At 38.5% G+C, this 121,896-nt stretch overlaps 1 protein-coding gene and 1 long non-coding RNA gene across 4 annotated transcripts; one reads left to right on the top strand and one right to left on the bottom strand.

Annotated features, from left to right (window-relative positions):
• Positions 1–2,396: 2,396 nt before the first annotated feature.
• Positions 2,397–94,038, top strand: LOC148853011 (uncharacterized). Of its 3 annotated transcripts, XR_016099388.1 has the most exons (17): positions 2,533–3,038; positions 3,121–3,254; positions 3,679–3,736; positions 3,930–4,145; positions 14,416–14,691; positions 21,170–21,304; positions 21,423–21,548; positions 26,547–26,591; positions 33,311–33,418; positions 38,702–38,844; positions 38,935–39,058; positions 52,881–52,955; positions 63,208–63,567; positions 63,652–63,744; positions 67,316–67,475; positions 90,984–91,082; positions 93,690–94,038. XR_016099388.1 is itself a non-coding variant. In XM_088945549.1 (16 exons), the coding sequence occupies exons 1-16, from the start codon at positions 2,847–2,849 to the stop codon at positions 93,929–93,931; spliced, it is 2,487 nt and encodes an 828-aa protein (XP_088801675.1). In that variant the 5' UTR covers positions 2,397–2,846; the 3' UTR covers positions 93,932–94,038. The 3 variants fall into 3 exon arrangements, 2 of the variants coding, with proteins under 2 accessions (XP_088801675.1, XP_088801676.1); XM_088945549.1 differs by lacking the exon at positions 90,984–91,082 and having other exon boundaries at positions 2,397–3,038; XM_088945550.1 differs by lacking the exons at positions 2,533–3,038; positions 3,121–3,254; positions 90,984–91,082 and adding an exon at positions 3,330–3,443.
• Positions 94,039–101,047: 7,009 nt separating this feature from the next.
• Positions 101,048–101,766, bottom strand: LOC148853010 (uncharacterized). Its single transcript, XR_016098871.1, has 2 exons — positions 101,512–101,766; positions 101,048–101,429 (listed from the first exon to the last, which is right to left on the bottom strand). It is a non-coding gene; the product is annotated as an uncharacterized LOC148853010 (long non-coding RNA).
• Positions 101,767–121,896: the final 20,130 nt, after the last annotated feature.

Raw genomic sequence — 121,896 nt, 5'->3', positions numbered from 1 at the left:
GTTATATCTTATTGATTAATATTTATAAGAGATTAAACAATTATTTTAGATTATACTCTTTATTGATTAAGTTAATGTATTTTTAGTACTTATTGTATTTTTGTAATTATTGTTTTTTCATTTCCAATATATTTTCAATAATTGTGTATTTTTTCTATAAATTTTCAATAATTATTGGAGATTAAACTATTGTTATTTATCAAAGATGAGACTTCTAATTTAGCTTAAATTATGAGTATCCGTGATTTGGTTTGGTTCGGTCGTAGGCTCTTTGGCCAACCAAATTGACTCGATGAGGTTGAGGAGTTGGTCAGCTGAAATTGACTGACCTTTTGTGAAAATCAAGCCACTCAAGTTGTATCGGTTTGGGTCGATTTTTTTGTTTGGTCAATTAGTTCAAAAGATTTAAACTTAAAAATTTAATTTAATTTTAAAAATTATAATGCAATTTAAAAAAAAAATAAATTAAAAAATTAGATTTATGATATAAAACATTCTAGACTAAGAAATATAGGAAATTTCCCACTTTTCCATATTACAAATTATATCTAAAATATAATATATTAATATATATCCAAGGTTAGGTTGTTTTGTTTTGGTCGATTTACAAATGGCCAACGTGAAACTAATCTAACTTGGTCAAATTGGGAAATTTTTTAACCAAAGTTGACCTAAAATACTAGAAAACCAACCAACTCGGGTCGAGTTTATCGGGTTGGTCGGTTTCATCAATTTGATGAATAAATCTAAATGAAATTAATTATTGTCATTTTTGTATTATAAAATATTTATTAAAAATAGTATATAAATATATGAATAATTATTAATTATTTAAAAATATTGAAAATATAAAACAATTGTATACTCTTATGAATTCACATCTATGCCCCACAAGGGGGCGCCCCATAATGTCCCACAACATATCCCCATCATTTATTGGGAACATCTCCCGATGATGACATCATTGGCTTTGATACTATTATTGAGAGATGTTTCCAATACACGATGGATGTGCTGTGGGATGTTGTGGGGTGCCCTCTTATGGGGCACAAATGTGAACTCTACTCCTATGTGTTTCTATTAGGGTCATTTACTAGAACACACCTTTTAATTTTATATATTTACTTAAACCTACCTTATAGTTTTCATTCTATAAAACATCTCATATATTTTACAACTTATTTTCTTAATTAATATTTCATTAAGGAGTGTTTGTTTTGCCATTAGGCCAATGATTTTTTATTCCAAAAATACCCTTATGGCCTTGACACTTTTTTGTACATAAAACAAAGTTGAACAAATATAGCCAATATAGTGGTTGTTCGTGTCTTATTAAGGGCAAAAATGGTATTTTAATTTGTATTTTCTTTTGATTAAATTTACTTAAATGAGCATTAGGGTCAATAATGTCATTTTCCACTATCATCTAATGGAAGCCTAATTAAATCCATTGCAAATTATAAGTGGTGTTTTAGTAAAATGCTAACGATAGGGTAGATTTTAGTAAATCCATGAAAGTATAAGGGTATTTTAATAAATGAGCCTTTTTATTGTTTAATTTTCGCTTAATAGATCCCTTGCATTGCATGGGTCCTTGCTAGTTTCATATATGTAAATCATGAGAACCAAAGCCGGTTGAGATTGGAGCCGGAAAGAATAGGTTCTTATGTGTCCTCTCCATTGTAGTCTTCTAGATTGAATCATCTAAACTTCTAAAGCTTTTCGTAGGTTTTGCATTGACATCAGCACCCTTTGAATCATCCGAACTGTGAGATTTTGATGTAAGGAATTCATCAAGAGAGGTGATGATGAAGGAAAATTTTGGTTTGACATTAGAGTTGGGATTTGTGAATAGTGGGAGTGAGGAGTTGGAGGGTGTATGGAAGGGATGTTTTCTAGGCCTCTATTAGTGTTTGAGACTCTAGGCTTGTTTGTTTGCTCTAACGTTTGACATCTAAAAGTGTAAAAATGACATTAAGAGATATATTTGTATTGGTGAACTTTTCTTTCCTCTTAACCTTATATATGAGAATTTTCGCTTGTCTATGTAATTCAATTAGAAATAATATTAAAAATTATTATAACGATTAATAATTAATTAATTACAATTAATAATTATTAATAATAAATAATTATTATAATTAATAATTAATTATGATAATTAATAATTACTATTAATTCATAATTCATAGTTATTAACGAATACTAATTAATATAATAGTAAGAATTCATTAAGAACTAATAACTCAAAAGTAATTTTACATGAAGAAAGTGATTGCAATTACCAAACTTCAAGGGAAGTTTCAACAACGGCCAAAATCTTTAAGGGAATTTCAGCAATTTGCCCAAATAAAAGGATAAAATAATAAACCTTCCGGTTGGGTGATAGATAAACCGGACCAACTGGTCGGATCAACCATCCTATCGTGTTTTATCTGCTATGAGTGGAACAAACCCGACCGATTGACATTGACCTACCTACGACCTGCCTGTGCCTTGAGGCTAGCTCAAAGGAGTTTGGATTGGCTCCCCACTCCAACCAGCCCACACCTGACAGAGCACACCTCAGTGGGCATTGGGATTTGGGAACATCTCCCGACACCCATTCGAATGCATAGTTGGGATGGGTGTAGCGTGTGTAGGGTGCGATTGTGGGGAGCCAATGTGAATTCAGCTCAAAGGACAAAAGGAGAAACGAGCAGAACCGACTCCAACCGGAACCCTGCCCGTGCCTGCTGCAACCTGCAAGTGGAAATTTCTGCGGATCTCTAACTACTGATTTCCGAACTTTGGAAACATTTACTCATCTCATACGAGAACAAAATACAAGTGGAAATTTCTTTTCAATGGCGGAAGTGGCAGGGATGGAGGAGGAACACCTCGACGACATGAACAACGGGGCTGAAGCTAAGTCAGACACGGAAAACCCTTGTTCTTCCGATTCCGATTCGTCTGACGATGACGCCGAAGATATCCAACTTGAAACCCTAGAGAAGGAACTCGCTGAGAACCCTTCGAGTTACGACACCCGTGTTCAAGTGAGCATTCTCTTGCTTGACTTCTTGCTTCAATTGCAGCGAAATTTAAATAAAGGTTCATTAATTTGTTTGCATTTCGCAGTACATAAGGACTCTGAGGAAACTCGGCCTCATTGACAAGCTACGCGAAGCGAGGGAGTTGATGAATGTTCTGTTCCCTATGAGTCCTGCAATGTGGCAGGAATGGGTGAAGGATGAAGCTTCGCTAATCACTGGGTATGCTTAGTTAGCTCTGTTTAAAGTGTTCTTAATCCATGGCTGATATCAACGTACTTATCTTTGTTGTTAGATTTCTAGGTCGAGGAGATTTTTCAAAGCAATCATGTTACTTGTGGTGGCTCAATCTTTATAACAACACCTTTTTGTGGAACTAAAAGGTTTTCCTCGCATGGTATCTGTTCCAAGGTTTATCTTCCCTGATATTCCCTTGTTATAAGTTGAAACTGTATTGTTTGCTAAAAAATTTCTTTTGACAAGAAACGAAACTGTATTTTATTCTTTACCAAAATAAATTATATAATTTAATTTTGTTTTGTAATTATGGATGATGCCTTATTATTATGGTTTTGAATTTTTTTTTTCATTTGTTTGGATTAGTTGATTTCTCAGTCATTGCTGCATATTCTTTATTATTTTGCAGACCTGAGGCCTTTCCCGTAATTGAAAAACTTTATGAGCGAGGAGTGCATGAATATCTGGTAGGTTCTGGTACTTGAAATGTAATATGAATTTTATATTCTGTCAAAAATGGATATCACTATGGCTTCAAGGCAACTGCCTTTGCTATTCTTTTACCTGACCTATTTTTGTTGAGCATATATTGAAATCGAAGTGACTTTGTCATTTAGTCACTGTTCTCCAATGCAACTGAATATACTTTCTTTTGTGTAGTCTGTATCTCTTTGGTGTGACTATGTAAATTTTGTTCAAGAACACGATCCATCAGTACGCGAATGTTCATCAGATGGCATCAAGAAGATGAGGGACTTATTTGAGCGTGCTCTTACTGCTGGTGGATTGCATATTGTTGAAGGCAATAAAATCTGGGAAGCATACAGAGAATTTGAGCAAGCTATATTTCATACTATTGATGATAACAACAATGAGGTCAAACTTTACCCTATTATAAGGTTTCATATTGGTGCTCCATTTTCTGTTAGTGATCACTTACTTTGCTACATCAAGCCTTTTTATTGACTAATTTATACCTCATTTTTCTTCTATTTTTTTTTCTGATTTTCTCATGTTTGATTTTGCTTTCATTATTAAGGGAAAGCGCAATATGTTAGAAAATCCAACAAGAAAGTATTTCCTAAGTGTGCTATCATTATGTCTGGGAAAAAGTACATTTTTTTAAACTCAACAAGAGTTTAAAGTTGAAGGCATAACTATGAAGATGTTAAGTCTTATGTCCTTATGATGTCTATTGATATTTGATAAATAGAAGTTGGATATTTTAATTTGGTATTCACCTGTCACTAAATGCCTAAGATTATATTTCTCAAAACATCAAAACTGGATGCATAAGTTTTTTTTGAAGGTAATAAAAATTTATTAAAAGAAAAAAGAAATACAAGAACAATCATAAGCACTCACCCAAGAGAGAAGACAACCCAAAGACTAAATCACAAAACAAAAATCCTTTTTTTTTTTAAGAGTAAAAAGAACATTCATTAAACTGAAAAGTTCAAGTGCTTGTTGGTAGGGTGGGAGTTGATAACCTGGAGGAGTAGAAGTCATTGTTGGCAGGATGGGAGTTGATCTGGGACTGGAGGAAAAACACGATTTTAGGTGGCTTCTCGGAAGTGACGGAAGTGCTGAAGAAAGCTTGAGCTGCGAATATCTTTTTTTGATAGATAACAGAAAAATTTTATTGAAAAAGAATAGCTGAACACAAGCTAAAGGCAAGTGTTAAGATAACAACCCCAGGCCCAACAACTACTTCATCTAACCTTCTATCATAAAGAAGAAACCAAGAAAGAGAAACATGTGAAAGCACAAACACAACAAACATTGCACCATCAAATCAGATCCTATGCGCAGATCAATCAAATAGTTGTCAAATAGTGCATGTTATAAAAATCTTTTCAAGGTTGAAAGAAGGTTTGGTTGGGGCTGGTCCAACAAATAAATTTAAAAACGTTTATAGGAAAAAGGGAAGGACAAAGAAATGTGGGATCATTGATTTTCTAAGGTCCGATCAAGGAGTCAGTTTCAACCATGGAAATACTCGGGAGGAAGATCTCAAAGGTGTTGGATGTGGGGTGCCTCTTTCGGTTGGGGTTCCTGAGAAAAGGGTGGGGTCGTCCATTGGATCAAAGGGCATTGAGGAGGGTGGAGGCTTGGAAGACAAGAAATCTGATGAGGCTTCTTCCCTCATCAGGGGAAAAGGAGGCCCAGTGGAAATTGATAGTGTAGCTACAAGAGATGTCAATGTTGGCAAAAGTTTAGTCTTTAGGGACGATGAGGAGCTTGCTAAATGTACTTTTGAAGCTTCCAATAGGAGTAAGGAGGAAAGGCTAAAGAAACGCATAATAGGAGTGATGTAGGACTAGCTCAGTTCTAGTCCTTAGAGAATGTTGAATGGTCTTCTTGGATCAGAATTTTATGGTTGTTGATGGCTGTAAGGGCTTCTTGAAGGAATAAGAGAGAAAATAGGGAGAGAAAGAAGAGAGAAAATATCTGGAATCACTCATAGGTTGCCTAGAATCACTCTATGGCGTGGGAATCACTGACCATAGCTAACATAAGCTGAAGAAAACTCAAGAAGCTTCATTGCCTTTTGTGTAAAACGTACATACATATTTATAGACTCTGAACTCATAATAATCCTAGGAGTCAAACTGTTAGACTCATAATAGTCTTGGGAGTCCAACTGTTAGACTCAATAATCCTAGTAGGACTCAAACTAAGCTGTCATATCCTATTTCAATTCAAAGAAGACTCAGTAACTCTAATCCTACTTATGCAATGACTGAAATTTTAAACATAAACAAACTATAAATAGACAACCCGACCCTATTATTGGACCCTATAGAAAAATTCTAAATTGGCAAATACCCTTGGTGTTCAATTCAGTCCAAATCCCAAGTACCATCACTATGCAATATCAGGACCTGTTGTAAAGGCCTTCTTTCTAGAATAAGTCTTCAAGGTGCTAATTGAGTTAAAAGCACGGTACCTTTCATAGAGACCTGGGTTGAGACGATGAAAGTCTCCAGCAAATAAAGCTATTAGGGCTTCCATTTAATAGTAAATCCATTAATTAATATCAATTTTACAATAATGTATTGTATAATGTTGCTAATATTAATTAAATAATGTTTTGGTAACAAAGTAACAAATCCTACCCATATGATGACTCACTTAAAACCGTTAACCTATAAACCCAACACTATGATTGAAAACGGGTTGGACAAAAACTCAAACAATGCAAATCTAAGTTTAAGCATAATATTGTTGATAACTTGATATATTACCCTCCCATTCATTTCTATATTTTCACAAACAATGCAAACTTCTCGAAATCACCTCCCCTGATTTTTCTGATATAGTTGCAACTAGACCCCCTTTGGTAGAACTTTCTAAAAAATGGCATGAAAATGCCCAAAATACCCATGCAATTACTTTTAGGCTATGTTTAGCATAGTTTTCAAGGTGCCAAGGCGAGGCTGGGCGTCTGGGGGGCACCTTGTCGCCTAGTCGCCTAGGCGATGGATTTTTTTATATAGAAAACATAGATCCTAGGGTAGTTCCCTAGGTACCATAGCCATATTTTCTTAATAATTATTCATAATTTTCATAAGAAAAGTATAGAGTTCATGTTAAAGTATAGAAAATCAACATATTCATGAGAAGAAAAAAGAAGGAAAAGAAAATTCAAAAAATATAGGGGCTGAACCCTTATTTTTGTCATAGGCAAAGAATAAAAGAAAAAGTAGTAGTAGTACTGTAGTGGTAGTAGAAAATGTGTTGATTAGACAAAATTTTAAGTTCTTCCTTACTTATTGGTTCAGGTTTTAAAGTCTTTGAGGTTCAATACAGCATTTAGCAATGTTTGTATTGATTAAATCCTAACAAATTAGTATATAAACACAAAAAATGAATATTTTGGTTCAATAGTGCCTATTTTATAATTATAATGTCAAAAAATAAAGAATAAAAAAATATTTTACAGTGCATAGTACAAAACTGCTTGGCGATTAGGCAAGGCGAGCCTCAAAAGGCGCTCCTAGGCATCACCTTGACAACTATGATGTTTAGTTTGAAGTAAAACATCCAAAAATTGGGTTAATGCTCATCTATAAAAATTTATGGAGGAAAAAAAAAATATAAAACTGAAACCACCATTCCCTTTTGGGGTACATACCTTGTCCCACTTCACCAAATGAAACTTCTTAGCTTCCCCAGCTCCTTCCCACAAGAAATCCCTCTGAAGCTTCTCAAAATTTTTTCTGCCATCTTTGCTGGAATCTTCAATAAAGACAAATAGTAAGTTGGTAAACTAGTAAGAACACTCCTAACTAGTGTAGTTCTGCCCTCCCAGAGAATGATATTTTGCTATCCAGCTCTCCAAAAGAAAAATCCTCACATAGGCCCTTGACATCACAAAGACTAGCCCTTCCAGGGTTCCAGCATTTACCCTTTACAAGAGCATTCCAAACAAAAATCACAAACACTACATCGCAAAGAAACCAAAAACCCAAAAACATCGAAAGAAACCTATCCAACAGCCCTCGAGAAGCCCAACAGAGACCCTAACCCCCCAAAAACTGATCAACAATTCTTTCTTTTCTTCTCTTTTTCTTGAATGAAGTCCTCTTTTCTTCTTCTGGTTGGCCTTTTGTTTGTTTTTTACTATCTTGTTAGGCCCTACCCAAAACAAACCTCCTTTTATCTTCATGAACACATTAGAAACCGGAATCTGATGCTGGTTTTATTGATTTTTTTTTTTTTGGGAAATTTATTCCACAAAACAAGTAATGGCAAAACTTCTGCACTGCAATGGCATTGAATTTCATTGTTTTTCAAGAAAAGAAAAAAGAAAAAAGTGAGGTACAGTGATGGACCAAAGTAAATGGAGATAAAGTAAGTTCATAAAAATTTGACAAAAGAAAACTTACCACTTCTTCATGCCCTCAAGTATATAAAAGATAGAAGAAAAAATTTTATTAAAAAGAAAAAGGTTACAAAGCATTGGATGCTAAGGGGACATTCCCAGATTGAATAACAACTAGATAATCTGAAAAGATTCTTCATTACAAGGTTGTAATTCCAGAATACCCCAAAAATTCTCTATCAGATCTTCCCTTCTAGCTTGGTCAAACTCTGGCTGAACCAAGACCCAGTTTGATACCAATGAACCCATAGAAGAATATATTAGTTCCATGCTTTTTGATTTGTTTTCAAATACTCTAAGATAGGTTTATGATCTGACAATTGCTGATTTAGAGGCTCTTGAATCATTTCTCTCCAATGCTCCATCCAATCTCCTATGAAGAAGAACCTATCTAGTCTTCGAAGAATTGCTGGACATTGGCTGTTAGACCAAGTGAATCTCCCACCATTTAGAGGTGGATCAATTAATTCATTATTGCGGATGAACTCGTCAAACCTCCTCATCCTAGCACTTATCCTCCCCTCCCTACCCTCCTTCATTTCATTTCTCCTTCTTGCAGTGTTAAAGTCCAGCTTCCACACACCAAGGACCCTCCCACTTTTGCCTTAGCTCCCCTAGCTCCTCCCAGAACTCCACTCTCTCTCCCTCCTCATTTGGCCCATAAACGTTTGCAAGTCCTCACCTCAAAGCTCTGTTGTTTTCCAGTAGGCAAACTGAAACTGAATAGGTCCTAGGTTCCTCCCTAATCTTCTTGAAAACTCTTGGATCTCACATAATAGCCAAGCCCCCTGAAAGGTCCAATGCCTTAAGTTGTACCCACTCCCTGTCCTCCTCCCCCCCAGATTTCGTTTGTCAGATTTAAAATGAATCCGTCTAGTTTTGTTTCCCGAAGTAGAACTACTTCTGGTTTATGTGTTCTTATCATATTTATTACCTGAGCCCATCTTCTCCCTTCCCTCAGCCTCCATACATTCCAACTTAAAAGCTTCATTGCCCTTCCACCATCCTGCCCAACCACTTTCCTTCCACTACTTAACCTCGGATATCATCTTCTAAACATTCCTCTTCTCCTTTGTCTTCATCCCAACCTATGTTTTGTTTTGATGCTTCTTTCCTTTTTTTTTCCTCTTCTTTGTTCTGTTTTTTTTTTTCAAACTAATCAAACACTTATTTAGCGAAATCTTCCCCTCCCTAGAAAACAGAGCGAGGGATTTGCCTAACCTTACATCCTTGTCCACCATTTGTTAAGGTCCGCTTCCTCGTTTTGAATTAGTTTTTGCTCTCCTTCTTGACTTCCTTTCCCTGAATCTTCCAAAGTCTTCCCTGCTCTCCTTCGTTGCCCCCTAATTATTATTGTGTAACAGGTGCTCTTTTCCTTCTACTATATACTCTTTCAGTTGGGTTCTCCCCACTCCCCTTGGAATTTTCTCTTTCCCTTTTTCCCCTTGTCCTCTTCTACTTTTTCTGGGGAGGTTTCACCTTTGGTCTTGTCTGGTTCTAACAACAAATCTAGATTCAAGGAACTCATCTCTTCATTTCTTGGCAAGGGCGCTGCTAGACAATGTATGCTCTTAGCTCCAATCAGATTGATGTACAAATACATTTATTGTAAATGAATAGAAGTATATTATTGTTTCATGTTGATATTGGTATGCTTTTGTGAAATTACCCCTTAAACTGGACACTTATGAAATTCGTGTTAGTTTAGAATGCTCTTAGCCGTTGGATAGACTTGGGGAGTTTATCCTGCTAAGATTGACACTGATGTGCTGCCAAAGAAGTTGGGGTAGCTTGTCTCGGCTTCTAGGGTTAGACCTAAAGCACATGCAATGTGTGTTTGGTTGAAACACCGAACCTGAACCATTTATCAGTTATTCTCTAGACCTTGAAGATTGATGGGCAAAACTGGAAAGTTACACATAACCCCTAGACTTGATTATGGTACTGCACTAGGTGTCAGATTGTGTTGTCTTTGATATGCTAATTAGTGAGATTCATTGTAGGTCAAAACCTGGGTATGTTGGGGCAGTCTGAGAATTCACTTAAGTGGGTGTTCATGGTGATAAGATTGGCCCCTTTGTCGGACAAAGCGAATGATAGGGTTTATACTCTTTCTGATGGAAACCTAAACTACAGGCATTAGATTTGAAATCCGTTTGAAATTTAGTTTTGCAAAATATATTTATATGATATATATGCATATATATACATTATGTTTTATGAAAAATGTTTGCAAAAGGTTTGAATTCCCGGGATCCATCCGAGCAGAGAGTGTGACACTGCACCATGCAACCAGGGGAGAGGTCCTTCCCTATCAAGCAGTGTTTATTCATTATTGGCCGAGAGGTTAAGTGTAAGATATCATTAAGAGTTGATTACCTGATGGACTTTATCTTACTTAAGTCTATTATCCCTGGGTCTTCATAGGATGGCTGAATTCAAGGATTATTTAAATGTAAATGTTGGGCCAATTTTCAGCCCATGGTGATGTGCTCAGGGGTTCACTGCGTTTAGCAATGAATTAGGCTATGCCTTTTCACAGAGGTTGGGCCGAACCCATGTGGACTTATGTGATGTCATTATGGGGTCCCACATGCCATACAAATCAGGACTTATGTGATGTCATTAGCAGTGAATTAGGCTAGGCCTTTTCACAGAGGTTGGGCCGAACCCATGTGGAATTATGTGATGTCATTATGGGGTCCCACACACCATGCAAATCAGGCCTAAGTTGGTCATGCAACACCCTTGGGTCGTGAGCCTTATAACTGATGGGCCTAAAGCCCATAATTAATATGATTAATTAAGTAGTCACATGACTGTTTAATTTGTCATGTGACATAGGGCAAATTTGGGTTTGTATCTGGGTATAGAGCACCTAATCTTATAAGAAGATAAGATATATCTCTAATTAGAGTTTAGATTTGATTTAGATCTGGATTATCTCTTAATTAGATTAGGAGATAGCTCCATAAGAGATTATAAAAGAGGAGGGGGCGGACCAGTCCAAGACAACTTCATATTTGTGCAGTTTCTGGTCATTTTTGCACCCTTTTGTCTCCTAGTTCGACCTCAGCTATTTGGGATTGATATAGATTGGTTTTTCCTTTGATTTTTGCAAGAAAAATCCAGAGGAATTTCGTGCTCATCTCCCCATTTCGATCCAAGGAGTTGGATTGTAGTTTTGCTAAACATTGTGTTGCTGAACCGGTTTCAAGAATACACTTTGCCATATTCAGTGGAGGCAGGTTTTAGGATTGATTTGGGTGTGAACTTCCACCTTGGGATCTGCGTTTGTGGTATCCGTATCAGGTATACATCTCCTTCTTTTGTTGGTTTCAAATCTAGTCCGGATTAGTGTTGGACCAATCTTGAAAAATGCAGTTTTTCAAAACATAGGGAATTCGATTCCCGGAAGGATTAGGAAATTTTTGAAATTTCGCCTAGCCATCTTGCATGGTTTGGCCATCCATATGATGGATGCTAACCCTTTCTTCAGGTGCTAGGTTTTCTTCCTCTAACATTTCTTCTTCTACTTCTCTTGCATGAACTTCCACTTTTGTTGGACCTGATCCCCCTGCATTGAATGCGGAAAAGTTTGATTTCCTTACATCTCCATCTTGGACATATTTTCAGTTTTTCACCACTGAGGTTACCTCTGCCTCTAGGCTGCCCGAAGACTTTTGACTATGTTTCGTGTCAAGTGGGTGTGGGTCTGTCTCGACCTATTGCACCTTTCTCTTGACTCACTCAGGATCCTGAGGAGCCTTTGGCTTGATCTTTTCCCACCCTCCCTCCGCCACTTTTGGTATAGGAGGAAGCTTTCTTTCCGTTTTTGTAATTGGTCACCACCCAAATCCAATTTCCTTTGAGCCTCTTAGATTTCTTCCTAGCTTTCCTAACTTCCATTTCCCGATCATGTTCCTCCCTCTCGCTAAACCTAAGGCCGACAGAAGTGATCTAGAGATACCCTTTCACATTCTTCTAGCACGGGGCCCCCTCCCCTTGCTTGACAACTCATGGCCCATCTCCACTGAGCTTCTCCCCTCTCTCTTACCCTTATCTTTGGACTCTTCGATTTCTCCTCCCTTTCTGCCTCTATGTTCCACGTGTTCCCCCTCTACCACCCTTTTTTCATTTATGGCTCTCCCAATTACATTTTTCCCCTCCCAGACTCCTCATTTTCTTTTGGTTGACAGTTCATCTCCTTCGTTTCTGCTCCTTGACTCCCCTACTTTTGGTTTTCTTCTCCCTCCTGTAGCTTCTGAATTTCTTCACTAATTGAATCTGTATGCAAGTATCTTAGAAATGTCCCGCCCTCTCCCTCTACCAGCTTGAATGGAATGTTGGAAATATCCTCAACCTCCACCAGCAACCTGGCCATGTTGAGCTTGTCCCAGACTCTGTTCCTATTGTCGAATTTCAGAAACTTACTGCAGTGATTACTGATTTCATTAAATGTGAGGATACTCTGACCAGGGAGCAAAACTAGTGTACTCAGATCCCACGTGCCACATAAATGCATCAAGGGAACATGAACAACAACATAGGTTATGAAGATAACTCACAGTTGACTCAGTCACCACCACCCACCTTTGCTATCCCATCCATTTACTGGTTTTAATGCAGGGGAATGCAAATAAGCTAAGTGTAAATCCTGGTTTATTCTGCTTTAGATTTGAGTTTGCCTTGTCTTGTGTGAAGTAAAATAATGTGGTCCCCACTTTATATGAAAGAGAATGGTAGGAGGAAAACAAGGCTCTTTGTTTGAGAGGAGTAAGACCAGTGATTTAAAAGGCGCGCTGCCTAGGCGCATTTCAGGGTATGCGCCTTGCGTAGGTCCCCCAATTTGGTAATGTTGTTCATTCATTCATCCTAATAAAATGTATTCTTAAAAAGCAATTAAAACTATAAAATCCATATTTTTTGTGTGAAAACTAAGAATTTAAGACCTAACATGGACTTGTTTGGGCTTGCCTCGAGGGGCGTGGCACAAAGGCGGCTCGTAGAATCAGGAATGTAATATGTTTTACATTACATTAGCTATGTGAAGTACTGCAATTGAGTGAAAAAAGAGATTAGAGGTTTTACATGCTTGAAAATGTTTTATATGTTTGATTTTATTTTTAAATTCTCATTTGAATATGCTTTACATCTTATGTTTATGTATTTTAATTTTAGATAATAGGTTTTATAAAACATTATTTTAAAATTTAACTTCATACTTTTAGTAATATTATGTTTATTTTTTTTTGAATTTTTGGCATTTTTGTTGATTTTTTAGCATTTATTTTTTTAATTTTGCACCTTGCTTCAAAAAGGCGTGCGCCTCACCTTGCGCCTTGCACCTCAGGCGCAAATTGACCCTTGGCCTTTTTTCCGCCTTGCGCTTTTAAAACACTGAGTAAGACAAGAGACAAAATGACATGGTCCCATTATATATGAGAGAGAATCAAAGTTGGAGGAGGGTGGTGCAAATTTTTTATCTGTTTCTTAGGCTGTGTTTGGTAAGAGTGCAAAAAGTGAATGCAAATGTTCAAATAGGAGGATTCAAACCCGTTTGGTTTTGCACTGAGAAATTTACAATGTTTTATTTGGTTTTGATGGGTGCAAATATGATCTCAAGGCTGGAATGGAAGCAAACTTCGCTCCCATTTTGAATGCAAAAAATGGTTGAAAAAACAAATTTACTTTCCTTTTCTGTACAATAACGCATTCTTACCAAACCCGCAAAACTGAACTGGAGTGCAAATTTACTTTGGTTCTGCATTGCACCCTTACCAAATGCTGCCTTGGATGCAAAAGTTGCACCGCTGATGAGTGTAGTAAGAAAAAAGTGCAATTTTTCACTAGATAGAAGTGCAAATCATAGTTACAAACAAATGGATGCAAAACTCAACCAGGTGCAAAATTTTTATCCAGATCAGATACAGAGCCTTAACACTAGTTTCCTCTCTCAAATGATGGATTTCAATGAAACATTATCAACACCTTATAATTGCATTTAAAAAACTCTCTCTCTCTCTCTCTTTATATATATATATAATTATATAATTATGTATATTTCTTCCTTATTTGGTTTCTATTTTACTTGGTAGGTTTTCTAATTTGAATGCAAATTGTTGGTTTATTTAATGACACGCTTATGTAATGAGAGAACTGTTGTATTTTGTTGTCGTTTTATTTGTGGATTTTTTTTTTCTGTATCTAATATTTGTTCTATGAAATATGACGAGATAATTTATCAATGACAACCAGGAAAAAGAAAAGCAGATTCAATGCATTCGAAGCATATTCCATCGTCAGTTATCTGTACCACTTGTTGACCTAAGATCAACCCTTCTTGCTTACAAAGCTTGGGAGGTTGTACATGGGAATCTTCGTGAAAGCAACTCTTCTGACTTGGATGGAATCCCCAATCATGTTGCCTCAGCATACCAGAAGGCCATGGAAATGTATAATGCTCGTATACCTTATGAACAACAGATATCTAAGCAGGGTGAAGATGACAATGAGAAGCTTCAACACTTCATGGTATGGTAATTGTACATGACGTCATGGATGGAAACCTTTAGAATTTTAATAATTCTTTTTATTTTTGTCTCCAAGGGAGTGTGTTCTATATTGCAATAGCCTAGACAAAGTTGTTGTTTGTTCTTGATGTTACCATTTTCATTGTTTGTATCCAATGTTCAAAGAACCGGACCGGGGCGTAGAACCAGAGAGGGGAGAGGTTCACAGGTCAGAAGTTCAACTGGGGTCGAACTGTGATGACATGGCATATACATCTATACTAGAGGGGTCATATAAATATTATATATAATATATTTTACAACTTTTAATATACTTAAATATGGTGTATTGATGGCAAGTTTCTTAAGTTTTAAAGCAAATGATTAGGGTTCAAGTCTCTTAATTTACATTTTCTTTTAATACATGCATAATAAAGTAATATGTACAATAAAGAGTCATTAATTAGCACAATTTAAGAGGTGACTAATGGTAATTAAGCAATATATGAAAATAAGAGGTCATGGTTCGAATCTTGCTAATCACTTTTTAAAATTTCCATTAGTTAAGGACTTGGGCGGTTTCATGAAACTGGGACTGGCTCACTGGTTTTCCGGTTAAACCGGAAAATCAGCCGTTTTCACTGGTTTTTTAACGAAAGCGGTTATTGGAGTATGACCAAACTGGCCAAGGTCTTGGGTCACGGTTCAACTGGGACGACTGGCTGGTCCGGTCCAGTTTTCTAAAAACTATTGGTATCGTTGTTTCCATTATCATAATCATCACCACTACCACCACTTTATTATTATTATTGTTGTTGTTGTTGTTGTGCTTATAATTTGTCATTATTTCATTTCTTTGAGTTTTGCTTGCATGTCCACACACTTGTTATATACCTGACCTGTTTGTATATTTATTACGTACTTGGGTTTGTCTGTCTATATCTGTATCTCTTTTAAATAGTCAAATAAACTTCATCAAAGAAAAGAAGTATACAAAATGTCTATAGGCAAAGTGCTTCCTTTTGTTTTCGAGTCACCGGAGCCACTTTTCTAATTTTTTTTTTGATGGGAAATGGTAACTTTCATTAATTCTTTAAGAAGACTTGTACAACTGTCACCTTCAAAAACAAGGTGACCCCTCAGCAAAATTACAAACAGGCCCAAAAAAAATTTCTGCCTAGTAACTCCTAGCTTTGCTAAAGTATCTGCCATTGCTTTGGCTGATCTCCTAGTCCATTTAAAACATACTTCAAGCTCCGTTGTTAGTTGCATAATTTTGCTTACAGGTTGTCTAAGGGACCAGGCACCTAAGCTGTTTGTTTGCATCCAGCCTATTACCAATTTCGAATTTCCCTTCACTTCCAATTGCTGAAAACCCAGCTGTGTAGCCAAGTTGAGTCCCTGTAGGAGTGCCAGAATTTCTGCTCTAAGAGAGTCCCCCAAGCCTATCAGGCTAGAAAAAGGACCAGGACTTTTCCTCCCCCATCTCTAAAGACACCCCCAATTCCAGACGGACATGGATTACCTACAGAGCTGCCATCAAACTTATTACAGCCACAGTTAAAGGGGGAGGGGGACCAGTCCTCTTGAATGGCTAAAGAGGGGCAGGAAGAACTTGTTACTGTGCTCCACCCTCTAATCAAGGCATCTACAGAGAAGTCCTTGAACAGGTCCAGCAATTTCAGCCAATGTATAACGTTGATGGCGATCCCTTTTATGACTTCATGTGCTGTTTTTTTCTTTCTCTTGAAAGATTATGTTATTTCTCTCTTCCCACACTTCCCAAATAGTTGCTGCCCTTGTTGTTCTCTATATCACCCTTTCTCTTTTCTTTGGTTGATGGAAAAAGCTAGATTCAAAAAGATCCACCATGCTTGTAGGAGGAACCCACCTGCACCCAAAGAGAGAGGAGAACCAATCCCTACTAAGAGTAACAAAAGGACAAGAGATTAGTAGATGATTTACCGTCTCACCACTCTTCAAGCAAAGACTACAAACATGAGGGGATAAACACCATTTTGGTTTTTTTCTCTGAAGCAAATCCAAAGTGTTGATTTTTTGGAGAACCACTTCCCAACAAAAAGCCCTCACCTTTGGAGGTACAGGAGCACACCACACTTCTTTTACAGGAAAAAAGTAAACTAAACTAAATTATTCATAAAAAAAAGAGTAAACTAAATTGGAAGAGTGTACTAAAGCATTAAAGGAAGTAGAACAAAAAAAAAAAAAAAACACAACCGGAGGACTCTTCAAACCAAATTCTATTATCCAGACAAGATTGGTCCAGAAACACCGAGTTTAGAAGAGAGAAAAGATCATTTGTCAACCTTATTTTTGACTCCCTCAACCTTCTCCTGAACCCTAGATCCCACGACTCTCTAGAAACACGAAAGGTAGAGATGACTTTAAATTTGTTCAAGGATAGGGAGTAGAGGGCCGGGAACCTATTCTTAAGAGGATGGTCCCCAATCCAAGTGTCCTCCCAAAAAAAGACCTTATTACCTGAACAAGCATCAAACCTGATGAAAGGAGAAAAAGACGAGTAGGATACCAACAATGTCTTTCCATGGAGTGGAACGAGAAGCCCTTGGGTTAAGACCAGCATCCCATCCATTAACTACCAATCTATGTATTCTTTCTATCACTCTATGCCACAAACTTTCTTGCTCCTTGGGAAACTTCCACAACCACTTACCTAAGAGTGCTGTGTTTCTTAATTGGACATTTCCAATCCCTAATCCCCCTTTGTCTTTTGTTCCAGAGACCACTTCCCACTTCACTAGGTGGTCTTTGTTTGACTCCCCAGGTTCCTAGAGGAAATCCGTCGTTACTTTTCCAACTGATTTGCAACCTTAGCAGGCACTTTGAAGGTAGGTAGGAAGTACACTGGCAAATTTGCTAGTGTTGATTTAATTAAAGTGTTTCTACCTTCTAAAGAGATGTAATTCCTCTTCCACCCTGTTAGTCTCTTTGTGAACCTTTCAAGATTGGGTACCAGAAACTTTCTGACTTTGGGTTTCCTCCCAGAGGTAAATTCAAGTACTTTAACGGCCACTCGCTCAACTCACAACCTAAAATCCTAGCCAAGGAAGACACCTCATCTGACCTATTAATCCCAGCCATACAACTTTTATTCCAATTCACTCTCAAATTAGAGACCTTTTTGGAAAATGTAAGGTAAGATTTTATTTCAAAGAACAGCAAGGTACAACAGATTCCTGGACAAAAGGAGCCCAGAAACAACTAAAATTACAGACTCCAAATGGACTGAGAACTAAACAACTAAGCTACATTCAGCGGTAACCGACACCCAGGAGATCAGCTTTCTGTCCGACTACTGAACTAGCTTATCTGGGCTTTTTGACTTGTTAGAGAAAACTCTATTGTTTCTTTCTGACCACAAGGACCAAAGAATTACTGCAGGAATTGTTTCCTGACTAGTCTTCCTTTTTTCTTCAAACCTGCCAGATTCCAGCTAAATAGGAGGTCTTTGACTGATCTCGGCATGACCCAACATACTCCAGCAGACTTTAGAAAATTCTCCCATACCCTAGAAGGTATTGAACAGTGGATACTTAGATGATCTGTACATTCAGGCATCAGTCCACACAGTTCACAAGCAAGGTTTGAGAGCTGCAGACCCCTCCCTTCCAAGCTGACTTTTGATAGGCACTTATTAAGCACCATAGTCCACACCAGGAAATTGAATTTAGGGGGAGAAACTGCATTCCAGATTTGTTTACAGGGAAAGATAACAGGCCAAGAACTGCTAAGCTTAGAGGATAAGGACTAGATTGAAAAGTTTCCATCCTTACTCCATTTCCATATTCACTTGTCCTCGCTAAGCAAATCAATATTTTGGCCTTGTAATAGATTCAACAGATTCACCACCTTGTATTTCTCCCTATCAAACAGATCTCTCCTAAACCGTGGAAACCAGGTCACTGAGCCGTTGGAGAAAATATAGGAATCAGCCACTGAAACTTCTTGTTCTGCAGCACACTGAAAGAGCTGTGGAAAAGCTTCAGTCAGAGGGCTGTTCAGACACCAGGGGTCCCTCCAAAATTTAACCCTGTCACCTCTGCCCACCTTAAACTCCACACTTTCTAGAAAAACAGGTTGACTTTTTAGGATACCTTTCCATACTGAGCATCCACAACTAGAGAGAGGGTCTTCAGATTTCCAGTTACCCCAATCCACCCCATACATAATACTTGGAAGCAATTAATTAAGTTCCTCCACCAGGAGGTTCTTTCAGCAGCAAATCTCCAGCACCACTTTCTAAGCAAGGCCGTATTTTTCACCTTCAGCTTCCTAATTCCTAGACCCCCTTCCTTTCTAGGTAAGCAAACTTGGTCCCAATTCAGAAGATAAATTTACTTCTCTTCTTTCCAACCCCTCCAAAGAAAGTTTCTCTGCATGCTTTCAATTTTTTTGGCAACTTTGGCTGGAATAGGAAAGAGGGACAGGAAGTAGATGGGGAGATTGGACAGAGTGCTCTTTATAAGGGTCACTCTACCCCCAGCTGAAAGGTATTTAGCCTTCCAAGAAGATAAATTTCTCTCTAGTTTCTCAATGACTGGATCCCATATAGCAGAGGAGGAGCATTTTGCCCCAAGATGAAGCCCCAGGTACTTCACAGGGAAGAAGTCCACCTGACAAGCCATAACCCTTGCACATTCCTCCAAATTCAAGACCTGCCCAACCGGAATGATTTTGCTTTTATGCAGGTTAACTCTAAGGCCTGACACCACCTCAAACCAGCAGAGGATCCCTAGCAAGATTTCCAACTGATCAATTGAAGCATCAGTCCTAGGGGGAGGTAGCACCTTGTGCCTCTTCCTAGGCTGAATGCACTACTATTTTTTGAATTAATAAAACTACTCTCATTTATCAAAAAAAAAAAAAAATTGAAGCATCAAGAAAACAGAGAGTATCATAGCAAACTGTAGAATGTTAACTTTTTCTGCTTGAGGAGCAATTGCAAATTCCTCCCAAAGCCCATTTTCAGCTGCCTTAAGGGAAATGCATACTTTGATCCAATTTCTCCACTTCTGTCCAAAATTCATTTTTTCTAACACTAGATCCAAACTTCTCCAATTAACATGATCATAGGCCTTTTCTATATCCAGTTTACACACCAGCCCCGGAATTCCCTCCCTTTGTCTCGAGTTATGATCTCCTTGGCCACCAGAATAGAATCAAGCATTTGCCTCCCCAGGACGAAAGCACATTGATTGCTTGAGATCACACTACTCAACACTAATTTCATTCTTTCAGCCAACACTTTGGCCAGAATTTTGTAGAAACTGTTTAGGAGACTAATTGGTCTGATGTCCCTCAGGTGATTGCTTATCACCTTTTCTTGTACCTCTATTTTTGTTTAATAATTTTTTTCTTTATCTTCAAAAAAAATTTTGATGGGCCAGATAATATGTGATGATAAAAAAAAGGGCCAGATTATATGTGATTTTTGGTACATCATTTTACATGGGCTGTATTTTTTTTAGAAATTTTCAAAAGTTACATGAATGACTGAGATTATTTTAAATCTTGGTTTGCTCAAACTTATACATGATGAGTGGGCAATTTTGTTTCATCAAGAGGAAAAAAAACTGGGCAATTCTGTAGGTTCATAGCTTTGGGGGAGTAGTAATCTGCCAAAGTAAAATAGAAAAAGGGAGAAGGGTGTTAAGTGCTCGCCCCTGCCTAAAATAAAAAGTTCTCCCACTAAGGACTGGACGAAAAATACAATAAAGTCATACTTTCATGATCTCTTGATCTCAATGTCCAAACAGATCAAATGCCTTATCTAAATGGAGATTTGTCAACTTCTTATAGTTCAGGTGAACTATCAGCAAATCCAAGATTAGTACTTCTAGTCCCCCTACTCTTCCCTTCCATTGTTTTCTTTTCTCCATATACCCAATAAACTGTAAATATGATTATGTTTCAAAGGTTTTCACTTTGTACCACTAAAAAAGGATCAGAGCACAATTGCTCTCCCTATTAAAAAAACAAAATATCTCTCCTTTGGATCAGGACTTAAGATATTTGCCAATATCTTAAAAGAAAATAGGTCAACAAGATTAAATACAAATTTGTTTTGTTTTGATCTAATGCAACACATCTCAAATAGTTTTATCTCAAATGGCTTGGATGTATTCTGGTATTCTTTTCTAAAACTTCTCAGGTGATCCTTTCATTGGGTTGTCTTCAGTGGATGGTAAAATGTGCATGCTCACTGTTAGTTCTTGTCTTCTTTGGTTCCTATCTATGTATCTACTATCTACGCATGCTCACTGTTAGTTCTTGTCTTCTTTGGTTCCTATCTATGTATCTACTATCTACCTACCTGGAAAATCTGTATACACGAGTATATAATATGATGAAAGCAATAAAGTGGGTTTTCCTTTTTTCTAATTTCTTATTAATTGATATAGCTTTCTTTTTGTATCGTTATGCTTATCCGTTTAAACTAATGCTATTGGTTTTTGCAGACTTACCTTAAGTTTGAACAGTCCTGTGGTGATCCAGCTCGCATTCAACTTCTATACGAACGTGCTGTTGCAGAATTTCCTATATCAAGTGACCTCTGGATTAAATATACTCAGTATTTGGATCACATCCTGAAGGTTTTCTTTCAACTTCGTTTCAAACAATTCTTCATTAGATGTAATTGTTCTTTCCCTTTTTCTTTCCCTGTAGTTATATGTTTTTGCTTCACTTCATATCATTTACTTTTTATTTCAGATTCCAAATGTTGCAAAGTGTGTTTATTCCAGGGCCACAAGAAATTGTACCTGGATTGGGGAACTTTGGGTTCGATATTTGCTTTCCTTGGAACGTAGTCATGCCTCTGAGGAGGAGTTGTCTGCTGTATGTTTCAATCTCTGCCTCCTCTTTTGGATATTCCTTATTTGAATGGAGTTGAAAAGTTGGGATAATATTTGTTTGGTGATTGGCAATTGGGGAAAGTTAGCCAATGTCATTTGCATTTCTTAATAATTATTGGCTGGTGAGCCAGATTATATGTTAAATGGTGGGGATGCATGGTCTTTTTTTTTTTTTTTATGTAACAGCATTAATGAAGGATTTTCAGCAAATAAGACTTCTCTAAAACTAATAAAATCTACTCCATCAGTTAGGTGAATTATAGGCAGTGCTGTAGCAAAATGATCCCAACCACTTGAAAGAATCTTAAGACTCTCGTTACTTCTGTTGTACAGTTATGCCTCTTGTGCTTATTTATAACTATGGGGAGAAAGGAGAAGCTTTAGAGCAGCTATTGTAATGTCAAAGTATTGATCTTGAAAGATGAGCGAAATAGTGTTTGGAAGGCAATGATAAGCTTCAATCAAGAGTTTAGGAGTCTGGTTAGGTTTAAAGTGGGGAAGTGTTCTAGGGTAAGGTTTTGGGAAGATGAGTGGCTTGGGGTAGGAAAACTGTGTGAGGTGTGCCCCAGACTTTACAAGCTGACAGATCAACAAGTATCTATTGAGCAGTGTTGTGAGTGGAGAGGGGAACAGTCGATTTGGAACCCGAAGTTCAGAAGACCTTTACTGGACCAAGAAGTGGAAGAGTGTATTCTGTTACTGGAGAAGTTAGAAGCTACTAAAAATTTCCAGAGCTTCAGAAGATAGCTTAGTGTGGAAAGAATGCAGGGAAGGGTGGTTCTCGGTTAAATCCTTTTACAAGTATTTAATGAGAGATGGAATGGAATCAGACCAGACAAAAGGAGGCGGCGTGCACCTCATGCACATCTCATATAAAAAGACTGAAAAAAAGAAAAAATGACAAGCCTGAAAATAACAAGTCTGAAATTTGCATAAATTCTTCCCTTTTTGGACTGCCAATTAGATGGCTTCTTAAAAAACAACTCCACCAACACAAAATTATTCAAACTCAGGCATGAATGCCTCCTGTCCTTGTTGCTATTAGACTAGAGTTCTTAACCTGTAATCTTCTCTGCATAAGGAGAAAGCTTTCTCATGCGCCAAGGCAGAAGAGAAAGTCTGAGATCAATCTAGGCCAAGAAAAATAAAAGAAAAGTGTCTCAGATATTTCTGGGTAGAAAGATGAAGAAGAGGAGAAAGTGAAGAGAATTAGGGCTAAGAGCAGAGGAGATCGAACCAGCTTAGATTCTCCAACTGTAACCCATCTTTTATTAATTATATAATGTGAAATACAATTACAAAACAGCCCCTTTTAAATAATAAAAAGAAAAATACACTAATACCCTACCGCCTGTCACGGACTTAGACTCCTCTACCATCTTGTGCGGCACTTGGGCAGCAGTCCGTCATTCCGCAAGTCAGCCTTCCCTACTTAGAGCACTCTCCTGGCTCCTAAGACCAAGTAGCTTACCAACTCGTCCCTCACACTGAGGCACACACATAGGCAACAAAGGCACAAACTACACAGGGAAAGAGAGATGGAAAACTTAAAAGAACTCTTTGTATTGCTCAAGAGAGCGCTTGAGCGATACAACACTTGATTGCTTGGTTGCTTCCTTGCTTGATTGAGGGCAATTGAGAGAGGGGGTCCCCTTTTGTAGGCACTTCCACCTCCTTAAAAGATTTCTCTAGAACATGAATTCTAGACTTGCTTCTAGACTTCTTCTTCTACACCTATCTTAGTTCCATTGAATACATGAATGCTCTAGAAATGTTCTAGAAGTATGTACAAGTATATACAAAGTTCAAGGGTGTTCATGATGCTTCTAGAATGCTTCCGGAATCTCCTTGAACTCTGTTGAAGTGTTTTTGGGCTTCTGAAAGCTTCTAAAGTGTTCCTGAAACCTCTTCCATCAGCCCTCTTCTTAGTAGGGGCTAGTCAAATTTGTCACCTTGTGATATTCTCCCCCACCAAATCTGGCGACATCCTCATCGCTTCTTCATCATGGTAGTGACGAATCAAGTTTTTGAACTGCCACAAATCTTCTACTTGTTCCCAGCTTGTTTCACTATCGCACATGTCCCATCCACCAAAGTGACCATGCATGGGGCCCCTGTCTCCATGATGCTCAACACCCGCACATAAGGTATGGGCATAGCCTGCATACATTGGCACCACGGTCACATCTATGGCACCTTGCTAGCTCTTTAGCTGGATGCTTACCCCCTGAGCAATGCCTTCGATCTCACGTGCTTGGGAATTAACTGCCTTGATCATGCCCGTGCTCTTTTTGACCTCTAAGCCCAAGCGCTTTGCCTCCTTAGTTGAGACAAAGTTGTGAATCGCCCCTATGTTGATCATGGCTTAGGTCTTCTCACCATTGATCATTGCTTCCACATACATCAGCCTTGACCCATCCGTGGTCTTGGCTGCCCCCTTATCCAGCCCCTCTAGCTTCTTAACACTGCAAAGTAACTGTAGTGACCCAATCAATGCTCGTGCTCTTTTTGACCTCTAAGCCCAAGCGCTTTGCCTCCTTAGTTGAGACAAAGTTGTGAGTCGCCCCTGTGTTGATCATGGCTTAGGTCTTCTCACCATTGATCAATGCCTCCACATACATCAGCCTTGACCCAGCCATGGTCTTGGCTGCCCCTTTATCCAGCCCCTTCAGCTTCTTAACACTGCAAAGTAACTGTAGTGACCCAATCAATGCTCGTGCTCTTTTTGACCTCTAAGCCCAAGCGCTTTGCCTCCTTAGTTGAGACAAAGTTGTGAGTCGCCCCTGTGTCGATCATGGCTTAGGTCTTCTCACCATTGATCAATGCCTCCACATACATCAGCCTTGACCCAGCCATGGTCTTGGCTGCCCCTTTATCCAGCCCCTTCAGCTTCTTAACACTGCAAAGTAACTGTAGTGACTCAATCTTGGCCTCCCCATGGGCATCTTCTTGCTCTTCCTCCTTGGCTATAAGGTGGTTGAAGACTTGCTTCTCGGGGAAATCCCTAATCCTGTGTGCTTCTTCACATAGGAAGCACTTGAGTAGCTTCTTCTCTGTGCCCTTAATTTTGTCTCCCCAACTGCTACTCTTTCCATCCTTCTGGGCTTGAGAGAACTTGGGCTTAAACGATTCTTCTTGTGCATAGGCCTCATCTCCCCCACCTTTACCTTGACCCAGTTTGGTGGGTTGGTCTTTGGCATCCTTCTCGTACTCAGTTAACTGCTCAGCAACGGCCATGGCACTGGCCACGTCTTGAACGCCACGGTGCCTTAACTCTTGCTCTGCCCATGGCTGAAGGCCTTCCATGAAGTGGAACAAGAAATCCTTGTCTGTCATGTCAAGTACCTCTAGCATGAGCGTGGAGAATGCCTTCACGTAGTCCCTTAGAGTACCTGTATGCTTGAGGTGCCTAAGGTTTTTCCTAGCAAGGTACTCCACATTCTCCAAGTAGAATTGCTTCTTGATTTCTCTTTTAAAATCCTCCCAAGTGTTCATGGTGCATGTGCCACGTTCAACATCCATGCACCGCCTACACCACTATAACATGGCAGTGTCTACTAAGTGCATTGCTGTAGTACGTACCTTGGCCCTCTTGTCCTCAAGGCCAACTATTTCAAAATACTGCTCCATCTGCCATATGAAGTTGTCCAGCTCACGTGCATCTCGCATTCCCTTGAATGGTTTGGGTTTAGGGGTCTTCACCTTCACCACTTCACGAGTTGGGGCAGATAGTCCTCCATTGGCCTTCACCCTCTTCCATAAAGCGTGATCTGCCTGCATCTCCATATTGGCTTGATGCTTGGCAATAGTCCGCTGCTAGGCCTCCATTTGGCCTTGATACTCTCTGTGTAAGGCCTCAATGGTCCTAGTAATAGTACTATTCATGACCTCCTCGGACTTGACTAGCTCCTTCTCAAAGAAGTCCAGGCCTTCATTAAGCTTCCGGGGATGCCTCCCGGTTCTTACTACATGCTTGTTCTTCTTGTTAGGCTCCATCTTGGTTACATCAATCCTTGTGGCGCCCTCCACTTCAAAGGCAATGTCCTTCCCGTCCCTAGCCATGTGCTCAGTGCTGATGAGGCTCTAATAACACTTGTCACGGACCTAGATTCTAGCGTCTTGTGCTACACTTGGGCAGCAGTTCGTCGCTCCTCAAGTCAGCTTTCCCGACTTAGAGCACTCTCCTGGCTCCTAAGACCAAGTAGCTTACCAACTTGTCCCTCACACTGAGGCACACACTTAGGCAACAAAGGCACAAAGAGCACAAGGAAAGAGAGTTGGAGAACTCAAAAGAACTCTTTGTATTGCTCAAGAGAGGGATACAACACTTGATTGCTTGGTTGCTTCCTTGCTTGCCTGATTGAGTGCAAATGACGGAGGGGGTCCCCTTTTATAGGCACTTCCACCTCCTTAAAGGATTTCTCTGGATCATGAATGTTCTAGACTTGCTTCTAGACTTCTCCTTCTAGACTTATCTTAGTTCCCTTGGATACATGAATGCTCTAGAAATGTTCTAGAAGTATGTACAAAGTTCAAGGGTGTTCATGATGCTTCTAGAATGCTTCTGGAATCTCCTTCAACTCTCTTGAAGTGTCTCTGAAAGCTTCTAAAGTGTTCCTGAAACCTCCTCCGTCAGTCCTTTTTCTAGTAGGGGCGAGTCAATCTTGTCACCTTGTGACACGCCGCTGCATATAAAGGATATATAAAACCTCCAACACTTAACCATGACAATCTGAGTCTGGAATGACCACCTTGCTTTATCTGTAGTTTGATCCGATGTCTAATGACCAACTTAGCTGGAATTATTGGATGCCTTGGCTGATGGTTTGGTTACCTTTATGTATTTTGTTCTTGAAATTAGGCTTACATTTCTAATTGTCTCACATGAGTTCTTGTTTTAATCAGATTTTATCTGTTGTTTAACATTTTGTCTGATAAAACGTGGAGTTAGGCCTTCTGAAGCTTATCCCTTGCTATTCAGGTTTTTGAGCAATCACTACAATGTTCTTTCTCAAGCATTGAGGAGGTAAATAAAAACTTATTGACCTTGTTGGCTTGTTTTTATAAGTTAGATTTTCAAACTTGTTACACTGCATGTATGGTAATGTTTTATTCTTCACTTCTTTCTTTGTGTCATAATTCATACTAACGTGTCTGTTAGCATAGAAGTTATTGGTTATTATGCAATTTTATAATCTTTTGAGGACCATTTACTAGATTTGTCATACAGAATAAATGTTGTGTGTTTAATTGATAGTTGTTCCATTGGAGTTGATTGATAGCACAATCAAGGATAGTGAGCCTTTGGTTATTTGGATTACAGCATCTTTACTTTAATATATGGACTAGAAGAAAGGGATTTTAGGAGAAATTTGGCAGAGTATCTCATTATGAAGGATCTTGAGATTGAGTTGGTTAGAGTAAAGGAACTTTTCATATGCTGATGATCAATTCATTACAAATAGTGTATCATTGAGTTGCTGAGAAAGGAACTTTAGGATGGTTTATTCATAAACAGAGGGCCTTAATTGGATCAATATAAGAAGAGAGTAATTAAGGGTTTTGATAGTTGAATGTGATGGTTCTAGAATATGTGTTGCCTCTGATGGATGTATGAGGATGGATGCTGTACTGTGATTGTATTAATAACATGGCTATAAGAAATGAGTACAAACCCCTGGGGCATAAGTGCCAAGGGCAGCCCTAGCCCAAAAAGGGAGTCTGCTCCAAAAGGCATCAAGAATATAGGAATAATGAGCTTGACATTTTAGGATGCCATTATGGTTAAGTTTTTGCTACAATTGAATTGGTGGTTATTGGAACCCATCTGAATGAGGAATTCAGTCTGGCACTCAGACATAACACACATCTCTAATCTGATCATGGAGCACACATGGTTCTCTAGAAGTCTCTGATCCAATCAATTGCAATTTAGTTCTGTTTCTCAATCATGATTCCTTTGCACAGATGGATGGTAATTCTCATCCATCAGGTTCTTCAATTGTGTTTGCTACATTAGGTAATTAGTCCCTTGTTATCTTGTTTTGACCTCTTGTTCGATTATTGATGTTAGGGCATTGGATCATATGGTCAATACAAAGTCACCATAGCCAATGAATCCCTTGCTTGTCTTTGAGAAGTGTAAATTGAAACTTAGTGATGTAGGGCGGGTAGGGGTCCTTCCAACTTAGGATCTAACGGAGGGCTTTGTGGGGTGAATGAGGTGCTGTGGCTGATTAGAGATGAAGACAATGGATGAAAAGTATGTAGACGCCTGCTATCACTTAGAAGGAGAAACAGGTAAGAGGAGGGGGCAAAAAGAGAAAAATTTCTGGAAAGAACCAGAATTCACTAAATCAACTGTTTTTTTTTTTTTTGGACAAATCACTCTTCAACTCCCATTACAATGGCTCTATTTATAGACTTATTAACTGGGATGTCCCCATACAGACTCCTATCTGGACTAGGAAATTGACCGAAAACAACTCCTAATTGCTTTAGAACCAAGACAAATCAATAGATGACCTATAAAGACACTCCAATGAGGACTGCAATTACTAAAACAACTCTATTAACACTTTTTTAATTCTACTAAAATAGTAATTATGAGATGTGCTATAAATAGTAAGCCAGAGAATTACCATGAATAGTAATTTCAAAATGAATATATAAAAAACAGAATCATGCTCTTAAGACATCAACAAGTGAAAAATAAGCAACTAAAAAAAACTGAAACAATCTTTTGTTTGGAATATTGGTTTGTTCCCCATAAATTCTTTCCTTGCTTCTGCGTCTGCATCACTTAGTGATCATATTCTCTCACTTCTATACTCTATTCACTTTGTTTGGCTGTCAATCTTTTGTTTGCAAGTTGCCTTACAAAACAATTAAGTTATTATGTAACATCCATTCTTGATGATGTTTGCCTATTGCTATTTGGGAAGTGTAATCAAAGCATCAACTAGTTGACCAACCAGTCAGGTGAGGGCCAGAGGACTGCATCACTAACTAGCTGGCGAATTCTCATGATGCATTTGCCTAGGACAACTGAGCATCAGTTCAGTCGACTAGTGACTAGTCTACCTAGTCCACCATAGAATTATTTTAAGCTTTATTTATTTGTATCTCTTTTCTCTAATTATTAGAAATAATATATAATATGTTTGCATTTTGTTAATTCATGATATTACTTCAAACATTTGTGATGGAAGATGGAGCAATATTGGATGATTGCATATAAAATAGAAAAAAAACTTAAAATAAAAGGCAGTGGAGTAGTTTTTTTGAGAAAGAACACAATGTAAAGTTATATTAACTGGTCCAAAAGAGGGAACATTCCTTATACAGTAAGCTGCTATACAAGTATAGGCATTTTCAAACAGTAATGATATGCTAAATACAAAAAGTTATACAGCATAAGAAGAAGAAGAAGCTGAATTTGTCCAAGAAATGACTTTTACAGAGATGTTTTGGCAGATTTCATCCAATTGAGATGCTTTGCTGCTGAAGACCCTGCTGTTTCTCTCTATTCAAATGCACCAGAGGGTGGCTGCAGGGATTAGATGCTGGGATGCCTTAGATTGGGGATGCAGATTTTGTGCTTGACAGCTTTGAAGGCTCCCAGAGCTGACCTTGGAAAGACCCAACTTATATCTAAGCTTCTTAGTGGGCCCAGATCTGTCAGCTTATTTGGTAGTGGAGGAATAGGTGATTCCACCGTCTCCAGCTCTAGGTTACAGAAAACACAGGTGGAAGAAGTAATCTTCATACATCTTTTGGTAAGATTTTCCAGAGTAAGAGACTTCCTGATGGCTGCAACCCAAACATGGAAGGCAGTCTTTCAAGTTAATTGTAATTAGTGATATGTTGGTATAGAGCTGCCACAAAGGGCAAATCAGTCAAGGCGTTGTACTCTTTCTTTGGAAGACGAAGCTTGTGATTCCCTATCCTAGATTTTGCTTTGTTTGCAAAACAAAGACTGTAAACTTAAGGTTCAATATCATTCCTTTTTTCCATAATTGTAGTCTATATTACTGAAATTTAATTAATATCTTAAATTTTGAATATATCTTTTTTTATCAAGAAGGCAATACCTATGCATTGACTAGTCATCACATCGGCTGATGATTTCAAAATGAATAGTCATCCTTTCACTGCATTGATAGCACTGTGGGTGACTGTTTGTATGCCCAGGGTTCTAGTGCTTAGCACTGTGGCTGACTGTTAGTATGCCCAGGGTTCTAGTGCTTATCATTCTCTGACAATTTATTTCTTACAATTCATTGTCCTCTTTCTATTGTGTGCATCTTTCTATTATTTCTTTTGTTGCTGTTCCTAAAAAGGTTTTAGGGGCTATTTCTCATTCTTAATTAAGGTAGCAATGAACCTTGAGATGGTGGCCCTATATTATAGTAAGACCTGAGAATTTGTTCAAAGTCCTTTGTGAAGAGAACCTTTTGGGTGTAAGTGGGTCTTGATTCTGAAACATGGAGCTGATGGCTTGATGAGGTTGTACTAGGTTAGATTGGTTGTCAATCTATTTGTGTATACATAATTGTAATCCATGCATTTATGAAATTCAGTGGATCGAATGCATGGAATCTGTTGTTTATGCCAAAGTTGTAGTTCAATATGCCCTATATTTAGTTGAAGTCTTTAAGGAATTTGCAGACAATCACACTATAAGCCCTGGAATTAATGCCACCTTTTTGGCCCTAATACCTAAGAAGATTGATGCCAACCACCCAAAAGATTTTAGGCCAATTAGTTTGGTGACAAGCATCTATAAAATTCTGGCTAAAGTGCTCTCATTGAGGATCAAAATAGTCCTCCCTTCTATCATTAGTGAAACACAGGGGGCGTTCATTCAAGGGCGACAAATAAAAGATCAGATCTTAATTGCGAATGAGTGTGTGGAGGAAATGAAAAGGTCTAGTAAGAGAGGATTCATTTGTAAATTGGATCATGAAAAGGCCTATGATTTGGTGGACTGGAAGTTTCTATTAGAGGTTATGCAAAATTGTGGGTTTGGGGACAAGTGGTGTAATTGAATCTTTGGGTGTATTAGTACTTGTCACTACTCTATTCTAGTAAATGGTATGGTGAGGGACTTTTTTCCAGCTTGCAGGGGTGTTAGGCAAGGGGATCCACTCTCACCCTTCCTTTTTACCTTAGTAGCTGATGTGATTAGTAGGATCATTACTAAGGCTGACAACGAAGATGCCATTAGGGGTTGGAGAATAGGGAGACACCAAGTTCCCGTCACCCACCTTCAGTTTGTAGATGACCTAATGATCTTTTGTGAAGGAGGTCTTAGCGAAAAGGTAGCAAACCTAAAGGAGCTAATAAAAGGTTTTGAAAGTATCTCTAACTTGAGAATAAATCTGGAAAAAAGCTGCATAGCGGGTATAAATTTGGAGGTAGGGGAGGTCGAGGCTATTGCGGAGTGTCTTGAGTGTTCCACTTCTGTTTGGCCTATGTCATATTTAGGGCTTCCTTTAGGGGCAAATCCTAGGGAGAGTAGATTGTGGACCCCAGTGATAGAAAAGTTTGAGAAAAGATTAGCCTCATGGAAGAGGAATTATATCTCTTTAGGAGGGAGAATTACCCTAATAAGAGCTACCTTGGCTAACTTACCTACGTATTATTTGTCTGTTTTTAGGATACCGGTTAGGGAAGCTAGGAAACTGGAGAAGTTGATGAGGGATTTCTTATGGGAGCCGGGACAAGAAAAAAAGGATCACTTGGTTAATTGGGAAATTGTGTGCAGAAGTAAAGAAGAGGGGTGTTTGGGACTTGGGAGGGTAACTAGAAAAAATCAAACCCTGTTAGGGAAATGCTTATGGCGATGGCCTTTGGAAAGAGAGAGATTGTGGCATGAGGTGGTGGGAAGCATTCATGGGAGGTCAGAGAATGGATGGGATGCCGGTGTATCGAGGCAAGCTAACCTAGTAGCACCTTCAAGGCTATTCACAACACCCTTCCTCAATTCCTCAATTTTATCAAGTATGAAGTTTGTTCTGGCAACTCTGTTCTTTTTTTGGGAGGATATTTGGGTAGGAGACACATCGTTAAAGGATTTGTTCCCTTCGCTTTTTTCTATTTCTTTGTACAAAAAAGAGGTGGTCTCAAAATTTGTCTCACCTTTGGGAACACCCTTAGATCCTATTTGGGGTTTTGGGTTTCGTAAAGGTCTTAGGGATGTTGAAATTGATTCTCTTTCTACTTTGCTTGGTTGTCTTAATCAGGTTTGTTTGGATCCCTCCAAGCCAGACAAGAGGGTTTGGACTCCTAGACCCAATGGAACCTTCACTTGTGCTTCTTTCTTCAAGTCCATCTCTCAACTTTCTACTCACCAACCCTTTCTGTCAAAAGAAATTTGGTGTAGGCCAGTTCCCCCAAAAATTATGGCATTTTGTTGGGAAGTATTCCATGGGAAAGTTAACACTTTAGATAACCTACAAAAGAGAAGACCTTTCCTCTGTATTTCTCCTAATTGGTGTATCATCTGTAGAGCTTACGGTGAGGATTGTTACCATTTATTAATATCTTGTCCCTTTTCTGTAGACCTTTGGGCTTGGCTACTTTCGTTGTTTGGGGGTAGTTGGAGTCTACTAGCAAAAGTTCACATGCTCTTCAACCATTCTACCTTTTATTGGCCTACAAAAATAGGGAGTATTATGTGGAGATGTGCTCATGCGGCTTTGATTTGGACTCTTTGGGAAGAAAGAAATCTTAGAATCTTTCAAGAAAAGGAAAGGAGCAGCCAGGATTTGAAAGACTGTGTGTTAAATAGGGCAATACATTGGCTGAAGACCTTGGAAATCTTTCATCAATTCTCCTTTAATGACCTCTGGAGAAATTTGTCAGCAATAGCGAGGTGTTCATCTCTAAAGGACATATCAATTACAAGCTGGTCTCCTCCATCCGAAGGCTCACTAAAGTTGAACTTTGATGGAAGTAGCATGGGTAATCCAGGTTTATCTGGAATGGGGGGTGCTTTGAGAAATGCGAAGGGAGAGATTTTGTTGCTTTACTCAGGTCCCTTGGGATTTGGGAACTCCATCAGGGCAGAACTCTTAGCTGCTGTACAAGGGGTGCAATTTGCAAACCATCTGGGGGTACAACAACTAATAATTGAGGGGGACTCCAAAGTGGTGGTGGGTTGGTTGAAAAATTCTGAAGAGGCTATGTGGCGATACAAGAATGAAATGAAGAAATTTAGTTGGTTGACAAGGAATATATTGGTCACTGTACAGTGGGTGGGGAGATCAGCAAATACTTTGTCAGATATGTTAGCTAAGCAAGGGGTAAATAGGGAAGAATTATTTTGGGCTCAGTTGTGATTCTTGTTTATCTTTCCTAGTTTACTTGTAAGTTTCAAGGAGGGGCTGCAGCTCGCGCCTCTCGCTGGGATGATGTATGAACTCACTCTAAATTTGTTTCTGAATCAATAAATTTATTATTATTCATCAAAAAAAAAAATTCAAAGAACTGCATGCTCATACTGTGTGCATTAAATGTTGTTGCTGCTGTACCCTATGAACCGCTTTTTGTTTTGACTGCAGAGTGATGAAATTGATAATTTCTGCCTTTAGATACTTTAGGCCTCTTACCATGCTATTTAAAAAATTATATTGTGGCAGTTTTGTTGGTTCTGCTCTTTTGAATTGCCTAATGTAAATTCTTTACTGGATTTTGATTAATAAAAAAATACTAACTTGTCAGTGGACCCTGCTATTGCAGTATCTGGATTTATTCCTCACTCGCGTGGATGGGTTACGGCGAAGAATTTCTCCAACTAATGCGTTGGAAGATGGCCTTGATTGTACAATGATCAGGGACACATTTCAGGTTTCCTTACTGTAATGCCAACACAAATTGTCTGGATCTTTCACTTCTGATTGCTTTTCATTGCGCTTGTTAATTTAAATCTCGAACTGTTTTATTGGAATTGTATTGTTTTTTGCCATGGAAAATATGCTGTATATTTCCCATGGAATTTTGTTGAAAACAAGAACAGTTCATTCACCTTCTTTCATCTAGTAGTCAATACTGTTGCTCTTTCTCTCCCCACCACACACACAAAAAAAAAAAAAAAACAAAAACAAAAAAGATGCTGCTACCTTATTTGTACTGTGGCATGTCCAAATTGTTTCAGTGGAGTTTGATCATTTTTGGGTTATTATGTGCATTGGGGGGTGGGGTGGTTAGAGTCATTCTCTTTTTCTTTTCTTCTCTTGTGATTTATGTATGGTGACTATTTTCATTGTGATTGCCGTGCTTCACAGAGACACCCTCTGTGTGGAATTTTCTGTTATGCAAAGCATCATTAGCCAAGATGGAATTAAGGGAGAGTTATCAAGTGAGCAACTCCACCTTTTAGTGGACTTTATCTGATTTTTAACAAATGCTTGATGGACTTTATCTGATTCATCAAATTCTCTATCTAAAAGAGGTGTTCTAAAAATCGGAGACCATATGAGATGGTCTCCCTGAACTTCAGGACGAATGGTAATTTCCTTAATATGCAACACGTACAACCTAGGACCTAGGTCATATTCCAGGTTTAAACCATTCATCTTTAGAAAACAGAAACCTTGTGCCTTCTTACCTCCTGATCACAAACTTGGTAAAACCAGCAAATATTTGGTGAAATTTAAAGATTCCTTTCCAATCAATCTGGGAACTCCTCCAAACAACTCCACTTTACATAATTGGTGATTGTAGGCCTTTGACTTGTTTTCCAAGTCGATTACAAAACCACCTTCTCTCTCCAACTCCTAGATCAGAAGCCTACAACATGCACCGGAAACTAGCTGTGTTTGGCATACTTCTAGAGACTTAATTCTGACGAATTTTGTGATTATAAGAATCAACTTTAAATTTTGATGTATGGAAAGTGCTGGAATTAAAGCGTCTTTTGGGCTCAAAATTCATTCTAAGAATTAATTTTTTGGTGCTAAAATTCAGCTTAAAAAACAAATCATTTTTTTCTGAAATCATTATTCAAATAGTTGGCTGTAACCAGTTGTAATCAGACCTGTGTTTTTGTAAGAAAAAAGCAGAAAAAAGAGAAAAGAAAGAGTGGGAGCAAGGGAGAAGAAAAGAGAAAGGATAGACAATGAAGAAAAAAGAGGTGCAGATTCTAATGGTTCTGCCACCCCAATGAATTGCTATTTATAATAGTCAAATAGAAGAGGTAAAAAGACAGGAATACCCCTTCTGCCTATATAAAAGAGAGGAACAAAACAAATAATAATAAAACATTTAAATTAAGTAATAAGTAGTGCAACCACAAACTAAATGTCTGTATCTCTACACAAATAGTGTTTCTTTGGAACAGAATTCCAAGCAAACATATCCAAAATTTTCCTATCCACCAAAATACCCCTTGAGTGCCTTTCTGCCTCTTCTTGCAACCCTCGAACCCACAAGGAAGAACTTAAGCCACCATCTTTATAAGGTTTTTTGGTAATAAAAAGAAAATTATATTAAAATAAAAAGAGAGAATACAAATTAGGGGTGTTCACAGGTCAGTTTGGTTTGGTTTTAGGCTGTTTGGCCAACTGAACTGATCTGGTTGGGATGAGGAGTTGGTCACTGAAAACTGACTGTAAAACCAGCCAACTCGGGTTGATCGGTTTGGATTGGTAGGTTCAAAAGATTTAATTTAAAAGATAAATTGATAAATTTAAATTAAAAAAATTGCAGCAGTGTTATTGAAAAATTAAATTTACTATAAAATATTTTAAACTAGGAAATATGGGAATTTCCCCACTTTCCCATATTAATAACTTTAAATTTAAAATATAAAATATCAATATATAATTGTATATCTATGGTTTGGGTCGGTTTACACACAGCCAAACTGAAACCGACCCGGCTTCCCAGGTTAGCATAATGGCTGAACTGAAACTGACCGAAAATACTAGAAAACCGACCAGACACCATTACAAAGCCCTAATACAAAGCAAGGTGACCCAGTAGTCACCTGGGAGAAAAAAAGATACAAAACTTCACCTCCAAACACCAAATCCAATCCCCTAAGAAAAATCCACACAAATCAGCCACAAAAAAAAATAAACCAAACATCCAAAAAGAGCCAATCCCCACTACAATAAGCAAGATACGAACAAACCCTACTATGGAGAAAACAAAAATGTCCAGACTCTCCAAACACTTATTTTAGAAATCTCTTTGTTTCTCCAACATATCTTCGTTGATTTCTTCACCTTCTAAGTAGGCCCTACTTCAAACAGATTCCCTTTTATCTGGCAAACACTTTTGTGACCTGGAGTGTTTTTAAGAATTTCCTGATTGTTGACCTGGAGTGTTCAAAACCACCAGCCCAATCAGCATCGTAATCCTGGTTTTGGCAAGAATGCAGAAGCTCAAGTGTATCAATCAAGTAAAAAAATGCAGAAGCTCAGGCATGCATCGCTGTTGGTGATGGGGGTGAAACCAGAAGCTATCCCTAGAGTGGTGGAAATTTTTTGCTTGATTAATATCTAAGCATAGTTGTCAAGGCGATGCCTAGGCGACAATGCACCCTTTGAGGCTCGCCTTGGCTAATCGCCAAACAGTTCTTTTCTTTGTATTATAAAATACTTTTTTATTCTTTATTTTTTGACATTATTATTTTTTAAACTAAAAAGTAGTAGTAGTAGTAGTAGTTGTTGTTGTTGTTGTTGTTGTAGTATGTAGGATCTATGTTTCCTACATAAAAAAATCCATCACCTAGGCAACGGATGTTTCCTACATAAAAAATCTATGTTTCCTAGTCCGCAGAAAACTGCTCTACCTGAGTTCTGAGGCCAGTTCTAACTCTCTGAAATGATCCAATTCCTGGTACCATAGAGCAGAAAAGGATTTTCAGGATGATTTTCTTAATAAAGATTGGGTTATCTATTTGGTGGAAGGTGAGGAAGAATAGTTTGATTTGTTGAGTATTAGGAGTGTGGTATGCAATGATAGAAAAGTAGGAGTTATCTCTTTGAATGTGGAAATCCTATTCATTGAAGAACATCAGGATGCTGGCAGGGACATTGTCAATATTGGGGGTAGCATGAAGCTGCAATAGAAATTAGAGTTGACTTTAAAGTTGGGGTTTGATCTGGCCTCATCCAGAAGGGTTGAGTTGACACATTAGGGGGAGTTGTTCCTCAAACAAATACAAAATAAATGCAGTGTATGTATCTTGAAGAAATGGCTTCATTCAGGTTAATGCAAAGAAGACCTGGTGGGGAATGAGCTATTTGAGGCTGACATAATCACTGTAGTGCTAAGATTCCTGGTGAAATATCTCCCAAGCAATGCCTAACTATAGGCAGGGTTGGAGAAAAGGGAAGAGGAACTGAAAAAGGCTGCGGATGTCCATGTAAATGAATTTTATCAGCTTTCCTCTCCTCTCTTCAAGGTAACTCTGTTAGTCCTATTTTTGGTACTAAAATTCCTGTTCCTCTGCAGACTTACTAGTAGCTAGTAGCCACTCATGAGTCATCTTTCCATTCTGGGAAAGTTCTTGGTGTGCGCCAGAATACTTTGTTACACTTATCCTTGATTGTACAACTTGAGTACAATTTAAAATTTTATTACTTGCCTTGTGTAATTCAGTAAAATAAGAATAGATAGATCAAATCTGATTTGAAATTAATAGAGTTCTGTAGTAGTGCAGAAGAAGAAGAAATTTTGAATAGAAGTGTAACTGCCGTGAGGTGCGTGTGCTCCATTCTTTTCATTATATGGTAACTATGCAATAAGAAAGTATTCAAGCATAATGAGTAAAAAGCTTTGGGATATAAGAATATGGTAGTGGAGGGGATTCAAAGATAGTTTTGGGGTAAATTGGAGGCAACAGCCAAGATCAAATATTTGCAATGAGAGAAATATTGAAATACAAAATTATCATCCAAGGTGGAAGTCAGCTTTAGATGGGTACCAACTGGCAAGGTAAGTCAATAGTGTGGGGCTACTGGTGCATTTCCATTTCCAGAAATTCCAGAGATGGCATAGGTGTGGGTATCCCATGTAATATGTTTATATCTTGTTTCCATATCTAGTTGTAGAAGCTAAATGTCATTTCTGAAGACTTATGTCTCACCAATTAAATTAACTTTCCAACATATATAATTATTTAAAACATTCCATTTTCCATATTTCAGAAGTGTTATGCTATAGAGTACATATAAAAGTGTCAATGCAGTATCTTGTGTTGTATCTGGCAAGTATGCATTTGACACCAGTACAGTGGACATGTACAAGTATGCACGCATAATAGGAAATAATCCATGTATTGTAAGATAGGTAAGATAGCTAACATCATGTACATAAACTATTCATTTTTGTCAATTATAAGCAAGGAGAAAGGGGTAAACATCATGTAGAAGTGTCTTTCAAGAACACATAGTGTCTGAATCCAACATGGGCACTTCAAGGGGATTAATGCAACACTAGCTAAAACAAACTTGATTTACTTGATATTTGAGGCAATTCAGTTCCTCTTCCTCCTAGAGTAGATGCTTTTGTGTGGTTAGAGGCTGTTGGAAAGAGCCTTGCTCAAGATCAGCTGAAATCATAGCATATAAACCTAGCCAGAAAGAGTATTGAAGAGATTCTTACTCAAAGATCATTAGTCTTCTCCACTGTACATATTCTTTTTCTTTTAAATTTTAATGATTTTATACTTTACAAGTAGTAACCACTTATTCATGCATACAACAAAAAATTCCAATGAAGATTTAGTGCTCCTTTCAGCTATGTGTCTATATATATATCGTGGAGTGTTGGGTGGAGGGGTTGGATTTGGAGATCGCAAGCTGGGTGCATTAGCTTTTGCAGTCTTGGCCAGAAGATATCTCTTTCAAAGCATGAGGGATCTTATTGGAGGATCACCCCCTTTGTTACTTTCTGGGGTATATAGGAGGAGAAAAAATTGAATGGTGTTCTAATGAAGTTTATAGTGCACAGGATTTGCAAGGTTATAGTGCACGAATTTCACAGTAATGAGATCTGATTGGGAAACGTTCAGTGAAGTTTGCATTGCTATAGTATTGTTTCTGTTCTGATTCTTTTAATATTGATTAGGTTAATTTGACTGATGTTCTTGAATTGTATCGTATGTATCATGTTCCACAGCGTGCCAAGGAATATCTCTCCCTACACCTAATGAGTAATGATAATTTATTGCATCTGCATGCTTATTGGGCTCATTTAGAGTTAAATCTTGCTAAGGATCCAGTTGCAGCTCGTGGAGTTTGGGAGAGCTTTCTGAAGACCAGGTTTGGTCCATACCTTGCCTGATCTTTTTAAGTTTGTGGCATTTTTACTTTATTTTTCTCTCTGCTTCTTAAATATTTTATGGTTCATAGTGGTTCAATGTTGGAAGCCTGGCAAAGCTATATTAGAATGGAAATTGAAGCAGGTCATATAAAAGATGCTAGGTCCCTCTACAAGAGGTGCTACAGTAAAAGATTTAGTGGGACTGGTTCAGAGGTATGCATAATACTGATACCTTCTTGTATTGCTTTACTCTTTTTTTTTGATGAATTTGTATTGCTTTACTCATTGTGACGTACGTATTCATAATCATTACCCTTCTGTTTATATATGCTGATACATATGGTTTGACTTGTGTATCAGCATAAGTCATACAAAAATTTGCAACTGGTTCGGAGATACACTTAAGATTGTTGCCTTACATGTTTGGTTGTTGGACGTGTCTGACAAAACCATCAACCATCAAATTGTAGTTTATGGTTGTGGGATAAGGATCTTTAGTTTTTGACACATGGTCCTTTCTTTGTGTCTTTTTCACTCTTTTGATACATTGAAGCTAATGGGTATGCGAAATAAGAAGAAAATGAAATATTGATAAAAAAAGAAGAAACTAAAATGATGAATGTGGAGATTTGATCTAAAAAAGTGAGTGTAATAAGACAAGTGCTGAACAAGAGCAAGAAAAAGGCGGGAGAAGAAAGGGAGAAGGGGAAGAGAGTCTATTAACATATGAAGTTTAACAGATCCATATGAAGGCCTATTAACATAAAGACATAATATGGCGACTAAAATATAAAAGGTACAAGTAAGAAGATTAAGGCCCAACCATTCCAGTCTCTCTATAGTCCCTCTCATGTTGAGCATAGATGGCAAACCATGCTCAGCTTGCTTACATAATTCTATAGCTTCCTCTTTGGAATTCCCTTAGTTAAGCTTAAGACACTTGGTAACTGTTCTTCAGAGGCAACAAATGGCAATCATACTTCACCTGAAGCTACTCTCTCCCATATGAAATGTCTTTCTACTTTAACATGCTTTGTCCTGTCATATTGAACCGGGTTATGAGTAATGTTATTGGTCGCTTAGTTATAGCATTACAATTATATAATATCATCGGGTTATCATAAATAATAACCAATTCCCCTAGGAGAGATCTAGCCCGCAACAACTCAAATACATCATGGGCCATAACACTGTATTCTGTCTCAATCGATGATCTAGCCACCACAAGTTGCTTCTTATTTATCCAAGAAGCAATGTTCCTCATTGATTCAAAAAAAAAAAAAAAAAGAAAAAGGAAAAAAAAAACAATGTTCCTCGCAACCAGAGCAGAATAACTAGAAGTGGATCTCTTGTGATCAGTGCAACCAGCTCAGCTTGCATCTGTATGTGCCTTCAACTTCATATGTCCATGTTTTGCAAAAAGATTATCCTTCCTTAGAGTTCCCTTAAAGTAGCATAAAACCCTTTCAATAGCCACCATATGAGTATCTTTGGGAGCTTGCATGGTCTGACTAACCACACTTATATCATATATCAAGATGAATCATGCACCGATATAATTACTTCCCAAGAAGTCTCTGGAATACTCCCTTATTAGCTAATAACATTTCATTATTGGTCGAGTACTTATGATTTAAACCTATAGGCATGGATGCAGGCTTAACTCCAAGTTTGCTAGTTTCAGTAAAATGGTCAAGGACATACTTCCGTTGTGAAATATACCTTACCTAGACTGAGCAACTTCTATTCCCAGAAAATATCATAACTCTCCCAAGTTCTTAATCTCAAAATCAGTATTAAGGAACTGCTTGAAGCTTTGAACTTCCTATAACTCATCACTAATAATCATAAATATCATCAACATAAACGATTAAAGATGCCACTAGAGAAGCTCTCCTCTTAACAAAGATTGTTGTCAAATTGAGTCTGTGTAACCAAAAGTGGCAAGAGTAACACAACCTATCAAACCAAGCCCTAGGGGACTGTTTGAGTCCATAAAGACACTTATTTAAATTGAGGAGGGACATCTACAACTACTAGACACAGGCCAGTGAAAGTGGGGGAGATGACGGGGGAGTTTGTGTAGGTGGAAAAGTGGAAGAAAGATTTCTCTGTTGGGAAGAAAAGATTCATCCTTTAAGAAGCAGAGCAAGAGGTGAAGCTACTCTGAAAATCAGAGAAAATAGAAGGGCTACAATTTTTAGTAGCTTGGAAATTCTGAGCTGGTTCAAAGGTTTTATTGACAGAGTGATTTTTGCGGTGAGAAAGCAAGGTTGAAACTTGAAAGAATGAACATTTTAGGGACGGTAAAAGATTCTTGGTGGAGAGCAGAACAAATAAAAACGGGTGATTCATTTCCATTATAGAGATATTTGGAAAAGGGAAGAAACAAATGTTGTAGTTACCTGAAAGAAAAGTCAAACAGGGCTGGGTGTTGCTGGATGAAGCCATTCAAGATTTTTTTAGTGGAATGTGAGCTGCCAAATAAGGTTGAAATGAAATAATGGAGAGGATTAAACAAGAAGAACAAATAGAAAATGGAAAGGATGTACTGCTCCTTGAACAAGAAGGACAAAGTTGATGATTGGAAAGAAATTATGGAGAGGATTAAGACAAAGGAAAAGGCCTTTCTCTTGGTGTTTTCTGAAAAAAAAAAGGTCTGCCAAAATTGGGAGAGGCAAATACTGAATGATTATCATTGAAACAGAGAAGGGAAGGATAAAAGTCATTGGGTTACCTTTCAATCTGTGGAAGAGGATTATCTTTGAGAAAATTGCAGTGCTTTATGGAGGTGTTTTAGAAGCTTATTGCATACAGAATTTGCACGCAGCATGGCTCAAAATCGTGGGGGTGAAACCAGAAAAAATCCCAGAGCTTTTGACTTGTTTTTTGGGGAACAGTGGAGAATAGTGTTGTTGCCATCAAACGCCAAAGTGACACTCTGGCTACTGGGCTCAAAGCAGGAAGCTGATGCTGACATGGATTGTTGGGTGCCATGTGGAAGCAATGGAGTGGAAAAAATGAAAGGTCGTAAAGAGGTTTTCATTTAGGAAAAGTTAGAGAAACTGACCATTTTTACTGTAATAGCCAATAATTTAAATTGTTTTGAATTTAATCCAACAACAGGGAAAATGTCTTATGTGGAGATCTTAAGAGCATCCTTATCCGATAAGTCACTTCGACCTGATGATGACCCTTTTGAAGTTTGCTCAATGGTTGAACCGCCCCTGCCTGAACCAGGTGCAAATAAGAAGAGAGAGCCGGGGTCAGGTGATTGTGTAAAAGAGAAAGTGCTGAACAAGGGAATCTCATTGGGGGATGGTAAGGTTGATTTGTCATTGCCGCATTCGATTAAGAGTGTTCACAGTCTGGTTTGGTTTGGTTTGGAGAAAATCTCGGACCGGACAAGTAAATTGCGGTAGAGAAATTCCCAAACGAAACCGAACCATTTTAGTATAGAAACCAAACCATTGTATTACGGTTTGGTCCGGATTCTAATACGACTTGAGCCCTTCTATTGGGTTTAACTCAATTAGAATGCCTAAATAATATGCATTCCTACATAAGTGACAAATATAAATCAAATATCAAATTGAAATGTTAACAAGTGTCACTAATTACTTTTATAGATAAAGTACATTGACACTTTCTCAAACATAAACAACTTTTTGGGCATCAAACTACAAGTCTATAAGTTCAAAATTGAAACAAATAACAATTATGTATGAAATGTTAAATGAATGTATACATACACAACATACACACACATACGCATATTTTTAAAATTTACAAAACCAGACAAAACCAGACAAAACCAACAAATTACGGTTTGAGAAATTCTCAAACCAAACCAAACCAAACCAAATTGTTTTAAGGCCAAACCAGACCAAACCGCCAATTACAGTTTGGTTCGGTGCGGTTTGGGGGTTTAGACCATATAATGAACGCCCCTACATTTGATACCTTCTGAACTAGTTCGAACCTTGCCAGTGAAAGCTTCAAACAGACTTGTCCTCCCTTATAGTTCCATGGATAGGATGGATCATAAACAAACAAAAAAGTAATTCCAGTGGGGGAAGTGTCAAACGGAGAACTCTTCCACTACGAAAAGACCTAATTTGTGGTATATTAGGGCTCATGGTGATGATTCTGATGAAGAAATGCATTGGGAGGATCTGAAAAGAGTTGGGTTTGGAACCACCTTTAAGGGGAGGCAGAAGTGGGAGGAGCTTCCATTGTCTTTGGTGAACTGAAGGTTGAAATGAAGATCCTATGCTGGATTGTAAAGGCTTTAGGGAGTTAAAAAACAGAGGATTATTAGAAATGTTTTAATGAAAGAGAGACCGTAGATTCCAATGTTATGAGAAACAAAGCTGTCTGAAGTGGATAGAAGGTGAATAAGAAGTATTTGGGGTATTGGAGGTTTGAGCTGGTGCTATGCCCCATCTTGGGGTGCATCAGGGAGATCCTGACAATTTGGAGAAACGAGGTGGAGAGTTGGGAGGAGCTGATTGGACAATACTTAGTCTCAATATAAGTTGATAATGTGGGAGACAGAAGGGAATGAGTCTTAATGAATGTGTATGGACCTAACTCATATGGAGATAAGGAATTGTTCTGGGAAGAGTTAACAGCTATCAGGGGCTTATGGGAGGAACCTTGGTGTTTGGGTGGTGATTTCAATGTATAAGATAAACAAATGAGACAAATAACCCAAATCATACTATAACTACCAGTGTGAGGAAGTTCAATGAGTTGATTGAATCCTTAGAGCTTAAGGAACCCAACTGTTGCAAGCATCTTTTCAGGAAATACCAGCCCTTTTCTTTATAGAAAAGGGAATCCATTGAGAGATTGTGAGCCCTTGCCCTAGAATATAATTTAGCTAGCACGTTGTGAATAAATTCATTTAAGGGAGAGGTTTTGCCTTCAAAATTCTGCTATTCCTCTCCATCCAAATTGTCCAAAAAACTGCTTCAGGAATCATATTCCATAAGAGAAGACCATTTCAAGAAAGACCTTCAATGTACTAGCTATTAAGGAAAGAATGGGCAGACCTTCAATGTGAATATTAGCCAGCACATGATTCCAGGCTTGCCTACCAACAGGGCAATGCAGCAATAGATGGTCTGCTTCTTCTTGTGAAAGATTGCAAAGAGGGAAGTTTGTTTAGGAAATTGTTATTCCTCTCCTTAAGACATATCTTTATTGAGGTATTTACCATGCATAACAGTCCACACCAGAAAAAGCCACTTTAGATGGCACTTTCTAAGCCTTGACTACCTTATGAGGAAAGTTGGGCCTTCTTAACAGTAGAGGAACATCAGGAAATAAGAGGGGGAAGTGAAGAGAGTAAGAAAGGAGAAGGTAGAAAAGAAGAAGAATGGTTGGCCAACAAAAAGAATTTACTGGTGGCGCCAAAATATATTAATATTTATAGGGCGACCATAAATAAAAGGGAAAAGTCCCTTGTGCCCTGCTGTAACTAAAGTACATTAACGACCATAAAATAAATTATTTTAAACAGACCAAACAGACCCTAATCATGCCCAACTCGTTACACAAATTATTGTGCCGCAAATGATGAAGATGTCCATAAGTTGTTCTCCTGAGTTGACATATGGAGTGCACACTTCTCCACTCATAAGTTTTTCTCTAATAAAATGCTTGTCCACTTCAATGTGTTTTATCCTATCATGGAGGACTAGATTACCAGCAATGTTGATAGCACCTTTATTGTCACAATAGAGTGACATAGGGTTGTTAATTGCAAAACCCAGTTCACCTAACAGGTTTCTTATCCACATGATTTCAGCAACTCCATGAGACATAGCTCTGTATTTTGCTTCAGCACTGGACCTAGACACCATAGTTTTCTTATTCTCCAAGTGGCCAAATTTCCTCCCACAAAGGTATAATGCCCATTGGTAGATTTTCGGTCATCGGCTGCCCCTGCCCAATCAACATTTGTATACAATTCCACCTTCAATGCCCATGTTTCTGGAACAACAAACCAACTCCTGGAAACTTCTTGTGGTATCTAAGGATCCTCTTTGTAGCTTCAAAGTGATCTGTCCTAGGATTGTGCATGAACTGACTAAGGACACCCACTGCATAAGCAATATCAGGCCTGGTCATAGAAAATATAAGAGTTTCCCTACAAGTCTCTGGAACTTCTTCACATCTTTTCAAGAACTCTCCTTGATTGTCTCCCAGTTGATGGTTAGGTTCTATTGGTGAATCAATTGGCTCCACCCCTAACTTGCCTGCATCCTCTAATAGATCTAGTACATATTTCCGTTGGGAAATAAAGATGCTCTTTTGTGAGTGGGCAGGTTCAATCCAAGGAAATAACATAAGGGTCCTAGATCTTTCACCTTGAATTGAGTGGCTAAGAATTTCTTTAGCTTCTGTATTTCAGTCTTCTAGTCTCCTATGATCACTATGTCATCAACATACACAATTATAGCTGCAATTTTCCCTTCACCTTTCTTCACAAACAGAGTGTGATTTGATTGGCGTTGTTTGAATCCCATCTGGTGAACAACTAAGTGAAACTTACTAAGCTAGGTCCGAGGTGATTGCTTCAACCTATATAATGACTTTTTTAACCTGCACACTTTCTGTGGCCTTTGGCGCAAAAATGTAGAGGTTGAGTCATGTACACTTCCTCCTCTAGGTCACCATTCAAGAATGCATTTTTAATGTCCAATTGGTAAAGTTCCCAGTCAAGATTTGCTTCCAATGAAAGGAGAATCCTGATATAATTCATCTTGCCTACTGGAGCAAATGTCTCTACATAGTCTACTCCATATACCTGTGTAAACCCTTTTGCCACCAATCTGGCATTGTACCTTTCAACTGTATCATTAGCCTTATGCTTCACTGTGAACACCCACTTGCATCCCATTGGTTCCTTCCCTTTAGGAAGATCCACCAACTCCCAAGTGCAATTTTTTGCAATGCATCAATTTCTTCCTTCATTGCATCTGTCCATTCAGGTTTGGATAAAGCTTATGCCACATTCTTAGGGATATATACACTGTCAATGGAAGAAATGAATGCACGATATGAAGGTGAAATATTTTTATAGGACACAAAGTGGGAGATAGGATGATTAGTAGTACAAGATCTAACACCCTTTCTCTTAGCAATATGAACATCAAGATCATTAGTAACAAGGGGATCAATATTAAGAGGTTCAAGCATATTAATGGGAACAAGTGTATTTGGCTGATGAGGAGAATCTACCTTTGGAGAATTCAATGATGTTGGTTGCATAGTTGTAGGTTCCATGGCTCTTGAACTCTGTTGGCTCTTCTGGCGGCGAAGAAAAACATGAAATTGAGGAGGATTAGGAAGAGGAAGTAATTGAGTTTGAGTATGTGTGTGTTTTTGCTCAACCCTATTCTCCCCCTGAGGAGAAATCGAGAAGAAAGGTTGACTCTCAAAGAAGGATATATCCATGGAGACATAGTACTTGTGTGAGGCGGGGTCATAGCAACGGTATCCCTTTTGAGATAAAGGGTAACCAAGAAAAACACAAGGAATGACACGAGGATCGGGTTTATCGTGAGTATGGGACAAGTCATGAATGAAGCAATGACACCCAAAGACACACATTGGAATGGGGGACAATGGAGTTGTAGGAAACAAAAGTTGATGTGAGGCCTTGTACTCTAGTAACCGAGATGACATACGGTTGATGATATATGCAATACACATAACAACATCCATCCAAAAGTATTTCGGAAAATTCATATGGAGTAATAAACCACGAGCTACTTCGAGAAGATGATGATTTTTTCTTTCAGCAACACCATTTTGCTATGGTTTCCTAGCACAAGAGCTTCGATGAAGAGATCCACACGAAGCAAGGAACTCCGTGAGATCCCTATGGAAGTACTCTTTTGCATTGTCCGACTAGGAAGTATGAATTTAAGTTTGGAATTGAGTGAAAATCATGCATTGGAAGTCTTTCACAATCTTTAGCAATTCATCTCTAGATTGCATAAGATAAACCCAAGTATATCTAGAGTAGTCATCAATCAAAGTAATGAAATACTTGTATCCAGTCTTAGTAGGTAGAGTAAGTAGGGCTCCAAACATCAGAATAAACAATATGAAACGGAAATTCAGATCTTTTATTTCTAAAGGGAAAAGAACTTCTACAATGTTTGTTCAATTGACATGTCTGGCATTGCAACTCACTAACTGGCAAAGACTTAAATAATTCTGGAAACATAAGTTTTAATGACTTAAAGGAAAGATGACCAAGACGACTATGCTATAAGTAGGCTTGATTCTTAGTAGATGAACTTAAGAACTTTGTAGCTATAAGACCAGCTTTAATCTCCAAAACGTATAGACCATCCACCATTCTTCCTCTACCAATCGTCTTGCCCAAAGCCAAATCCTGAAACACACATGATGGGAAGAAAGTAACTGAGCAATGCAAGGAGTGAGTAATACTGCTAATGGAAAGTAAATTGATAGGTAATTTAAGGACGTGCAACACATTAGAGAGGGTAAGGCCGAATGGAAGAGATATGATTCCTTCGCTGGCTATGGTGGAGAATGAACCATTAGCCAGTCTCACCTTATCTCTCCAGAGAGGTGGTTGTATGTTTGAAATAAATTTGACTTAGCAATCATGTGGTTTGAGGCTCAAAAGTCAATTATCCAAGGGAATTAAATGTATGAGATGACGCATGGAAAGTAGTGGTGGTGTTACTTGATGTAGATGCTAAGGAGGTAGTAGTAGGACCAGAATCCATATGGTGAAGAGTCCTACCATATAAATCCAAATGGTCATGAAAGGAGTTAATAATCTCATCCTTGGGGTTAGAACTAGGGTGTTGCTCTTGAGGTACCATGGGACTAGTCTCTTGAGATGCCACATTAGCTAAGTTATATTTTTTTTGATTTTGTTGGATCGTCTTACTCTAGTCAGTTGTTGATTTCTTACTGAATTCTTGTGCCCATTTAGGTTTCCCATGGAGGTCCCAACATGTATCTTTAGTGTGCCTGGTCTTTTGACAGTGAGTGCACAAAAGTTTACTCTTGTCGTCCACTCTCTTTTGAGAATAATCCTTCTTAAAGGAGCCTCTGGCATTTGAATCTGTACCTCCTCGAACAGCTAGGGCAACCAGCTCCCCCTCTGTACATTTCATCACACTTCTTCTACTCTCTTTAGATTGAACTAAGGCATAAACCTCCTGAACTGTACCGTAATAGACTCATATGAAGGGTTCAACCCCAAAAGAAAAGCAAATACTTGTTGCTGAGAAACAAGTGACTAGAGCAGCAATACTTTGGACAGTTTAGGAGGAAAAGAAATGATAAAATATTTGAAGGAAAAGAAAAATGCAACGAAGCTTTAGTTGAAACAATAACATTGAGGGTGGCACATTGGGTAAAAAGCTTGAAGCTGTTTGCAGCTTTTAAGATTGAAGTTTTTTTCAGGGTTTGGGGACTTATTGCTGCCTCATCATCTATGAGACAACAGTTTTTTGAGGCTTGGTCTCCTCTAGCAGATGGTTGGAAGAAGCTGAACTTTGATGGGAGTTGTGTGGGTAACCCAGGCCCTTCAGGCATGGGGCCATTAGAGATGAAAATGGACTCATTATTGCTTTGTACTCCGGTCTTGTGGAGGACAGTGATGTGGCAAGGGCAGAGTTTCTAGCTGCAGCATATGGGGTTGAGAAGGATAAAGAGTTGGGTATTAACAGACTAATCGTTGAGGGAGACTCAAAAACGATGATAAAATGGTTGTAGAAAGGGTAAGGGGTGTCATGGAAGTTGAAGAATGATTTTCGAAGATTTAAATGGATGCCAAGGAACATGTCAATTCAAGTGGGATGGGTTAGGAAATCTGCCAACAATTTGGCAGATAGCTTAGCAAAGCAAGGGGTTCAAAGAACACATATGTTTTGGGCACATTAGTAATTCTGTCCGGGGTCATTTTACTTAGCTGATTTCTTTCACAGCTTCTTGTTGTATCCTAATGTATTCTAAAGTTTTCTAATTAATGAAAATTTTTTCGAAGTTATTGATAAAAAAAAGAAGAAACAAGTGACTTGTACGCCCTTGCATCTTCATTGCATTTCCTATTCACATTTTGATAGTGATCCAGTTGCTTCCAGATTGATGTCAGATCTGAGTAGTACACTGAGAGACTTTTCTCCCCCTGCTTGCAAGTAGAGTTCAACTTGTAGTTGGTATATCTTGGCATAGTGCCTTTGCTGAATAAGTAGATTTTGCTTGTTTTCATATTTCACAAGCTGTTTTAGCTCACATGAAACTAGGAAATAACAGGTCATCCGTGTCCTACAGTCAACCCTTTCATAGGTATAGGATCACACACGATCCAAGAAAAGGTCTAAACCTCACAAATTTCTGACAACATTTAGCAGATCAGATTCATTGAATTTTCTCTTGGTACATGACCAAGAAAGATAAGAGAAAAAAAATAGGAAGTTTTTTGCTAGTCGTAGGTCAGTTTTTTGTTCTCAGTCAGATGAAGACAACGAGTTGAAGTGGGAGAACTTTGTTTGATTTGCTCTCACATCTAGTAGACTTGCTCTGGTACCATCTTAACAGTAGAGGACCAGTAGGAAATAAGAGGGAGCAGGAAATAGGAATATTGGAAGGAGAATAAGATGACTGTTCTTCCCTTAACTCATTTGAAGTAGAAGGAGGCTCAAAAGAAGACTCAACTGGGATAGGAAGGGGGAGAGCAAACAACTATGACAAATTCTCCCCCTTTGGACCCTGCCTCTCTAGAGAAGGATCATAGAAAGAAGAAGACTCATAAAATGTGACATCCATTGAGATAAGTTGGGTTCCAAACTTTGGATCAAAACAACAATAACCCTTTTGTGTGGAGGCATAACCAAGGAAAATGCACTTGTGGGCCTTTGGTTCAAATTTATGCCTCTGGGTACTTGGAACGTATACATAACAAGTGCAACCAAAGACACGGAGTGGAATAGGAAAAAGGTCCTTGCCCGGATGAAGGAGACTTAAAACCCAATACTTTGGATGGCGTACGGTTGATTAGGTAGGTTGCAATGAGGACAACGTCCCCCCAAAATCTTGTAGGGACATGTGAGGCAAACATGATACTTCTTGCAACTTCAACAATGTGCCGGGTTTTTCTATCAACAACTCCATTCTGTTATGGAGTCGTAACACAGGAACTTTGGTGAATAACCCCCAAATCAATGAGATAATAGGTTAGGATTTTTTCAAAATATTCTTTTGCATTGTCGGATCCGAAAATTTTGATTCTAGTATCAAATTGGGCTAGAACAAATTCATGGAACTGCCTCACAAGTCTAGGAACTTCATAATGGGACTTCATAAAAAATATCCAAGTATATCATGAAAAATCATTAATGAACAAGATAAAATATTTATAGCCACCCATATAGGGTAAGTGGTAAGGTCCCCACACATTAGAGTGCACGGTTTCAACATCATTAGTACTTTCCTAGGCAATAGTTTCCATCAAGTCAATTTCTTGCCAAAGAGATTTCAGCATTGAGAAATAAACAACTAAAGGTCTCTCCCCCTGCCTTAAATTTTTCACATCATTCCTTAGCTTATATGCCCTGGCTACATTCAGTTTCTGAGAATAGGTTTCAGCAATACTGTCCCATATTTCCTTTGCTGAATTCATTCATAAATAGTGTTGACTGATTTGAGGTTGCATTGAATTTACTAACCATCCGATTATAGTGTAATTTTCTTGCACCCATTTTCATAGGATGGATCATCTTCCGAGGGAGCTTTCTTGCTCTCGGAGATATACCCCCACTTGTCTCCACTGCAGACATGAATTTTTACTGATTGTGACCATGCTAGATAATTGGTTCCATCTAGCTTGACTGTGGTCACAACCAGTAGAGAGTCAACAGAGGCCCCTAGAACCTATCCGGATTCAACAACATGCTTGTTTTTAACTTCTGAAGGATCCATCTTCTTAAAACACTCCAAAAGTAACTTCTAACTTCAATTAACAATCAATGAAGACAAGAAAAAAATGTGTTGTGAATCAACCTCTATGTAGCCGTACTTGTTAATTGCGTCACACCCGGAACTCGAGAGAAACAGAAAAAACCTAGCTGCACCTTGTAGACTTCACAGAACATTGAGCAACTTGAATCAATCTTCAAGATGAAGTACAAGAAGTCTTTCAATCACTGAGCACCAAGGTCAAACTCCCTGTGGGGCCCGCAAGAAGATTTCTCTAGTTAATTAGGGTTTCGGGCAACACACTTGATACTGTCAAAGTGACGACAAGGATAGCCTCATTCTCTCCAAAAACTACTAGCAATTGGGCTGGAAATATTTTCTTTAACTATTCATTCGATTCAGTTCTCCATACACACTGTGTATGGGAAGAAAGAGGGGAAAAGAGAGAAAAGGAGAGCCCGCTCTGATAGCAAGAAGAAAAACAACCTTCTGAAATAAACAGACTGTTAAAAATGGTGCAGAAAAGTGATAGAGAACAGCAGAAACAGAGAATCAAGAAGAGAGAAGAGGAAGAAGAAGGTGGTGGCAATAAGGGTTCAGAGAGAGATTTTCGAATTCTTATCCTCTTTTACACCCTAATTCCTTTTCATTAACTTAATTTCAGTAATTACAGAGAGGCCCTTAACTGGGCGAATAATTTAAAATAGACATAACATAAGTAAGGCCCACGTTGAGGCCCATTACAGCAAAGAACATAAAGAAAAGAAATAAGAAAACAGTCTATGGGCCATTCAGCCCATCTTGTCTACAGCTTAAAAGAGCTGTCTTCATTTTTCATGATCTGGTAAAGACCGAGGCCACCATTCTGTTTTCGGGAGCATGTCTTGGCCCAGCCAATGAGCTGGATTTCCTTGTCATCTTTCCATCCTTTCTAGAGGATGTCTCTTTGAATTATTTTCGAACTACATGCTACTTTTGAAGGGATATTAAATAAAGAAAGTAAATGGCTTGGAAGACTATAAAGGATGTTTTTAATTAGAGTTAGCTTCCCTCTCTTTGACAGCTATCTAGCATTACGGGAGGATAGCTTGATTTGATATCTCTTTCACAACTGGATCCCACAAGGAGACAAAGGAGGAGTTGGGTCCCAAAGATAGACCAAGACAATCATACCTTTTTTAAACATGTTAACGTCTAAATTGCCCAAAGTCCATGCACCTACTCAATACATAAATTCTTAACAAACTTAAAAAAAATCCAAGTTCATAACTGCTCGGTACATAGTGTGAAAAATGATATTTGCTGACCTTGAACATCCAGTCATGTTCACTTAAAATCTCCATCAAATTTTAGCCTCCTAATCATAATATATGTATTATGTATTATCTTATTTATTGATGTGTCAAGCTCTTATACATACATATACATACATATGTATGTATTTTTTGTTTGTTTGCAGAGAAACATAATACTCTGTTATCCTATCAAAAAATAAAACATTCTACCCTTTTCTTTTTGCTTGTTGTAAAAGTGGTTTTGCAATCTTTGGTAATGAATTATTCTTTCATGATAGAAATCAAAGAAAAAGAAAGAAAAAGAGTAAAAGGTTTGACTTTTTTTTTCTGTTTGTTTGCAGAGAACCATACTATGTTATTCTATCAAAAAACAATACATTCTACCCTGTTCTTCTTTTTGCATATTGTAAAAGTGGTTTTGCAATCTTTGGTAATGAATTATTCTTTCATGATAGAAATCAAAGAAAAAGAAAGAAAAAGAGTAAAAGGTTTGACTGAATTGAATGAATTGTTTCAAATGCCCTAACCAATTAATGCTCCTTCAAGTGTCAGAATTGAATTTTGTTATCTGCCATAGAAGAACGCTAAGAACAAAGAGACAGGAGATGATACTGAAGTTATACCGTATGCCTAGTGATCCATTTGTATAGCTGTATACATTTTAACAAACTTCATCTTTTCATGGTTTTGTTCTTGAAGTGATATGTACTGTATTATGGCTTAGATGATATCTTCCTTTCCTAATATAAAAATTTATTCAGGACATATGTCATTCTTGGTTGCGCTTTGAGAGGGAGTTTGGCTCTTTGGAAGATTTTGACCTTGCTGTAAGGAAGGTAATGTTCTAGTCCAAGCCTTATTTAGAGTTTTTCTGTTGAAGATATATAAAAAAGAAACTTTAGAGTTTCTGCCTCATTTAGAATTTCTGCCATATTAGTTTTATGGTTTTCTCTTCGGTATCTTTTAGCATTGCTTTCTTGAGATGGATATTATTTAATGATGTAATTACTTTTGGAAATTTAGATGCGTATGGTAGTCTATTCAAATGAATGGATGGTAGAAAAATGTATAATAAACAGTCAAGAACAAGGTACACCGAAATGAAATAACTAGACAGTTGCAACTGAGTGGTTTGGCATGACAACCCACCGAGAATGAGAAATGAAATAAACGGAGTACTGGATTTCTTAGCCATGCATAATATTTTTTGGTAATAAATAAAGAGGTAATTTTATTAAGAAAAGAAAAAGGTATAATAGTGGTGATAAGATATCACCCACTAAGAATGAGAAAGCACCCATGAGAGCACCAACTCTCAAGCCTGAGCAAAAGAAAAATCTTTTTACTTTTATTCCTCAGAAAAATGCCTTGCTTGTAAGGCATGCAACAACCCTCATTAAACACCACAAAAATGCCCAACCAACAGAACATCTCCCTAAGCAAAAGACTCAAAACTGTCACCCATCTGAGGCCTTTCATCATTCAATTGGTATTGTGGGTTTTGAATCCCGAAACTCTCTTCTAGTTTCCACCACCTTTTCCACATCCACTTTTTGCTCAATTTTTTGAACTGTATCCAACTCTACTCCTTTCTCTTAAGCTTCAACAACTTCTGAAACATCCTCTTCCCCCAACTGCACACCTTCTTTTGCCAAAACCTCTTCAGTAAAAACTTCTGACTTATCTCCCTTATCACCACGAACTAGAAAATAGCTCGATAGATTCTCAACTAGGGGTTCTCACGATTCAGTTAACCGAACCATGAACCTTTTCTGAACTGAACCAGTAGCACTGGTTTTTGGAAAATTGGTAACCGAAACCGAACCAAAGCCAATTGGTTAACCGGTTGAATGGTTCGATTAACCATCTGCTTGGTTTGTCGGTTTTTCAGTTTTTTGATTTTCATAGTATTATATTAATAAATATAAAATATTATATTATAAATAATAAGTAGTATATTATATATATATATATATATATAGATAGATATATACATACCAGTTAGTTTGGTCAACTGGAATTTTTGGTTCAGTCTCACTGGTTCGGTTTGGTTTTTCATGATCACCCCTATTCTCAACAATAGTGTCTCTGAGCAAGCAATTTTTGTCTATCAATTTTTTCCTTCTATACACTCATGAATTTTTTGCTTGGGGCTGCACTTATGAGCCCATCTTTCATCCTGGAAAAGACTTTGGTTATGTGAATTAGATGCCCAGTCTCTTCCTAATTCCCCCACTATGACTTCTAAGAGAACTACCTATTTTTTCTCAAAACTCTTACCTGCTTGAGTACTTACCACAACCCCCTCAGAGGTGTCAGAACTTTGTACTGTGGCCAAAGAAACATCTGAAAGAGAGACTGCATCAAGGTCCCATGAACAAACTTCACCCCTAACAACTCAATTTTCTGGAACTGTCTCTTTCTCAACCATAGACAAGGGAAGAACAGACCCTACCTCTCTGCCGCAAACAACCAGAGTGTGCTCTTGCTCCATCCCTTCTGATGCTGTAAAAAATTTCTGGATTTTTTCTTTCCCACAGTTGACACCCACAACCTCCAGATCAGCAGAGAAAGACTAACTCTCCATTGCTTTGGCCTCTTGAAGGGCTCGAATCTGCTACCCACAAGCTGTTCCCTCATCCTTACCCATGGGATATTACAGCTGCATATTGGGAATATCTCCTTTCCATTCATGCGAAGATGTTCTTAATACACGGAAGTGGTGTTCTATTGGTAGGGATGTTGGAACAGTGTGGGTAGCAGATCCAGAGTGCCTCTTGAAGAGGTCCATCGTTCGAAGGAAGACTTTCCTGTCCAGGATTCAAACTGATCACACTATTTTCTTGGTTAAACATTGTCACCAGCCATTCCCATCACCTTTCCTATTTTTCAAATTGTTGCTTTTGAAGTTCCTCTTAGGGCCAGAAATTTTGTGGCCACTTTAATTCCTGAAACGCAGGGTTGTCTTACCTTTCTTGAAATGATGCTTCTCCTCTTTCTTTCCGTTGTGCCCCTCACAGTGAGACAGAGATAGACCATACATTGGATCTATTGAAGTAACATGGCTTATTCTGCTCACATGATTTTTAAGTGAAATATTTGAAACAATCTCTAAAACCTTCAACCCATATGTTACCAGTCCATAATTTTTTTTATCAATATGGGTCCAAGCTCTGGGCCCACCCCCATTAAACCTCGAGCCTAAGTTGATTCTACCCAGCACTATGGGAATAGGGGATCAATTTACTCGATTTACTCGTTACATTTTCAAACACCCACTCGGCCTTTCCCTCTTGGCCTTCTAAGTTCGATTTTGACGGAGGAGTCATTAATGGTGTTTCCCCTATTCGTCGAAGCTGCGACAGGAAATCTGTTACATGCCAATCCTTCTTCATGCAAAGAGATTAGCATTTCTTCTTCCTTGTCCACTGCTTTCGATAGCTTTAGCTTTTGTATAACCACTTTTGGGAATAGGGTTCTATCATTCACGATGTGCACATGATTTTTGCCACATAGCACCAAATTTTCCACTCTTTTGTCTTCCACCCTGCAAGCATCCTTCCACAGAGTGGCTTCAATTGAGGTTGCTAGCCAGATGCTGTACGAAGTATCACTGGCCAACAAATTGATTTTTTTTGGAATGTCATCTGGTTTTACAGTGTTAAGCTGCACTGCGGCAGAGTGTAAATTCAAACTGAAGGTCCATCTAATGATCTAAACACCCATTACAAGCTAATGCAATTGACTCAAATAACTCCTGCTTCTAAAGGTGAAACGGCAAACCAATCACTCTCAATACTACACCATCCTCTAAATCAAAATGTCTTGTTTTAGAGCCGGGACACCAATTTGATATTGCCTCAAACTCAGTCTGGAAGCTCAGAGCTGCAACTTCAATTTTATCCTCCACCAGATCAAGTAAAGCTTTTCTTTTCTCGAAGGGAGTTAAATTGACCATACCTTTTATATTCCTTAATATGTCTGAAGATGATCAAGACTGCTATCAGTCTTGGAATTTCAGGTTCGAACAGAAGAGAAAGTGAAGAAGAAAGAGGAGAAAGATTAGTGAGAGAGCAGTAGAACACAGGTTTGAAAGGAAGGACAGATTCTGAATTATCTGCTGCCGCCACTTCAACTTAATTTTATATGTTATGCTAGTTACAGGAAAGGACACATCTGCCCTTGGTGTTTACGTCATAACACTTAACAATATAAAACTGAAAAGTAAATAACAACTCAAATAACAGAACTAGAATAATAGAAAAACATAACAAATAGACTAGGTACATTCTACCCTACGGATAGAGTGGCTCCACAGCTGTGGGGCCCACATCAGTTTCTCTACACTCCCCCTCAAGTTGGGAGTAAATGTTTATCATTCCCAACTTGGATAGATCCGCTTCTAGCTTCTTTCTTGATATGGCTTTAGTGAGGATATCTGCTAGTTGCATACTGGAAGTGATGTAAGGGAGGCATACTTCTTGAGATGAGACCCTCTCTCGTACAAAATGCCGGTCAATTTCAATGTGTTTGGTTCTATCATGCTGCAGTAGATTATGTGCTATATTAATGGCTGCTTGATTATCACAATACAACATTAGAGGCTTCTCATACTCAATACCCAACTCCTCAAGTAGAGATCTTAGCCATAGGATTTCAGCCACTCCGTTGGCCATGGACCTGTATTCTGCTTCAGCACTAGACCGGGAGACAACACTCTGTTTCTTACTTCTCCAGGAGACAAGGTTTCCTCCCACAAGGGCACAGCATCCTGAGGTAGACCGCCTGTCATCAACACTCCCAGCCCAATCGACATCTGTATAGACCTCCACCTTCATGTGGTTATTGTTCTTGAACAGTATACCTCTACTCGGGCATCTCTTCAAGTATTCTAGTATTCTTTCTACTGCTAGAAGGTGCGTGGATCTAGGAGAATGCATGTACTGACTGACAACACTAACTGCATAATTGATATCTAGCCGAGTGAGGCACAAATATAGGAGCTTTCCCACTAACCGCTGGAACATAACTTTGTCTTCAAGCAGCTCTCCACTCTCTGCACTAATCCTATGGTTCTGTTCAAAGGGTGTATCTGCAGGTTTGACACCCAGCTTTCCAGCTTCAGCTAACAGATCTAAAACATATTTCCTCTGTGAGACAAAGATCCCCTGTTTAGATCTAGCAACCTCAATACCCAAAAAATACCGTAGTGGACCCAGATCTTTCACCTCAAACTCTTGATGAAGCAGCTGTTTGAGGGACTCAATCTCATGGCTATCATTTCCTGTTACCACAATATCATCAACATATACTGCAAGTAGTGTCAGTGAAGACTCCACCCTCTTGATAAACAGTGTATGATCTGACTGAGCCTGTACATAACCGAACTTCCCAAGAGCTAGTCTGAATCTGTCGAACCAAGCTCTAGGTGACTGCTTCAAACTATACAATGCCTTATTGAGCTGACAGACCTTACCTGTCTCTGTATCATAGTATCCAGGAGGCAACTGCATGTAAACCTCTTCCTACAAGTCCCCATTCAGGAAGGCATTTTTAACATCCATTTGGTACAAAGGCCAAGTGTGGCTTGCTGTAGGAGATAATAGAACCCGAATGGTGGTCATCTTGGCTACCGGGGCAAATGTCTCCAAGTAATCTATGCCATAAGTCTGAGTGAGCCCTTTTGCAACTAGCCGAGCTTTGTACCTCTCAATGGAACCATCCGCATTGTGCTTTACAGTAAATACCCATCTGCATCCAATTGGTTTCTTTCCTTTGGGCAAGTCAACTAGCTCCTAGGTATTATTTTTCAACAGGGCATCCATTTCAACTTGCAATGCACCTCTCCACTCCGGGACTGATAGGGGCCTCTTGCACTGTTCTTGGAATAGGGACATTGGAAATGGAACTAAGGTAGGACCTGTAGGTAGGAGATAGGCGATCATAGGATAAAAAATGGGAAATACAGTGGGCTGTAGATGTGGTACAATGTCGTTTCCCTTTACGGACTGCAATCGGAAGATCAAGGTCATCTGTAGGAGGTGAAATGGCAACAATAGAAGAAGTCTCTATGGGTCTTGGGACTGTAATGCCTAGACCTAGATCCACAGATGAGATTGGAGTTGGCCTGGACTGCTGATGATCGGGATCAACTTGCCTACACCGCCTGTGATAGACCCTCAAATCCTCATCCCTTTGACCACCCTCACCATTGCAGCTCCCTCTCAACTCCTCATCCCTCTGGCCACCCTCACCATTGCAGCTTCCATCACCCAATGGAATAGGTAAAGGAACTACCCCACTCTCATTGCTCTCCCCCTGAAGACATGGACCTAAGCCCCTACTCTCACTGCTCTCCCCCTGAAGACAAGGACTTAAACCCCTACTCTCATTGCTCTCCCCTGAGGAGAAACCCGAAGATAATAGGGTGTCTCCTCAAAGAAAGTGACATCCATGGAGACGAACTTCCTCCCTGGGACAGGATCATAGCAGCAATACCCCTTTTGAGTTCGTGCATAACCAAGGAAAATGCATTTGGAGGCCTTGGGTTCAAACTTGGAGTGATGGGGTCCGAGAAGCTGAACAAAGCAGGTACAACCGAATGTCTTAAGGGGAATAGAAAACAACTCCTCATGTGGGTATAGAAGGGAAAAAGGAGATCACAAATCAGGAACCCGGGAAGGAATCTGATTAATAAGATATACCACCGTGAGGATAGCATCACCCCAGAATCGAGTTGGGACATTGGAGGTAAACCTAAGACTTCTAGCCACCTCCAAGATGTGTCTATTCTTCCTTTCTGCAACCTCATTCTGCTGAGGTGTATGAGGGCAAGAGCTCTGATGGATAACCCCATGAGTAAGAAGGTAAGATGCCAATGACTTAGCAAAGTACTCCTTTGCATTATCAGATCTAAGAACTTTAATCTTGGCATCAAACTGGGTTAGGATCATTTGGTGAAAGTTTTGGGTCAGGGCGGGAACATCATCTCGTGAACGCATAAGATAAACCCAAGAAAACCGGGTATAGTCATAAACAAATAACAAAAAATATCTATACCCACCCATAGAAGGAATGTGATATGGCCCCCAAACATCCGTATGCACAAGATCAAAAGGAAGATTACTCCTTTTATTACTCAATGAATAAGAGTTTCTACAATGTTTAGCAACTCACAACTTTCACATTGCAACTGGGACAACTCAACAGACTCGAACAAAGGAGGAAACAGACTATTTAAGGACCGAAAAGACAAATGACCCAATCGGTTATGCCAAAGCATAACCGAACTCACACTCTGGGAAACAAGTGGCCTCTTACCCACTGACTCTTCCCGACGAGAACTCTCCCCGAGCAGATAGATCCCATTCGTCTCACGGCCAGTTCCAATCACCTTCTTCGTCTCTAGGTCCTGAAAAACACACCGGTCAGGGAAGAAAGTTACTGAGTAGTTCATGTGTTTGGTAATACTATTGACTGAAAGGAGGTTAGTATCAAGCTTAGGAACATGTAAGACAGAAGACAAAGAGATCGTATCTGATAACTTAATGTCCCCCTTCCTAGAAATAGGAACCAGGGAGCCATCAGCAATAGATACTCTATCCCTACCAGATGACAAATGGTAAGAGGTAAACAGTGAAGGCAAGCTAGTCATGTGGTCGGATGCACCTGAATCTATTACCCAACAAGGTTCAGTAGTACCTGGAGCTGAGGCATGGTAGGCTGAAGCTAGAGTATCTGAATTTACGGTTGTAATCTGACCATTCATCTCAGAAACACTACCATAACTGATGCTCCCAAAGCTGCCTTCTGCTTGATTTTTAAATTCCATCTCGGTCAAGTCTTAAAACAGCACTTAGACTACCAATCACAACCAAAAACAGTATAGGCCTGATCTGTATTCACAGTGTATGTGCACAACTGGGATAACTCTGATCTGAAATCAACTAACAAACACAACATTGGCTGTCCGTAGAGCTCTAACCCCTTTAAGAGAGTTCGAAAACCCCAAAATACTCTGAAAAACAGCTTAGAAGAAGGTCTGATTTGCCTTTGCCGAATTAGGGTTTTAATCAATCCTTAAAATGATCAATTCAGTTGCACAATCTAATCAGTACTGTATAGATAGACTTGCAGTAAGGTTAATATGAAACCCTAGAATCTGATCAATGCCAACAATAAACTTGAGGACAGCTCTAGGTAGATCACAAGATTCAGTCCAGCACTAGGGCTTGCTGCAAGATCACTTTCAAACTCTAGTGCAGAAAGAAACGAGGCTGAAACAGTTCGGTGTAAACCAGTAGGGTTTTAATCACAGCAGAACAGTAGGGTTTTCTGTAAAACCCTAGTGAATCGAAGTGTAAAACAGTAGGGTTTTAATTACAGCAGAACAGTAGGGTTTGCTGTAAAACCCTAATGAATCGAAGAGATGAAAACCTAGAATGGTTCAGCCTTCCTCTCCAGATAGGTCCAACCTATCTTTTCTTAGAAACTTAAATGACTTACAAGAAAAGAATTGTTCGCTGCCTTCTAGGGTTACCCGAACCCTAGTCTTCTCTGATCCTTCCTGACCACCAATACTCTGCAACCATAACAAAACTTCCAACAGCTGCTAGCACTTCTGGCGATCTCCAAGAATCAGTCTGCAAACTCCACCTTGTCAGCTTCTAGTCCTAGGAGATTCTCATGTGGTCGGCTGGTATTAGACTCACATAGGAAACCCTAACTTGGCTCTGATACCATGAAGATGATCAAGACTGCTATCAGTCTTGGAATTTCAGGTTCGAACAGAAGAGAAAGTGAAGAAGAAAGAGGAGAAAGATTAGTGAGAGAGCAGTAGAACACAGGTTTGAAAGGAAGGACAGATTCTGAATTATCTGCCGCCGCCACTTCAACTTAATATTTATATGTTATGCTAGTTACAGGAAAGGACACATCTGCCCTTGGTGTTTACGTCATAACACTTAACAGTATAAAACTGAAAAGTAAATAACAACTCGAATAACAGAACTAGAATAACAGAAAACATAACAAATAGACTAGGTACATTCTACCCTACGGATAGAGTGGCCTCACAGCTGTGGGGCCCACATCAGTTTCTCTACAATGTCAATTAACTATTTCCCAACATTCACTGTTATTTTTCAGTTACCATTAGGATTCACAACCAAAAAAGCCGTCCTGAGTCTGATCCTGAATCTAGTCACTGAGAACATCTCCCAACTTCATTTCACAGAACCTTGGCTGTGGTGAATCCTCAACCCATAATTTCAGAATCTCCTGTACTATGTCGTAAATTTACTTCCAGCCTTGACCATTCCTACCTTCTGGAAAACAGACCATCTGCATCTTTCCCAGATCATAAAACTCTTGTAAAGTTATGAAACGTCCTGCTGTGTTTCTTCTTGTTTCCACAATATATTTTCTTTGTTCTTCCACCAACATTCTTTTCAGATCCTTCTCCCTACTGGAAGAGCCCACTTCTAGAAAACTTCCAAACCATTTCAAAGACTTGGTACCAACTAGCAACACCAACGGTAGCTTTGCTTCCCTGATCTTCAAGGTCAATCTCCAATTCTATCTTAGCTCTTCGAACAGTCTTCATCAATAAATTTAGTAATCTATCTTCAAGCAAATTAAGACAAGCATAATATTATGCTACACAGTCAAGTACAATTATTAAAACCATAGGTCTTCACTATGGCTCAGCATGAAGTCATCATTTATTTGCACTACTCGTGGGTGAATTATTCAGGAGGAGGTCCTATGGTGCTTGTTTTCTGATGATATAGTATTAATTGATGAAACCAACAAAGGGCTAAATGCTAAATCAAGTTTATTGACAAATATCTTAGAAACTGGAGGTTTTAAAATAAATAGGACTAAATTAGAATATATACAATGTAAATTAAGTATTATTATCTAAAACTCTTCAGCTTTTGCCATCTCTTTTAAACTTATCTAGAAGTCTTCACCTTTTACCATCTCTTTTAAACTATCAGGTGACTGTTAGTGACCATTAACAGAAATTGTGCAGTCGGCATTAATTATTTTTAATGACCAAGTTAAAAATAAGAGTAGAAATCAGGGTGCACCTAAGATTGTGGATCAAGAAATAACTGAATGTGACCTCTTCCATTACCTTGTTTCATAATTCCCAACAAAGGAGAGATTGAATAGGATATTGCCTGAAGAATTAGAGCAGGATGCAAAGGAAAATTAGGAAGGACAGAAATGCGAATCCTATTGGATGAGTGGGGAAATTGGGCAGACAAGAAACATGTCCAAAAAATATGGGTGTGGCAGAAATGCGAATGTCGAAATGGATGAATGGGAAAATTAGGATGGACAGGATCAGAAATGAAATCATTTGAGGGAATTATGAGTGCCTATAAATGTAGTTATCTTTGTTGTTAAAAATTGCTTCTTTCCCTTATTGGGAAGGCTATAATGCTTGTACTTTAAGGTACCTACTTGGCCCTAATTCAGGCCCCTATTATTTTATTTATACAGTTATATTAATGTAAATATTTTTGTTACTCCATAAAATTTGTGCCATTATGTTAAGTCCATTGAAAGGTTAATAATTGAAACATGTGCAAGACATGTAAATATGCTTGTATTTCTGTTTTGGGATTAGGAATACCTAATTAGTGGAACTGAACTGTTTAACATTACCTAGTTAAGGGACTAAAGATAGGAAATTGGTAAGGAATGCAGATATGGAATATCCTGAATCCTGACACCGGGTTTCAATCTTAAGGTTTAAGCCAAATACTTCGATATTTGGGTCATGCTAAATGTAATGTAACTAAGATAATTTGGCTGGTTTAGGAATTGTTGTTGTGTAACACTGATATTTTTCTTTATAAACTGGAAATTGTTGCAACATGAGAAAATATAGTTGTTTATGCCATGGGAAATGATGTAATTTTGTTAATGAAGTAATAATGCTACATTGAATCTGTAGTTTATTTCCTTGATATTGCTTCCAGATATTCATGCTGGAGAATCTGAACTGAAAAGGGTGGTGATTTCTTTTTCGTTTAAATTCAGTCAGTTCATAACTTCTATCCTTTTCTTCCTCAGGTGACTCCACGCCTTGAAGAGCTTCGATTATTTAGAGCACAACAGGAATCCAAGAGTGTTTCTATTACAACTGTGAAAGAGATTCCTGCAAAAGTTGTTTCCCAAAAAAGAAAATCAGGTACAAGATTAACAGATGAACAACCTCAACCAAAGCTGCAGAAAGATGCAGCATATCACTCAAAGGGAGTATTGGCAGAAGATACAACAAAGAAGTCAGCAGAAGAAGATGATGTGAAATTTATTGATGACAAGACCAACAAACCCAAATCCACAGATGAACAAAGGATCAATGGTTCTACATCAAAGAACACGAAGTACAGAGATCAGTGCACTGTGTTTGTTTCAAACATCAGTTTTGAGGCAAGTTGCTTTCTCTCACTGCAAAACATGGTTATTTGGTACTGACATTAAACTGTATGATACTAACTTTAACACCTTGCGCAGGCCAAGGAGGAACACCTACGTGAGTTTTTCAGTGATGTTGGTGGAGTTACTGCTATTCGTATATTGAGAAACAAGTTCAATGGAAAATCAAGGGTCTCTCTCTCTCTCTCTCTCCCTCCCTCCCTCTCCCCCCCTTTCTCTCTTCTTTGTGTGACGCCTAGATTGTGAATCCAGATCACTGTGTGATCCAGATTGACAAGTTCTATGGAAAATCTACTCTCTCTCTCTCTCTTTTTTCTGTGTGTGTATGTGTTTCATCCATTACGGGACCTAGATCACCAATCTGAATCACTGTGTGTTCTAGATTGAGGAACAAGTTCAATAGAAAATCAGGTGTGTGTGTGTGTGGGGGGGGGTGATACATGTTGATTAGCCATAGCCAAAAACCATTGCCATAAGATTCTAATGCCCAATTTATGGTTTCATTTTTGATTGTCAAGAGCTGCACCACATGCCATATGTATACTTTGTGTTTGTTGATCCAAATTTTAAATTTAAGTGTACTTTTTGGTTTCAGTATGCCCAGGATTCTTGGTTTTTTTTGGGGAGAGAAAAGAGGGAAGAAATAATAACAAAGACTTGCAACAGTTTATATGTAGCGAATATTTAGGGGAGAAAAAGTGGGGTGAAGAAATGGTTTAATACTCATTATTTGAATGTTGCATGCACTTGAAGCGGTGGGCAAAGATTTGGTTAGTGGATATTTTGTATCTTGTTCTAGCTATTTGTGTTATGTACATAACTTCAGTATCAATATCCAACTTGCTACCCGCATTTAGTTGTTAGTTTTAGTGGCTTCACATATGATTCTTCTTCATGGTTCATGGGCAACCATGAGGTGCTCAGGCAGGTGCCTAGGCCTCACCTAGGGCAATGAAATATAAAAATAGGAAGCCTAGAGACCTCTATCCCTCTTGTGCAAGTTTTTTTTCTTCTTTTTTGTTTTAAATATAAACCTATAAACCTCTTGTAATCATTCATGGAGAGAGAGAGAAAGAGAAGAAGAGGAAGATACGATTGAGAGAAAAAGAAAAACCTTCTTCTGGCTGCCACCAGTTCATTATTTATATTAACTTAATATAAAAAGAATGGAAATTACAAGTATGCCCCTGGAGGCACTCCCTAGAAACAAACTAATAAGAAAAAAAAGAAAATAACTTACAGCATCTTAAGCGGGCAACCCACTAACAGGAACTATAAAATAACAATTAAATAATCCTCACAACACCTCTAAACTAACTTTTATGCTTGTGGTTCTTGTAGTCATGTATGCAAAACATAATATTCGAGTTTGGAGCTAGAACTTAAAAGAACTGAAGGAGTGTAGGTTAATAAAAAAGAAGGGGATGGAGCCCCTGTTTTTGTCCAAGAAATCAATTCAGAAAGCTTGAGAAAAGATTCAAAAAAAGAATAGGAAGAAAATGGGGTGTAGCTCTTGTTCTAAATCAACATAAAGAAAAGAAACAGAGAAGAAGACAAGAGAGAAATCACACTTGTTTGGTTCTTGCACCTGCAGTTGTGTTGGTGTGAAAATTTTAATAAATTCTCATGCAACATAATTCACTCAATCAAGTGATTGAGTTTTTATCATTTTGGGTAAGGCCCATTCAGGTAATCATGTGGATCGTTCTCCTTAATTACATCTTCACAAGAAAGTAGAGAACACCTCTTGATTCTGACTTGGAGAAATGAATGCATAGAACAAAAGAAAAGAACAATACAGTACTTAAAGAACTTTTCATTTGCGTTTCTTTTACATTAAGTGTACAAGAATGAGAAGAAAAAAAAGGAAAATATAATTGAAAAACTATTCAACAATACATTTCTCTCTTTTCTTTTTGATACAAAGAAGATTTCCTTCTCACTCTTTTCTTCACATATATAGGAAGTATTCATGAAGAGGACTTTTCTTTTCCTACCTGTATTAGTGAGACTTGTTTTCCTTCCCTGTCTTCCCTTGAGCACTAATATTTTCTTCTCTCTTTATCTTAGCTTTTCTTAAGAATCTCTTGAGATAGTTTTCTCCGAAGAGAGTCAGAGCCTCTAGCTTCCCCTTAAGGAGCTTAAATAGGGAGTGGGGTAATTATGTAACTTCCTCCTCCTCCTAGGTGAAGGACACCTGTCCCTCCCACTTAAAGAGAGGGAACTCCCATACGGGATACTTTTTTATAGTTTTGATGATTTGGCTAGCAGACTAGCTAACCCACTTATTTGGGTAATTGGGTTATTAAATTATTAATATTATTTGGATTAAAAAAATGCCTTCAACAAGCTGTATGCGTGACTGTGTGAGAGACTGAGAGTGAAACGAACCAGCTCTAAGCTCTTGCAGTCTTGCCTCTTTGTTGTGCTGTGAAAAACCCTACTAGCCAACTGAATGATCAACTGTCCTGTTGTTACTTTTTAGCATTCTCATAAGTGAAAAATGAAAAATGATTATGTATAACAGTTTCTATTGTAACTAGTAGAACTAACCAATAAATGGCAAGGACAAATAAACAAAAGATTCCAAGTAATTTGAACAAGTTATAAGCGTCCACCTTACAACTAGGTGCTTGCCTTGTTTCCTAGGTAATGCATTTAATGAGTTAATTCATTGGGCGAGGCGAACATGAAAAAGTTCTTACTCACCTAGGCGTCACTTTGACAACTATGATTTGAAGCTACAAACTGGTTTTCTTTGCTATGAACCAACCAACCTTGATAGCTTGCTGGCCAAGAAGCTGTAAATTTCTTCAACATGCCAAAGCAACTTTATGTATGGTCCAAAGCTACTCATTAGAAGCTCTCAATTTTTGAGAATGTGAACAGCCTGCATTTGTTTATTTAATTTTTGTCACTGGTTGGAAGAATTGCAATTTAAAGAATGTGACTGTCCCATTATTAATGTTTGTATACATGTTTGAGAACATGATATCACATAAAGACACCATTGGTGGAGATCATAAAGGAGCCCTTAATATTACAGCTGTACAAGTACCATGTAGAGATCGGTCATTGTGCATTCTCAATTTCTCAATAATGTCTGCTGATAAAAAAATTCTCAATAATGTCTTTATTTTTCATTAATTCTGAGCTGCAGATTGTCTTTGCCTATTTATTTGTTGTTTGGAAATTTGTTTTGTTTGCCTTTTTGTCCTTTTTCATTTGTTTCTGAAGATTCGATAAAATCAATTTCCACTATTCTATTTTGTTGTTCCTTTCCGTTTTCTTATTGATGCATCATCTTTGATCCAATTCTTTGAAGTTCTTTTCTAATGCTTTGACCTGCATTCTATATGGTTTTTTCTAAATGCCTCTAGATCCTTTTAACTGTACTAGGTCTTTTGTTAGCGGGAATGATATGACTCATTGAATATGACCAATTTTTATGCTTATGGAATCATTTATTTGAATCAGTTTTCTTGCTCTTTTTTTTTTTTTTGGATTTCTGGTCTGGAACTGCATGCAGCCCAGAGTCAATGCTATCTGTTCTATATGCTATTTATCACATTGTAGAAGTATGGCTTTTGACTTTAAGTTGCAAAATGACCTTCGACAAAATGCCTGACAGAGACATTTGATTGTCAGTGGTTGAATGAACTATACAATGATGTTGACTTTGTACAAGTTTCTCCATATTTAATCTTTCTAACAGATATTCTGATTATTTGAATTTGTAAAGGGACTGGCGTACATTGATTTCTCTGATGAAACACATCTTGTGGCGGCTGTATCAAAGAACAAAAAACAACTGCTAGGAAAGAAATTGAGTATTGTACGGTCAGATCCAAAACGGAGCCAAAAACATGAGTTCTCTAGAAGCAATACCATCACAGACCATGGTATGTTGACAAGAAGACTCTTTCTTTTCCTTTTGTGTATATCATGGTTTTCAAGGCTAAGCCTAGGCAGGCACTTTAGTAATGCCTAGGTGGAAAGGACAATTCAAGTACCTTATCATATGCTGTAGTTGTAATATTACATTTTATTTATACTTTTTGATGCATGGAATCTATAGTATGTTGTTCGTTACTCATTTGTTTGGATTCAATATACTATTGACTTTTTACTTCGCTTATTTGTTTGGACTTTGGAATATTGGAGGAGTATTTGGGTCCAAAAGAAAAGGGTTATTAGCCTATTCATCATCTTTTATGGGATGAATATTCAAATAGCTCAGGTAATTTTTCTTGTGCTTCTCTCTTCAAGGCCCTGTGTCGTCCACTATATTCTATTTCTTTCCCTTTAAGGAGGTTTAGTGTAAGCTTGTCCCCACTAAGGTCTTGGCTTTCTGTTGGGAAGTGTTTCATGGGAAAGTAAATACCTTGGATAATCTACAAAGGAGAAGGCCCTCTCTCTGCCTCTCACCCAATTGGTGTACTTTTTGCAAATCCTTTGGTGAGGCCTGCAACAATTTACCAATTTCCTGTACTGTTACAGCAGAGTTGTGGGATTTGCTCTTCTGGATTTTTGAATGCAGGTGGAATAGGTCAGCAGATGTAAGCAGGCTTTTTGACCCTTCTACCTTTGTTTAGCGCCATCGAAGAGGAAGAATAATGTGGAGGGTTGCAAGAGAAGCTTTGCTTTGGACAGTGTGGGAAGAAAGGAATGCTAGAATATTCCAAGAGAAGGTGCGAAGCCAACAAGATCTGGAGTGTATCCTATACAGGGCTATAGTGTGGCTAAAATCGCTGCATTTATTTCGGCAGTTCTCTTTTAGTGATCTGTGGAGGCATTGGTTAGAAATGGCAAGCAACTCTTTGAAGACAAAGATGCACATGAGCTGGGTACCCCCACCTGAAGGATTCATGAAGTTAAACTTTGGTGGTAGTAGTCTGGGCAATCCAGGTCTTTCTGGGATGGGAGGGGTTATAAGGAATGTAAATGGTTCTGTAACTTTTCTGTTTCAGGTCCTTTAGGTGAGGGGGGCTCCACGAGGGAAGAATTAGTAGCTGCACTACAAGGGGTACAGTTTTCTGTACAGCTAGGAGTGGAGAAGCTACTAATAGAAGGTGATTATCAGGTGGTTGTGGGTGGCTACAAAAACCAGAGACTACACTTTGGTGCTTCAAAAATGAACTTAAATGATTCAAGTGCTTGATGAGGAATTTGGATGTTAGAATACAATGGGTAGGGAGATCTACCAATGCTATGGCTGATTGTTTAGCCAAGCAAGGGGCAAATAGGGAAAATCTGTATTGGACTCAATTGTAATCCATTTTATTTTTTGGTGGGTTGGAGAGGTTGCAGCTCGTACCTCTCCAAGTGTATTCTGTAACAGTGGTTTATTCCATTAATAAATTCTTCATTTATCAAAAAAAAATATTTGTTAATGTCGACTGTGTAGGGGTATTTTAGTCTTTATGTTTATGTTAATGTTTAAGTTGCTGATGTGTAATGTTCTATTAGTAGTTGTGTCCTCACTTAAGTAGGGGCAAAGGAGTCATTTTATTATTTAATAGAAACATATAAATTGATCTGGCCGACTAGAGAGAGAGAATTCTCTCTTGTTCGAACCAGATTCTCTCCTCTATTTTCTTCTCTTATCCTTCTTCTTCTCATCTTTCTCTTACTTCTACAGTCATTATTCTAACAGAATTCAAAGGCAGATTGGATTATAATATGGTATCAGCGCTAGGTTGAGAAAATCGAATCTGCCCAGAATTCTGATTTTCACGCATCCAGTCTAGGGTTTTCTTCTTTTTTCTTCGCCATCAGTTGGAGATAAGGAAAGGGGCTGAAAAGGAGTGACCACCCTCTTCCCTTGGAGGCTTGCTTCTATGCCTCCAGTCATGCAGTTCATGGGTGTTTGCTGTGGTTTGTAGGAAGGCCCCCCTAATTGATGAAGAGAAGAGGGCTGATTCAAGTGATGCAGTGGAGTGTCGAGTACAGTTTGATTTTTTGGTGATTAGGTAAGTAATTTTTATGCAGTTTTTATTGTGAATCAAATGGTGGATTTGGTCCAGATCGTGTGGTGAAAATTCAGGTTTTAGTGTGTAAGGGTTTATGCAGATTTCAGTGTAGTTTGAAGGGGGAGTGATCTTCGAGTAGTGTGGTGAGTTTTCAAGTAGTCGTGTGGTAGGGTTGTGTAGAGAGTGAAGAATTCAGCAATAACAGCTGCTGAGAACAGTGTGGTTTAGTGTGCAATGTGGTGAGAGGTGTAATAAGAAAAAAAAACTGTTTTTCAGCCATGGGAGACAACAGTGATGGTGAAACTAGTGTGATTTTTTCAGCCATGGGAGACAACAGTGATGGTGAAACTAGTGTGATGGTTCCTACTGACTACCTGAATGTTCAGATGACCTCTATCAAGTTGAATGGAGAAAATTATGTACCTTGGGCGAAATCTGTAGAAGTCTTTCCTAAAGCAAAGAAGAAAGTGAAACACACAAGGGAGGAAAAACCCTCTACTGAATCTCATGAGTATGGTGACTGGGAACAAGAAGATGCACAGATTATTCCATGGTTATGGAACAATATGGAACTCAAGGTTAGTATGAATTTCATGTTTCTCGATACTACCAAGGAAGTGCGGGACCATGCTAAGAAGTTGTATTCGGGACAAGACAACACAACTAGAGTATATCAGCTGTATCAAGAATACTTTAATTTGCAACAGGGTAATCAGAGTCTTGAGGAATACTATGGTAGCATGAGAAATCTTCGTAATGAGCTGAATGTGTATCGCCCCCTCACCTTTGATGTTAAAATTCAGCAACAACAGAGAGAACAACTAGATGTGACCAGAATTTTGGTGGGGGTGAAGTCTGAATATGAACCAGTGCGGGCACATATGCTAAGAGGATCAACTCTCCCTTCCTTAGAAGAGGTGTTAGCTCGAATTAAGAGGATTTCTATTGGATCTATTGAGAATTTTAGTGTTTTTGATAGATCAGCCTTTGTAGTGTTAGAGGTGGAGCTTGGGGAGCTAATATGGTCGTAGTGGTAGTAGTGGACCGGTATATGACCGTAGTGGTGGTGGTGGACCCATGTATAATCGTGGTGGTGGTCATACTTGAGGTCGAGATTCAAGGGGAGTTTGTGGCAGAGGACGCAGTTCTGGTCCGAGAAGATGTACACACTGTGGTATGGATGGACATACCATCAATTATTGCGATGATTTGCATGGTCCACCTTCAACTTGGGCCAATCATTTCATGGCCAGTGATAGCAGCTTCAAACAGGACAGCAATTTAGCTGATCAAATGCCCCCTATATCCACAAATGTTCCTAGGAAGGAGATGATGAGTGTTCTTCGTGATGAGTATGAGAGGTTTGTTCAAGCCATATCTCAATAGAATGCAACCACTCTTGCACACTCAGGTATGGCTTGTCTGGCATCCAAACCCAATCCTTGGATTATTGACTCTGGAGCCTCCGATCACATGATCAGAACTTCAAGTGTGTTTTCTTCCCTTTCTCGCTGCCCAACATCACAATCTGTTACCCTTATTAATGGTTCCACATCCTCCATTTGTGGTGTTGGTAATGTTAACATGGACCCTTTATCTTTATCCTAAGTTTTGTATGTCCCCAAATTTCCTTTTAACCTTATGTCTGTTAGTAAGTTGATCAAGTCTCTTAATCGCTCTAACACTTTTTACCCTTCTTCTAGTGTTTTTCAGGATCTCAAGATGGGGATGAAGATTGGTGGAGGGCATGAAGCTGGTGGATTGTATTGCTTTGATGGTGGTGGAAGTACGTCAACAACTCTCCAAACACCTCTTTCTCCTCTCTAGTGGCACTATCGATTTGGTCATCTGTTACTTAATGTTTTGAAGTCTCTTGTTCCTTTGTTGAGTCATCTTTCTCTTTTGGATTGTGAGTCATGCCAGTTAGGAAGACATCATCGTGTTCCCTTTAGTCCTAGGGTTGATAAACGTATGTCGAGTCCTTTCTATTTAGTTCATTTAGATGTTTGGGGTCCTAGTAAAGTAATGTCATATAATGGTTATAGATACTTTGGTATTTTTGTTGATGATTATTCAAGGATGATGTGGCTTTATTTAATGAAAGAAAGGAGTGAATTGTTTACCATTTTCCAAAAATTTTATGCTGACATTCGCAACCAATTTGGTGTACACATTAAAATTCTTTGTTCTGATAATGGTCGTGAATATTTTTATACACCATTTCAAGAATATTTGGAACAACATAGCATAATCTATCAGATTTCGTATGCCTACACCCCACAACAAAATGGGGTGGCTGAGAGAAAGAATCGTCACCTTTTAGAAACTGCTCGATCCCTTATGCACCATATGAATGTACCCAACCCTTTTTGGAGTGATGATGTGCTTCTTCTTGCTTCCCGATTAACCGGATGTCCACGTCCATTCTTGATGGTCATTCTCCTTTTACCACTTTGTTTCCTACCTTGTCTCCGTTTCCCCTTTCTCTACGAGTTTTTGGGTATGTCTGTTTTGTTCATAATCTGGGACCGGGAAGGGACAATTTAGATGCACGGTCCATTAAGTGCATCTTCGTTGGCTATTCCTGGACCAGAAAGGGTATAAGTGTTATAATCCTAGTTCTCGACGTTCCTTTGTGTGTGTTGATGTTAATTTCTTTGATTCCACTCTGTTTTTCTTGGGGTCAGGTGATGTTTCTTCCCCACCATCTCCTCCTCTTCCACTTCGAGTTGTGGATCCCATTCTCCTTGTTCCAGCTGTGACCAAATCTTTACCTCCGGTGCCACCACCTGTTGAACGTCCACCTATTCGTCAGTTGTATACACATCGCCAACATGTACCGGCTCCTCCTCCAGTTCCATCATCATCTACAGATCCGATAGTTGTTCCCACACCAGCCCCAACCCTAGTTTTTGAACTTGATCTTCCCATTGCCTTGTGGAAAGGTAAATGCAGTTGCACCCTTCATCCTATTTCTAACTATGTTTCTCTCACTCACCTTTTTGCTTCCCATCGCCAGTTTATCTCCTTGTTATCCTCTGTTGTTGTCCCTACGGATGTCTAGAAAGCTCTTGTCTCTCTAGGGTAGTGCCATGCAATGGAGGAAGAACTCCCAGCTCTAACTCATAATCATACATGGAACCTCGCCACACTTCCTCCTGGTAAGCAGGCTGTTGGTTGTAAATTGGTATACACTGTTAAGTACTTACCTGATGGTAGTGCAGAGTGGTTGAAAGCTATATTGGTTGCCAAAGGGTACTCCAAAACATATGGTATTGACTACACAGACTCCTTCTCTTTGGTTGTTAAGATTGGTTTAGTTCGTGTTGTGATATCTCTAGCTGCTATGTATGATTGGCCTCTTTTTCAGCTTGATGTCAAGAATGCTTTCTTACATGGTGATCTACGTGAGGAGGTCTATATGGAGCGACCATTGGGGTTTGTTGCTCAGGGGGAGGATGGTAAGGTGTGCCAATCAAAGAAGGCCATTTATGAACTTAAACAGTCTCCCCGTGCGTGGTTTGGTAGGTTTAGTGTGGTGGTAAAGAAGTTTGGTATGAAACAATGCCAGGTTGATCACTCAGTCTTCAGTCATGACTCTCAGGCTAGAAAGATCTTATTGATGGTATATGTAGATGATATTTCATTATCGGGAATGATAAAGTGGGAATTGATAGGTTGAAGATCTTTTTGCAAGAACACTTTTAGACAAAGGACCTTGGTAAACTAAAGTATTTCTTGGGGATAGAAGTAGCAAGGTCTAAGCATGGTATTAATTTGTGTCAAAGGAAATATGTTCTTGATTTGTTGGAAGAAGCATGATTGTTTGGCTTCAAACCAGTTGAAACACCTATGGAAGCAAATACTAAGTTGAGCAGTGATATGGGTGAAGAGTTTGAAGATCTTGGAAGGTACCGGCGGTTGGTCGGTAAACTAAACTATCTAACCATTACTCGGCTAGATATTTCATTTGCGGTTAGTGTGGTAAGTCAGTTCATGCAGAAGCCTTGGTTCCACATTGGGATGCAGTTCTAAGGATTGTGTGGTATTTAAAGGGGGCTCTTGCTCGTGGCTTGATATATAGAATTGGAGGAAAACTTGAAATAGAAGGATATACTGATGCTGATTGGGCTGACTCTATATCTGACAGGAGATCCACTGCAAGCTATTGTACTTTCCTTGGGGGTAATTTAGTGACGTGGAAAAGTAAGAAACATATAGTTGTGGCAAGTAGTGCAGAGGAAGAATATAGAGTTATGGCACATACTACTTGTGAATTAGTGTGGCCGAGAAATCATCTATAGGAGATGGGATACACTATTGACACTTCAATGTAGCTCTATTGTGACAATCAGGCTACAGCCCATATCTCTTCTAATCTGGTGTTTCATGAGAGAACCATGCATATAGAGGTTGACTGTCACTTTGTGAGGGAGAAGGTGCTGAGTGGAGTGATAGATACTGCATATGTTAACACAGGAAACCAATGGGCAGATCTGTTCACCAAAGGGTTGAGTCGGGGGAGAGTGGACTACATATGTAACAAGCTGGGACTACTAGTAGTTGTGTCCCTCACTTATTATTTAATAGAAACATATAAATTGATCTGGCCCACTAGAGAGAGAGAGAGAGAATTCTCTCTTGTTTGAACCAGATTTCTCTCCTCTATTTTCTTCTCTTCTCATTCTTCTTCTTCTTCTTCTTCTTCTCATCTTTGTCTTACTTCTATAGTCATTATTCTCACAGAATTCAAAGGCAGATTGGATTATAATAATATTCAAATAACTCAGATGTCATTGAGGTTTTTACACAACATATTCCACACTCCTCAAGTTGGGCATATATACTAGGGATGCAACTTGAGTGGGCCCATCCATTTGCTTGACCCAACCAACCTGATCTTTTGTAAAGGTTGGGCTTGAGTTTTTGGACTCTGGGATGGGCCTAGGCCAGGAAACTTGGTCTTGGGTATGACCTAAACTCGGGTTGGTCTTGTCCAACATTGTATGACATGGATATGTATACTGTGCATTTTCGACATGTATATTTGTATGTAACACATTTATATTATCATATACCCTAAGCTATCTTTATTTCTTTACATATGTATATGATTAGCCTAGACTCACACCCATGCACAAACATGTGCAAAAACACACAAATTATAACATTTTATTTATATAAAAATATCCTTTCTAGTTCTATATAACGCATATAAAATATTTATATTTACATTTATCAATTGCATTTGTGCATTTTTTCAATGCATTTTACTCTTAAATTGGGCGAAAAATTCCAATAAAGATGGATGTGCAAAAAGTGTTCAAATATACTTGCAAACTTGTTTAACCCATGTCATCATGGCTTTAGTTTTGTTGTGTTTAGCTCAGATTGGGCCTGATTGGTAAATTCAGTCATGACATCAGGTTGGGCTAGGCCTGAACCTGAGGTTTGTGTCTTAGGATTGGGTTTGAATTGATCCTCAACCCAACCTTATCCGCTCAAGTTGCACCCCTAATAGATATATTGAGCATGCCCAATTTACATAAACTCTCTTTCAACTTAGACTTATTGACACCCTCAGTAAATCTTCTTGGTTAAAGCTTCTTTTGATTTGACAAAGTGTAAGCAACTTCTGCAGTGAGCCTCATTTTGATAAAATCTCTATCAACTTCAATATTCTTGGTCTTGTCATGCTGAGCAAGAGAATCTGCAATATTGATAGCAGCTTGGTGATCCTAGTATAACTTCATAGGATCATAAAATAATGATTTCCAGATCTTTTAGGGGAAATTACTACCACAACAGCTTCGGACCACCGAGTGTCAATGTGTACTCAGGCTGAAAACTTCAGTGGACTACCTGAGATCTTATTTCTCTGACACTAAATTACCTCCAACTATGGTTTAAATGTCAGCATAATTCCTGATGTTTATATGGCATTTCCATTTCCATGGGTATTATCTTGAAATATTACTATAATTGGCATATTTCCCAGTGAAAGCTACCTGCACTATGCGGAGTAGTATGTGGGATAGTATTTTAACATGATGAGTTGGCAATAGTATTGCAGATGATAACCACTTTTAGCTGGTTAGAAATTCTTTTTGTATGTGACATTAAATTTTAGTTTTTGTTTCTGTAATACATTACTTGGTTGGTTTACTATTAGAAAAAAGATTTTTTTTTCCGTATTAGATTAATTTGCACATTTTTTGAGTTTAGGTTTTGTTTTAACTTTATCATTTAGTTTTAGCTCTTAATGTTTATAGGACAACTTCACAATGTATTATTTTGGCTATTAACCTTAGTTTCTTGGTTTTGCTTGATGGGTTGGAACCAGATTAAATTCTAAAAGGCCATAATTATGCTTTTATGATTTCATAAAATATCATTGTATATTTCCACACATTTCAAAATATTTCCACTATGTCTATAATTTACAAAATATTTTCTTATGCCATTTCTGACTTGTTTCTTATATTTGGATGACCAACATATTTATTGACACTGAAATTGACATTTTAAATGTTGCCTCCAAAACAACTATATTACACTTATGTAGATTATGTATCATAGATTGAACCAAACCAACCCAGATGGTGTCTGTATGTGTCTCCATTATGAGATGTCCATGGTTGTCATATAAGATTCCTCTACCTGGTAAACTTTTTAAATAAGACTATTTTCTTAGTTGCTTCTAGATGAGATGCATATAATTTGTGCATATGCTGGTTGACTACACTTTCTATGTAGGAGGTCTTTTGCAGAATCGAACACAACTTTAGGAGTTTTCCCGGTAACGTTTGGTTCATGCCATAATCCTTGAGTAACACTCCTTGATCATCTGCTAGTTGATGATTAGGATCAGTTGGGGTATCTACTTGTTTGACTCCCAATTTCACTTCAGATGATCTAACATATGCTTTACCTGAGAGAAAAATATCCTCTTAGACCATGTCAATTAAATACCTAGGAAAGAATGTTGTCAGACTTGGACTTGTTCGAAAACCAAAAAGGCCACTAAGTCACAGCTTTGTTGATTTAATAGGTCAAATCAGACTTGGCCCAAGTTTGACAGCATTTTAATCAGTCTTAGTCTCAAATTCTACAGCTATAAATATCTTTGGGCCATCAATTTATGTTGTATTACCTATAACGACAATATCATTAAAATAGGCAATTAGGGCAATTATCATTCTTTCCTTTAGCTTAGTGAATAGAGCATGGTTAGCAACCTATTAAACTAGACCTATTTTTTTTATCATCTACCCATTAAACTAGACCTTCCGTGACTACTTATAAATGGGCTTCTTGAGACAACATAACTTACCTTCACCTCCAAGTGGTGGTGATATAATACACTTCTTGAACATCTCTATTTAAAAATACATTTATCACATATGGTTGATGTAATTGTCAATTGTAGGATGTTCCCAGTGAGAGAACACACATTGAATTTAATTTTTGCCACTAAAACAAAATATTTCTTGATATTCTACACCACAAGTCTATGTATAGCCCTTTGCTACTAACCTAGCCCTGTACCTTTCAATAGACCCATGTGCTCAATACTTATGGTAAATGGCCATTTACATTCCATAGGTTCTTTGCTATTAGGAAGATCAATTAGCTCACATGTTTCATTTTTCAAGAGTATCCATTTCTTGCTTTGGAGCTTCCTATTTGAGATGAAGGGTCTCAATAGAATACGAAAAAGCATGATATTGAGAGGATAGATGCTTCTAGGATAGGAATATATAAGTACAATGAGTAGCCCTTCTGTTTTGATGCTTTCTTTTGCATAAAGCAATGGATGCATCAAGATCACTAGGAACAATAGTACAACTGGATGAATTATTAGAAGTGGGAAGGTGACCCCTAGTCTCAGATAACAGTCGTCGAGGATTCATATCCATGACTATCTTACCAATCAAATATATGTATAGGGCTATCTTTTGTTGCCTTTTATAGATCTACAAATTCTTTGGCACATCATCAAAAGGGGAACCAGGAATTGGAGTAATCAGGAACTGCAGCAGTAACTTTCTGCCAAGCTTTTCAGGACCAATAGGAGTTACAAATTCTCTAAAAGAAGAGTTGCAGGCTTTAATACAAGTGCTGAAATTAATTGCAGTGAAGGCATGGAATAAGGAGAACATCCAATGGAAAACCAGATCAATAGTAAGAGAGGCTCTTTTTCTAGGTCGAAAATTGAATAGCTAATTCAAGTGGATTCCTAGAAATGCAAACAGCTTGGCAGATGCCTTAGCTAAAGTAGGAGCAATCAAGGAATGTTTGGATTGGGGTGAACGAGGTCTAGGATTCAGTTTGTAACTCTTGAATGCAATGCTATGGTTATTTGTGGAGCCAATTTGGCTTTGTACTTATGGGCCAGTTACACTTTTAGGGGTAACTTGGTTTTATGCTAATGAAATTTTGTTATTTATTAGTAGGTTGAGAGACCAGGAGATTGAATTGATTGCTTTGTTGTGAAAATCTTTTAATTCCTTTATTTTGCAACTTTTGAAACCAGATAGTCGGGTATGGACTCCTTATCCTAGAGGATTGTTTTCTTGTACCTTCTTTTTCATGACTTTGTGTTCTGCTCCCCCTACCCAATCCTTCTCCCTAAAGAAATCTGATGTAGACCAATACTGCCCAAGGTTGGTGCTCTTTGGTTGGGAAGTTTTCTATTGGAAGTTAAAAGTCATGGACAACCTGCAAGAAAGAAAGCCTTTCTTGTGTATTTCCCCAAACTAGTGTATCCTATGCATAGTTACGGGAGATAGTTGCTACCACTTACTAATCTCCTTTCCTTTTGTTGCGGCATTTGGGACAGGTTTTTCTCATTCTTTTGTTGCAGGTGGCCTTTGGCTTTGTAGATTAGTAGCTTATTTGACTGTGCAACCTTGTGTTGCCTAAGAGGAGGGTAGAGGGTAGAATCATATGGAGTTGTATCAAGGATACTTTGGTTTGGATGGTCTAGGAGGAGATAAATGCAAGAATCTTCTCTGGAGGGGAAAGAGATGAGGGTCAAGGTTCAAAGTATTGACACGTATCGTTCCCGTGGCTTCCCGATACTCCCCTACAGGGGTTGTATCAGGTCAGCCACTGTTTCAGAGGGTTGCCTGGCCTTAAACCAGCCCCTCTGAATCGATTTAGAAAAAAAAGAAGTAAAACATAAAAAAAAGCACTGACACAGGCCAATACCGACGTATCGGCCCGTGTCGATATTTAGAACCTTGATGAGGGTGGGATTTTTTATTGCATTGTGCAAAGGGTTATACATTGGATAAAATATTTGGAAACTTTCTCTTCTCTTATGGTAATGTTTGGAGGAACTAGGAAGCTGTGGTAAAGAGTTCAACTAACAAATGAAGGGTTGTCTCAGCTTGGGTACCACCCAAAGAAGATTTCATTAAACTCAACTTTGATGGTAGCAGTATAGGGAAACCCAAGGCTTTCTGGAATAAGCATTTTCGAAAATAAAGATGGGCATATTTTTACTTGGGTTTGGTAGGGGTGGGGGATTCCGAAAGATTACTCATTGAAGAGGATTTTAAACTAGTAGTTGGTTGGTTAAAGGAACTGGACACAATGATATTGACCTACGGGGAGACTATGAAGAAAATGATATTTATATTAAAAATATAAAAGGACAAATTTGCCCTTAATATTACATTGGATAGTGTACAAAATAAACTATTGTACAAGAAAGAAGGTAAAAGTACAAGAATGGCCCTTGTCTAACTCTCTTTATATTTACACTCCCCCTGAAACTGATGCTTAGGAATAAGCATTAGTTTATTCATGAGAAATATATGTCGAGCCCAAGTCATTGCCATTGTCAGTAGAATTGCAAGTTGGAGGCCGAAGGGCACGTGGAAGTGAATAGTACCCGCAAGAAGTAGATCGTGAATGAAGTTGCAATCAACTTTGATAAGTTTTGTGCCCTCATGGAATACAGGTTTTGATGCAATTTTGATTGCACTTACATTGTCTGCAAAGAGAGGAATAGAGGGTGATGGCTCGTTGAGGATGTCATGTAGAAGAGCTTGGAGTCATAATTTCACTACACATTGAGGACATGGCTTTGCATTCAACTTCAGTGGAATATTTTAATACTATGTATTGTTTCTTGCACTTCCATGAAATGAGAGAGTTACCCAAGAAAACACACCAACCTGTAGTAGATCATCGGGTGTTTGGGCATCTAGCCCAATCAACATTTGCATAGATAGTGAGGCTAATGGAGGCCATGAGATAAAGTCCCCCCTTCAATGATTTAAAAGGCATGCCTAGGTGCATAGGCGAGGTGCATTTTAGGGTAGGCGCCTTGCCTAGGTCCTATGTGCATCCCTTTGCATGCCTGGTGCACCTAGGCATGTGCCTGATGTGCCTTGTGCCTTAGCCCAGGCATGTGCCTTTTTAAAATTCTGCGTTTTTTGCATTTTTTTTTATCCTAACGGTTGGGTCAGGTGCTCTGCCCCTAGACCCTGTGCCATGCCCCTCGATTTGCTTTCTTCGCTCACTGAAGCTCTGAGAACCCCCTATTTGGTAATGTTGTTCCTTCATTCATCCTACTAAAATATCTTCTTAAAAACAATTAAAATTATAAGATCATTATTTTTTTTTGTGTGAGTACTAAGAATTTAAGACCCTAACATGGACTTATTCGGGCATACCTCGAGAGGCGTGGCACAAATGTGGCTCGTAGAATCAGGAATGTAATATGTTTTACATCACATTAGCTACTTTAAGTAATGCAATTGAGGAAAAAAAGAGATTGTGGGTTTACTTGTTTGAAAATGTTTTATATGTTTGATTTTTTTTTTAATTCACATTTGAATATGCTTTCCATGTGAATGTTTATGTATTTTAATTTTAGATAATAGGTTTTTTAAAACTTTTATTTTAAAATTTAAAGTTTATATTTTTATTAATATTATGTTTAATATTTTTTATTTCTTTGCATTTTTTCGATTTTTTTGCATTTTTTTTAATTTTTTTGACATTTTTTATTTTATTTTTGCGCCTTGCTTCACAAAGGTGCATGCACCTTGCTTTGCTCCTTGTGCCTCAGGCGCAAATTGACCCCTACACCTTTTTTGCGCTTTGCACTTTTAAAACACGATCTCCCTTGTCTAATAACCTGATGGACTGTAGATAGGTGTGGTTGTCTTGGGGATGACACAAGAGGAGTCACTAAGTTTTAGATTTTTTTCCAATGGAGTGTCAATCGTCTTGTAGTCACTGAGGTTGGCCTTTCTAACAAGATCAACCGCATATTTATGTTGCTTCACAAAGTAACCCTAGGAATTATGGCTTATTTCAAGCCCCAAAAAATAAGTCAAAGGACCTAAGTCCATCTTGAAAGATTCACTAAGCAGTCATTTCAAATAAAAAACTCTTGCATCATTCCTTGTAATGAGTATATCGTCAACATTGAGAAGTAGAAACTGTCATCCCTACTCCCAATGTAAGGTAAATAGGGAATGATCTAAAGAACTCTGAATAAAGCCGACATCAATGATAATAGGAGGAGACTTCATTTACACGGTCTCCTTCAGTTACCCATGTAGGAATGCATTCTTTACATCCATCTGATGAATTGTCCAATGTTTTGCTACAAATATAGCCAATAGGAGTTGTACTATGGTCATTTTTGCCTAGCCTTATGCAACAAACCTAGCCTTGAACCTATCTAGCCTCCCATCAAACTTTAACTTCATAGACTAAACCTAGCGACTCCCAATGAGAGAGGCTTCAAGTGGAGCTTTAACTAGGTCCCATGTGTCATTCTCAAGAATGGCTTGAATCTCAGAGTCCATGTCATCTTTCCAATGTGGAATTGCTACAATTTGTTGTTAAGATATGGGATTGTCTGTGGTGGATAAAACAACAGGAAAGGACCTATGTTTGGTGAGAAACCATAGCGGTCAGGTGGACAAGAAATTCTAGAGGAACGGTGCAAAGTGAGTGCAATGGGTTTGGGTGGAGGATCATATGAACTTACAGGGATAGGTGGAGTAACTGGATCAATAGGTGGTGGTAGAGAGGAGAGGGGCATTGAGACTAATCACTGATGTAGACCGTTGCCTCCTGAGGTAACTCTGAAGTTGCTACAAGGGTGATGTCAGTGCACTTGGAGTATCTATAGAATCAAAGTTGTGCAACAAAGAGGTAGATGGAGCAAGAAATTTAATATGTTCGAAGAAAAATTACATAATGAGAAATCTGAATGCTGTGGGCTGTGGGATCATAGCAAAGAAATCCCTTGTGATCAGGGTTGTACCCCACAAAGGGACACAAAGTTGCCTATGCAATTAGCTTTGTACGTTCATGGGGTGGAAGGTGAATAAAGCAGACAGCCAAAAACTATGAGCATAGATAGGTTTGGAGATTTGTGAAAGATGCATTGAAAAGAAGTGTTATTTAGGACAGATGAAGGAAGAAGGTTTATGACATACACAACAATCCTAGTCACCTCCACCCAAAACCAGGAGGGTACATGGGAATCTTACAAGAGGGTTATGACTACACTCAAAATATGTTTATTCTTTCTTTCTGCTACCCCATCTTGTTGTGGAGTATCATGAAAGGGTTTTTGGGGTTGGATTCCTTATTGTTTCAAGTAGATTTGAAAATCCCCATCAAAGTACTTTCCCCCTAAATTGGACTGTAGTACACATCTTGGCTTCAAACTGGGTGGAAACATAAGCCTGAAATTGTTAGAATATAGGATAAACTAAACTTCTATCTTGTGGAGAAAATAAGTCCAAGAAACTGTGTAGTTAATATAATAGTTTCTAAACACTTGTATCCCAATCTAGAAATAACTGGAGACAACCATACAACACTATGTATTAAATAAAAAGGAGTTGTAGCATGTTTAAAATGAAAAGGAAATAATAAAATGTCTCTTGCATAAACCACGGGTAATGCATGCTTTACTAATATTTTTAAGAGAAGCCATAGAAATTGGTGAACTTCCAAAAGCAAACAACTAACCGAGTTTCTTAGAAAAAGGGTGACAAAAGGCATTTATGCCACAAGTGCCGATCATTATTACAATTAAAAGACTCGAAACCAGAAGTAGTAGAAAGCAACCAAGAAGTAGAAATAGAACCAGCTTTCTTCTCAAACTCCAGAGTAAACAAGTTAGTGGTTAACTTGGGTACAAATAAGGTTTTGGGTAGGTGAAAATAAGACTTAGAGGTAGATAAATGTAAATCATCACAACCAAGTATATCTAATTTTCCATCGATTCCAATAACAATGTGTTTATTAGGGAGATGGGCTTTGGGATACTGACCAAATGTGGCCCCCGTCATGTGGTTAGAAGTGCCAAAGTCAATAATCCAACGGTGATTTGATGAAGGGCAGTAGGTAGGAGACTTACTAGATAGACCAATAGCAAAAAATGCGGAAGAGATAAATGAGGACATGAACTACGAATCCTTTCTTCAGACATACCACCAGAAGTATCATTCTGTCTAGAGCCACTGAAGCAATAGAAGAGGCATTTGAACTCTTTATGGAAGTATGATAAGCTTTATAGGTTCCTTTATTTTGATTTGACCCACCACCTTTTTGTGGTCGAATGCAACATTCTATAATGACATGTCCGGACTGTTGGCAATAAGTACATGTGTTCTTCTTTCTGTGTGAGGAAACATGCCCAAACGCCTTGCATTCATGGCACTGTACTTGGGAGAAATCCTTCTTCTCCTTAGGTTTTGTTGCAAAACAGCATCTAGTTTGAATCTTTTCTTCCATCAAGAGTAGTTTGTGTAACAAACCTAGCTTTTGCTCTCAAGATTTCCCCAAGGACAGTATCCAGATCAGGGAGAGTCCTTTGACTAAGAATATTAGACTTGACAACTTCAAATACAGGTCTGAGATGCATTAGGATTAGGAAATGCATAATCTTCCTTCTATCAAAACGCTCTTTCAGACACTTAACACAACAATCTGAACGATCCTTTCCCATATGCACTAGCTCATACTCTGTCCAGAGATTAATTCATCCTACATAGTATTCCTGAACTTTCCTTTCTCCTCGATGATATGAAAATATATCAACTTCTATTTGGTATTGTCTATGGGTGTTTGATTGTTGATATACTTTCTCTAGGTATTCATACATCTCACATGCAGTCCGGTATCCCCTCATAGGAATTGCAGTATCAGTTTCAACTGATCCTAGGATCCATGATGCAATTTTTGTATTATCAATCTTCCATTGATTAAGGGCCTTGGTATCTGAATCATCAGGTTTAATTATAGACCCATCCAAGTATCCCCAAAGTCCATTTACCTCAACATGGAATCGAAAATTAAACTTCCATAAAGCATAGTTCATACCATTGAACTTGATAGGGAGAACATCCATTCTTTTTGACGCCACTAAAAACAGCAGCACACACTTTCAAGAGAGTAGAAAGACTTCAAGTCAGAAAGTAGAGAGAAGTACCTTTCAGTAGATGTCCAGAAAAGGAAATTGTATCAGTCTTCCGAACCCAAAAACGGATCAAAACCCTTCTAGATTAAACCTGATCCAAACCAAACCAAAGAGCATCAATAGTATTCCTCTAGGTGACACCGGATCTAAAGATTTAGGCCGATTTGATGTTTCTAAGAGGAGATCTGAGGAGAAAAGTATTTCTGATGGTGCAACAGTCCAGAAAACTGGTCTGTATAGATCTTCTCAAAGCAGCCCTAATAAAGAGATTCAAGGGCACTTGAAGGTTTCCCAAATACTGTTAGGGAGACCCCAAAAGCGCAGAAAGAACACAGGTATAAACAAAGCTTTATACAGATCAGATCGTGACTTGCTTTGATACCATGTCAGAGTCAGATTGAGAGAGAGAGAGAGAGAGAGGGAACAACAGTTGGTGGGTGTGTCAAAAGTGACTGTCGACACCCAAGTGAATGATATTTATATTAAAAAGGATAAAAGGACAAATCTTCCCTTAATATACATAAGATTGTGTACAAGAAAGAAAGTAGTAGAAATTGCTGATAACTGATTCAGATGAATGCCTTGTGAGGAAAAGTAGAAGAAGCTGAAAGGTTTCAGCAATAGAGAAGATGACAGAAGAAGGAAAGAGAGTGGGATGTTGCCAGAATTGAATAGATCTGACCGCCAACCCCTCTTGATTTATCTACTTAAAATAAGAGGATGAAAGATTACAAGAATACCCTTAATAGTGCAGCTACTTTAAGTAGCTGAACAGTCACAACTCACAACTTCAAATGACATAAAGTAATGGGCCTAAGGACCAATAACTTCCTAACTTAACAACTTAACTAAAAACTAAAAAGCTGGGCCCAATAACTTAAAATCAGCCCAAACTCAATACTCCCCCTCAAGTTGGGAGTAAATGTCACACATTCCCAACTTGTGTAGATTGTGCTCCAGCTTGTTTCTTGTAACACCTTTTGTAAGAACATCAACAAGCTGCAAATCAGAAGCAATGTATGGGAGACAAACTTCCCCTGAAGTCACCCTTTCTCTTATGAAATGTTTGACCACTTCAATGTGCTTTGTCCTATCATGCTGAACTGGTTTGTGGGCAATTTTAATTGCTACCTGATTATCACAGTACAACATCATAGGTTCTTCTACCTCAATACCAATTTCTCCTAACAAGGAATGGGTCCAGAGAAACTCTGAAACTCTATGTGCCATGGCTCTGTACTCAACTTCTGCACTTGACCTTGCCACAACTGTCTGTTTCTTACTTTTTCACGAAACTAGATTACCCCCAACAAGAGTGCAAACTCTTAATGTATATCTCCTGTCATCAAGGCATCCTGCCCAATTAGCATCTGTGTAAGCCTCTAGCTTCAACTGTCCATGGTTAGCAAATAGTATGCCTCTATTTAGGTGTCCCTTCAGATAAGCAAGAATCCTTCCAATAGCCTCCCAATGTCGGACTCGTGGGGCATGCATGTATTGAATCACCACACACACTGCATAGGAGATGTCTGGTCTTGTCATACATAAATATAGCAGCCGCCCCACAAGTCTCTGATATCTCCCAATGTACTTTACCAGCTCACCTTCTGATGCATTAATTTTGTGATTCTGAGCAATAGGAGTACTGGCTGCCTTTGTTCTAAGTTTCCTTGTTTATTGTAAAAGGTCCAGAACATACTTCATCTAAGAAATAAAAATTCCGTGCTTTGATCTTGCAACCTAATTGCCCAAGAAATACCTTACCTCCCCAAGATCCTTAATTTCAAATTCTCTATGTAGATTCTTCTTCAAAATGTCAATCTCACTCGGGTCATTTCCTATAACTACAATTCCATCCACATAAACAATCAGAATTGACTTCAGGGACCCCCATGCTTTGATCTTGTAACATCAATGCCCAAGAAATACCTCAGCTCCCCAAGATCCTTAATTTCAAATTCTTTGTGCAGATTCTTCTTCAAACTGTCAATCTCACTCAAGTTATTTTCTGTAACTACAATGCCATCCACATAAACCATCAGAACTGACATCAGGGACCCCCTCCACTTCACAAACAAGATATGGTCTGATTGAGTCTTAAGTATAGCCAAAAGCAATCAAGGCCTTCCTGAACCTATCATACCATGCTCTGGGAGACTGTTTTAGACCATAAAGAGACTTCTTCAATCTTCATACCTTCCCTTTTTCAACATCATTGTAGAAACCAGTAGGAAGATCCATATACACTTCTTGCAAATCCCCATTCAGAAAGGCATTTTTTACATCAAGTTGAAAATGGGGCCAAGAGTATGTAGCAACAAGAGAAAAGGATCCGAACAGAAGTCATCTTTGCAACTGGTGCAAAGGTCTCTAAGTAATCAATGCCATAGGTTTGAGTGTACCCTTTTGCAACCAGTCTGGCCTTATACCTCTCTATCCTTCCACCTGCCTTGTATTTAACTATATAAGTCCATCTGCATCTAACAATCTCCTTGCCCTCTGGTAGATCCACAATTTCCCATGTCTGATTCTTAATCAAGGCTTCCATTTTTTCCTACATAGCTGTCTCCCATTCAGGTTTGAGAGAGCCTTACTGACACCCTTGGGTATAGACACTGAGTTGAGGGAAGCAAGGAAAGCTCGATAAGAAGGACAAAGCCCATTGTAGGATAGAGACTGTGAGATACAATGAGCAATACACTTTCTCTTCCCTTTTTTGAGTGCAATACGAAGGTTCAGGTCATCTGTAATGGGATTAGTAGAATCAATAGGAACTGAAACATTAGAGGGATCAAGAGGAATACCTATATCCATGTCAACCGAATCTGGAGTCTCCAAATAACCGATAGGAAGTGATGTGGGTTCTTTTGCAATGGGATCAACCTCCCAATGAAGTTGTAGGTGTTGTCGCAAGTAACACTGAGAAACAAGACGCAAGGGAGGTGGTAGGCACAGGAGTGGACATAGGAATTGGAACTGGAAGAGGAATAGACTACTCACTTCCCCAAAACACTCACCCTGAGAACAACCCTTTGGGAAAAAAGATGTGGACACAAAAAAAGTGACATCTATAGTAACATACCGACTCCCAGAGATTGGGTCATAGCAACAATACCCTTTCCGATTCTCTGCATACCCAAGAAAAACATACTTCTTTGCCTTTGGATCAAGCTTCAAGCAGTGAGGACCAAGAACATGAGCAAAGAAAACACAGCCAAAAACCCTGAGAGGGATGTGGAACATCTCCCCCTTAGGAAGGAGAGGAGGCTAAATGGGGTGCTGAATCCAAGAACATGAGAGGGTACCCTATTAATCAAAAAGACTGCTGTGAGAATTGCGTCACCTCAAAACCGAACTGGAACTATAGATGTGATCATCATGCTCCTTGCAATGTCAACAATGTGTCTGTTTTTCCTTTCTGCTACACCATTATGTTGTGGACTGTAAGAACAACTGCTTCGATAGATTACTCCATATTCTAACAGATACAAAGTAAGGTTCTTCTCAAAATATTCCTTGGCATTGTATGATCTGAACACCTTCACTTGTACTGCAAACAATGTTAGCACAATCTGATGAAACTGTTGGACCAAGGACAATACCTCATCACGGGATCTCATCAAGTAAATCCAAGAATACCGAGAAAAATCATCCACAAATAAAAGAAAATATCTGTAACCACCTGTGGAAGGAACATGGTATGGTCCCCACACATCAATATGAATAACATCATAAGTAGGGCACTTTTTATTACTAACTTTAAACGAATGTCTACAATGTTTTCCAAGCTGACAGATTTCACACTCTAAGCTAGACAAATTAACAGGCTCAAATAATTTCGGAAACAAGAAGCACAGAAGGAAAAGACAAATGTCTGAAACGACTATGTCAAAGCATAATCTGACCCATAGACTCTTACTCAAAATCCTTGCAAAATGATGACTCTAATGATGAGGAAGCGCATCCAAAAGGTAGATTCCATTCACCTCATGACCACTCCCAATCGCCATCTTCGAATCCAGATCCTGCAAAACACAATGGCCAGGAGAAAAAATCATTGAGCATTTCAATTTTTGGTTAAACTACTAATAGATAATAAGTTAGTACTCATTCTGGGTACATGAAGGACAAAGGGTAGGGAAATGGAATCAGTAATCTTGACAAACCCCTTCCCAGCAATGGGAACATGCGATCCATCGGCTGTGGAAATGCTGTCTATACCAGAGAAGAGTTGGTAAGAAGAGAAAATAGTGGAACTATGGGTCATATGCTCTGAGGCTCTAGAATCTATAATCCAAGGAGGTCCCTCCTTACCTATAGTGGAAACATAGTTTGCAGTGGCATGTGAACTACCTGTATGAGCAAAGTAGAATGTCCACTACCAGAACCACCTGTACCTAGCTGTCCACCTGATAACAGATTAGGGCTGACTGTATCTCGCTGATTTAGTAACTGCCCATATCTCTCAAGTTTGGCCCTCACTACAGCAGCAGCTGCAACAGACTCCAAAGTAGCTATAATAGGGGGGCCAGGTAAGTCAACAGTGACTGTCATGTTAACATTTCCCTTCTTGTTTTTAAGTCTATTTACTCTATTCGGCACAAGGTGAGGATGAAGCTTCTAGCAGGTATCTTTCGTGTGCTTAGGCTTCTTACAGTAGTCACAAATTAGATCCTTCTTATCTTCATTCCTTATTTCATTGCCAACCCGTTCACTTTGTTTAGGTTTCACAATACTGACCATGGCTGCTTGTTCAAGACCCGAATTCTTCATCATCACATTCCTCCTACTCTCTTCCCTTGATACAAAGGCATATGCCTGAGAGAGAGTAACACTATCCCCGGAAAGGATATGTTGCCTTGCAATGTCATACTCGGGATTAAGGCCAACAAGAAATTCAAAAACCCTATTCTTCTCTAAGAGCGTCTGGTAGGCAGCTGCATCCTTAGTAGTTTCCCAAACCATTGTCTCCAGATGGTCAATCTCCTGCCACAGGGTTTTAAGGGCCGAAAAATAAACAACAATAGTTTTATCTCCCTGCCTGGTAGCAATAACCTGGTAGCAATCCTTAGTAGTTTCATTAGCTGTATTTGCCCACACAAAGTTTTTACTTATATGGGGCAGCATAGAATTGCACAACCAAGTCATTACCATATAATTTTCCTATACCCGTCAGGAGCTGTTAGTCTCGGGTTTCACTTCCTCACCAGTGATATACCCCAACTTCCCACAAGCACCAATGGCCTTCTTTGCAAATTGTGACCAGTCTAAAAAGTTTGTACCATCCAATTTAATTGTAGTGGTGGTTCCAACCCCGAAAGGTCTCCCGACACCTCCTTTCCCTTGTCCTATTTCACTTCCCGGTTTGTTTTCAACTCCGTGACCCTCCATTATTTCCAACAAAGGGTTAGAAATTCACTTTGAGATGAAGAAAAAAGAAATAATTCCTTCAGGCACCACACACACCCTTCTGGAACCCTAGGTGGTCCTCCCACAAAAGATTCCCTTTTAGCAGGAGTGGGAGAAGAGAGAGAAGAAGCAGTTGCTCCCTCTAGAGGCCTCCAAAACAGATGGGACTTGAACCACCCCCTTCAGAAAACTCCAAGGAACCCTAAAAAAAGTAGGGTGCCACTTCCTAGGTTAAAATTGAAGAGTCCTATTAGAAACAGGACTCTCCCCCTTTCTCCAGTTCTTCTTGAATTTGATGGGAAACTCTAGACCAGCTACAGGGCAGAACAGATCCACCAAAAAATCCAAAAATTGGGCTTACCTAAGGTCTTTGATCAGCCTCTCATATCACCATGCAGTTGGTCGATCTAGGGCTGCATGATAGAGCACCTCAAGAAACCTTTGGCCTGGCTCTGATACCAAGTAGAAATTGCTGATAACTGGTTCAGATGAATACTTTGTGAAGAAAAGTAGAAGAAGCAGAAAGGTTTCAGCAATAGAGAAGAGGAGAGAAGAAGAAAAGAGAGTGGGATGTCGCCAGAATTGAATAGATTTGGCTGCCAACCCCTCTTGATTTATATACTTAAAATAAAAGAATGAAAGATTACAAGAATACTCTTAGTAGGGTGGCTACTTTAAATAGCTGAACAGTCACAACTTAAAATAACATAAACTAATGGGCCTAAGGCCCAATAGCTTTCTAACTTAACAACTTAAATAAAAAATAAAAAGTTGGGCCCAATAACTTAAAATCAGCCCAAACTCAACAAAAGTAAAAGTACAAAAATAGCCCTTGACTAACTCTCTTTATCTCTACATTTTCTTCCCTATTTCTCTTTCATTTCCTAATTTGTACATCCATCACTAGTAGTCTATGTTACGTTGTTAAGCTTTCTCCTGGAACAACTTTGCAATCCTTGCACATCATTTGATATATCCTCGTAAGGAAAGAAGGTGTTTAAAATTGCCATTATCATAGGTTACTACTATAAATCCTTCATGCATCATATAATATCGTATACTTCTTTACCTATCAAAAAGAAAACAATGTCTTATACTTCTTTCCCTACATGCCCATTTAAGTCTCCTATAAAAATCTTCTTTTCATTTGGAATTTTTTGGATTAATCCTTCTAAGTTTTCCCAAAATTGTCGTTTAATGTTTTCCTCTAGACCCAATTTAGGTGCATAAGCATTAATTATGTTAACGATTTCCTCACCTAAAACAAGTCTGATTAAAATTATTCTGTCCCCAAATCTTTTAACATTTATAATTTCATTTTTTTTAAATCCTTATCTACTGTTATTGCTTGACCATTTAATTTATTTACCTCTTCCGTAGACCATAATTTGTAAACATCAATTTCTTTAGCTTTTTTATGCTTCCATTTAATTTCCTGTAGACATGAAATATTATTAACCTTTGTACTCTTCATAGTGTCTACTAATTTCATAGTTTTTTCTGTTAATGTTCCTACATTCCAAGTGGTTAAAACTTAAATGAGGTCGTTTTTCTTGGACTAGCTTCTTTATCCGCCCCCGTCTAAAAGGATGCAGAACCATTGCCTATTTGACAACACAACCAGGTGTAATCGTGGCAGGCCACTAACGGGGACCATCCTAGTAAGCCCTTGCCCACTTTACACTACGCTTTCGTTAAGGTGTAGTGTGTTGTTTCTGGAGAATGTCCTAGTATTAGCATGAAAAGACAAATTAGGGTCCATATCATGAGAGTTTGTCTAAAGTTTTAGTGCCGACTGCCAACCTGATGCACCCTCCTTTATCTAGGCTTGGGAGCGGCAATGTAAGACAAGCTCACAGTAGTGGATTTGGCATGAAATATGACATAATGCAAATATATTCTATATTATTTCTAATAATTAGGGATACAAAATTAAAGATTTAAATGAATTTGTGGTTGACCAGGTTGACTAGTCATTAATTGATTAGCCGACCTGGTTCATGTTTAGTGGTCCTAGGTGACCACATCATGAGTATCAACTGACCAGTTAGTGATGTAGTCAATCTAGCCTTCAATTGACTAGTTGATTGGCTAGTCAATGACTAGTTGATGTATTGAGTAGACGTTCAGGACTGCTATCAGTCTTGAACCCTAATGGATTTCAGGTTCGAAAATAGAAGAAAAGGTATAGATAAGAGAGGAGAAAGAGAGGAGAGAGCAGTAGAACACGAGTTGGAAGGAGGAACAGAAGCATAATGTTCTGCCGCTGCCACTTTATTTAGTATTTATAGGTTATGCTCATTACATGGAAAGGACAGATCTGCCCTTAGTATTTACATAACAAATAAAATAAAATAAGACTGAATTAAATAACAACTGACATAACTAACTGACCACCAGCTAACCCTAGAAAGACTAGAACACCTTCTACCCTACAAACACAGTGGGACCGTAGCTGTGGGGCTCACATCAGTGTTCTCTACATATTGATAACACCAAGTAGGTAGCCACCTCTAAGGAGTTACATGTACCATGAATGCAAAATGTGGATATTGAAGATTTTGACTAAACTTTTGCATATTGTGAAGTGCTGAGGTGAGTATTTTCACTTGAGTGATTCCGTTTGCTGATTGAGAGTTTTTCTGTTTCTTTCTCTACAAGTTTTTTTTATTTTAACTTTGATCAGCTATTGATGACTAGAGAAGATTTTATTTAATGACCTGATTCGAAGTTTTTGGCATCAATGATAGCTTCCTAAATGCAAGCTGCTTAAACTTGATATTCAGAGTGTAATTTTTTGCGGGAAAATTTGGACTGCAAGTTAGGTTGCCCGAGTTGAAAATTTTCAACTACATTGAGCTTTGATTTGGGCTTGGGGACCAATTAAAAATTTAACAAATACTCTGCCCCACCTGAACCAATTTACATCCCTAGAGAAAATTACCAGTCTGTTCAAGTAGTACTTAGTTTTTTTTTTTTTTTTATCAATAAATTAGTACTTAGTTTTGTAATTTGCAGATGTTAACTCAACCTAAAATTGGTTCATTAAAAGACCAAACTGCCTTCTTTGATCAAGGAGTTCAAATATTTTAGACTTGCAAATCCCAAATACAGTTATTTGTTGTTAGTGAGCCAATTGATCATTTTTTCAACCAAAATTTTATTTTTCTGTGAAACATCTGTCAATACATTTACTTTGTTCAATGATGGTTGATTTTTCTATTGGATGTTTCTCCTGAACAGCCACTGAGACCATGTCCCTTTTCAATGGACTGGGCAAGGATGACAACTGCCTGATCTCCTTTCTTGTAGTAGTTTGGTAGATCTAGAAGCTTACCATAAAAGAGAATGACATACTTTTTAATGAGACTGACAGGAATAACGAGTAATTGGTTTTGCTTGTTGGAAACTTCATTAGTGCCGAGGCTTGATCAGCTATGCATGTGGACTCTGACTCTGATATCTCTTCTGAAGTCTACTTTTTGATGAAAAGATGTTATGTACCACTCTGCTAGCTTCTGTTTCATTTTTATTTGTTAAAAGATCTAGTAATGAAGTAGCTCATGCCTTGACAGAACGGGGTTTTCAGGATCATGGCTGCTTTAGTTTTAACTGTTCAGAATGGATTTGTGAGTTTCCATATATAATCTGCTGTTTTGCTGTTTGTTTGATTAATGAAATCACTCATTTTATTGAGTTTTTTACTTTTTTCCTTCTTTTTAAATCATTTTTGTTGTAGTTGGGATTTGGGAGCAGAAAAAGCATTTTGTGAAAAAACAAAAAGAGAATGGTTTATGAAGGAAGAATGGGCTGTGATACTGCAAATACCTACATACATAGAAATAAAGAGTGCTTTGATTTTACTGTCATTTTTTACTTTTGTGATTAAATATAATAAAGCCAAGCCAGTTTGGTCCTTGTGTTTCACCAATGGAACAGTGTAAAACAGTTGAAATTCATAAAGGCGACACTTGTAGGACATTTACAAACATTAAAGCACTGAAAAAGAAAAGACTGCAATGAAGCAACTTCTGTTAATTTTTCTATTTTTTCTATTGACGTTTGAGAAATAAATGTGTAATACATGCATGTTCTAGTTCCATTGCACATTTTTAATTGATGTTAGCTTTATTTTGTCTCCAGAATCTCCCTATAATTTGTTTATAGAGTCTAAATGGAACAACCTTTTAATTTCTCCTGCTGTATTCATCTTGATAATATGTTCAGCGGTTCAACCTTTCTTGAATGCGTTTAATCAACTTTTGCAGGTAAAAGAACAAGTGCTGGGGAAGATGCTCCAGACGAAAATCGTGATTTAGAAGGATTTGTTGAAGCCTCCAAAGAGTCTGTTGCACCTCATGTGTCATCCAGGGGTAAGAGCACATCCACTATGGTACCAAGGGCTGTTGTCCGACCCCTTGGGTGGGGCAAGAATGAACCAAGGACTGAAGGAGATGAGAAGCCAAAATCAAATGATGAATTCAGGAAAATGTTCCTCAAAACTGAGTGACAATTCAGGAAATATCCAGTCTGTGCCATTTTGCTTGTTAAGTGAATATTCAATTATTCGGTTATAATCTATAAAAATATAAACAGCTGGATCTTGCAGTGGTTTAATACTTTCATTATATGGTATGGTTTGCGATGAACAATAATACATTTGCTCGAGGCTAAGCGCTGTATCCTGCAAGATTACGTACTTGCTTAGAGGAGCAACTAGACCAGTTTGCGAGACGGGCTAGGCTTTGTCTTTATATTAATATAAAACATTCAGCCGGAGCCTGAGCCCGACCATTGGGCTTAGGTCTTGTGCTGAGTCTGGCCCTGATATAAAGCCTGAAGCCTGACTAGAAAGATGGGAAAAATGATTTTTTTTTTTATTTTTATTTTTTACTCTAATTTATTTATATTAAAAAACTTCAAAACTCAAATGCACTTATGCACCTCACAGGTTCACACACATCCCCCGTGCATTTGAGACTCTGGATCCTCTTGCCCATGAGAACTCTGCCCATGCCTACCCACAATGCACTACATGGAAACTTCTCCCCTTGCATAATACTATTTTGAGGATGAGATGTTCTCCGTGTATGGCTGAGATAAACGTGGGCAGAGTTCTCGTGGGCAGATCCGGACTTTGCATTTGAAACGTTTCCCATAGTGTGCCCAATACATCGCGTGGGGAGGCCATCCAAACTCATCAGTGCATATCAACAGATGTATCAGTTTTTCAACCCGCCGATACTCAAAATTTGTGTATTGAATCAGCTTTGGCAGTGCATACCCAAAAAACATAAACAAAAGCAAAAAACTTGTGGAAACTCTTAACCTCCATGCGATTATACCATTTTGTTTTCCTAATTCGAAAGAACCATCCTGTTGCCATTTACGACTTTGCCAACCATTAGCATGGATAATGGAAGATGGCGTATTTGCTACGTGGCTTTATCAGCACTTGATGGAGCATTCATTTTATTGTTCTCAATCATTCATGGGTGCCCTCTTTGTGAACTACAGTCCATCTCTAGTGGTGTAAAGGACATTTGCATGCAGAATATCATAATCAGCATCATCCATATTCGGTCCATGCTTGACTTTGTGCTTTTTTTGTAATTTTGACCTCTTTCAGGCAAAGATTACTCATTGATGTAATGCAGCAATAAGAAAGTGAAGTGCCAAAGACGAGTCCAGATCTGCTCCTTACAATGTGTCCCATACACTGACCTCACAGTATGTCTTGGCCATACATCGGGAACGTATCCTGTACTTATATTTATTGTTCATGGGAGATGTTCCCAATTCAGGGTGGGATTCAACTCTAAGGTTGGTTTGAGGCGTGGTGTGTGAAGCAGATCCCAATTCGCCAAAGACTAAGTACACGCATGAGTAATGGAGAGGGCATATTTATAAAAGATAAGCCCTGCTATCGGTGAGTAATGTCACTCAAGGTTCAAAATATCGATATGCCCGATGCGTCAATAGAGGTGTATTGGTAGTTCTAGTCTACTTTTTTTTTCCAAATCCGGTTCTGAGGGGTTGTTTAAGGTCTGTCCACCCCCTGAACTGGTCAAAGCCCCGATACATCCTGTAGGATTCAGTCCTTACAAGACTGCTCACACCGTTCTCAGTCCCTTGTAGCCTTGCATTGGGAGTATTTCCATACTTGTATGATTTTTTTCATGGGGAGATATTCCAAATGCAAGGCTGTAAAGGACTGTTTGAAAGGTGTAAACACGATCTTTTGAGGATGAAATCCGATTTGAGATGGACCCACGGTGGTAAATTTTTCATCTTCCAGAACTTCCAAGTGGATCACCAAATACCTGTGGGTTCAAGGAAGATTGTGTTAGCTCTTGCAGAATGAGCTTGCAAGTCCAAGCCATTTGTAAATCGCCCATGTGTATTACATCTCTACACCACCTCATCCTCAGTAGAGCTGTCAATTGGGATCAGAATAGAGGTAGTATGCATACCTCTACCGAAAGAATCTCTGCAGCTCCTGGATTTTCCAGCGATTAGGATCCAAGTTATAAAATGGGAAGAGTTAGTAACAGTATAAATGTCATTTCCGAAGGAGGCATAGATTGACCAGCCATTTCCAACAATCCACGGAGTCTCTCTACTTTAGGGTTCATTCGTTTTTTGGATTTTGAGACTTGAGAGGGTAGAAAGTTGGTCAATGGAATTTTGGTTTTCATTGACTAAGAGTTCTGTTTTCAGATTTATGGAGGGTCCACAGAAAATTTATTTTCCCTGAGTATCACCTACCTGGGTAAGTGATACGCATCTCCCAGAACTTTCCCACAGAGAGAAAAATTGCCAACACTTGGGCGGAACAAAATTGCCCCTTTTAATAATGGCCTTTAATGGCTAAAACGGGCATTGTCCTATTTACATGAGAAATAAAAGAATTATGAGTAAATGCACTTACTTGGGTAAATATTCCCTGAGAAACACTTACCCAGATAAGTAATTTCCCGAAAAGTGAATGTGACCTTAGATTAATTTATACATGATTTCCCTGTTAAACAATCTGAACAATTCCAACCAGTAACTTCTACTATGGTAGTTGTCCAATGCCCGAATCAAGTTATAAAACATAATTTGTGGCTAATTATGGATAGTTTGGTCCGAGACTGGAAGTAAGTTCATAAATTGTCCTTGAGCGCAAAGTTGTCTTAAAGTTTGAACTCTGGTAGTGTTTGGGGCACTCCAAGGGGGCCAATGATTCAAAGTTCAACCTGACTTGAGCATCATGGGCTAGGACAGGCAGGGCTTAACACCTATTATGAGGGCTATAGTCCAGGCAGGGCCTGGATGTATATGGGCCCGGGATGGGCTTTGGGCCTATGGGCAACTGTTTAGTTTCAAAGAAGCCCACCTTTCTTTCTGATGTATTGAAATGTTTGAGCAATTACTTCACTCCTTTTACAGTGAAAGCACAGTTTTTCCATCCACCCTTGTAAATGGGTCTAGTATTAGCTTTCTGTTTTTGGGCCTTAGATTTATCCATCCTTAGACAGTTGGCCTTTGTCAAGGTACAAGATATATGCTGAGATATGTTTGAAGATCGCATGAATTATGGATACATACTTCAGGGAAATTCGAATGGATCTTATAAATGCATGATGAATAACACTAAATCTAAATCTCAAATAGTATAAAGGAATTATAGACACATATAAAAAGCATATTTGAATAGTTTATGGGAATTATGAATTACGGGGATGCAATTAGGAAATGTTGGAAAACGATGGAAAAGTAAAGACATTCAAAGATAAACTTAAGGAAACCATATTAATCCTTGGCCATGCCCAACTACTTGTTAATCTGAATAGATGTTTGAACCATACTTGGGTTTGATTTGAGCACATTCAAGGAAATCTGTCTAAGTCCAACATTTCCAATCTTTGACATTTTGGATTTTGCAAAATAACCTGATTAATCTAATTCACCTGTTACTAGTATTAGTTCTGTTTTCACTTGGAATGGTTAATATCAATGCAGTTTTTATCCAGATGGAGTTTGGTTTGGTGGCCAGACTCTTCCCAAATGGCCTACTATTAAGTTAATCTCTCTATGTTATGTGTCATTCAAGAGTATCTAATGTGGTGATTTACTTATTCATAGTAAAGGTTAATATGAGTCCAATCTCTTTGGAAAGATCATAGGATTCTTTACTCTCTATTTGTTTGCAGTGCAAATCTCAAATGGATATAAATTTTGCACCTAGTTCAGTTTTGCATCCTTTTGTTTTTAATTTTGATTTGCACTATTGATATAAAATTTGTTCTTTTTGTTTGGTTTGGAAGGAGTACAAATACAAATGTGTACAATACAAATATATACAAAATATAAGGTTTTGCAGTCTACAAATTTGTATTTGTACTCTTACTCCTTCCAAACTAAGCCTTTTGTCTGGTTTGCATTTGTACTCACCGGCTCTGCAAATCTTTCTTCTTACCTCACTCTCAAAGAAATAACCCTTTTCTTTTCCTTAATTCTCTTTCATTAGACCAAGTTTCAAAGTATCGATACGTAACAGTCCATATCGGCCGATACATATTGTGCCAATGGCTTCCCGATATGCCCCTTCAAGAGTTGTATTGGGTCAGACCATGATTTAGAGGGTAGTCGAGCTTTAAACCTCGGTTTTGAAAAAAATAAATAAATCCTAAAATAGGCATGTCAGCTTATGTCAATACTTTGAACCTTGCATAAGACAGCATTTCATTTTTTATTTCACTTCAAACAAGCAAACAAGATAAAATCAAATATGAAGCAAAAATAAACTAGAATTTGCATTCAATACATTTGCACTCTCATGCACTTACACCACACCAGTGCGAATGAAATTTGTACCACAAACAAATTGAGCCTTAAAGTTTAGTTTGGAGGCCCATTTTGACTGACAAACCAGTGTTCTTTGTGAGTGGTGTCACATGCAATGCTATGCTACAGGGTGAGTATGAATGTCAAAGAACACTCCCTCATGTAACTATGCAAGAGGGTCGTTGGTTTGAATTCAAAACCTCAACATGAGTAAGTTCCTAAATTGTTGAGAACTAGGAAGGTGCAACCCTAAAAAGTGGACATCTGATCTTATTATTGTTGAACAAGGAAGGTGCAACCAAAGGAAAACCAGGCGCAACCCTAAAAAGCAGGGAGTAACACTGCTGTCAGTAAGGAAACAAAAAGTAGAGGAGAGGAGAGGAGAGGAGAGAAATAGTAGTAGCGAGTACAGCAGACACACTAGACAGCGCAGTTGTGTGGAGATTCGGGAAATCATGAAAGTCAGAATTAAGGGAGTGGAACAGACAAGGGCTGTCTGTTGCTGGCGTGGCTGGAGGCCATTGGAGAGGATGGAGGAGAGAGAAAGTTGGTCGGGTAGGACCCACAATCAAGTGAATTTTGCATTGGATTCAACAAGGGTGGTGTTGTCGTTTAGTGTGGCAGCAGAATTGCAGAATTGTGGTGGTCGGAGAAAAAGCTCTTTTGGCTGGGTAGCGGTGGGGCCATGCGTGCATGCGTGGTCTCTGCTCCTCCTCCAGTCCTCCTGTATCTGTATGTACACTGTAGTCTGTAGTCTGTAGTAGTCCTGTCCTCCTCGGATCACTCAATCTCTCACGTCTCTCCACTCTCAACTCTCACCTCACCTCCCCACATTCTCTCTCCCTCTCTGTTTCTCTCTCTTCCCTCCTTTTCTTGCGTCACTTTACTTTGTTTTTTCATCAATCATTTTCATTTTTCTTTCCCCATCTCTTGGTAAATTTGCCCACATCTCTCTCTCTCTCCCTCTCCCTCTTCCCCCCTCTCTCTCTCTCTCTGGGCAGTTGGCAAGAGACCAGAACTGAGATGACGAAGAGGGTGGGACCCATCATTAATGAAGGTGGACTGGACTCTGGACTGATAGAGGAGTCAATAATCAATTAAACTTGGTTAAAAATTGGGGTTCAGTCAGAGTTCAGACATCCCTATGCTTGACTCTAGGCTCTTGGGTGGGTTAAAAGAGAGGGTGAGATTGGAGGTAAAAGTGCCAAACCACAATGGAAGAACAAGTAACGAAAGGACTAAAGGTTTCTAGTCCCTTTCTTTGGGTGTACATGAGATTTGAAAAACTAGGGGAATCTCATGACCTGCTGCAACCATGGCTCCACATGTTCCCTCTTCAACCTTTTTTCATCAGACAAGTTTGAGCACAACACAACACAGCAGCCATGCTAAGCTAATCCATTATTTTGTTTTTTTCTTTAGTGGGTTGGGTTTAGCAGGAAGAAACTCTCTAGCTAGCTATTGGGTTGGATCACTAATCAAGTCATTCTTTGTTCGGGTTTGGGTTTGGTTCGGGTCAAGCTTGAAGCTGATCCATACTCAACTTCAGCAACTTCAGCTGTTATCAAACAGCCCATAGTCTATGACTGTTCATTTTTCAAAATTTCATGTAAATTTCTTTTCTTTGTAGGAGAATACTTGAAATTATGTTTTTACTGAGACTTGTAACTATGTTTGTCATGAGCCTTTGAATATATATACATGATAGGTGACAAAATATCTATATAATAAAAACAGAGAAATTTCTACAAGTATATTTTCAATTTCCAAAGATGGGACTCCGGGTCTCCTGCTCACAACACACTATTTCTGTTCCAAATTCCGATTTCAATTTCGACTGTGGACCAAACGAGCCTTTAATTTTACATTCATTTGTTGTAAGTGGAAATTTAGAAGTGCCCATATCAGCAATTTTTCCCTTTAAACTTCTATGACAAATGGACTAAAAATAGAGGCATCCTTCACATTCACAAGTGGGATGAGTCAAGATCAACTGTGGCCCCAAAGGATTATGGTCAGACTTGATAACTTTATTTCATTTAGCCAGATCCGGTAAAGTTTAGGTTGAGGTTTCTTCAAATTGAATTTTCAGTGAGACAAACCACCTGTACCAAATCCAACACATTGATATAATTTCCAAGAGATCTAGATAAGAGTGCTTCTCCTGACCACAAATGCTGGCCAAAAGACCCTACAGCCATATATTAAGAATATTTCTTGTATTTTATGTTATCATTGATGGTAAGTAATATCTTGTGCACAGGATGTGGCCAGCGTGTCTTGCAGTCAGCAGATCCAGGCTCTCCAATGTATTGTTCCCAATGTGGGGTTGTAATGTCTTGGTCTTATGGGTAGTGCAAATAGCATTTCTGTGGGCAGCATGGTTAGATTACAGGGACCAGCCCATAACTATGTCTAGTGGAGCGGTGGGCCTAGGATGCTCTATGACTTGATGGAGATGGGGGACCGGATTTATTGATTATTATTCACGGGAGATATTTCCAATACATGGTCGATGTGTCTGTGAGACGTCTATTTGTGAGGAGCAGATCCCGTCACTGGAGATGAACCCTCATGTGTGCATTTAGAGAACATGGCAGCCTAATTCAGCCCAAATCAGAAACTGTTTTGTCCAAATATTAGGACTGGCTTGGCCAATCATGATGCGCCACGTCAGGTTGACCCCCCATGGGACCCATATGAATTGGATTGACGTATTTATTAGTGATAGGCCCAGTGTTCGTCCCAGTAGAGCTGCAGAGTTATTGGAACTTGAGAACTGTTTGGCCTGGTCTGGTCTTAATCAATTATTTTAAAACCACTTTGAGTTAGAAATACAGTACTTTAATTTCAACTCAGAAGTACATCTCAACTAATTTCAAACTTCAAAGAAAGAGAGAGAGAAAAAAAAAAAAAAAGAGGCTCTGTAAATCTGTAATCTGTATCTATCTCTGCATTCTGCAACGCCTCTCACTCGCTCCAAAAGTCCCGCCATCGCCATTAGCGTCCAAAGCACGAAAATCAACACCAATAAATATCCTCGTTGGTCTGTCTGACTGTTGAATATCCTTCGCAAATGTGCTCTTAACCTGTACAGAGACTACAGTCTACAGAGAAGTACCCAAATACCCTATTGAATTCCCAAGCTCTCTGATAAGCCAGACTCAAAATCGTCCCTGCAACCACAACAAACAACAACAGTACTTTTGAGACCAGAAGATGCTCTACAACACTTCACTGGCGCATTTTAACAAATACCTCTTTCGCTGGAGTCCGGAGATGGAGATAGGTGTAGCAAGTAGGCTCTTTTAACAAATACCCAAAACAGTAAAACACTTCTGGCAAATTCATTCTTATGATTGCCAACAGAGCACTGAAAATGAAAGGGGATAGAATAACAGGCTTATTGAATAGGACTGTAATCAGATTGGATTCCCATCCTATTATCAAATCTTTTTAATCCAAATTTTTTCCGAAATTCAGTACATCTGATTTTCGATTTGGATTTAATCTGCATCTGTCTTATTGTGCTTAAAATGATATGTGAAAAAATTGTGACCAACCAATCGGTACCATTAATGTGGTGAGTGGTGACCAACCATATATATATATATATATGATAAATACCACCTGATTGATGAACACTTTTATTAGGGGTGTTCATGAAAAACCGAAAAACTAAAAAATTGAACTGAATCGAGAAAATTGAACTATAAAATGCGGTTAACTAAATTGATCGGTTTGATTTTGGTTTGGGATTTTTGAAAAACCGAAGGATTGGTTTGGTTTTCGGTTAACCTATAAAAAATCAATGGTTAACCGAACCGACCGGTATATATATATTTATATATATTTTATATATGTTTTTAATATATGTCACATATTTTCTATGTATTATATATAAATATATATTCATTATATATACAAATATATACTTATATTATATTTATAATGATCTATTTATAAATATATTATATATATTATATACTTTCCAAATATCATTTATTACTTATAATATATATATATATACCTTCCAATTCGGTTTGGAGAATTGGAAAAATCAGTACCACCAGTTCGGTTTACAAAAAAATGTCATGGTTAGGTTAACCGAACCATAGACACTCCTGACTTTTATGATAATCCGTTGACTGATTATATGGGGTTAGGTTAAATCTGTATTCCATTATTAAATGGATGCAAGTTTTAACTTCTAAATCTGGGATAATTGGGTTGAATACTAAGTTATATTTTTGGGCTCTAAGCCAAGCTTGGTCGAGAAAATTCAGGCCTGACCTAGACTCTAGGTTTGAAACCTCAGGCAGTGCCAATTTTGTCCAACTCAACCCGAACCTAACCAACATTGTATGATATTTATACTATCAAATACAGTCTTAGACTCTAGAATATAGCTACTGTTCATAATATGGATATTGCTTTTATTAATGACATTTGTTTATATATTTAATTATCTTTCCTATTAAATTGGGCCATTAAACCCAATAAAAGTTGGATTCACAAAAACACATTCAAAAGACCTTTCAAACCTAATCAATCTAGGAAAGGCAACGGGCAGGTTTGGGGCGTGGATTATATTTCCCGTCCCCGATTCCGATTATAAAATTAACCCCCGTTTCTATCCCCAATCTCCAATGGGGATAAAAATTGTCCTCCATCCCCCATCCTCGACAGAAATGAGTTCCCCCGGGGATAAACTTACTTAAAATAAATAAAAATTTTAAATTATATATAATTTTTTAAATATGTTTTGATATATATATATATATATATATAATATTAAATATATATAATTGGGGTCGGGGCAGGTTGGGAACCTCAATCCTCATCCCCGACCCTGACCTTGATCAGGGATTCCTATTAATCCCTGTCCCCATCCCCGCCCTACCAAAACAATCCCCATCCTTGACCCCATCGGGATGGGGAAAATTGCCATCCCTAAATTAACCTATAAAGGCCTCGCCAAACCCAACTAACCATGCCTGGCCCGAGTTATGTTGGGTCAAGCTTGGATTGATAAACTAGAGCTTGACCTTAAGTTGGGCCAAACCCAAGTTAGGTGTCTAAATCTTAGGTTAGGCCCAAGTTAGAGAGAGGGAGAGACGGTAGTGGGATTGGTGGGATTTGTAAATAGAAACAATTTTTTTAGTAAAATAACACAAAATTTTCTTTTTATTTTCTTAGGGTCTGTTCGATGCCTCTTAATGCTTAATGCTAAAAAGCACTCATGCAATTTCAGAGACAATAAGAGACTTTTATGTTTTCCAAAATTACCCCCAAAAGCTACTTCCTTTCACATATACTACAGTTAAAAAAACCTATATAATAATAGTAATATAATAATTTTATATACTACAGTTTAAATGTCACATCAGTCTATGTATTATCTAATTATTTTACTATCTCATAATTTTATTATGTTATCCATTAAGTTATTTAACGCTTTATTATTTTAATAATTTCAAAATAAATAAATAAATTAATTAAAAATTAATTATTACTTGTTGAAAAGTAATTAACTAATAATAAAACTTAATTATTAATAAATATATTATTTTTATTATATAGTAATAATTTATTATTTAATAAATTAATATTAATTATTAAGAATTAATTAATTAAATAATTTAATTTAAAATTAATGCATTAATATATAATTAATTTAATATAGAAATAATTAAATAATTAATTATTATTTTTAAATTTTATTTATTTAATTATTAATTAATGTATATGATTAATGAATTAAATAACAATTATTTTTAAATTTTATTTAATTTATGCTTAATATCTTAAAATAATTAGGTAATTAATTATAAAAAGAATTATTAGTAGTTATAATAAAAATTAATTAATTAATATTGGTGTAATTATTTATTTTAAATATTAATTAATTAATAATTACTCAATTTTAAAAAATATTTAATTATTTATTATTTCATCAATTCTATTATTTGTATTTTTATATTCATTTTATTAATTTTTAATTAGTTTGTTAAATAATTAAACAAGTTTTTTGTTATCCAAGGTTAAAATGGATAATTGTCATTTTTTAGAACTCAACATTTAGGTGGCGTTTGATTGCATTTTTCAGACATCTGAGGTCTAAAAACGTTGCTTTTCAGACCTTAGACCCGTTTGGTGTCTCCTCTTAAAACTGATTTGAATTTTGTTTTTAGATCTGAAAACCATAGCGCACAGGCCGACTTTTAACGTGCTCAAATACATTTCAAAGCCGGTGCATGGTCGAAATTACCCTTCAACTTTTTTCAAAATGACACACTTTACCCCTGTGTAACCCTCACCCAAAAAGCCTAGGTCATTCGTGTTTTCTCTCTCAAGGACAGGAAGGAAGAATGCCACTCGTGTTTTCTCTCTCTCGCGAATCCATTCGACCTCTTTCTCTCTCTCACTCACTCACTCCTCTGTTTTCCCACAACTGTCGCTACAAGTTGCAACAACAATTCTTTCTCTCTTTCTCTCCCTCTCACTCCCCTTGTCTTCCCCCCACCGCTGCTACAAGTTACAACGACGGTTCTCTCTCTCTCTCTCTTGTCTACTTGTAGCGGCAACAATTAAGTATTAATAATAATAATTGTTTTCACCGTAGATTCCTGGCAGTTGGTCAGTCTCCAAAGGTCCGGAGATGGTGACAGGAATGAGAGAGGAGGTGGAGAAGAGAGAAGAAGAGAGAAGAGAGAGAGAGAGAGAGAGAGAGAGAGAGAGAGAGAGAGAGAGAGAGAAAAGGAACCTCCTGAGAAACCCTAGGTCAGGGTTATATTGTGTTGTCTCTTTGGGGAAGAATTACTCTCTCCCTTTTATAGAGAGGAGGTTAAAGAAGAAGTCATTTCCTATTAGGAAAGGGGATCTTTTATGTTTAGGAAAGGAGATATTTCCTTTAGTTTGACTATTAAGGGATCATTATTAGAGAATCCTATTCCTTCTGGATTCTCTTTATATGTGACCCTGTTATATTGACATGGCGTGACTAACGTCATCGTTTCGCGTGCGTACCCTCATGCGTAATTAAAAGATGTTCATGTAACTGGCATTTTATTCCCGATCTACCGGTATTCTGCAGTTCTCATAATGGTGTCGGGTTCAACGCAACTCCGCGTGTGTTCGAGGTTCATCATAAATCCGGGAGTGTCCGGGATTCATCGCAAAGCCGCACGTGTCTAGGGTTCATTGCAAACCCATGTGTATTTGGGGTTCATCTCAAACCCGTGCGTGTTTTAGCTTTATCACGAATTTGTGCTAGCTAAAGTTCATAGCAACTTGTCCTGTGTATGAGTTCATCGCAATTGCAGATTTACAATGAGCTTATCGTAAACGTGCGATGGGTTACGGATTTAGCATAGGTGACTATGTAGCGTTGGTTTGACACTCTCTATACTCTGATGGTCTTAGTGACCACCATGTACCTAGATTAGCCCCCCTACATATAAGTGGGAGTTTACCGATAAGCACTTGCCTTTGTATTTGCTTTTAGATCTTGGGGTGAGTTGGTTTGCATGTGTTGGGTATGGGAATTTGCCTTATTTTTGTGGTTTTGTGTAGGTGGGATGCGTCTTGTGTCTGCGATGGGGACTCCCTACATTCCACGGTTTAGCCTCATGTCTTTTGGTGATTTCCTTCTTGTCAATGGTCAATGCTACACTTTATTTGTGTGATTTAGCCCTCCTGACTGTTGACGGGAAGGAATTTAGAAAAAGACATTGGGAATTACTGTGTGTGATAATTCTCCTTCTTGGCAACGGGCTAGCTAGTGCTGAGTTTCCGTATTTCAATCCCCTTTTGCTTTAATATAAGGCATTGCTAGTATTGCATCGGGTATCTAAAATATGGAATGAAGGAAAACCCCTCATATCTAAAATATGGGTGACGAAAATGAGAGAGGGGTGGAAAAGAGAGAAGAAGAGAGGAAAGAGAGAGAGGGAAAAGGAACCTCTTGAGAAACCCTAGGTTAGGGTTATATTGTGTTGTCTCCCTGGGGAAGAATTACTCTCTCCTTTTTTTAGAGAGGAGGTTAAAGAAGAAGTCATTTCCTGTTAGGAAATGTGATTTTTTATGTTTAGGAAAGGAGATATTTCTTTTAGTTTGACTATTAAGGGATAATTATTAGAGAATCCTATTCCTCATGGATTCTCTACGTATGTGAACTTATTATATTGACATGGCATGGCTGACGTCATCGTTTCACATGCATACCCACATGTGTAATTAAAAGATACACGTGCAACCAACATTTATTCCTAATCTACTATGATTCTACTGTTCTCATAATGGTGTCAGGTTCATTGCAACTCTATGTGTGTTCTGGGTTCATCGTAAATCCGCGCGTTCGGGGTTCATCGCAAACCCACGCGTGTTTGGGGTTCATTGCAAACCCGCGCATGTTTGGGGTTCATCGCAAGCCCGCGCGTGTTTTAGCTTTATCGCGAATTCATGGTGGCTGAACTTGTCTTGTATATGAGTTCATCGCAATTGCAAATTTGCGATGGGTTACGGATTTAGCGCAGGCGTCTACATAGCATTGGTTTGACACCTTTTGTACTCTGATGGTCTTAGTGACCAGTATGTACCTACAATACTTATTATTAATTATATATTATTTTTACTAATTATTAAGTATTTTTACTAATTATTATCAATTATTATTTATTTTATTATTTTTATTCGTGTTATTTCAATATTATTAGTAATTAAATAATTATTTATTAATTTTTATTAAATTTTAATCATCTTAATATTTTTGTTAGTGATTAATTATTTTTATTAATTTTTTGTATAATTTTGATATTATTTTGAATTTGATAAGTTACTTTATATGAAATAGTGCCAACTATATTCACAATTACAAAATAGCCTGTTGTAGGGGTAAAATAGTAAAACAAAGCAATTTTGATGTTGTAGAATTGATCCAACACAAACAACATTATCTATTCAGATCTTCTAAAATGTAGAAAATCATCTATGCCTCTTTTCAGATTTCAAACATTTTTAATATCCTTTTAAGTTTTTAGACTTCAAATTTCAACAGATTTATCAAACTCCACCTTAGATTTCACATTCAAACCTCCAAGCCATGAAAAGTTCACAAACTCCAATACACCTCTAAATTAATTATTACAGTTTCAGAGGCATTCAGAGTTCAGAATTCAATGCAAACAATAGGCCTTTAGTGTAATTTATAAATACATTTTAAATTTATTTGTTCATCATTCTATCACTATTAATGGGTAATAAATTAATAGCTAATTCTTTCAAGTCACTAATTACAAGAAAAAAAAAGCTCTTACATGTCACTTGAATATATAGTGTGTTTAGTCAGCCTTGGCTGACGAATGGTGCAGCCAAATTTTTTCATATAACTTGATGGTATACAAACATAAAAGTATAAAGTATTTGGGCTCAATTTGGAAAGAGTACAAATATATGAATAGCATAAAACCTTGTATATTATAATTCTAAACCTTACATTTGCATTGTATATATTTGTATTTGTATTCTTCCCAAACTGAGACTTGAACAAATGCTCAAATTAGCTTAGTGGTTGAGAAGGCTAGAATCCCTACGTTCAAAACTTCAAGTGATGAAGATGTTTGGGTTCTTCTTCTTCTTCTTCTTCTTCTTCTTCTCTCTCATATATAATACACATTAAATGATGGCATACAAGTACAGGAGATGATCTTGATGCATGACTGAAATGTCATATGGGTTGGTGTTGGTAGCAGATCTATAGTTGTATGTAAGGTCCATCAACCATGTCATGGAGGACGCCAAATGATCAACTCATATACTTGATCATCGATTGGTAAGTGTATGGATTTGTTTTTCCAGAATGGCAAAGTTAGTCCATTTTTTTTTTTTTTATTTTATAACTAAGGCTCAGTTGGGAAAGAGTATAAATTGAGATAATACAAATACATACAAAATACAAGGTTTTGCACTCTACAAGTTGTATTCTTTCCAAAGATCCTAAGGCTCTATTTGAAAAGAATGCAAATAAAAAAAAAAAAAAAAAAAAAAATATATATATATATATATATATATATATATATATATATATATATATATATATATATATATATATATAATAAAAAATAAAAAATTTTGCACCCTACATATTTATATTTATATTAAAGTATTTTAGTTGAATACTTGAATTAACCTCTTGACTAGTGACTCCTCACATGACTAACACCAGATACACACAACAAACATATACAATAAAATATCAATATCATTTTCTTGATTTATACATATCTATAGATATTTATTAAACTGTCATGTCCTTCTATTTTTGAGCAATTATTAGGTACTGAAATATGTTTGGTGGTATTGGTACTATTCCGACACTATCGTACATAGGCAATAAATTTTACACCATATTTACAACAAACATGAAACATTTTTTGTACCGTCAAATTTGCATTTATGTATATTAGAATATTTGTTGAACTTTTATTTTTTGTGCTTAACATTTTGTTGGGTTTGGTGGCTAATTATTCTTAACATGATAAAGGCACAAACAAGTAAAACCTTTTAGTATATAAACCAACCATTGTCTTAATTTCTTCTCTCGGTGGATCTAGCCATTAACATGTTATTGTTGCATATCTTTTTTTAGTTTGTTCATTTGTAATCTTGTAGTTAAAATCTAACTTACAAATAAATATGAAATAGGATGAATCGAGTTAAGTGGTCAAATCGAGTTGCTTCAATAGACCTACAAAATAGGAGAATCTCGAGGTATGTCCTCAGGGTGAGCTCCCTAATTCTTACATAAAATGAGTAAGGAGTCAAGGAAAGCAAGGAAGTAGGGAGCTAGAGAGTATTGTGTTTTCATACTTTTTCTTTTCAAGGAGGTCATATAGGAGAGATGTGTTATTGAGGAGTCTTAGTCCTGCAAGGAGATGAGTACCGGGTCAGATATGTAGTTGGGCCTGTTTAGGTGCATATGGGCTTCATCATTTGCCCCCACTTTTGAGACCAAGGTGATCGTCTTGCTTCTTGGGCAGCGAGAAGTCAACTTCGTTGAGAAAAAACAATTTTGTTGGATGACAGAGTTATGAGTTGTGCTACCATTTCATGCATAAGCAATAATTTTGTTATATGGTGTGTGGACTATATGTGCCATCTCAGGGATCGCATTGCTTTTGCTTATATGGTTGGTATGGGTGTTGGTCATTAGTGCATCACTTCAACTTTAGAGGCATACGTTAGAATGCCTCCTAGATTAAAGGATGGGTGGCATTTGGTCGTATCAAAGTGGCATCTAGAATGTTGGTGCCAAACTGATATGATGAGCCATTGTGGAGCCTTTATAACGAGGAGTATCTAGCAACTAGGACTTCATCATTTGCTTCTAGAGATTGGATAAGTGAATAGAGGTCATAAGGAGTTCAGCTCGATGCTGCTCAGTGTTTGTTGACATTTGGGAGGTCATTATGTCCTTGTCCAATTCCAATTCTAGTTATAGATCCAATTCTAGCTCAATGATGAATTTGGCAAGTACCAAATCAACTTGGTTGAGGAAACCATCATGGTTAAGTTTAGAGAGACCGAGGCCAATAGTCATCTATTTGGGGATGAATTTTCTTTCAAAGTCAAGACTGAGGAGGCTGAGTTTAATAGAACGGTGGGGGATGAGGATTTTAAGGCTAGTTGCTCTCGTGTTGGGGACAAGCCTAAGGCTGAGGAGTGTGATGATGAAGATGTTAGAGTGGACATACTTGGTGTGTCTGAAGATGAGGTTAAGGAGCTACTTGAGGAGGGTGTTCAGCTCATTGAAAGTACCTTAGGGCAGTGAGACATTGTTAATATCCAATGAAAGTATCATATACTTGAGGAATTTGAGGTGGGTTGGTTGTGCATATACGGGGATAGCCATAAGGTCGGACTGTAGTTCTTCATAAACAAGAAGGTGGCTCAGATCCTAATGGAACATTGAGTGAACATTTCTCACTTGGTCCTAAATATGGTGAGGTATCGTGTATCTACAATTTGCATGGCTCAAGATCTGCCAAGGTAGTCTATCCAATGGGGTCTTCAATGCGCTTTTTGTGCTAAAGAACCATAATCATTTAAAGGGGCGGTATTACTTTGTGACCCAAATCAAGGGAACTTGGTTTTCAAGGTCTCCCTCTTCCAACCAACGGGCTAGATGCATTGAGGTTTTGACGAGATGGTTTGCCCCTATGACCTGCTTTAACCGCCCTAAGTTCATTGGAGAAGAGCTTAAGGTTTTCAATAATTTGGTTAGTGATGAGGTCAACGTTAAGGAGTTCTGGTCCGATACTAGGTTTGTTGAAGCTGGGTTGGGTCGGGCAAACTTATGTAGGAATGTACCCTGCCAACCAAACTTGTACTCATGTTCATGTTTATTTTACTTGACGCAGATATGGCTGATCATCATGGGCTGCTCGAGCAAGTAAGGAAGAGGAAATGCGTAGAGACAGAGTTGAGGTAAGCGGTGGTTACCGAGGTGGCCACTCAAGAACACATTAAAACCCAAAGTGACAACCAGGTGGGGATGGGGACCTCCATGGTGGCTCCTTGGTGCTGGAAAGGAGGCCATTTATGCTAGAGTGGGTTGCCCCTGTTGCTGACGTCGATTGCATGAGGAGTAGTTGAGTGGTCAAGGCGTTGGCTTGAGGGATTTACCTTTGCATGGATCGAGAGGTGGCCGGGTCTTACTCTACCGAGGTTTTTTAGCACCAGGTCTTACTTTGACCAAATCCTTTACAAGTCATACCCCGCTGGGTACGTCCCTTTGCAACAATGGCCATAGTACGATGGCTAGAAAGGCAATCAACAAGAACACATAAGCAAGTTCGAAGACATTCTTGGATCGTTCACTCTGGATGGGATCATCGACTCATGGGGCGAATTGGCTAAGAAATTCCTATCAAAATGGTTCATCCTAGAAAGGAAGCTAACAATGGCCGATCTGAGGAATATAGAGCAAAGATTGGGAGAGGACCTCTTGGTGTATGTCATGAGGTTCCAGAAACTGACTCACAGCGTCTTCGATGATAATGCCATAGAGAAAAGCTTCGTCAAGCAATGCATGCAAGGTATGCAACTTGCTTATAGAATAGGGATCGAGAACACAGAAGTTGAGACGTTCAACCAATTATGGAGGTGCGCGGAAAGAATGACATGTACGATTAAGAACACCTCCCCGTACGGAAGGAATGAAGCATATGTAGTCGACCGAAAGCCTAGGAACAATGGAGGACCCAGACATGGCCCCTATTATTGCAACACTACCCCTGGAAAGAGAAATGACCTACCGACTCCTCCTCCCTTCCCTTGCACAAAGGAGGAAGTGATCATGATAATGAATAAGTTAATTGAAGATGTAGTGATCAATTTGCTGCCACTGCCAGCAATAGTAGACCCAAAGAAGGACAGGCATGGTGGAAGGTGGTGCAACTTTCATCAATCACCTTACCACGACTTGATGGACTGCTTCTCCCTAAGGAGGTTGTTTGTACAAAAAGTAAAGCTTGATGAGTTTTTGAAAAGAGAACCAGCGCGAGTGGAAATTGACCTCCTCTTAGGCCATACCCAAGGGGGAAGTGTTAATATGGTGGGAGCAACAAGCCAGTACCAATCCGATGCCCTAATAGAGAGACTTGAGCAAAGCTAGGAGCTACAATGATTCTTCAGTAATCAGGGGGCAAACACATCAACAAGGAAGCTGGCTATCAGTGCTCTGGCTGAAGTTTTTAGGCGCCTATTGGAGCCTTATTGTCCTGATTGCAGCAGCGTGGAGTTTATAGTAGAAGACATTTTAGCTGCCAACCCCCATCACAATAGACCCTTGTATATTTCAGCGAGAGTGGGGGGCTTTGATATGAGAAGGTCAATGATTGATCTTGGAAGTTTTGTCAACCTGATCACCATTTACACATTGAAGTTTATGAATATATAGAAGGAAACCATTAAGGGACTGCCAATGGAGGTAACAGACTTCAACAGAAATGCATCTATTATAGAAGGATCCATCGAACTACAAGTAGCAATTGGGCTGTTCTCCATCACATAGGAATTCTAGGTAATCTCGAGGAGGAATGCCTACCATGTTCTCCTGGGATGACCTCTAATACATGGTATGGCCCTCGTTCCTTCAACATATCACCAATGTATCAAAGCCAAACATAAGGGACGTGTGATTAGAATCCCAACTACTAGAGTCCCCTTCGATAAATTAGAGATGCATTTGCAAGATGTGATCTACTACACGGAACTAAGAAGAAGGGGAAGCAAGGATAGCCAAGATAGAAGGAACGAAGCTACCAGACCTTACACAGGGCAAGCCTCCAGTAGCCATGGAAAAGAAGAGAACCAGATGTGTATAGGTAATTGGTAATGATGGAAAGAGTTACTATACCATTATCGCAGACTGTGATGGTGACGAACTACCGGCAAGTAAGAAGGCCGTTCCTAAGGTATGAGTTATTTTCCTAGAATTATGATTTCTTTTATGTGATCTTAGAAAATAGTCATATAGTTGGCCTTTGAAATCTATTGTAAGTTATGGCTTCTTTCAAGCATGTTGAATTTACCACAAGACACAACATAAGTAATACAATTGTAACTCCCACTCTAACAAAACACCAAGTAATGTTTCAACCAGAACTACTTCACCAAATCATTTCCGCAAAATGGTATTGCTGTAATTTCACCACTGAACAATAAATCATAACCTGAGCATGAATCAAAGGTGCGACAACGAACTAAATTAGAATTATAATTAATAAAACACACAAAAGGAATATCAAGTAATGAATACAATGGTAGGAGCTAAGAAAAGACACCCTAGAATATTGCGATGAACTCTGAACACCTCCTAAGTGAATGACGGATTCCAACGATACGATGGAAGAACCCTTAGAAGAAATAAACCTGGTGGAAGAAGGGACGGAAAAAAAGCTGCTATACATATCCACTAGGTTAGGACCCGAAGATAAAGGGAAGTTGGTCACAATGCTAAAAGGTAAAGACCTTTCTTAAGACACCAAAAACTGTTAAAGGATTCTAACCTATGTGTACTTCCACAGAATTCCAAGATGTCTTTGCTTGGTCATACGACCAGGTGCCAAGCCTAGACCTGGACCTTGGTAGACACTCACTTTGAATAGATCCTAAGTTCAGGCCAGTAATGCAGCCACAAAGGATTTTTAAACCAGAAGTGACTTTAAAGATTAAAGAAGTCGAGTGGCTCTTGAAATTCATCAAATCCATAGCGCACCCTTAGTGGCTGGCCAACATATTGCCAGTAAAGAAGAAGAATGGGCAGCTTAGGTTAGTGTTTCTAGTCTAGTCTTTTAGCATGAGCACTCCACTAAAAACTGACCGAACCTCACCTTATTGCAGGTGTTGTATCAATTTTATAGATCCAAATAAAGCCTGTCCCAAGGATGAGTTCCCCTTACCTAACATGGAGGTTCTAATAGAGTCAACTATAGGAAACAAACTCTTCTCTTTCCTAGATGCTTACAACGTGTACAATCAAATTTTCATGGATCCCACAAATGCACCCCACACAACCTTTAGGACACCAATAGGGAACTTCTATTACAAGATGATGCTCTTTGGCCTGAAGAATGCATGGACCACGTATCAAAGAGCAATGACAAGTGTCTTCCATGACATGTTACACTAGGAGATCGAATGCAATACGGATGATATAGTGGTCAAAGCAAGAAAGCGAGAGGACCATTCTATGGTATTGAGAAAGGTATTCAGTCGATGTAGAACTTTCAAACTGAGGCTCAATCTTCTGAAGTGTGCATTTGGAGTGCAGCTCAGAAAATTTTTGGGATATAGAGTAGACTAAACGGGGATATATCCAAATGAGAGCAAGGTGAGGGCTGTCCTAGACCTTCCATCCCTATTTAATGAGTCACAAATAAAAACCTTCCTAGGGAAAGTCTTATACCTTTGGAGGTTCATTCCCGTCCTTGCACATGCAGTGATGCCATTAATGAAACTAGTCAAGAAGTTTGTGGAATTCAAATGGACTAAAGAGCACCAACAGACATTCGAACAACTGAAAGTTACCCTTGTTAAGGCCCCAACCATGTCACCACCCAAAGAAGGGCGTGAGTTCAAGATATACATTGCATGGGGTTCAGAAGCCATAGGACGTCTATTAGCACAGGAAGATGATGGAGTAGAATTCCCGATATACTATGCTAGTAGGACTCTTAAATCAGCTGAGAAGAATTCCTCTCATATGGAGCAACAATGTCTCGTACTGGTGTTTGCCATGCAAAAATTTAGGCACTACATCTTGGGTCAAAAGGTGAGATTCATCGCACGAAGTGACCCAATTAGGTTCTTCATGGACAGACCGCCGTTTTCTGGAAGCTCATCAAATGGATGATGTAGCTAAGTGAATACATGATAGAGTACACCCAACCTAGGGCAATAAAGTGTTAGGCAATAGTAACTTATTGGCTGCTTTCCCCTTCGGCAGTGATTTCCCCATATTAGAAGAAATTCCTGGAGACATACCCATGATCACTTTAGATGAACAAAAAGAGTGGGTTTTAACTTTCGATGGAAGTAGCACCAATACCTTAGATGGCACCGGAGTAACCTTAACTTTTCCTAATGGCTATACCTTCGCTTACTCCTTCAAACTCTAGTTCCCCTGTTCCCACAATATAGCCAAATATGAAGCCTTAGTTCTGGGATTGATTAAAACCATAGAGTTTGAAGTATAGAAGATTAAAGTGATTGGTGATTCCAAATTGGTAATCGGCCAGCTTGATGGAAGCATAACAATGAAAGAATTGACCATCTTTCCATATAGAACTTTGATCAAGAGGTTATTCGTGACCTAGAAGTAGACTTCAAGCACCAAAATAGAGCTAAGAACAGGTTCACCGATGCACTAGCTACCCAATCAAAATAACCATCCAGACACTTGCCAAGCCGTCAATAGTCAAATTAGAAGACTAGGTAGAAAAGAAAGATTAAATAATGGTGTGCGACTGTTGGTACAACATAGTCCAAAAATTAAGCAACCCAATTGTGGGGACACAGGATAGCAAGGTATTTCTGAGGTTTCAGTTGGTAAATGGGGTACTATATGATAGACAAGCAAACGGGGTGAGAACGAGGTGCTTAGGGGGGAAAGAAGCAGAATTAATCTTGATAGAGACCCACAAAACCCATTATGGAGACATCACTAGCACCTTATATAGAAAATTGCAAAGGCTGGGATACTATTGGCCTACGATGAAGTTAGATTTTGCCAAAGTCTAGCGTGAATGCGATAATTGTATCCCGCAAGTGGATGGGAAAGAATGCCTTGTGGTATGTGAGGAGGATTGGAGGAGCATGTACATAAGCTACCTAGAAGACATCACACTACCAATAAACCCAGCATTGAGAAGAAAACTCCTATCCAAAGCTAGGTGATTCTACCTCTAAGAAGGAGTTCTACATAGAAAGTCCCATATGGAGAAACCCTTACGATGCCTGGCTGGCGAAGAGATTGAAGAAGTACTAGAGGCCACCCACAACTCCGAGACTGCCGCACACCCAGAACAGTTAGCCTTGTATAATCACATCTTGCACTTAGGCTTCTATTGGCCCACTGTGATGGAAGACACTTAGAAACATGTGCGTAGATGCCATAAATGCCAGATCCACGCCGAGAGGATACACAAACCTGCCAGTAGCCTTTATCCCATCATCACACCTTGTCCCTTCCATACCTAGGGAGTAGACCCCAAAGGATACTATTTTATCATAGTGGCTATAGATTACTTCACCAAATGGGTAGAGGCTATACCCTTGCGAAGGACTTGCGTAGAGAACATAGATAACTTTCTCAGGCAACATGTAGTCCACCGTTTAGGGTCTTGATGAGGATTTTGATAGACAATGGCCTCTCTATTAAAAACAAGAAGTCCATGACCTTCTAGGGAAATACGGTGCAAGGCTAGGAACATCAATGACGTATTACCCACAAGGAAATGGACAAGCATAAGCCACCAACAAAAAACTACTAAGAATGTTGAGCAAAACGGTGATGGATAATAAAAGGGATTGGTCAGAAAAGCTATCCGAAACCCTTTGGGCTTAGCACACCACCATTAGAAAAAGCACACAGGTGATACCTTACTCACTAGTATATGGCCAAGAAGCAATGTTGCCAGCAGAAATACAGGCAGTGTCCGCTCGTGTAGCCTTTTTGATGGGGAAAAGGATCAGACCAGAAGACATGGATCACCTACTCACAGAAAAACTAGATGTTATAGATGAAGGTAGGGAGGATGCAATACAAAGACAAATCAAATACAAACAAGCCCTAGCTACAAATTTCAATAGATTATTAAGACCTAGGAACTTCAGAGAAGGAGATAAAGTACTCAAGATAGCACTAAATGTTAGATAGGGCAAGTCTACTAGAAAATTTGCTGCAACGTGGGAAGACCCCTATATAATTAAAAAGGCTCATCCATCTAGTTATTTTATATTAAAAACTGTAGATATAGGAGAATAAGATGAAATGATTAATGGCTAATGGTTGAAGCCTTACTTTGAGTAGCACTGTCTAAGATGTAATCACATTATCGCATGTATCTGTTTTAGAGATGAATGTATCTAATATGTTGACTCAATTTCTTTGTCTTTGTACTAAACAATCTTATCTGATTGTATTTTGCTCATAAACAAATGTGATGAATTCCTGATGCATATTTTAGTAGTCAACTATTTGATGATGCAATGCTTTGATAAATGTAAACTACGAACTAACCCTTGACTATAACTCTCATACACATTTATCTCTTGGAAACCCTAGGATTGCACTCTTATTCCCTAGCAACCCAGACATGCTCATATTCCCTAAAAACCCTAGGAAGGCCCTGGCAACCCCAGGTGCACTCAGTTTCCCCGCCAACCCTGGGAAGGCCCTAGCAACCCCAAGCATACTCATATTCCCTGACAACCCCAGACGCACATTTATTCCACAACAACCCTAGAAAGGCCCTTACAACCCCTAGGCGTGCTCATATTCCTTGGAAACCCATGAAAGGTCCTAGCAACCCCAAGCACACTTTTATTCCCTGGCAACCCTAGGCGTGCTCATATTCCCTGACAACCCTAGGTGCATTCAGTTTCCCCGACAATTCCGGAAGACCTTGGCAACCCCAGGCATGCTCATAATCCCTGGCAACCCCAGGCACACTCAATTTCCCGACAACTCCAAGAAGGCCCTAGCAACCCTAGGCACGCCCATATTCCCTAGCAACCCTAGACACACTCAATTTCCCCAGCAACTCTGGAAAGGCCCTAGCAACCCTAAGCGCGCTCATATTCCCTAAAAACCCTAGGCGAACTTAGTTTCCCCAGCAACCCTAGGCACGCTTAGATTCCCCAGAAACCCCAGGAAGGCCCTCGCAATCCCAAGCACACTTATATCACCTGCCAACCCCAAGTTTAAACTTAGATCCCCTAGGAGCCCCAGAAAGGCACTGCCAACCCAAGCATACAAGTTCCATGACATTTCATGACGTATCCTTATCTAGCTTTCTAAATGAAGATACTCATAAAGACAATGACCCAAAAGGGGAATAAACTTAAACCAGCTCACATACAAACTATAATACTCTTTGAAGAGAAGACTTATCCCAACAGTTGATATCTTATTCGTAGTAAAATGGCAAGACTAGTTTCCTTATACGATGATCAACACACTAGCCGATGTGGTCGCACTAAAACTCTAACTCACACTAATTATTTACGCTAGTTGAGCCACAATTAGCAGTGTTTTTGATAATGGAATGACACTATTTGTCTTCATCTAGCAATCTACGATAAGGTCTACCATGTCTGGGATTAATAATCATAGACGAGCCTCCAAACTAAGGGGCAAGCCGATTTTTCTTACTTTTCATAATGCTTCGGAATTCGAGACCACTTGCACCCGTAATGACACTCGGTTGCAATCAACTCCCAGAAATCTGTGTGCGAAATTCTTATTCTCATCGGAATACATAACACAACAAAACTCTAAATAAGTTATTTACCATTCATGACTGATACAAGATTAAAAATTCATAGACCACGTTTCTTCCAAGCCACACTAAACACAATTTCGACTAAGGTCACCAGCCACCCCGAATAACAGCCGCTGCAAACTTCTCCATAGACCTTGACACCAAATACTTATCATTCACATGATACCCCTAAACATGAATAGGATCTACAGTTTCATGCCCCAAGGGGGCTACACTGTTCTTATTACAATATTCAATAAGTTCCTGATGGACCATTGCAAGCTCTTCATTGTGCGATAAACCCTCAATTGGCGACTCTGTTGGAGACAATTCTATGGAACCGATGGCCTCACTTCCAGACACGACATCAGGGGCAATAGGAATCCCAGTCTCCATAGTGTTAACTGTTGGATTTTAATCTCATAAGAGATTCAATCCAATGGGTTTGATTGGTCAATTACATGAGAAATTGCACCTGCACACTTGGTTGAAAAATCAGTTTTTCTCTTACAAAAAAAAACCCAGTTTTGAACTTGTCCCACATTGGATAATTACAAGCTTTGTTTTCAGTATTTCAATAGGAGCTGATTTACACTCCTTAGAATTAGTAGAGGAGAGTATGGGGATTTGATACCGCGCGTGTGTGGCGCAATGAGGCGCACTTTGCTTGCACTTTGCTCGCACCCGCGTGGCTCGCGATGGGTGGCTCTGGTTTTGGTGCGTTGATGACCGTTGATTACCGTTGATGAGATCAATGGTCATGATTCGATCAGGTGTGATCAAGAGCCACAATTCAAAGTTAACAATCACCAACTATTAACAACTTTTTAAACAGTAACAATATTTGAAATTGTGACTGTTCAAGGTGCCTTCTCTAAACCAACACCTACCTTTTCCTCATACCTCTTCACAAATTATGTAAGGAGCATGAATCAGACTCCAAAACACAATTTCAAAATTTACTATCTCTCTCTCTCTCAGTCCGGTCTGCTACAGTCTCACAAAGTTTCTTTGGAGACTCTTCAACTTTGCTGGTTGCAGATTCTCGCCCAAGGCTCTATTGTATCTTGGGAATGAATTTACCTATAACCCAACAGCAAACTCAGTAAAACTGAGTGGGGGCAAATAACATTGTAAAGACAGTGTCTTCAGACGCGCCTCAGAGCTTCTCCTCCAAAGTTACAGTGACCACATCTTCCCCAACATTAACAACTATAGCCTCCTGAGGAGGAGGCTTGGGAGCTTGGATCTCAGAAGACTCAGATACTGATCCAACATGGCCATCTTGTGGAGACATGACCGGAATTTGGTCCTCAGGCATCGCGGTTATTGGCATGTCACAGTCAACCATTCCGTTTTCGGTAACTTCAGGAGCACTAGCGGCTTTAGGAATTGGGTTGGATGGCTGTCATGGACTCAATTCTTCTACTAATCGCCTGATGGTAGGTGAGATCAGTACAACAGTGAAATCAACATTGAATGGGGCCTATGATGAAACATGGCACAAACCTTCAGTAGTAAACCTCAAGATGCATAACAGAAATACATCGATGACATAAACCTATGATTACCTCTATGCCCACATCAGGAATTCCCGTAGCTTCTGCACTGGGATGAACTTCCTCAACCTCGACATGCTTTAGAACAAAAGACTGTATATAGGTTAGTCTTGACAATAACACATGATCGCAGTCTTATGCACGCACCTTAAAACAATAAATAAAGCCTTGCTTACCAGATTCACCACTTTAGGAGGGGCCACTGGGACCTCCACCACCTGCGGAACACCGTTGCTTCCCTCAAACTGCAAAGACAACAAGCAAACACAACTTAGTTATCCACATTAAAAGCAATAAATACAACAAGGCAAAGGGAGTGAAAACAATAAAACACTATACCAAGTCGCTATCCACAAGACCTTGCTTCGGTCGGGGAGGGGCCATCCTCTTCATATTCCTGCTAGAAAAACAAACACTAGTAATCCTAGGGGATGGGGCAACAACCATCAATTCCACCAGTTCCACGACCGATGTAGTTTCCCCCACAAGTGGTAGTGTTGGAGACTCCTATTTCTAATCAGCCTGGCACTCATGTGCATGCGATGAAGCCACACTTAGGTCAAAAGACAGGGCACAGTAGAGGGTTGGAAAGAATGAGGTGCCATCATAGATCCTAGCCTTTTTGCAATGGGAGGACGGTTACTATTGGATTTTAAACTCATAAGATATTAAATCGGTTTGATTGGTCAATTACATGAGAAATTGCACCTACACACTTGATTGAAAAATTAGCTTTTTTCTTGCAAAACCTAGTTTTGAACTTGTCCCACATTGGAAAATTATAAGCTTTGTTTTCATTATTTAATAGGAGTTGATTTACACTGCTTAGAAATAGTAGAGAAAAGTATGGGAGTTTGATACCACGCAACGCATGCGCACACGTGTGCATGCGTGTGTGCAGTGCAATGAAGTGCTTTAGAGGCGCACTTTGCTCGCATTTCACGCGCACCTACATGGCTTGCGAAAGGCGGCTATGATTTTGGTGCGATGCTGACCGTTGATCACTATTGATGAGATCAACAGTCACGATTCGATCGGGTGTGATCAAGAGGCACAATACAAAGTTAACATTCATTAACTATTAACAAGAGGCACAAACATTGTGACTGTTTAAGGTGCCTTCTCTAAACCAGCACCTATCTTTTCTTCATAACTCTTCATAAACTATTTAAGGAGCATGAATCAAACTCCAAAAACACACATTTTTTGAAATTCACTCTCTCTCTCTCTCTCAGTCTGGTCTGCTATAGTCTCATAGAAGGTTTCTTCGAAAATTCTTCAACTTTTCTAGTTGCAGATTCTCGCCTAAGGCTCTATTGTATCATGGGAATGGATTTTCCTGTAATCCAACAGCAAACTCAGTGAAACTGAGTGGGGGCAAATAACGTTCTAAAGACAGTATCTTCAAACGCACCTCAGAGCTTCTCCTCTAAAGTTACAATGACTCCCTTTTTCCAACAATTTGAGAACGTTATTCTGCAATGGAAGAGGAAGCAAGCATGACTTCGATCAAGATGATGAACCAAGATCTTGTTCGACTAGACCAGTTCGATGGAGCAAACTTCAGCCGATGGCAAGACAAGATGATATTCTTTCTGACCACACTAAAATTATACTATCTGCTGGACCCGAATCTGCAATCACTTCTTGAACCCACTGACAAAGACTCAGAAAAACTAAATAAGGAAATAGCAAAATGAGAAGATGACTCACTTCTGTGTCGAGGACACATATTGAATGCCTTATCAGACTGGCTCTACAACTTCTACAAGGAACTTACATCTCCAAAAAAAATCTGGAAGGCCCTGGAATTCAAATACAAGGTGCAAGAAGCATGTACGAATAAGTATCTTATTACAGAATACTTTGGCTTCACCATGAACAACCATAAACCTATACTGGAGCAAGTTCATGAACTACAGGTGATACTAAAAAATAATTTGATCCCTTACGTCATCCTTCCTTAATCTTTCTAAGTGGGAGAAATCATTGCCAAACTTCCACCCTCTTGGAAGGATTACAAGAAAAAGCTTTTG

This window comes from Nelumbo lutea, chromosome 5, assembly GCF_056320005.1.
Source record: "Nelumbo lutea isolate HS-2025 chromosome 5, American lotus-T2T, whole genome shotgun sequence".
In the NCBI taxonomy this organism is placed as follows: Eukaryota; Viridiplantae; Streptophyta; class Magnoliopsida; order Proteales; family Nelumbonaceae; genus Nelumbo; species Nelumbo lutea.
This window is presented reverse-complemented; position numbering and strand designations above follow the sequence as displayed.

What these genes read in the sequence shown, in the direction of transcription:
- LOC148853011 (XM_088945549.1), top strand. Translation starts at nt 2,847, where the DNA reads ATGGCGGAAGTGGCAGGGATGGAGGAGGAACACCTCGACGACATGAAC. An exon ending in AGAAGCTTCAACACTTCATG is followed by an intron (nt 14,692 to 21,169) that starts GTATGGTAATTG and finishes TGGTTTTTGCAG; the next exon opens with ACTTACCTTAAGTTTGAACA. An exon ending in ATTTGGATCACATCCTGAAG is followed by an intron (nt 21,305 to 21,422) that starts GTTTTCTTTCAA and finishes TTTTTATTTCAG; the next exon opens with ATTCCAAATGTTGCAAAGTG.